Here is a 138,544-nt window from a genome sequence, read left to right as displayed (position 1 = left end):
ACTATCACCACAATATACCTGTTTACCCACCAGTCTGAGTTTATTTGGAGCAGAAACCATGTCTTACTCATTTTTGTAACCTCAGCATATACCGTTGTACCTGGCACATAGGAGGCCCTCTAAATGTTTGCTGAATAAATGAATGTATGCATGTCCCTACATGTGTTAGGATGTCACTTTCTTTATATCAGGACTTTTATTAGTATTTGCAGAAAATCTTTAGACTGTGATTATGCACTTCCTCAAAGTTCACTTTAAACACTTTTCCCAGTTGATTTCTAGGAAGGCTTACACTCTCCAGGAGTAGTGGCAACATGCCAGATGCCTGCCTGCTTGGCTAAGAAAAGCTTCTAAATATTTGTCTAACCCTATAGTTCTCTTGATCTGTTTTCTGCCTTCCTCAACCATATTCCAGTTGAGCTAGAAACTTCATTGCAAGAAGAGTCACATCCCATTTGGGGTTCAAGTTGAAAATGGTTCTCTTATTGGACAAAAATAAGGAACTCCATGACATTTCCTATTTCAGTAGTGTGTACTAAAATCACCCAGAGGGCTTGTTAAAACTTTCATTGCTGGCATCCACCCACACAGAATTTCTGATCAGTAGGCCTAGAACAGGCCCATGAATTTGCATTTATAATAGGTTCTCAGTTGATGCTGATATACTGGTCCAGAGACCACACTTTAAAAACCACTCCCTATGTAATACTATAAACATTTGCTTTCATACCTACCATTAGCTTGGGGAGGAGTTGTTTTGTTTAACAATTTAATGCTCCATAAAATATAGGCAACAAAAACATGAATTTCCCCACATGGTATGTCTCTAGAACCAACATCTACCTACTCTTATGTTCTCTTCCTCTGTACAGTAACTGCTATTCCACATCTGGATTTTAGCTACAAAACTGTCCCACTGTCAGCTGGGTGAATTGCCAGTGTCTGCCTGCCTGCTGCCTATCTGGATTTTAAGTATTATCAATTCCTAGATTCCTTTTCCTTCTTGTGCTTACTTCAGACTCAGATTTTTTTTTTTTCATAAAGAAATAACTGGAATAATGATTTCTTAGTCTTAAGGTTGAAATTTTGGTGAGGAATTGGAACTCATTTTGTCTTCCTCATCCAAAAACCCCTAGCAGACTATTTTAATCCCAGGTTCAATTAGGAGATTTAGGACTTTCCAGTGGAATTGCTGGGAAATGTTTAATAACTGGTTCCTAGTACAACGGAAATGAATTTGTAGCATTTGTCTAACTCCATGGTGTAAATATTTACATAATAGTTGATTTCAAGCTACCAAACATGAAATCAACTAACACAAAATTTCTGACAACTTAGCACTTGGTTCTCATATGATTACAGCACACTACTGGAAGTTGCCTGGTAAAAGCCTTTGGTAACTTTTAGAAGGCCTAAACCTAACTCTATTCATCCTAGAGCCACACTTCTCAAACTTTATTGTAAATACAAATCACCTGGGGATCTTATTAAAATGTACATTCTAATTTAGTAGGTCTGGGGGGTGGGGAGCCTGAGACTTTGATTTCTAAGAGGCTCCTAAGTGCTACTGCTGGTCCATGGGCCACACTTTGAGTAGCAGAATCCTAGCACACATTCAAGAGCAAACTTCATATTTTTTATCATTAGTCTCAAACAGATCCTTTTGAATAGTCTCTCGCTCTCTTTCTGATACAGAGAATAAACTTTGTGGATCCCCAAATTTCTGGGTATAACCTCCATGACCTCCAACTTTCAGTGGAGATACTAGAAATATCAATGATTTCCTACTCCACAAACATCTGCCTCTGATAGAAACTTCCTTCTCCCACATAAATAAAATTCCCCAACCCCAGCTATTTGGATTGGTGGAAGCCATCTGACCCAAGGAAAGCCCGTCCATTCTGTAGCCAGTGATCTGGGTTTGAAAAGGAAAGCTGGGCCAATTGTTCTTCTCGCAAAACTGTAATGGGGAAAAATGAAAGACTGCAAAAAGAAAATGAAAGTCAACATTGTCTGTGTTGTGGGAGGTCTCAATCTGTAAGGTCATGGAGTAGATTCAAGGCTAGATAGAGAAGCCTTGAAAGGCAAGTTGAAATTATTAGTGAGCAGAAATGATGTATGAGTAGAGTTACACAAAGCCAGTCAGTTTCAAGAATAGAACGGAGCAAGGATGCCGAGAAAAGCAGAGATATCATGAAAAAGAAAGAGATCGACCAGGCTCTGAGAGGAAGATAACAAGTGCTGCCTCAGTTCCTGTTACAGTTTCCATCGAGTCTGCTGTATCACTGTCCCTCTCCCTGTGTTTTTGTGAGCTCCCTGTCTCCCATTTATATCCCTATAATAACCCCTGTGTTCTTAAGCTAGCACCAGTGAATTTCTGTATCTTCCAAACAAACAAAAACTAATTAAAATCATAGAACTCTAGGTATTCTGGTCATAATGCATGAATTGGCATCTCTGCTAGAACTTGTAGTAAATAGTCTTAATCATGGGCCCTCAGAGTCTGAAAAACTTTTGAAGGTTTTCTATCTACCTGCTGTATAAACCCTCTCTATAATTCCCTGCTTAAATTGTTGGTGACAAACTCTTGAATACTGTGTAAGGTACTTCAATCCATTTTTGGATAACTCTAAATGTTAAAGTTGTTCCACATAGTATTAAAGCTGGAATCATCTCCCTGTAACTTGGATTAATTGAATGCTTTGGGTCAGTTCCATTTCCACATGGCAAACTTCTTAGTATTGACAACAGCTATCATGCCTCTTGGCTGAGTATGTCCACAGCCTTACACACCCATAGTTGCTCCCTGCCGTGGCATCGTGATGAGAACTTCGCATCTTCCTAGGAACATTCACAAGGATATAATTTAGATTGCCTATGTCTCTCTTAAAATATAATCCCCAAATTAAAAACAAACAAACAAAAAACACTCCAGAGGAGAAAGGAATAATTATCTTTTCCTGGGAAAATAAATGCAAACTAAAATTACAGTAGCTTCTTTGGCAATTCTAATGTCCTCACTTACTATTTTGTGAGTCACTTACTTTCCTCAATACTTCTTTATTTATTATGAAAAGCATGCCAAGAAAATTCCAGACTTTGAAGTAAACTAAAAAGTAGGGTTCTTTTTGATGAATTTCTTGCTTTAAGATTTCTATCTTCTAGAATAGCTCTGTCCAATACAAATATAATGCACGTCACATATGTACTTTTAAGTTTTCTAGTAGCTACATTAAAACAGCAAAAAGAAACAAGTAAAATTAATTTTAATTATTTAACATAATATATACATAATAGTATCAGTTCAATATGTAATATAAAAATTATTGAGATATTCTACATTCTTTTTAAACTAAATCTTTGAAACTTGATATGCATTTTACACTGAGAGCACGTCACAATTAGGACTAAATACATTTAGAATGCTCAAAAACCACATTTGGCTACCATACTGGATAGCACGATTTTAGAATAATAATAATAATGGCTAATGCTTATTGAACACATACAATGTTCCAGGCACTTTTCTAAGGGGTTTACGTATTTTAACTATTTAAATATTCACAATAACCCTGAGATAAACACTAATTATTCTCATTTTGCCGAAGGAGGAACAGAGGCATGAGAAGTTAAATAACTTGACCAATTAATAAGTAGTTGAGTTGGGATTTGAACCAAGGATGCCTGGCTACAGAGACTATGTTCCTAACCACTGTTATACATGTATCACACACATGTCTTGCTTAATACTGTGCTAAGCACTGTACATATAGGATCTTGCTTAATTCCTATATTATAGATAACAAAACTAAGGATCCAAAAAGTTAGAGCTTTGCCCAAGGCCACGTGACTACTGTTAGAGCCTGACATCAGAGCCAGTGCGTTTCACCACTGCACCCTGCTCCTGCTTGACGGCCACCCTGATACTCTGGTGTTTATACAAACATACACCCATGACTCTATTTTTGATGCTAATGTTTTAAATTAGAAAATGGCCAGATAATATCAGAGTGTGTGGGAGAAGGTAAATAACATGTAAGCACATGTACATTATTTTTTGATCTTCAAAGCCAAGCGTGTAAATCACAAGCACAAACCAAGCACTAATTAGAGTTAATATTTTTATCTCTCATGCGTGCAGAGGTAAAACTTGTTTGAAATATTTACTTAAATATGGAAATGCATTTTTAAAAAACTTTATGGACCTGAGAAAAGTAATAATACCAACAAAGCAATGGTAAGGAAGACGTTTTATTTTTATAGAAGAGTGTGCACAACTCACAAGAGGAGGTTGCAAGTGACTAAAAGGATATGACTCTCTTCCTCCCTTTTGTACAGTGTGGCTTTTTGTGTTGTAGACTTAGACATGAACTTGACATTTTGTTCTTCTACTCCTTTCAGGTTCTGTCTCTCTTTTAGTTTAGCTCTCAAAATGATGCTGAGTTCCACGCCAAGCTCCAGCCTTAGGAGTTAATAAACTCTTTGTCTCTACACATCTCCTTTTCACTACTTCAGGAAATGAACCTCAGGTTTTTAGGAAATCTCAGAACCTGTGTCTTAGTCATTTTTATTTGAAAAACATTGAGTCAAAATCCTCCAATACTCACCGGTGTAGAGTAGCATCTCATCTTTGTCTACATGATCTTATTGCATTTAACAATTTTCCCATTGTTGCTACTGGGTTCGCATGTTTCTTCTTCCCGCAGTTATCAGGTAGTAAAGGTGGAATAGTAGTGGCATTGAAGGGACTAGAGGGAGAGATGGGGAGAAAAGAGACTCAGAGTGGAGGTGCTTTAATTACCAAGAAGCCAGAGTGTCGTGTGGGGAGTCATGCGGGAGACCCTGCTCACTGCGCCATGTGTCGTGCGGGGCGGCCTGTCAGGTCTCTGGTCCCGCTCCCCACATGAGAATGCACGATATGGTGAGGCCAAAAAGGAACACCCATGGAGCCATAGGTAGGGGAGTCAGACCACTATACTCTCGCTGGCAGCTGGGTTGGAGACACAGGAAGCAGGAGCCACACTGTCCGCCATCCTAACTGCAATCCGCGCTTGCCAGCCACCATCTTCTTGCTAGCCCCCACCTTTTTGCTAGCGTGGCCATAGCAGTCATATTAGTGGCCAATGGCTCACTGGTTACAGCTGATGGCCAACTAGCCACAGCTGATGGCCATCCAATCACAGTTGATGGCCATTTACTACCTGAGCCAGCACCTTTCCACGTGAGGCCGAGAGCCTGGAAACTGCACTCCTGGCTCTGTCCCCACATGGAGGTTCCAGTCAGGCTTTCTGGGCACGGCCAAGTTATGTCCCCACTCAGTGCCTCAGTTTTTCCTCTTGAAAATAGGAATGACAACATTTTTGTGACATGATTCTCCACTGCAGTTCCTCAGTTTCAGTGACATCTTATTAATGAATACTAATAACTATGGATAATTGTTAAGGGTTAATTGTTGGTAGATAAATAAAAGATGCTTTTTTGGTGCCTCTGGGAGAGATGAGAGAACATCAACCTAAGCCAAAATCAAACAAACAAATAAACAAGAAAATGTCAAAGGTATACACAGGTGCCCAAAGGGATCCATCAGGAAAAGTAGATTGTATTTAGAAAAAATAATAGATTTTCCAAAGGTCAAAGGAAAATAATAATGGCTGGACATAGAAATAAAGATAGAAGAGTTACTAAAATTTGTCTTCCCTTAGTTTGTAGCATCATAAATGGTATTGTTAAAAAATGATTTAAAAAAACAATTTAGGTGATACAAACAAAAACTTTTAACACTCATGAAGCAGACCGTCTCCTTTGGAGGTTTTTATAGGATAAAGAATAAAGAACAATGAAGAGAAAACTAGAAAATATCTGATTGGCTAGGGTTACATAGTCAACTTGTTTGGAAAGAGAAGGCACAGAGTTGAGTTGGCATTTGGGGATTGGCTGGCTGGTATATGTGCTGCATTGCTGGTGAGGCCAAGCATTTACTGGGACAGGAAAGTTATCTAAGTTTCGGTTTGTGATGTGGCAGCCCAGGCAAGAGCAGCTCCATTTTGGATCTAGAAATTTGTATCAAAAGTATAAAACATGTAATTCTGTAAGAAAACACAAAAATGCATTGCTCTTCTGAACCCTCTCTAGGTGGAGGGCTACAGAAGGTTCAGGAGAGTAAGAGGCCCTGGTTCTCAAAGCTCTGCTCTAGAAAGAGGCCTGCCGCCTTCAGTGCTTGACAGAGGGTGGGGATTTTTGCAGTGTTACCACAACTCAGCTTTTATGCAGCTCACAGACTAAATTCAGGAAGTAGTGGCTGTGTAATAGGATGACGCCATTTAACCCATCCTGTGTGCACCCTAAGATTCAGATACGTGTTGGACATAGAGGACCTGCAGGATGTCTTTGCATAGCCCTGAGGAGCAGTTTGAAGGACACGGGACTCATGTAAAAAGGAGTGTGTTCCTCAGGGCCCAGCTCCCACCTAGTGCCTTCCAAGGATGAGTGTTAGCACCTGGGCAGGGAAGCCAAAGAAAAATATGTAAAAGAGACATTCACTGAAACCTCTGAGGGATCTGTGAGCAATGGACTTCTTGTTAATGGGAACCAGGGAACAAAGAGGACATGAGAGAAATTCTTGAACACCACATGCCGCAACGTGTGACACAGTTGGGACAGAGGTAGCTTCAATGGCTTTAGCATCTTACAGATAAAAAGTAACCAAAAGCAGCAGGAGAGGAAAAAAAGGGCTGAGGCTATGCAGCAGTAAATGTGTTTGGAAACAAGGAAACATTCACTTGGTACAACAGGCACATCCATCCAGAGATAAGGACTACTTTAGGGTAAAGTGTAATTACATAGAGCCTGTAATTATTGGGGGGTTCCTAAAGGCAGAGAAATACTGAGACTCTATGTGGGGACAGAGCCAGGAGCGCAGTTTCCAGGCTCTCGGCCTCACGTGGAAAGGTGCTGGCTCAGGTAGTAAATGGCCATCAACTGTGATTGGTTGGCCATTAGTTGTGGCTAGTTGGCCGTCAGCTGTAACCAGTGAGCCATTGGCCACTAATATAACTGCTGTGGCTACGTTAGCAGAAAATGGGGGCTAGCAAGAAGATGGTGGCTGAGCAATCAAGCGATGGAGTGTGGATTGCGGATTGCAGCTAGCAAGTGAGGTTGGATGGCAGAGAGAAGTGGACGGCAGGTTGTGGATCATGTGGCTCCTGCTTCCTGTGTCTCCAACCCAGCCGCCAGCGAGAGTATAGTGGTATGACTCCCCTATCTATGGCTCCGTGGGTGTTCCTTTTTTGGCTTCACCATGTCTTGAGTTCTTATGTGGGGAGTGGGAGCTGAGACCCCGCATGCCACCCTGCATGACACATGGCGCAGCCAGCAGGGTCTCCCACATGACACTCTAGTTCACCTTTGGCCTGAGAGCCTGAGAGGTGTACGCAGAGAGCCATCTGAGACAAGCAAATATGATTTTTTTTAACAATAATGTTGCCTGATTATAAAGTTTGTTAGCTCTTATTTAATGTTTAATTTTCCTAAATTTTCTTTGGCCAAGATTTTTTGGCCAAGATTTTTTCCTTATAACTTTTTATAAAATGCCTATTCCAGGTTATGAATTAAAATGTGATACACTGTACCCTATATCTTAACTTACTGTTAATTGAGTTAACATGAAATAATTTAGTAGTATGGAAGGTAACTATTTTTACAAAACTCTTCTGTCCTTTTTGTGTTGCCATAAATCCACCTGGTACAACAATGCTACGTTATCTTTACTCATTTTTTCCCTAACAGATTTTCTTTTTCTCCTTGCTACAATCTGGTAAATTACTGGTAATTTCTTATTTTAAAAGAATACTTGTATTGGTTATACTCCATTTGCCACCAACCACATCCATTCTTCACCCTGGTCCATCCCTGTTTGTGTACCCTTGGAGACTGAGCCTTTTAAACTGTACCACCCAGGCTCTCTTGCCCTCTGGCTTCTGATTGGGCTTGGTGGTAGAAAGCTCCCAAAGAGATAGAGTGCAGGAAGAAAGAGAGGCCAGGGTCTATTGCCCTGCTTCCTTCTGTTTGGCTGTGATGCTGGAGGTGACTGCATTCCTCCCTGGCCACCACTTCTTCCAGGAAGCCCCTCTTCCATAGCTCTGGCTCTCTAATAAGACCACATCTCCCCTCGTTCCTTCAGGCCTAGGTGCGGTCATAGCACCCATCCTTGCTGGTTTGTGTTTATATCAACCTCCCTTTTTGGCGCGATAAACCCTGCCTACACCTCTGTAAATAGTCCCTTTTCTAAACTCTCTTCAGTTAAACTCGGGTTTTGCCATCTGTTTCCTGCCGGTCCCCTTACTAACACAGACACCTAGTCAATATATTTCTAGGTCAGATTTTAATTGAAGGGGTGAGATAAACAAAGAGAATTATATATGTTGGCCCCAAAAAAATGTAACATTATGCTAATAACGACAATCTCCATAGTTCGGAGGAAATGCAGGAAAGAAGTCAAACTATTCACAGCAGCTCGTCTTGTGGTTGGCTTTAGATCTTAACTCTGTCCTGAGGTCTGTGTCTTCCTGTAAGAACACCACCACCTTCATTGTACTTCCAATGTGCAATGCTACACATTCAGTCTTTACTGATACCCCTTCCATGCATACGATGGATGGCCTTATGCTATGATTTACAACCCTCCCAACACAATACTTACCCAATATCTGAAGCTGTTTAGTCAAGAATAAGAGACTCCAACAAGACAGTTGGTGATGTCCATTAGCACTGGGCAAGGACTACCGTGTTTACCTGAAAATAAGACCTAGCCGGACCATCAGCTCTAATGCGTCTTTTGGAGCAAAAATTAATATAAGACCCGGTATTATATTATATTATACCCGGTATTATATTATACCTGGTATTATATTATATTATATTATATTATATTATATTATATTATATTATATTATATTATATTATATTAGACCCGGTCTTATATTATGTTAAAATAAGACCGGGTCTTATATTAATTTTTGCTTCAAAAGATGCATTAGAACTGATTGTCCGGCTACGTCTTATTTTTGGGGAAACACAGTAGCAATCTATTCTGTAGTATGCCCACCAATTCTCCCACTTATAGAGTTTTATACTCAAGAGTTTACTGTTTTCCAAAATCTGTTTATGCTTCTTGATGAACTACGTATATGTACAAGACAGAAAAAAGTTTTTCTTAATATGAGAATTAATCTGAGTGTTTTGGAAAGGTCTGATGAAGGCAAGCTGCTAAAATTTGCTGGCTGCCAAATTTGAGGTAACAAAGCAACTATGAAAATATGGGGAAAAAAGAATAAAAATCTAGAGGGATTCTTCCTTCAACTTGCTCCACAAGTTCTTGTTCCACTTTATTGCAAATACCTATATCATACTTAATATGTGCCAGACAAATGTCCTAATATTAACATATATTAACTCATTTTATTCTTTTATGAGGTGGATATTAATATTACTCTCATTTGACAGGTGAGGAAATTAAAGTTCAGAGAGGTAAGATGCTCTAAATAATTATATGGTGAAGCCGAGTTTTAAACCTAAGAAGTCTGAGTTCTAGCTGAAAACACTGGATATCATAAGCAATGCATTATGTATGTTTTATGAAAAAAGAAAAGAATTCAAAACAACAATCATCAGATCCATATTCAAAGAATAGTTTAACAAATCAATAAGTTTTATACTTTTTAAATGAAAAACATGGGTAAGGTATGTAAATATCATTTTATATGATTAACTAACCAACCACGGATTCCAATTAAGTTAGAAAAGAAGCTTTTTCTATCAAAAGAAGTAAAGCATTGAATCACTATAAAAAGAGAGTGTTTTCTCATAAGAGAAAGAAACAAATTTGACATTAAAAACAACAGAATAGTCTTTTCAACAAATGGTACTGGGACAATTGAACATCTATATGGGGAAAAAAATGAACCCTGACACATAACTTACACTTTACACAAATTAACTAATAATGGATCATAAACCTAACTGTAAAACACAAAACTAGAAGAAACTTCTAGGAGAAAATCTAGGTGGCTTTGGGTTTGGCTATAAGATGTTAGACATAATACCAAAGGCACAATCCATGGGGAAAAATATTGATAAATCAGACTTTATTAAAATTAAAATATTTTATTCTGGGAAAGACATTCCTAGAATGAGGAGACAAGCTACGGACTGGGAGAAAATATTTGCAATCCACGTATCCGATAAAAGACATACCCAAAATATGAACTCAACTATTGTTAATAATGGTAAAGTGAATATTTTTGTCCATAAATTTTTGCTAAGTTTTTGACCATTAAAAAAAATAAGATAGAGTTCTAGAAGGACAATTACTAGGCCAGAAAATATGAACTTACATATAGCATGCATCTTAACTTTTAAAAGTGTTAATATTTAATTTTTTGTGATAAAATTATTCTAGTAAATCCAAATGAAGCAGAATGAATAAAGAACAAGGAACGTTGAAAAAGAAATGAAGATACATAAACAGATACTTGAATAGAAGCAGAAATAGTATTTGGAAAAAATAAATAATAATTAATACTTCTATAAAGCTTACTACATGCCTGTCCCTGTTCTAGGCACTTCACATATATAATCTCATTCTATGACAACCTTATGAGGTGAGTACTATTATATTATGCCCATTTTATAGATAACGAGATTGAGGCATAGAGTAGTTTAAAAACACTTGCCCAAAGTCACACAGCTAGCAAATAAAGAGGTGCCTGCTTTGAATACAAGGTTTGGCTCCAGTCTATACTTTCAAATATTATACTATACTGTCATTGAAATCAGCAAGCATTTCTGAATGTCTATTACACACAAGGCATTGTGTAAGACATAACAAGAAAAATAAGAGTTGCTCACAAGAAATGCATAATGTTATGGGAGAAATATGCAGGTGACTCACTTTGGGAACAAATAAGAGAATGACTTAGCCCAGGAGGGGAAAATCTCAGGTTTCAAATGAAAGTTAGTGGCTTAAAGAATTTGTTGGTGTGAAAACCGATAAGGATATAAAAACACTCAAAGGAGGTTAAATTTTAGGTAAATTGTCATTAATAGCCTTGATTATTAAGTAAATAAGCTTTGGAAAATTTGACTCCAGGCTAATTTATTTCAGTTAACCAACTTTAGGTGACTGTTTTTGTTTTTATTTATTCATTTAGGTTTGGTTTTACGGGGTTTTTTAAATTTATTCGTTTAGGTTTGGTTTTTTTTTAATTTATTCGTTTGGTTTTATATGAAAGCCTATTGAGCACCTACTATGAAAACAAGTGCGAGTTGAGGATATTGAGATGGAATTAAGTTGATCTCTCTCCTAGGGCTGCGGTCAGTCACCAGATGGCTTGTTAGAACACACAATAGGCCTCACTGCTAGACTTTTCCAATTCACTAGGTCTAGGGTATGACTAGAGAATTTTTATTTCTAACAAGTTCCCAGGTGATGAGGTGATGCTGATGCCACTGCCCTAGAAGCATCACAAACTAAGTAGGAAGGATGTTGGTATTCAGGAGGCCTTCACAGCTGACTTTGTAATGGAAGGATTTTGCGATGGAAAGCCAAGGGGAAGGGGACTCTAGGCAGGGTTAGGCATTTCCAAAAGCAAGGACTGTCAGAGAGGGTTCTGGGAAAGCAAGTGGTTTAGGATGTTTGGGAAGTAGGGAAGACTTGCAGGTGATCCAGCAGGAAAGCAGACCTTCCCTACTGGGCTAAGGAGCTTGACTTATCACTGTAGTCCTTGGGGAGAAAGACAGGGAGAAACAGTAAAGACAAGGGAGAAACAGTAATAATTTAATCACAAAGCTCCTTTGACACCCATAAAAATTAGTAAGACCTGCTGTATGCTTTAAAAAATAGAAAAATAGAACTTAATAATGCAACAGTACTAAAAACAATTATTTCTACATGATCTTTTCCCAAATAAAAGGCTGAAAGTGGGCTGCATATTCTGTACAGAGGGACTTCTATTATTAGACGTTTTATACTAGAAACTCAAAACAAATTTATCTAATACTGTAACAATATTTAAATAAAAGCATTTTAATTTCTTCTTAATTTCTGGTTGTAACTACCTAGCAGGTAAATACGCATATAATTGATATTTCTTGGTAGATTTTGACATTTAAAATACTGCATAAGTCCAAAGGGTAGAAATTTTCATTACTTAGGTTTATATTGCTTTTTAGTATAATGTTATCCAGCAAGATTTGTTCCATATTAAGAATCAAAAGAGCATTGTAAATGGATATTAATAACACCTCAAATATATATTAAATTTAGTAGGGAATTAAAGCCAGCACCATAATAATGTACATTTATCGGTGATTATACTGAGACATAAGGCAGGCGAATATTTCAGAGGCAGATAAAGCTAAGAACAAGTTTGGAATAGAAAAAACCCCCAGAAACTATTTAAATAACATTCATGTTCTAAATAGAAGTATGAAACAAGAGAGATTTTGTGCCTAATAGTCAAAAACTGCAGTTCAGAATTGTCGTCAGCCAACCACCTGAACTGGTGCTTAGATTGGAAAAGATTCCAGGCGTAACTGGCACCCACCCACCAAGGGTGGAGTGTGTTCTAAGAATTGAATGGCAAAGGAAAACTTAATCTTCACAGCAGTTTATGAATGTAACCGTGGATGCCTAATTCACATTAACAATAGGTGGAAGGGAAAATGCTGTTCAGAACACAAAAGATGAAGAGTGGTAAATATCCAAGCCCAAAATATTAATAAAAATTCACATAAACATCAAATGAAGTGGGAGGGGGGACTCATTCCTACATACAAACAAGTTTCGCTCTACAGCAACTAGCTTTATTCCAAAAACCATGGGAAAAGACTCAAAAATGTAATAAGAAAAGGAAAAGAAAACAGATTTAAAAAGTTTTTGGTTTACTGCCAAAAACTTCATTTCCCCTTTCTTTTTTTAAAGTATGTCTATAAATACCAATATTTCTTCAGGAAGAACCATTTTACCAGTTTTAAAATGTGAAACTCCATAAAATATATATAGCAAAGAAATCTCAGTATTTCAGATCCATTTAAACTTTGTTCATTCTCTCTCTCTCTCTCTTCCCAGTGATATAACAGAGGGAAATTATCTTTTGGCACTGGAGAAGAAATGTGAGTTTTCACATTTAAAGACTACAAATTCTTAATACCATATGATCTCACTTATACATGGAATTTAAAGAACAAAATAAATGAACAAACAAAACAGAAACAGACTCAGATGCAGAGAACTAACTGATGCTTGCCAGATGAGAGGAAGGTGGGGGACTGGGAGAAAAAGGTGAAGGGATTATGAAGTACAAATAGGTTGTTACAAATAGTCATGGGGTGTAAAGTAAAGCATAAGGAATATAGGCAATAATATTGTAATAAATATGTGTAGTGTCAGGAGGGTACTAGATTAATTGGGGGAATCATTTCATAAATTATATAAATGTCTAACCACCTGAAATTAATACAAAATAATATTGAATGTCAACTGTAATTGAAAAAAAATTTTTAACTTTTAAAACATATTTAAAAAAATAAAGACTGCAAAGTTTTGCTAATGGTGATCACGACAGTTACTATAGTTAGGTTATATACCAAGATAATAAACGATACCTATAGTAAGCAGACATTTCTTTTTCTTTCATTTTTATTTTATATCCAAGAAATCTTTTTTCTTTTATTATGTTAGTTTCAAGTGTATAAAACAACATAATGATTAAGACATTTACACCCCTCACAAAGTGATAACCCTCCCCCAAGTCTACTATACCTCTGACATTTTACATAGCTGTTACAATACCATTGACTATATTCCCTATGCTGTACTTTACTTCCCATGACCATATATATATATATATATATATATATATATATATATATACACACATATGAATATGAATATGCATATATATATGAATTCATATATATGAATGCTGAGGGTGCCAAAAAAAGTATACACATTTTAAGAAAGGAAAAACTGTATTAAAATTCTCAATATATGCCAACAACAAAAGATGAATACGAATCATGTGTACACATTTTTTTACACCCTCAGTATATATTATATATACAGACATTTCTTATCTTAGACTTGCATCTTTTCTTATCCAACATTTACTACAGGATGACCCACTTATTTACTGCCATGGAGAAAAAGCATGGAAGAACTTCTTTGTTCTGGGGAGACAACAGGATTCAGGGGGCCAAACAATAGTGTAGGGAGACAGAGTCAATTAACACTAACCTGTCTTTGCCTTTGGGCTATTAAGCAAACTATTTATTTATCCACCCATTCATTCAGTCACTCTCTTTGAACTCAAAGGGACACAACCGACAGTTGTAAGGAAAAGCTAACTAAATAACATAAAAGAGTTTTACCAACATGAAATGCTTCATTTAATAATTCCTTTAGACATTGAAATATCATATACAACTTACTGTTAAATCAGATTTTTGATTGTATAAACTATTGCCTGAAATTAAGTAGGGGATTTTTTAAGATGACTTTTAGAGATATTGTAAAATCTTTTAGGTTACTTGAGGAAAAACAACTGTTTCAGAGACCAAACTGGTATCCCATTTTGAAAGTTACTGTGATTTCAAAATAGGATAAGATTAAGGTTTATTTAATGTATACATTCAGCAAACATTTACTAATCACCTACTATGTGTCAAGAATATAGTCTATCCCTTGAAAAATTAGGCATACGTAAATCTCTGGATACAGTAAAATAATGAAATGCTGGTGAATGGACAGAAGTGAATGAAGATAATTCTCTTCCAAATGCCCCTAAATGTAAGCCACATTGGTAAAATCTACTTTAAAAGGTAGAGAATAATTTTTTTTAGCCTGAGAATCATACCTATTGCATAAAATGGCTGGATGACAAGCCTATTTTCACTTTTGGATTGTTAATAAAACACATTAAAGTTTTTAATAATAAAAGCAAAGTAAATAATTTCAAAGAGTATAAAGTAAAAATGAAATTCTCTCTCTAGTAATCTCATTCTCCAGTAGTAACCACTGTTAACATGTTTACTCATCTAGATTTTCCCCCCTATCTACTACATTTTAATAGGCTCAAGAAAATAGAAATTTCCAAAGCACTGGGAAATTTGACAGTCAAACCTCTTCTATAATTGATGAGAGCCCAAGAGAAATCTTAAGTTACTCAAAGATTGCCAACAGTTTACAGCCAACCATGTATGCCTCTCCCAGTAGAGCAGTAGTCTGTTGTGCTTCCTTGCTACAGTAGCATATGAGTAGGAGGGTACAGAGAACACATCTGTTCCACCCTTCCTAGACCTGTTGATGTCCATAAAAGTAAGAGTTGAAAACTTCAAAACAACCACAGTGTCAAAATTTGATCATCACTCTTCACAGGGCTTTTGCTTGTCCTGTTAATGATTCCTAGACTTGAACTTCATGACACCACACATTGGATATTTCCAGCAGGGAGGACTTAAACATGCCCCCTTTCCCAGCTAGAACTCTCATTTTATTGATGTCTGAGAGCCCCTCATAATTCTGGCCAAACATGCATGTGAAAAACTGGCTAACACTTATTCCTTGAATTAGTATTTTTGAATGCCTGCTTTATGTCAATGAACACTTAAGAAGGAATACCCTGAGAAGAAATCAAGGCCAAAATTTTTATTTTATACATAATAAAATTGGGGTCCAAGAGATGAAGAGATTTTTTCCAAAATTACACAGCTGGCTTGTTAAGCAGTCAACACAGGACCTGGGTGGGTCTGTATCCAGGTTAGGGAACTACAGCAGAGAAAAAGCTTCTACTAGATGTAAGCTCCTCGAGAAAATAGAACATTATTTGGAAAAAAAAAAAAAAGGCAGCATTTTGAGATAGAAATACAAAATATAGCATGATTAGGTACTTATCAATCCTTTATGACTTCCAAGAAATTACTACTGAAAGCCGAAAAATAGAGCAATATACAAGAAACATCAAAGGCAAGATTAACTAGTTAGTCTCCTTTCAGAGTAAAATATTCTATGTGTCCCATGTAAACTGCTCTAAACATGTTTTAGATCAAAAGACTTTCCTATGGCCAGAACAAAACCCAGTGCAAAATTCTAGGAGTATGTGATGGGCCTGCTGCAGTTTTTAAGTATTTGGGATCAGGCTTTCATCTCAATTACATGAAGGATTAAATTGATGCCGACATTTCCATTCTAATGCTCTGTTTATGTCACATCTTATTCTGCAAAAGTATAATTTTAGGAATAAAAATATGATAGAGTAAGAGCTGATAGAGATTTTAACCCACATTTTAAACGACCTTACTGAATTTTCTTACCTGATTTTGACATTGTTATACTTCCTGAGCGACAAACATCCAATTCACAAATACCCAGGATATAAAAATAGGCTGTTAGACAACTGTTTTAGAAATAAACTTTTGGAAAGAATTTTTTTGTTGTCAGTTGGGGTCTGGTCTTCTGGGAAAGGAATAGGAAAGAAAGAGTTTTTAAAATTTTGTTGGTTTTCAGTTCGTCTTTCCATATGGCAGGCTTATGAGACTTATGCACTTCTGAGATTTATGAGACTTAGTCTTATGTGACTTAGACATATGTGAGACTAGTGAAGAATTCTGGAGGAAATACATTATAAAGTCTTTCATTTTTACTTCATTTTTAATTTGTCATTTCCATCTAATCCTTCTATTAGAAAACTTTGATAAGGGGTTAATATCCAAAATATATAAAGAACTCACACAACTCAAAAGAAGAAAAACAATTTGATTTAAAAATGGGCCGATGATCTGAATAGACATTTTTTTCCCAAAGAAGATATAACAGATGGCCAACAGGTACATTAAAAAGGGGCTCAACATCACTAATCATCAGGGACATGCAAACTAAATACACAATGAGATATCACCCCACACCTGTTAGAATGGCTATTATCAAAGACAAGAAACAAGTGTTGGCAAGGGTGTGGAGAAAAGGGAACCCTTGTGCACGGCTGGTGGGATCGCAAATTGGTGCCGCCCCTATAGACATCAGTGTGAAAGTTTCTCAAAAAATTAAAAATAGAACTACCACATGATACAGAAAACACTAATTCAAAAAGACATCTCAACCCCCATGTTGTTGCAACATTATTTATAATAGCTAAGATATGGAGATAACCTACATGTCCATCAATGGATGAATGGATAAAGTTGTGATATACATACATACATATGTATACGAGTATACCAAGGGTGCCAAAAAAAGTATACACAGCTTAAGAAAGGAAAAAACTGTATTAAAATTGTAATAAATTAAAATTGTACTCAATATATACCAATAACAAAAGATGAATACAAGTCACGTTTGACTTCTGCAATTAAAATGAGTTGCTCAAAGCGGTTACCATCAGCATAATTTTAATACAGTATTTTTCCTTTCTTAAAATGTGTATGCATTTTTTTGGCACCCTCTGTATATATAATGAGGTATTATTCAGCAGAAAAAAGAGGGAAATCCTGCCATTTGTGACAACATGGGTGGGCCTTCAAGGCATTATACTAAGAGCAATAAATCAGACAGAAAAAGACAAATACAGTATGATCTCAGTTATGTGTGGAAATTAAGAGGGAAAAAAACAAAAGAAAACAAACGAAAAAAACAAGCTCATAGATACAGAGAATAGATTGGTGGTTGCCAGAGGCAGTGGGTTGGGGAAAGTAAACGGGTTGAAGGTGGTCAAAATGTACATACTTCCAGTTATATAATAAGTAAGTCCTGGGGATGTAATGTACAGTATGGTGATTATAGTTAATAACACTGTATCACATATTTGAAAATTACTAAGAGAGTTGACTTTAAAAGTTCTCAGTGCAAGAAAAAGAAAAATATGTAACTATGTGTGAGGATGGATGTTACCTAAACTTGTTGTGATGATCTCACAATGTATACATATATTAAATCACTATTTTGTACACTTACAAATATCAATTATATCTCAATAAAAAACTCTGATGATTCCTATTTGTTTACCTTCACTTCAAGAAATTGTAGTTGCTCCATGTTGTTTCACGGAGGTAAATATGACAAAGTTTCATTTGAATAAAGAGATCATTGTTATATTCATTTAATAATACAATAACCCCTTAACTCTGAATATTTTGATAATTGGTATTAATTTATTGACATAGACAACTGGGCAAGTGTTCTCACTCTGTTATAGTCTTTGAAATAGAACTCATTAGAGAGTTCTCTTTTGATTCAATGAAAGTATTTAGATCTATAGAATTCATCTCCTGGATTTCTCCAGCTCCTCGAGCAGCACCACTTGCATTCGTTGTCCTGGATTTTATAGGGTGAAAAGTTTGGTCCTACTATATGAACACACAAATACTCGACAGCAATTTTCTGCACAATGTTTAGTGAACAATATTTCTGTAATAAAGGTTGCAGTTCAGGAGTTTCAAAATAATTAAAACCACATTTAAATGTAAATATAAATAACCTGATGAAATAATGTAAAGCATGAAGAGGCAGAAGGCTCATGTCCTAAAGGTAAGAATGCCTGAATTTGAGACCTAGGTCTGCCACACATAAGCAGATCTTGTGAATGTGGAGATGTCATTTGGCATCTCTTGAGTTTTCTCATCTGCTAAAAATGATAGTTATGATATAGCTCTGATTTCTTCAAAATGATGTTGTTGTAAAGATCAAATGAGCTGATTGTACATCGGAAAGTTTTGTAAATTGTAAAGTGCTATTCAAAATCAGAAATACAGTAATAAAATATTTGCAAAGCAATATTTCAATTCCTTTTGTTCACCCAAACTGGAGAAAACTGGAGAGGTTTAGAATGGCATTATACAGTTTTTGCCTTAATTAATTTTATTGGACCTTTGCTACACAACTCAGAGTTCAGATAAGTATACTTATTGTCTCATCTGATTTTAATAAGACAATATGGTTTGTAACAGTGTGCATATGTCTACCCCAGGGGTGTCCATACTTTTTTCAACTCTTTTCACCAAGGGCCATATGCAGTAAAATACATGAACAGCCGGGCCACTTACTCGAGATGAAGTACGTATTGCCTCACCTGGTTTATTTAAGTAAACTAAATATATTTTTGGAATTTGCTGCTGGCCAATAAAACATGGATCGCGCGGGCCGCAGTTGGCCCGCGTGAGGGCCGCAGTTTGGACACCCCTGGTCTACTCCATTAATAATTTTAACCAGCTTCTGTAATATATTTCATGTTAAAGGGGAAAAAAAACACTGGGTATGGAGTTTTTACTTTACTAATAAGACATTTACTAAATATCTTCTGGGGAAAATATAGAAAAGGTTATTCTACCAAAAGTTAGGATGGCCCACTTGAAGTACAGAACAGCTTTTTTAAAAACTGAAAAGAAACCAAACTTGAAAAATAATCAAAGAAAAGTCTCCAGGAAAGCTTTTTTCCAGTCAAGAAGGATGTACTCAAAGCTTGCTTAAAAGAGAGAGGAAAGAGCTATTAGAACAATAAGAATTGTTGAAATGAAAGAATATAAGAATCGGGTCAAGGAAGTAAATGGAGCAAGGAAAATAAAGCACAAGTGTTCTTCAGGGAGCGAGAAATTGAAAACTACTTCCAAAAAGAGAGAAAGGTAATGAGTTAGGGAACTTCAGACATCCCTGAAGTTACACATTAAAGAAAGATTTAAGTATGTCCGTGACTATCTCTGCCACTAGATGTGTAGCTCCTGAAAGCAGGAGGCCAGGCCTTCCTCATACCTGTGTCTCCCAGAGCAACTAGCTCAGTTCCTTGTTCACAGAAGGTGCTCAATGGGCACTGCATTGAAACTGAATAAAAGTTACCTGTACTATACCAGCAGGCTATGAAACACAATGATAGGAGCAAAGCTCGATAAACATAAACTGGCTCCTTTATCCATTCCACAAATTCTTAGTGAGCACCATGTGCTGGAAGTTTCTGAGGAGAGAGCAAGGAATCATATGGGTTAGGATTCTGTTTTTCTTTACAAAAATATAACTCAAATATTCCAAGTTCCACATTGGAAAAATTTCCAGATGATCAGGAGATAGTTGGACCTCATGGCCCTGCCCATTTTCCCTGGCTTTCCCTAGCCATTGGGGTCTTTTAATTGAAACTGATTGGCACTGAGACAACCGTACTGGATCAGGGGCGAGGGTGGGGGATGGGGTGTCTGGGGAGGTACAGATCCTCCTTTTCGCATTCTAGCCCAAGCAGGGATGAATGTCCTTGCTTCTTGTAATACTGCCAAAATAATTAATTAAAGATTGGGGGATAACAAAAGGTAAGTAAACCTAAATAATAGCATGCATTTGAATAATTTGGGTTGAAATTTTACCTTGTCTCCAAAGCTCATGTGCTACCCTGGAGGGGAAAAAAAAAGAACTAAAAACAAAAGAGATCTTAACTATGTCCTTCTTTCTTGGCTCTCCATTTGCTACCAGATGGTGGGTCATGGGGGTCATCTTTAAAAGTCATTATTCAAGAGTACATTTCCAGACGTTCTGACTTGAACTTTGGAGATCAAATCTCATTTTATATACATTTTGGGCCCATCCACTCGGTAAAACTTTTCTGTCTGAGCACTAGCTTCTTTCCTTCGCTATTATCAACGAGAAAGACCTAGTCTTTCAGACTGTATCACAATGCAATAAGCCGAACGTTCTCTCAAGACATACACACATAGAGTAACAGTATAGGTGAGAAAGTTAGTCTAGGGCCTAGACTCTAGGCCATGAGAGTACTATACTCTCTAGTTTCCACTTTCATTCCTAATTAGGGAATGGGCTCTGTAGCTATTAAAATAGTAAAATAACATAAAGCTTAAAATTTGTTGATTGTGTTCAGATATCCCACCAAATTCCATGTCACAGAGGTAAAAACAAAACAAAACGCTGTATGTACACGAGATCAAAATTTGAATCCTTAACACTGGCTCAGAGCACTCTGAAGGGAAGGGTGTAGTAAGGAAAAGATAGAAGAGGAAGACAAGCTCCTCTTCTCAAATGTCTCCTATGTGTTAGAATAGTTCTAGCAACATTCACAAATATCTCATTGTGTCTTCACAACAACCCTATGAATTCAGCTCATTTTATAGATGTGGAAACAAAACACAAAGGATCTAAGTGAGGAAGTCTGTTCATGTTTAGCTTATAATTATTGTTCTAAATTAGGTTGAACTCAGCTTAATGTAGTCACTCAATAGATGTTTACTGTGAAGTTACTATGTACAAGCATCACAATATATCATGAGGAAACAAATTACTTCCACTCTAGTAATGGAGGGGAAAAAAACACTCCACTAATGAGGAGGTCACTCATAATCACTGAACTAACCCTTTCAAATGACAATAGTAGGGGTGAAGGCAACCACCCAGTGGTTTAAAAAGAGAATGTATGGTGACGAAAGAGGTAATGAACCTGTAATAGTATACTCTCTGAACTTGTTGGTTCAGGTTAAAACTTCTTAAGCTTCTTTAAAAATTGAATTTGCTCAGTTACATGGAGTCATTCATTCAGAGGCAGCCTGAGGGCAGGGACATTAATTAGAATCAATCATAGCAGATCCAAATCTAACCCAGATTTCCATTTTAAAAGGCAGGGGAGGAGGGAGTGGGGAATAGCTTCCAGTTTCCAAAAAGAATTGTTCCAGAAAGATCAAAAAGGGAAGGCAACTTATGAAGGGAAACTACCCCAGAAGATAAGAAAAGAATGCCAATAGAAAGAGCATAGCTGCTCTAAGAAGTAATAAAAATTTCATGTCAATGTATTGTTGTAAGCACATGGACTTAAAACATCAAAAAGACTTGAATTTGGATCCTGATTCCCTTGAAGAAAGTTATTTGACATCTTTGAGGCTCCCGTTTCTCATCTGTAAAATGGGGGAAAAGAATAATAATACTTACCTTTATATGGTCATCGTGAAGGTTCAATAAGCAAATACAAATAAAATGTCTGGGACATTGTGAGCTCTCAGTAAGTGGTTCCTTATGATTAGTCAGTGATTTAAGGAGCCTGTCCTTGAATTTAGTGAACAGTTGGTAATCCACTAGTGCCATATTAATTCAATGGAATGTTAAGCAATCTTTAAAATATATTCTACAACAGTGATTCTTAACTAGTGTGCCCCCGCTCATGCATGGGTGGGCCATTTTGAGAGTTTGTAGGGAAGGTTTTTGACCATCACAGTCAGGAAGCAGGAGTGGGAAGTGATACTTAGGATTAGAGGACAGGGGCTGGAGATGCCAGATGTTCTAGAATTTTCAGGAAAGGCCTACATATAAAAGGATGCATGCCCATGCTTCCTACTTGATTTTCAAATGTCCCTGCGGACATTCACGTAGTTGAAAAACTTGTGTAAAATGATCTAAACCTAGACCTCAGCTCCATTTTACTTAAAACATAATTTTTTTCATGGTTTTAATATGAATTTTCTAGGAATGCAGCTATTATGGAAATAGAGAAAAGAAGTTACTTTGGTTTGCTTGGAATTTTACCAAGAGTAGTTTGCCATTTTGGTAAAATGTGATTCATGACAATGTCACTGCTATGACACATCAACACATCTGTATATCAGTCTGCTTTTGTAAGGGTATTTACATTAAAGCTACACATAGATACAAGCATCTAACTTCTTCACTCTGCTTTCTAATAAACCCATGCATGAGCATTTCATATATTATTTCATTACAAATTGTTTTGCTCTTCGTTATCCTATATATTGTAGCTAAGGCATTATGTTCCTTTTTATACAATATATTATCCAATGAATTTCATTTCAGGATAAAAAATAAAGCATTACACAATATTTTCTAAAAGGAGAGTGTTGGTCTGATGGATTTAGAACCATGCTCTAGAATTATATTTAATGTCATGAAAATATAGTAATAATACAAGGTCAAGTGGGAAAAAGTAAATTTCAAAATGTTACCTATGGATTAATCTCATTTTTATAAACAATCAAAAATCTGAAGAACTAACACGTCCTCCCGCATAATGCTATCTTATGAGATCGCAGTAACCCAACTGAAGAGAACTCTTCTTATGTGCTTTACAGTTCTATAGCATTTTGATCAAATAATTTGTGTGTTTTATTTCAGTTGGAGAGTCATAGAAGCGTATTGTTTGAGTTTCCAGGAATCAGATGGGAAATCAAATATGGATTCTAATCTTGGTTTTGTTATTTAAGCCAAGTCATTTTACTTATATAGGTCTATTTCTTCATCTGAAAAACCTGAAGCTTAAGATACATTATCAGTAACACAAGATTTTCAGCTTTCTGATTCTATGATTCAAAAGCAAGACTTTTGCTGATGCTAGGTTTAGGTACTGCTTCTTCAAGTATGCTTCATAGAGTACTGATACAATAGGACATTTATGGGTGTTAAGTAAATAAATAGTGCTCAGTATATCTGAGAAAACACTGGGTTAAACGAAGTTAAACATGTTTCTTTAGGTAAGACTTTTCAATTTTCTTGTTAAGCTTAAGAGTATTGTAAGTTTTCAAGAGAAGTACCGTGTATAGCATTTCTTGTACATATTTGACCATCGAATCTCCCCTCTCCCTGTACCCTGAATCTCATGTTAAGTAGCATTCTACATAACAGGTGTTGAAACACACTAATTTGAGATAATGTACATTTTAATATGGTATTTTAGAAAAGCTTTTATTTTCAAAGGACTGAATCCCCATGGTTAATTTTCAGGCATTACAACAAATAATGTGGAAAATAGTTCTATGTAGTGATTCTCTTAAATCACACCATATATTGGATCCTAACTTGAAAGTTCAGGTTGACAGAAAGAAGGAACTGAAAAGGTTAGCAAAAGAACACAAATTAAAATGTGTAATAAGCATGAGTCATTTTAGAACTAAAGAGTAAAATAGAGTCTCTCTTCACATGAAAAGATTGCTCTATTTCGAAAATTCTGTCGAAAAATATCAGGTTTGGTTGGTCTATTCAGTTAAAATAGTTAAACCTGAAAGGTGTTTATAGAAAACAGTATATACACAGAAGGAGTGTAATATTATATATGGAAAATAGGAAGAAATTAAATGATTAAAAACATTAGAAATATTGTGTTTTCTTGATTATTTTGAGGGATTAGGCCACCAATATAGATGAGCTAAATAAAAATTGGAGTATAATTCTAGAAAGAACACAAATAACAACATCATTCCTGTTGCAGAAAAGAGTATAATTTTTTTAATAATGATTATTTTAAAGGTCAGCTGGTATAAGTTCACTAAATTTGTTTTGTGTAGGTGTATCAGCAGTTGGTATTCATTTAAAAAAAAACCCCGAATGGTTGACATTTAAAGAGTTATTTTAGATTATAAAAGTCTCACATTTCAAAATGTAAATTATCTAATGAGTGGAATGTCTAGTTTATTTGCCCTGCCATAGAGTGTGCTTCTGTACCACAGTTTCCTGCACAAGATGGTTTATGAAAACTAATTTTAATAACATACAAAGTAAAAACTTAATCATGAAAGCAAGCCTATTACCAAAACAAAAACAAAACTAAACAGTCAGAAAATGGATTCTAAAACCAAATTAAGGCTTAATTAACATAGAAAGTCTTTAAAGGCAAAAACAATGCTGAAGTCTATATTATACCAAACAGTTATTAAGTTTCTACATGCATAATTTGAGCTAGATTTCTGGGTGCGAAAACTGCTATCGTGCTATTCCAGCGTTCAAATTCAGTAGCATTTATTGTGAATCAACCAGATATAATGTGCCTTTGGATGGGAAGCAACATGACATATAGAATGTACCTGTGATGTATTCCAGCCAAAAGTGTTTAATTTGAATCCATTAAACCTTTTGATATAACATCCAGTTTACAGAAAAACACAGGGGATAGTGGAACAAATCAAATGGTAACACAAGGAAGTAATTAAGACAAATCAGAAAATGGGATATTTTCCAGAACCATTGTCCTGGTTTCTTCAACAAGTCAGGGTCATAAAAATGCTAGATGAAGAGAGACTTAGCCATAATAACTGGATTCAATGTGTGGTCCTGATTGGAGTCTGGCTTGGACAAACCAGCTTTAAAAGGACATTTTTGTGCCACTATGGAATTTTTTAAATTATATTCTCTGTGTTAGATAAAACAAACATTTACTAAAATAGGTAAGTGGACATCAGTGGCTGATAAAAGCAGGTTACAAAACAGCATATATGGTATGAGTCCATTTAGTTTTAAAAATACAGAGAGAGAACCGGAAAGATTATACCACTAGGTGTTAAATATAGTGGATACATAGTGTTTTTATTTTTGCTTGCCTGTATTTTCTACAATGCAAATTCATTAGTAAAAGAATATTAAGAACAACAACAAAATATATGGCCTTCAAGGAAATGACAGGTTCCCTGTGACTCACCAGGCTGTATATTAGTCAGGGTGTATGACAAAAACCAAGTTTTGTTGGGTCTTGACTCTACAAGTGAGTGCTGAACCTCCAGTCTCCTGCAAAATGCTTCGACCCCACCCCACCCAACTCCTATGTCCCTATTCCTCCATCAGTCACATATTTCTGGGAGTCTTTTACAAGTAAAGAGTAAACTCTTCTCCTTGTCTCCAAAAGACACAAAATGAAAAAGACTTCAGCTCCTCTCCATACTAAGAAACGTTGGATGGAACTCTTTCTCTGTTGGGCCCCTTACTTGCTAGCACCCAAAGAAGGAAGAATGGCCAACCAGATGGACTAGAGCTTGACATTTACTAAAGCATCGTTTTCTCATGGGTAGAGTTGCTGGGTCTAAAGTGCAACTTTGCACTTTCTGTTTTTCACATCAGATGGAATAGACTGTTTCTAGTTCCAATATTTTAGCTGAACATCTGAGTAGAGCCTCCTAAGCACCTCCCACCATGAGGACGTGGCCTGCCATCCTCTCTCTGTTCTACATGTAGCTGCCTGTCCAACATTCTCTCTCTTGCTGTTTCAGCTCTTCACATGCACTGGGGCAAACCACCCAACCAGACATCTTCATTTCTGTGGGAAAGAATCCCTCACTTCAGCCTCAGCCCACTGGTGTAGCTACTTCAACAGTCTCTTCAGCTGTGGGGCATATGTTTAGAGGCTGTATACTAAATGTCCTTTGTTGGCAGGGGAAAATCCCAGAAAGACGTACTTGCTTTCTGAAAGAAATATAAAAATGGCTCAAATAGAAAATTTAGAGGGCATGAAATACCAACTTTTCATAATACCTTAAGAACATTATGATACTATGCATGCTTTTAGGATAATATACCAGGTAGTGAAACCTTGATCAAATGTACAGTATCTGTCCATCTCTTTGCTTCTTTAGGTAGTCTTTCTATTTCTCTCTTGAATGTGCTATTTTAATTAAAGAGCAAATAATACAAATAAAAACAAAAATAAATCCAAAGGTTGAACATCTATATTTGTTTGCAAATTTGGAATTTCATGGAAATTACCCATCTGAAAAGTCATCCCTATGGAGACTAACTATAACTTGATTAACAGATTCACAAATTCAATGTGAGGCCTGGGTCAATGTCATATAATCTTTCCATTATTTCCATCTCTAGCTCATCCTTGCTACACAGAATTGCAGGCTGCCCTGAAAAACAAGACCAAGAAAAACAGAAAAGCATATCTTTCCTCAATGCTTTTAGCATGAGACCATGGTAACATTTGGTATTTTGGGTAAAGCAGTATGTGGGTCAGCCCGTTCATTAGCATATAATCTTCTTCTATCTACCCAACGGGTTGGTCAGGTAAAAATATTACTTTAGTTGATCAGATAATTATAAATACTGCACTACAGAGGAAGGAAGAAAAAAAGTAAGGTAGGTGGATAAATTGTTTCTGGGGAACTGACTAGGTTGTGCTATCAAAAAAGAAGTCATGGTAGCTGATAATGAAGAAATTCACTGCAAATTTCTTCATTAGAGAAATTAGAGCCAAAAGAGCTATAATTCTTTTGACCATTTGTCTTCTTGTAATAACATAATTACAAAGTCTGTAGTAATATATAGCATTTTTTTGCTATTTATTATTTCTCATAATATTTTCACTTGATTATCTTCATCTTCAGTTGTTTAGGGTATGTAATATCCTGTTTTTATTCCCTTGTTTTTGATAGATCAGGAACCTGAGAAATGAAAATCCTGGCAAATTGTCAGAGGTAGCAAAATTATTTAATAACAGAATTGGAAGTATAACATATCATTTCTGCCTCCCAATTCAGTGCAAACAGATCTGTGTATTTCCACAATGTTTCAGGCTACAACTATCTAGAGATTATTTGTAAAGAGATTCTTGAATTAAACATATGCTGTAAGAATTTTCTACTTGTGGTTATGTCTTTTTATTTCGTCAATGTGTTTGTTTTTATGATTTTTTACTTCTAATAAAATCTTACAGAAAAAAGCACAGTAGCTGCTCCTTGAAGGTAGCTTTAAAAAATTCACAGTATTAATATAAATCAGTATAAACCTGTATACTATATTTATTAATATAGTCAAGAAACATTGAGTGTCTACTATTGTTAGGCTTAACATTTAGTATTTCATTTGTTTTCATGTCAACCCTGCAGGTACACATTATACTTACGTTTCAGATGAAGTTAGGCAATGTGCCTGGAGTCACGTAGTAAGTGGCAGAGCCAGAATTTGTATCCAGATCTATCTTACTCCAAAAGCCATAGGATTTCTACTATACCAAGTTTACATGTCAGAGTCTCTTCTTTCAAAGTGCTGTGGGTGCTCAGATGAGGAAGAAGATATATCAGATGGGCGGGGCGGGGGGGTTGTTGAGCAAGGCTTTATGAAAGAAGAAGCATTGCAGCTAGTGCTTGAAAATGTGCTTATTTTGATCGTGTGGAAATGTAAGATTAAGAATTGGAAACCAAGAACAACGTGAGCAAAGGTACAGAGAGGAAAAGAGGTTTATGTAGGTTTGGAATGTAAGGTGAGTGAAGAAGAAATGTGCTAAGTTTAGAAAGGTGTTTGAGGTTATAAAGATCCTTGAACAAAAGGCAGTGGGAGCCTTTACTAACTACCGTTGGCCTAGAAATATAAGCGTGACTATAACACATACAGTACTAAAATTTCAGTGGTATCTGGGTTAGGAGAATGACTCAAGAGAAGTTTTTCTTTCTTTTTTTCCCCCTTCAATTTACAAAAAGGGAATTTTTCTACTTAACAACTCAGAATTTAAATGTAGATGGTGTTTGAGATGCCAAAAACAAACTCTACTGACCTTTCATTGAGAGAGAGAGAGATAGAGATCATTGGTTTCTAAAAACAGACCAGGAAAGTTTTGTTGAAACTGTCTTTCTTTAGTTTAGATAAACATAATTGTAAGTTTGCTTGGCTAGGGTAAAACTTTTAGTTATGAAACTCAACACAATGGCTTAACTATTTCTTTGGACTCATCAGCCACCCAGTGTTGAAGTACTGGATTGTATCTATGCTGCACCTATACTGAGGCTGACCAGTAGTTTATTTATGGTGGCAAGTGTGTTTAACTGAATCACTGTTTCCTAGCTTCCCCTTCACTTAGTTGTGTCCTGTCATTAAGTTGTGGCCAACAAAATCTAAGCAAATATTTTTTGTTTAGGCCTTCCAGGAAAGTGCTTAGTGGTAGGGCAATTTTTGTGCTGCCAGGAAAATGGATGGGATAGCTGGAATCCCAACGGCCATAATATCTCTGTGAACCTTTTTTGTGCCTTTGAACAGAATAGAAAGAGCACTCATCTTTGCAGATGAATTAGAAAAAGTTCCTCCTCTGGGTAGATGCAATACATCACAGTCTACAGACCCCACTCACTTCATGATCTGGTGCCTTTGAGGTAAACAAACTACACAACTGAATGAGGTGGCCCTGACAGCCATATTGGACTATGAAGCAGGAATGGAAACCATGCTCCAAAGATAGCATAGCCAAAGAGAGAAGGAGATGGGTCTCTGCTGACCATGGATGTGCCATATTAGCCCTGAATGAACTATTTCTAGACTTCTTGTGTGTGAGAGAAAATAAAATTTTATTTTGTGTGTTGCTGTTATTTCTGATTTCTTTTACTAGCAGCTAATTGCCGTAAATTAAGACAACATGGCATGTTTTGAGAAGTGTCACTAATTAATTAAACAAATGTTCCTTAAGCGTTATGTAGCAGATACTCTGTGATACGCTAGGGATAAAGACAGAGTTTACAATCTAGGATGTGAAAGACAGATGTGTACGTACATAGATAATTATGGTATACTGTGATTTGGTTGTTCATTTTGCATATTGTACAAAGACATGTGACCGAGAGCTGAATAGGGGCTATTTTCAAGACCACATTCACCCAGAGAGGGAAACTTTTCTAGTTTATCTCTATAAATAGGATGTTCCATTTAAAGACTACGATTCAACCAATAGTAATGCCTTACTGTTTAGTTCAGTAATTTCCAAACTTATTTTAGCAGCAATTTGCCTTCTTTGAAAGAACTTCCATGCAGAAATACAATTTGTCCAGATGTTTTGGTTGTAGTGGTCTAACTCAAATTCGTTTAGAAGTAGAAGAGAATTTACTAGTTAATTTATTTACACTTACTGTAATAGAGGTGGGCCCAGTCTGCTAAGGAAATACACAATAGGGCCTTTAAAAAAGGCTTCACAAAGGAAGTGAGGCTTGAGCTAAATCTCAAAAGGATTTCAAGAGGAGGACAAAATGAGAAAGAGCATACCATGTTGAGGAAAAAGCATGTGCAAAGATATCTAAGAGAACATGTCCTATTTCAGAAATGAGAAGTTCATTGAAGGCAGAGGTGAGAGAGAGAAGCTGATGGTTAAGTGGCTGCAGGTGGCCGTGATGAGACAAGCAGATTAAGGGACATATATACTTATGAAATTAGGTTTTAGTTTATAAATTATGGGTAGTCATTGAAAGATTTTAAAGGGCAGAGTAATATGAACAGAATGAGTTTTAGGTGGATGTTGGGATTGTACCTAGCTGGGATACATTAATAGGCAAAATGCAAAAGCTCGGGCAAGAGGTGACAGGCTGACTTAAGACAGCAGTACATTGGGATGGAGGGAAACCATTAATGAAAATATTTAGTAAATCAAATTGGTGGATCGCGGTGAAGATGGGAGAGAAAAGTTAAGGATGTTTCCTAGGATTCTACATTGGGTGACCATTCATATGATTGCATGGTGGTACCATTTTCAAACTTCATTAATTAGTTAGTCAATTGTCTTCTTCCTTTATTCCCTGGAAACAATTTGGGGAAGGATTCTGCTTGCTTTGGCTTGAATCATATTGCCCATGCTGTAGCCAAGAAGTTGGGGGATTCTCTTGAGCTGCAGCTTTCACTAGAATCATCTGTTTATAGTACAGGCAGAAATTGTTCCCTCAAAGAAAAGAAGCATTATTCACACTTGTTTCCCCCCGGCCCCACCCCCCAAAAAAGGCAGACAAATAGATGGTCAATATGTAAAACAGATAAAACAGAGGCTTTCCAGTGGAGATCCCATCTATCTGGTCCCTTCTGTGTACCCCAGGTGACTTCTGAAGGATATATGAAGGCTCCATGAGGATCCTTGGAGTATCGCATTAAAATAATTAATTTTATTGATTGGGTAGCATGCCAGGTGCCTGCAAGTTCTTGACAAACTGAAGCACTAGATGTTTATTGTTGGTGATGGTGCTTATCTAGCAGAAAATTGCTGGAATATAAGGAAGTAGTCGAAAGAGTGATGCTGATGTTGATGGGGTTGGGGTGGAGATTCTGAATATTCAGTGATCAAGGAGCTTGAGACACAGAGCGTAGAAAGAGTAGCAGGAGGCACCTAGATGAACTTTGTCTACTGAGCCATTTTCTCTAGGACTAACTATCTATCATATGGCACACTATTTATAGTGGCGGAGATGTTCACCTTTGGCTAAGATAGTGGTATGGCCCTTGGTGTTATAGTCATTCTAGAGAAAGGAACAAAGGAGAGGTTGATGAGAAGATAGTTGAGTTGATGGGCCTGGAGAGGGAGAGAGGCAATGAGTGAAGCCACCTTTCTTGGACAAATATCCTTGTGGTAGACGGTATCTCAAAAAATATTAGAAATCAAGTGATGGGGATATAGGGAGAGAGAGGAAGAGGTATGAGTAAAAGAGAGAAGATGGAGAGGAGTGTAGTTCAGTAAAAGGTAGAATATATCACTGGAATACAGTCTGGAATTCCTGTTAGGAAGTCTGGGATGTAAAAATTAAAGATCATTTTGATTATTACTTGTTTAAAAGTTGTACTAATGAATATCAGGTGAATTACATTTAATTATTTTACTAACTATACCTCACTAAATAATTTAAATGTGACACTTTTCTTGAAAAGTTATGTAGCTATTAATATATAAAAGTGGGTAGTGAAATCAGTGAGATCGAATTTAATTGATTCTTTATCAAATAGTAATATTCTTAAATAAAAAGTTTCAAATCTTTGCCTTTTGAGCAAGTTGCTCAACAGTATTTCAGAAAACAAAGGAGCATAGTTATAAGGATCTTACAGATCCAGGTACTGGTACTACCAAAAGAAAAAAACATGGAGAGATCAGGTTTACTCAGATCAAATATTAATTTCTAATTTGGAAAAGACACAGGTGATCTCTAGAACATCAAGCACTTTTTTTTTACTGAGAAGGAACGAACCACTTCTATAATAATACAAATAAACATAAGTGTTTCAGAACAAATTGTACCTTCACAGTGCTGCTATTAAACCAATTTAGTCAAAAAGGCCTTACTTAAGCGAGAAGTGTTAGATACATCACTTCTTTAAAGAAATATTAGGTTGGTGCAAAAGTAATTGCGGTTTAAAAGGTTAAAAATAATTGCAAAGACCGCAATTACTTTTGCACCAACCTAATATTTTATTATGTTCTTTTTTTTTTTTTTCCCCATTAGTTTCAGGTATACAAAGCAACATAATAACATTCAGGTGTTCTTAGTTTTTATGTTAATTCAAAATTGTAATTTCTAACAAACATGAAAAATTCCTATGACATATGAAAAGCAGGTTATTCTTCCGTTGCAAACATTATCTACTATAATACTGCTTTTAAAAAATTGCTTAAGTGCTACTCTTTTTTATTGGAATAGCTTTTCAGTTGGGGTCTTTGGAGAAGGGGTTTGTTTTTATATCAGTGAAGATTTAATTTCTCAGCATTTGTATAGTGCCAACTACTTAAAAAGTATTATTTCTTTAATCTCAATCTCATTGCAAATGAGTAAAACAACAATCTATTTTTGGATGATATGATACGTAAAAGTATTGCTTTTGTTTTGCTTTCAGTGAGTCAATCCATTTGCTATATATGGCATAGAGAGCAACCCAGAGAGGAGAGATTATTTAAATTTAACCCGCATTCGACTGACCTTTTTATAATAAAATCCAGTATTCTTAACTCTGAATGTCACAATTATAATTCTTCAATGGATTGTGACGCATTTATTATTTAAAATTTAAAGGCCAACAGTGAACATCCCGTATATAAACCTGAGCTTCAGGACCAGCAAACCCCACTATTTGTCAGTGTTTAACATCCACAAAGGCTCTCCTTTCCACACTTCACTCTCTACTGCTAGTCAGCCTGTGAAAGTGGCAGGGATCACATGGCTCAAGTGAAAACGCCAGTGTCATCAGCCTTATCCTCCTGGGCATTGTTGTGATTCTTAATTTTGTGTCGCCTTTTATACTTTCATTTCTGGTTTGTCCTGTGAGAATTTCCTGTTTATGTGCCTGCTTGCCCTACACTGACTGTGAGCTACTTAAGAATACTACATATTCTTATCTTTATCTCTGATGCTAAATACAATGTCTGGAATATAATTCACCCTCCACAGATGTTTATTATATATGAATGAATAGCTAGGACTCTATATAGCTATAGGTATTTGAAGAAGCTTAAATCTGTGAGAATATCTCATCATCTGATTTATATATTTAGGTGTTTATGTCCCTCTTTAACATTTCCTAGTATATCTCCTCGAGGAAGAGTGTTTGTGTACCAAGGAGAAATGCTGTGGCAAGATGCCATTGAGGCAGGTTTACTATTCTGGGCTCCTGAAGTGACTTGTTTGGCTTTGTTGCTTACAAAGCCAAAGATAATTATTCATTATATGTCAGCTTAAACTCAAGATAGTTGGGAATGAGTGGCACTTCTTCAATGATGGAGGCCATTTTGACTCCCATTACAGAAGCTGGTATGGGGGTCGTGTTGCTAGGGAGAGAAATGGAAACAACACAGGTAGAAAACAAAGTAGCCTGAAGTCTTCTAAGTCCTGAGGGGCTTCACTCACTCACTCACTCACTCTTCCAGGTAACAAAGATGAAAGTCGTGCAATTGTTCTTCTGCAGTGGTAGACTCCTCTAATAGTTGAACGGTTCTGCCTAAATGGTTTGCATTTTTACCACATCTTTTCCCCTAGGAAAGGAAGGTATTTTGCATTCAATAATAGGGCCTAAGATTAATTGCAATCAACACAACGTGCTTAGTGTGCTAAACAACACCCCTGTGGGGGGGTGGGGAGAGGAAATACAGAACACTGTTAATATACTCATGAACAACACTAGTAAGTACACAAGCTCGGAGCACGCATGCATTAAGGGGTTGTGCAAAACTGCAACAGCAGTATTCTTCTGTCTCCAGAGCTGGTATAATTTGTTTTTGGACTGCTGGTGGTAAAAGCTAAAGCTGACCCACAAAAAGAAAATTAAAACCCAGAAACTTAAAATGTCAAATGTTCACCCAGTAAACATTAATACTTCTAGTTTACATTTTGATGTCTTCATTCTGTAGCCAAACGTAATGCTATCGCGAGAAGGGAGAATTAGAAAATAAATAAGACGGGATAATCGCAGAGCATCACAGTTTCTTTTATTTACCTTTCGCGATACAACCTATAGATGTTACATGTTATTTAAAAAAAGAAAAAAAACCCACCGAAGATGTCAGAAAACATTCCTTCGGTCACTTAACCTCACCTGGCGTCTCATTAGCCACCCAGACCAGTGCTCAGCTTTGCGGTCAGGCGGCCTCTGGCAAAGGTGTGGTAAACAGCGCCGAGTCCACGCACGAACACGGGATGAGGTGGGTTCGCCAATCTCTTTCCCGCCATGGATGTGTGGATGTGATTTTTTAATACTCCACTAGTTTTCCCAGCGCTGCTCCACATTCAAGCCGTGAAAAGAGAGTAGGAGGACAGCAACAGTAGAGGAGAAAACAGGAACGATCACTGGCCGCCGCGCGCGCACGCGCACCACTACCAAACACGGCGCCCAGGGGGAGGGGCCAAGGCGCGGCGCTGAAGCTCCGCCTTCTTCCCCTCACCCCACCCCTCGGCGCTGGGGAGTGACTGACTCCCGCCAGCCCCTCAACGTCAATCAACCCTTCTTCTCGCACTCTCTGCACCTTGTTATTAATCTCAATACCGATATCGCCCGGAGGCCTCTCCCCCGGCCTTCGGGGGTGTGAACGTGTGTGAGCCGGAGCGAAGACACCGAAAGCTGGCGTTTCTGTGTACCAGTCTCGGCCCCAGCAGCAGCAGGCGCAGCAGCAACCCCCGCAGCGGCGGCAGCCCCAGCGCCAGGAGGCCAAGGCCAAGGCCAGGCTCTGCGCGGCTCTCGGAAAGGTAGCCGCAGCTTCGGCGGCTGCGGGGGCGCAGCTTCCTCCGGCGGGGGCCTTCGCGTCGGCGACTGCGGCCCCGGGGCCTCTCCTGCGCTCCCAGGGTCACCGTCCCCGAAGCCCGGCAGCGCGGCCCTCGTCCCCCTCCCTGCCCCCGGTCGGTCTCCTATCTGCCTTCAGCCGCCCTCCTCACCGCCGCCTCTGCGGTTCCTCAGGCGGCCCGGCCCGGCCCGCCCGCCCCGCGTCCCCTCCGGCCGGTGCCTCTCCCCCCGGCGGGCTGCCTGCATGTCTTTGCTGCCCTCAGCCCCGCCGCCACCGCCGCCACCGCCTCCCCCGCCGCCGCAGCTCCAGCACCAGCCGCCCCGCCGCCGCCGCCGCCGTCGCCGCCCGGACCCCGGCGCGCTGAATGCAGGTGAGGAGGGGGCGCAGGCCCTTCGCGACCCCGGGCCCTGGTGCCCCGCGCGCGCGCCGCCCGCGAGTCGGCTTCCTTTCGGGGCGGGCGGGAGCGAGGCCAGCCCGTGGGTGTTTGTGTTTGTGTCTGCGGCCGCGGCTCCGGAGGGGAAGCATCTGTGGGGGCCTGGTGCGCGCGGGCGCGCGTGTTTGTGTGTTTCCCCTGCCGCGGGGAAATGGCTGCTGTTGCTCCTCCTGAGCCAGAGGAAGAGAATGAGGTAGAGTGTTTTTGTGCCTCTGAGTAGGATCAAGAGTGTGGGGGAAAGGAGCGCGTCCCCGGGGAAATGAGATTGGAAAAAGACGAATGTGCGTGTGGGTTGCGAGTTGGGAGTTTGGCGGGCGGGGAGGCGGCCCTGAGGACCCACAGCGAGTGGGTGTGTGTCGGGTGAGGGACTGACCCGAGTCTGTCAGAGGTGCCGAAGGTTCCGGGAGTGTGTGTGTGTGCGCGGCCGGGGGGGGGGGGTCTGCGCCCAGGGCCCGGGACTTTGGGGGCGGGATCCGTGTGTCCGGGACCCCCAAGTGGCGTGTTCCTCCCCCTTTGTGGTTGAGGCTCCGAAGCCTCGCAGGTGAGAGCTACTCCGCGGGGGTCGGGCCGGGAAGGGTGAGTGTGTGCGCGGTACCCGTACAGCAGCCAGGCCCGGAGGAGAGCTGCGGGTCCGGGCTGCGCCGCCGTTCTCCCGGCCGCGGCAGGAAGCGCGCCGGCCTGCAGCGAGGCCTAACCGCCTCCGCGCCAGCCCGTCCGCCTGCCTCCCACCGGCCTCCCGGGACGCCGCTTGAGACTCGCGGGCCCTGGGTACTGTCTTGGGCCTAGGCAGGTGAGGGTCGGAGGCGGGACGTGCCAATTGCAGCCGCCTCCGCGTCTCCTGAGAGGCGAAGGCATATTTTGGCGTTGTAACTGCAAGCCCTCCCCCTGGCAGGCTGTGGGACCCGAGGGAAAGTGAATCAAAGCAGTGAATCTAGGGAATACGCGGTGTCGAGATCCCTTCTTTTCATGTGTTTCTTAAGGCTCTGTGGAAGGACTAAATATTTTCATTTTTCATTGCAAATACTTTATGGGTGGTAAGATGTATGCTTTTTTTTTTTAAGATAAAAATTTCCTTTGAGGAGCAGGGGAGGAAATGGAAGCTGGCTTCCCTGTCTTGTGGTGTTGGTGGGATTGGATCGATTTTGTGCATTTGAAATTGTTTTATCCTGCCTCCTAGGGGGAAAGGCGTGTACTCGTGGAGCTGAGGAGGTCAGTGAGGAAGAGGAAGTTACTGGAGCTGTCATCCTCCTTAACTCTGCCGAGTGTTTAGGCTGTTTAGATGGATTTGTGTTCAGGCAGTTTAGCTGAGCTTTTCACACATTGGAGGCACAGTACTACATTTTAGGAAATGCTACCTTATTGCCTTCAGTTATCTTAATCGTCACTCAAGATTGTTGTGCACAAACACCTTTTCTCTCACAGTCTGCAAAACTTAGATCAAGCAACATCTATTGTCTACTCAGCGTGTGCTCCTGGAAAGCTATTTTGAGAGTAGTCTAAGTAAATGCAACCATAAAGAGAAATCTGCAAATAGGTGTACAGTGCATTCCAGCGTTAAGTATAAATGTCATTTGGATAATTATTTGTTAATTTACTTTATCTACTCCACCCTCTTCCATTTGCATACTTAGCTCATGTAGCTAAAACCCTATGGGTAAAGTCATATAGATTCCTTCCTTGAAGGCCATGCTCTGTATAATGGCCAGAGATTGGTCCTTTCTGAACCTGGTCTCACAAAGAAATGTTCCATGCTGTTCACTGAGAAGTGGGGGTAAGAACAGGAGAGATGGAGACCTGTTTTCTGTGACCACTGCTGGAAAAACAACACATAGTTCAGTGGAACAAGGACTTGTTTCACAGACCTCAGAACTCAGGCTGTGCCATTTTTATTAGCTGTTTGACCTTAGGCAAGGCACCTAATATCTATATCTCTGTTTTCTCATCTGCAACAAGGAGATAATACATTTATAGTATGGCTGTCAGGATAGAATGAGAAAACATGTTTGGCACATAGTAGATGCTTAGTTAAGTAGTTCCTCCTCCTGCATTCGTGGACATTGAAAACATTTATAAGTACAAATAATCATTTAATTACTGAGCAATGTTATGTAACTAAGTTAAAAATCAAGACAACAGAACATTTGAGAGTCCTTTGATATACATAAGGTATAAATAAACAACTTTCAATGTTGTATTTTAGAATTTTTTTTCTAGAAATGAGACTCATTGAAATACCTAGTGTAGTTTATAGGTAGAGACTACACAGCCATGCTTAATATTTTTTCATATTTTTGAGTGGACACATCTCAGTTTCATTACACTTTTTATGAGTTCTTGCTGTGCAACTCTGGAAAAAAATTATTAAGCTATGTGCACATATATATGTTCCAATACAATCAAGCATTAAAAAGGTTCAAAAAACTAGTTTACTTTATATAGGTCCACAAAGTATAAGTGATACAAAAATTGCTATGTAATTCTTTTAGCTTATGTTGACTGATTCTGGTAAACAAAATCTCTTGGAATATTTTCCTGAATGGAAGCAAAAATTGTCGACTTTCAATAATTTTCCATTTTTATTCTGCGTGGAGTAGTAAATGTTCTGTTCATTTAATTTTAACTGTGATGGAAAAAATAATGGTGTGGAGTTTAAGGCAACAGAAGTTAAATGATTTCTTTTTCTTTCTCTCTCTCTCTCTCTAATTTTTTTATTTTTATTGGTGAAGGCAGAGTGAAGAGAAGATAGGAGAAGTTTCATTGGCTTAAGTTTGTATGACAGTTTGTTTACTAATGCCAAGTTTCCCAGTTAGACCTTACTATCATTATTTATATCAGCAGTGTTAAGCTTTAAAAAAATAAACAAATAAATAAAACCTAGTAAAGCAATAAAATTTCAACAAATTTGTGAAGGATTTTTGTGAAGGATAGTAGGGACAACTTTATTAGAATGCAAAATATCACTGTTTTGTTATAGTGTGTTATAGGTAATGCGTCATTTACAACAAACAGAATTATCTGTCATATAGTTATATTTAAAGGAAGAATTATTACCTTAAAAATTATAAATGATAATTTTTGATTCTTTAGAAACAATTGAATAGAATTTTGCCCTTAACTAGGTATTTGGCAATTTTTACTAGACATTATAAATTATAGTATTTAAAACACTTCATACCGTTTGTTTTTTAATTTGGGAGAATTGAGGAAAACATTTCTGTAATATGAAAATAGATGATTCTGAACTAATATATTAAGATATGTAGACAGTGAAATTTACTGTTAACAGTGGAACTGCTTATGCCATCATTGTGTAAATTAAAGGAGTTACAACAAAATCAAGGTGGCAATTTAGATTTTAAAATGTAATGTTACTTAAATGGGCTTTTAAACAATCTTTCCAAAATATCCCCGTTAATGTCTTTAATTAGGAGGAATTGAAACACTTAAGACTTTGTGCATGTAGTACTTTGGGTAATACCAATTAGGGTAATAAATACACTCCAAAATTTCAGTGGCTTAACACGTGCAAGTTTGTATTTTGCTCATATAAGAGTGCAGTGCAGGTGCTCCTGGGTAGGAGGCTTGTGACTTTCCTCCATGTGGTAAGTGAGGGGCCCAGACTTCTTATATCTTATAGCTCCACATAAGGCCTCGGAGCCCTGCTTGCTTCTCACAGACCATTTCTTAAGAATCCACAGCCTTAAAATGACAAACATTTGCCCACATTTCATTGGTGAGAATTTGTCACAGTTCTATTTTAATGCAAGGGGTATGGGAATGTAGCCTTGGAGAGCGGACAGCTTGGGGCATTTCATGATGTTATTTTAGATGATAGCATATATTTATGAAATTATGTCTAAAAATGAATTATAATACTTAAAAATTGCTTTCCATTTTCAAAGAATAAAATTGGGGCGAGGGGAAAAGGAAAGAGAAAGGAAAGAGGAAGAACCTCAGGAGGAGGAGGAGAGAAGAAGGTTTCTTCTATGATGGGTTTGAATAACACCTGAACTTCAGCTATTTAAAGATACAAATTTTACAGAGAACATTACAAATGTACTTTATAACCATTAGTGGGTCTCTCCTTTACTATCCAGTTATTGATTGTCATTGTGGCCTACTGGATTCTTGCTGTTTGAGTTGTTTCTTTTTGTACTTTGAAATCAGTCGACTTTTGTTTTTTTATCATTGGGGTAACAATGATTAGTAAAGTTACATAGGTTTCAAGTGTACAATTCTGTAATACATCAGCTAAGTTTGAATTTCAGTTTCTGGGGTATAGTTTCATGGGAAACACATTTTTTGAATTTTCTTTTTCTGTTGTTGAGATAAGCATTATTATTATTATTACCTTATGCTCTAAAGAAATATCATTTACATGAACCTTACTGTGTTTTATTGTTTGCTGTTGCCGTTTTTTATAATTCTGAAGTCATTGTAATTAATATATGTGAGCCTTAACCCAGAAAGAACAATAAAATTATCAAGTAAACATCAAGTAAAGGCTTAATTATTAACTTGAGCTCATGTTTCATGATGAAACTACTACAACTTTCTTTGACTAACTGTACTAACACTGAACCTCTAATACATTAAATGCATTTTATCTCTGGACAACTTTAATTTTAATTGAATCACACCTTATCTTTCATTGCCTAGGATTCTTGTAATGTGAAACCTCAGCTCTGGTCCACCTATGCTTATTTTTATTCTGAAGAGTTTGGTTAGGGATCTCGGAAGTTTTATATATATATCTGTATTCCCCGAGAAGAAGATTTTTTAGTAGTCTAGTTAACTTCTCCATGGCAAATATTTTTAATATTTTACATTTAAAAATTAAACACGTTATTCAAGGGCCTATTCTGTACACAGTATTATACTCAGTTCTAAAGAGAAGTATGAAAGAAGTAGAAGAAACTCTTGTGAAACTTATAGCTTATGAGTAAGGGAGATAAAAAAAAAAAGTTATTTCAAACCAGTGAACAAACAAGTGCAGGTCACTCTACAGTGTTTCAGACATCCTGAGAGGGAGTAACAAAATGGAATGGTGGTAGATCAGGGATTACTTAGAGTTTAGAGGTTTCTTTTTTGATAACAGCTTTTTTTGAGATATAATTCACTTACCATAGAACTAGTCCATTTAAAATACATAACTCAGTAGTGTTTATTCACATTTGTGCCACCATCACTACAATTTTAGAACATTTTAATCACCTGAAATATAAATCCTGTATTCTTTGTTACCCGTCATTCTCCCATCCCCTTAGTTCTAGGCAATCACTGATCTACTTTCTGACTATATTTTTGCCTCTTCTGGGTATTTCATACAAATGGAATCTTAATATGATAAGTGATCTTTTATCACAGGCTTCTTTCACTTACCCTGTTTTCCAGGTTCATCCATGTTATGTGCTTCATTCTTACAGCTGCATAATATGTGATTGTATGGATAGGCCACATTTTGTTTATCTGTCCGCTGATGGACATTTGGGTTGTTTCTACTTTTTGGCTATTGTAAATAATTCTGCTCTGAACAATTGTGTAGTTTTTGAATGTATAGTTTTTATTTCTCTTGGGTCTATGCATAGGAGTATAATTGCTGGATCATATGGTGTTTCTATGTTTAAACTCTTGACAAACTTCCAGACTGTTTTTCAAAGCCGCCTCACCATTTCACATCTTCACCAACAGTGTGTGTGAGGGTGCTCCAGTTTCCCTACATCCTCGCCAACATTTGTTATCTGTCTTTCTGATCATACTTCCCCTAGTGGATGTTAAGTAGTATCTTATCTCATTGTGATTTTGATTTGCATTTCCCTAATGATGCTGAGTGTCTTTTCATTTCCTTATTGGCCATTTGTGTGTCTTTTTTTGAGATATATATTCATATTTTTTGCCCATTTTTAAATTGCTGTTTATCTTTTTGTTATTGAGTTGTAAGAGTCCTTTGTATATTATAGATACAAGTGCCTTATCACATATATGATTTGCACATATTTTCCCCCATTCAGTTAGCTGTCTTTTCACTTGGCTGATGGTGTCCTTTGAAGAATGAAAGTTTTTAATTTTGATGAAGTCTAATTTATTTTTTCTTCTGTTGCTTGTGCTTTTGGTGTCATATCTAAGAAACCATTTACTAATCTAAGGTCATAAAGATTTACCCTTCTGTTTTGTCCTAAGTGTTTTTATAGTTTTAGCTCTTACATTTAGATCTTTGATCTATTTTGAGTTAATTTCTGTTATGACCTGATGTAGGGAGTCGTAACATTATTCCTTTGCATGTGGATACCCAGTTGTCCCGGTACCATTTGTTGAAAAGACTATTCTTTCTCTATAGCATTGTCTTGTCACTCTTGTCGAAAATCAATTAACCTTAAATGTGAGGGTTTATTTCTGGACTTTCAGTTTTATTCCGTTTATCTATATGATTTTCCCTATGCCAGTATTGTCTTGACTATTGTAGCTTTCTAATTGAGAAGTGTAAGTCCTCCCAACTTTGTTCTTCTTTTTCAAGATTCTTTTATTTGGGGTCTGTTGTATTTCCATATGAATTTTAGGATTAGCTTGTTAATTTTTGCAAAGAAGCCAGCAAAATTGGGGTTTTGATAGGAATTGTGTTAAATCTGTAGACCAATTTGGGGAGCGTTGCCATCTTAACAACATTAAGTCTTCCTATTCATGAACATGGGATCTTTCCATTTATTTAGATCTTCTTTGATTTATTTCAACAATGTTTTGTAGTTTTCAGAGTATAAGCTTTACAATGCTTTTGTTGCATTTATTCCAAAATATTTTAGTCTTTTATTCTTGTAAATATTTCCCCCCATTTAGTGAGCTGTCTTTTCACTTTGCTGATGGTGTCCTTTGATGCTATGGTAAATGGTATTTCCTTAATTTCATTTTTGGGGTGTTCATTGCAAGTGTATAAAAACAATTTATTTTTGTGTATTGATTTTATATTTTGCAGCCTTGATGAACTTGTTTATTAGTTCGAATGGATTTTTAGTGGATTCTGTAGGATTTTCTGTATAACAAGAATCACGTTACCTGTAAATAAATGTAGTTTTACTTTTCTAATCTGGATACATTTTATTTCATTTTCTTGCCTAATTGCCCGTTAAAACCTCTAGTGCATTGTTGAAAAGAAGTGTCTAGAGCAGTATCCTTGTCTTGTTCCTGATCTTGGGAAAGCCTTCAGTCTTCACTGTTAAGTATGATGATAGTGGTGGGGTTTTCACAGAAGCCGTTTATCATGTTGAGGAAGTTCTCTTCTATTCCTAGCTTGAGTCTTATCATGAAGGGGTGTTAGGGTTGAGTTTTTATGGAAGTATGAAATATGGATTAGAAAATTGAAGATGCTGTGTGCAGTAAGGAGTGGCAATAGTAATGTTTAACTTGTTTGGAAAAGAGGGGCTAGCTTTTCCCCCTCCTTTTGTCTCTTACATCCCTACTCCTTTAATGCTCTCTTTAATCCATATGCACATATGGCAGGCACTTAATCCTTTACTGAATATTTTCTGAATAATTCAGATTTCTTGAGGAATGGAAAATATTGTTTCTTTTCAAAAAACATTTTTAAAACCAGTGGAGAATTTTTTGATCAGTTTGGTAATTAGGTTGGAGGGGGAAACACAGGAAGCAGAAACCATAAAGAAGTGCTAATCATAGAAATAAAAAGAAGGGAGCAAATCTTTGTGACATTGAGGGTATGGTTAATGAAGAATTCCATGTTTACTTTGAACCTGGCTGTCACCTTACTTTTTTTCCCCAAAATAATTCAACATCATTGGTTTTAGCTTTTTTAAGGTTTTTAAAAAATTTTGATAGCTTTCTTAGGAAATTTTGCTTTGCAAAGTAAGGTTATGTTTCACCACTTGATGTAGTGGTTACCCTTTGTTTAATTTTTGAAACATTAATTGTATTTTCATGCAGCCACATTCTGATTAGACAAATATTTTTATTTTTATTTTATTTCTGTCCTTCATGTTATAAGTCTCAGAAGTTAAATAACTTTGAGTTTAGCTAAGAATCTTCCTCTTAAGGCAGAATTGGAAAGTGGTAATAGAATTTTGGTTTTCTATTCTCTTTTGTGGAAGGACTGTTGGTTTTCATTAATTTTTCTCAGTCCACTTTAAAATCTCATTACAGAAAATAATTTATTTGTGATTTTTTTCCAAAGGAACAAGTAGTGCAGTTTATTGCGCGAGAGACTGGTCATTCATACCGAATAGACACCGAGTAATTTGGGGCTTTCATATTGTTTTCATTTATTAACAACAGAAATTGGTGACACAAAATAGAAGTTATAACACTTTATCTTCCTTACATTTGTCTTTTGCACAGAGAACCTCTCTGTAATCTTACAGTTTAGAATCTTATTTTTCTCTTCCCAAATTACTTAGATTCCTTAAATGAGTAACATAGATCAGAGTACATAATACCAGTTACAAATACTACCAAGAGAATAGACCTAAATGTAGTACATACCAATTTTAATGTCTCTGTACAAAGACTGTTGGGGCCTTTGCATTTTTGTTCATTACTGTCTGATCTTAATGTTTATATTTAAGCAAAACAAAACCAAAAACCTGACAGGGTACGTTCTGCTACGGGTTCATATTTAGTGTAGTCTTCTGCAGCATCTACATATAAATTTATGAAATAATATGTTCTGAATTACACACAATGATAGCCTTGATATAGTACAATAATTTTAATCACCAAAAGTATATCTATCACATTAGTATTAAGCATCTACTAGCTATAAGCTGCTATTTCAGGGTTCTGGGGACTAAAAAAAAAATTTAGAATATATAGTCTTTTCTACCAGGAAATGGAACTAATATTTATTGGACTACTGCGTACTAAGGACTGTGAAAAACACTCCCCTACCCTTTAAATGTGTAATCTAAATTAGTCTTCTCAAAAATCCGTTGATTTAGACAGCATGACTCTCATTCTATATGTAGTTAAGAATGTGAACTTTGGATCCTTCACTTTCCAGCTCTTGGGAAACACATTTAACTTCTCCATGCTTCAGTTTCCTCATCTGTAATAGGAAGATAATAGTCCTTACAGGGTTATTGAGAGGATTAAATGAAATAATACCCATAAAGTGCTTAGAATAGTACATGGCACATCCATAGTAAAAAACAAAACTGAACTAAGAAATTCCATATGTGTTGTCTATTATTGTTTCTTATTATTAGGAGACATACAAGTTAAATAATGTCTTAAATATTGATAAAGCCAGTGCTGGTTTTACCAATATTTAAAACAGGATGTTTGACTGCAAAATACTTACTTGTTACACTACTTACTTATAAGGGATGTAACCCCAGACAAATAGTTAACAAGTACAGAGTAATATGGGTTTGTAACCTGCAGGGATAAAGAAAGTTGTAGAAGTGGATCTCACCTTTATGGGGAGGAGAAGGAAGGAAAGGAAGAGTTTAGTGGATTATTGCAACATCCTGCCAGCTTATCTCCCAACATGCATTGCTGCGCCTTTAACTTCTTTTCCTTTGTGTGACTTGTCACCAGAGAAATCCTTGTAAAATTCATTGGACATTGCTTAAATTCCCTACATAAAATCCTTCAATGAAATAGTTACTATTTTTTTGGTTGCCTATTATGTGTAAGACCAGAACTGGCAAGTTTTTAATGTAAAGGACCAGATGTAGTATTTTGGCTTTTTGGGTCACATAAGATCTCTGTCCTATATTCTTTATGTTTGTGTTGTAGTTTTTTTCTTTTAACAATCCTATAAAGATGTAAAACCATTCATCACTGGCCAACCAAGCTATAGTTTGCTGAGCCCTGTGCTAGGAGATTTACACAAATTAACCTCCTGTTAGAATTCTGGCAAAATTGATATTATTCCCTATTTTATAGTTGAGGAAACTGAAGCTAAGAGAGGCAAATTTGATAAAGCCGTGTAACAAGTAAATGTCAGAGCTCGTATTCAGATTTAGGTCATTAGAATCCCTGAACCTGTGTACTTTGCAGGATATCCCACTGCCGCTTCCTGCTTTTAGAATAAAATGGAGATTTCATAGCATTGTATGTAAGGCCTCCTGATCTTGTCCTTGCGTACCTCTCCGGTTTTAGCATTTATTACTACTCCTTTCTCTTGAACAGATTCCCTAGTCTGGCTATACTGAGTGACTTATAGCCTGGTTTGTGCTTTGTATGTGCCTACAATACCTTATCTTTTAGGACCTCACTGACTTCTTTAATACTCGTAATTCACATCAGGGGCTCCCTACTCTGGGAAACCTTTCCTGACACTTCCAGTCTTTGCTTGACGCTCTATGTGCTGTTCTAGCATCCTGTGCATTCCCCTTTCATAACATTTACCACATTGTCTTGTGTTTACCTAATTTATTTATGTCTCTGCTTTTCCGTTAGACTGAGTTTTTAAGGGCAGAGATACCTCACCTTTAAAGACCTAGTTTGATACATAGTAGGGGTTTAACCCCTACTACATACCAAGTGTTTGGTATATATTACAGCCTTAGTAACTGTTTATTACATGAATGAATAATCAAATGGCGTGACAAGTGGTAGAAATTACATAAACAGGTATGTACCAGAAGAAAGACATGAGTCTAGATTCAAGGGTGAGAGGAAAATTGATGTAATTTCTGGTTAACTTCCAGAGTTTCAGTGGGAACAAGGCTGGCAAGGTAAATGGCGCGTGATGGTTATGGAGGGGTTCAGATGCCTGTGTAAGCGATTAAATTTTATCCTAGGTTCAATTCTAGAGCAGCAAGCGTTTGTTTGTTTTTTTTTCACCTCCGTAAATTGAGTTTTTCTTATTACTAATTACCTGAGTTTTATGTTATAACGTTTTAGATGACATTTTGTAGGGCATACCTATATAATAGTTTTGATTAATAGTTACTGCAAATGTATCTCTAGGATCTTATAATTATCAATACTATTTTTAAAGACATCGGAAACATTGAGTGGTTTTGAGCAGGTTGGTAGCAGTTTGAAAACAATTGTTTAAGAAGATTAATTTGGTTGAAGTATGCAGAATCTATTGAGATCAGAATGAGAGGAGGGAGGCTCTTAGAGTTAAAATCTGAAATATAAGTCAAGAAATAGATCTGTGTCAATGGATAGAAAAGAAAGCTTTTAAGTGACATTGGTGATTGAGTATGAAGACATCAGAGATGACTGAGAAATCAGGAAACAATTTAGGGAAGAAAATTATGAATTTTGTATTAGGCAACTTGATTAAAATTGGAATAATTTCCATTTTTGCCTGAATTCAGGGCCTAATTACTTTATGTCTGAATGATGAGAATACTATCCTCATGATTGGTTTCCTTTCCCGACTCTAATACCTGGGTGCTGGGTTTGGTTGTGGCTGGACGTTGATGCTGGGGACCTTTGTGCAGTCTGGAGAAGGCTATAGAGCCTTTTTTAGAATAATGATTTTAGTCCATGAAAGAAAATAAGATATATTGAAAACTAGAATATATAAAAACAAATTTTTGATATACTACTATATATGTGCCCCTTTATCAATGCATTCAAATAACAAGATCTAGCAGTGAGTCTAATAACTACCATAATTTTGAAGTGGTGAGATACCGGGGGTGCCAAAAAAATGGATACACATGACTTGCTTGCATCTTTTGTTATTGGTATATATTGAGTATTACAATTTTAATACGGTTTTTTCCTTTCTTAAAATGTGTAAACATTCTTTTGGCACCCTCTGTATATAGATGATATGTATATAGTGACATGTATATTTGAAGCAGTGATATTTGTAAATGGTATTTTGAGATATCTGTAACAATTATAATGTGATATAAAAATATAATTTGTGTTAGTGACAAATCAGTTACTGTTAATATTATGGTAGGTTGTCTAATATTATGGTAAGTAGGTCTAATTGAAAGCAGTACTACATTTTAATTGGAGATAAGTGAAAATACTGATATAATTCTTTTTCCTATACAAATTCATAGATTTTCTGATGTTTATGGACCCCAACTTAATAATCTTTGCTTGTATTGTCTCCTGGTTTAAATCTATTCTGTGTATTTTTGTTATAGTACTGTACTTTTATTGCAGATGGTAATTTTTTTCATATTTGCTTTTGGCAGTAATATGTGTTCTTTGTAAGAAAAATAAAATGATATTGAAGAGCATAATTTTCTGGTTATCCTATCTCATGGTGATCAAGACTGTTAGTATAATATATATAGTATCATTTTCTGTTGCTGGGCGATACATACTTACATAACTATATAAACACACATAAATAGAATCATACTGTTACACTGTTTTTTAAACTTACTTTTTCACTTAACATCATATTATGGCCATTTTTTCCCCATCAACATGCTTTAAAAAATTTATAGCATTGAAAAATTGAGATGTATGTCACATAACACAAAATTCACCATTTCGAAGTAATTTCACTGTTGTGAACACCACTACTATCTAATTCCAGAATATTTCCATCACCTTAAAAGAAAGCTCATAGCTATTAGCAGTTCCAATTTGCCCATTCCACTGGCAACCACCAATCTACTTTCTGTCTCTGTGGATTTGCCTATTCTAGGCATTTCATATGAACAGAATTATACAATATGTGACCTTCTGTGTATGGCTTCTTTCACCTTACGTAATGTTTTCAAGATTATTCCATGTTGTAACGTAATACTATTTCATTCCTTGTTGTGGCTGAATAATACGCCATTGCGTGGATAGACCACATTTTGTTCATCTGTTCATCAGCTGATGGACATTTGGGTTGTTTTCACTTTTTGGCTATTATAAAGCTGCTGTGAACATCCATGTACAAATTTTTCTGTGGACATATATTTTTACTTCTCGGGTATATAACTAGGAGTAGAATTACTGGTTCATATGGTAATTCTGTGTTTAACTTTTTGAGAAATTGACAGACTTTTCCATAACTGCATCATTTTAGATTTCCACACAATATGCTTTTTAATGGCTGAATTGTAATCCATTTTATTGATGTGCTGTAATTCAGTCCCCTTTTTATTGGCAATTGGTTTCCTTAGTTTTGGTGATTATCAACACTAATGCAGCAAAAAGTCTTGTATATACACCCTTGCACATTTTTTTAAAGGATAAGTTTCTAGAAGTAGACTTGCTGGATTAAAATGATTGCACATTTAAAATGTTGGTTTGTCTTTTCAGATTGCCCTTTAGAAATGTTGTGTAAAATTATATTACCACCAGTTGTGTAATGAATGCCTATTTCCCCAAATTCTTATTTACATTATTAATCTTTGCCATTCTGATACATAATAAAGAATATATATAGCATATCATATTTTTTAAATTTGCATTTATTTTATTAATAGAGGAGTTATATTTTTTATTATTTATTTATTTTTGGCCACTGTTTTTATTTTTTTGTCATTTGCCTCATTATGACCTTTACCCCCAATTTTTCTACTGGGGTGTTTACGTGTTTTTTTTATTGATTTGTAAAAGATGTTTATATTTTAGACACATTACCTTATTATCTATTATAAATACTACAGAGACTTTTTGCTCCAATTTCCTGTTTATTCTTTTGGTTTTATGACTACTCTTTTCTTATGGACTTAAAAATTTTCTGTATTGTTTAATTTGTCATTCTTTTTCTTTAGGTCTTTATCTAGCTTAGAAAAATTTTCTGTACTCCATTATGAGATGATTATTCTGCATTTTCTTCTAAAAATGTCTAAAATTAAACTTTTCATAGTTTATTAGAAGAAGCTTCGATTTTGTAGTTGAACTGACCCATGTTCAAATTCCATTCCAGTCACTTATTAGCTATGATAGTGTTGAATGTTTCACAACTTCTCTGCATTTCAACGTCCTCATCAGTAAAATGGCAATTAATAATATATAATTTATAATTTTAGTGAAATTAAATGTGATAATGCATGCAAATCGTCTAGCACAGTATCTGGACACAGACTGTGCATACAGCGCATGGTTTCGTCTCTCTCCCACTCATAAACTCTGTCTTCTGTCAGCCAACTTAAAAACATGATTCAAAAGATGAGGGCGGGAAAGTTTCAGGAAATAGAGGGTGGTCCTTGGTTTTCAATACCAGACACGCCATACAGGATGAGTACTGACTGAAAGGGGGATTGAAAATTGCTTTAGTAATTCAAAGTTATTTATGTTTAATGAGAACAGTTTTCATTGGAGTGATAAGAGAGACAGCCAGATTTCAATAGGATGAGGACTAATAAAGCCATATAACATACAGGAAGGGTGATATGTGCATAGGCAACATGTAGCCATCATTGCTTATAGTGTCTTTGAGATAATTGTAACTCTTCCTTTTTCTCATTGTTAGAATGCTAGTCACAGGCTAGGGGTAGTAATAGTAACATATATAGTGTGTTTGTATTGTGCGTATAACTTGTATACAAATTTAGTTCATTGTTCCTATTATTAGTTACGAATTACAGCACCTGTAGCACGTTTCACACTTAATTGTCAACCTGGTCAAGAACCGCTCCAGTTGCGTTTTCTTCTTCTTAGTAGCTCTTCTATGGAATTGATACACATTTCTTTATTAAATTACAATAGTTTGTAAGCAGTTATATATCCTTTGTGGAAAGCAACTTTAAATACATTTTAGAAAGAGGTGGGAAATAAATGTTTATAATATAGCAGTAGTCATTGTTTACATTTTTTTCATCTTTCATAGACTGTAAGGTTTCTAGTGCAGGTTTCACAGTTCTAATTAAAAGTAATAGATTTTTGATAAATGTTTGTAAAGCATTACATTTTCTTTTTCTCTTTTTGTAAAACCTCAAAATAAAGTTTTAAAAAATTGCTAATGAAAATATTTATTTAGTTCTTACTCAAATGGAGAAATAATAGACATGGATTATTTGCATCTGGGTTTTAGAAAATCATACCAAATTCTGTTCCTTGAATGGGTAACTGACTGTTGTTCCTAATATGTTGTAAGTATACTGTCCTCATTTTGTCAGCCTCAAAACCAGAAGAAGGAAATTCTGTATTGGTTAGCTAAGGAGGAAGGTAATAAGTTTAAGTAACAAAACAGGAAATTTGTTCCTCTGTGACCTTTGATGAGTTTGTGAAGTTGGCATTTTGACCACAGGATTGAAATTCAGAAGAGTTTTATATTTAGTTTGCTTTGTTGCTTTTGCAGTGTATCTACCTGCCAGGAAAAACTAGGAATCCAAGTTAAAGGCTCTGCTACCTTTGTGGGAAATGAACAATACTCTTCCTTCTGCTGACAAAATCTGGGTATCTGTATTTTACAATGGCTGGTTTTTTCTTTCACGTAGGGCCAAAGTATCCTTTTCCTGGAACCAAGCTTGATTCAAAGCCTTTGTAAGCTCTCTTTATCCTTGTAAGCAACTATTTTAGGAACTATTTTAAAGCTGACACCCCTTCCCTTCAAACCTTTTCCGCTCAGTACAAAGCACCACCTTCTTGGCAGTCATCTGTGAGGAGAGTGGGTGCTCTCATTAGGCATTTAGTCAGGCCAGAAAGTTAAGGATTAGCTCTATTGTTTAATGCTATCTGTTTTAGATCAATGTGAGTCAGAATTGACCCTGCCTTTTAAATTCCTTCATAATTAAGTTGCTGGCACCTTAGAACCCTTTCCTGGATGGAGCTTTTCTCTGTGCCTTATCAAGTTTTATCCCAGACAGAGTTTTGTTACTAAGGTTTTTCTGTTTTACGCCACTGTTTTTAATGGAGTCTTGTAGATTTAGGTATGGTTTTTACAAATTCTAAACCCTAGTTCTCAGGTAAAATAAAACTAGTTTTAACACCTTTTTTTGTATGTATTTCTGTGTACATCTAACACCGAAGCATTGTATTATTTGGTTCAAGTCTAACGTATGGGACAGCTGTTATAGTTAGTCTTAGACTTTCATTATCAGTCAACTTTGGATTCAAGACATAATTAAATTATTCTCCAAAGAAATAGAAAAGCTAAAATAATTAGAAAAGCTATTCATTATTCAAATGATTTATTAATTAAATCCTTAGTTTTTAAATACTTACCCAATTCACTTTCCTAGTAATAGAAACAGAAAAATTTCTTGAATTAATGTTTGTATTTTCTTGACACAATACAGCATTCTTAGTTAATACACAATATTTTGCTTACATAAACAAACTTAACACATTATATTTGTGAAATATTACTGCTTTGATTTTATAAATCACTAGAGAGGCAGGGCCTGAAATTGGAAGGTGGAAGAAAGAAACAGATACTTCTGTTTTGTATGAAGTGTTAGAATATAACTTCAGTTTTCTTTTTTCACATTTAAATAATTGGACTGAATCTAGTTTTTCTAGTGGATTTGTTACTTTTGAGTGATAGGAACGCTCATACTCTTGATAGGCTTATTTTTTAAACAATGTGGTATATCTAGATAATCTGTGACTTTTGAAACTTGTCTCATTTTGGGTCTGAACATATTCACGCTTGAATTTATAGCAGCCGAGATGTTTTCATTTCTGGTGATTCTGAAGAAACAGACTGTGCTGTGTATTCTTGTGTACTCATCTTTCACATTGCACAGACAATTGATTTAGGAGAATACTTTTCTTTGGGCAATACTTGTTATTGAGTTCCAATTTTAGGAGTATACTTGGCTGTGAACTTTCTGGTCTTAAGCTGTAGACATCTTTGTGAATATAATACTCCTGCTTTTGTCTTTTCCCCTCCCACTTAACTTTAGTGTGTTAACTATAGTGGAAAGGAGGGGAATTCAAAGGAGAATTTGAAGTATTCAGATACAGCGAGCGACCTTTGATGATCGTGTTAAGGAGAATGCAGACAATAGACAGATGATTGCACATTTATCCATGAACACATGCCAGATGTATTGGCTAGATCCTTCTTAACTACATAACAGCATCCTGAGTGCGTAAGAAGGTGGAAGCTTTGTTCTTCTGTGGCTTTATTCTTGCTTATCTTATAAGCAAGTATCTTATAGCTGCCCTCAGAGGGATGTGAGTGCTATTGGAGTTAGGTTGACAGAATTTGGAGGAGAAGAATACAAATAAAAAAATCCCAAACCATTGTTCTCGTTTATTTTGTTAGTGTCTGTGTTAGTAGCTGAAGTAGGAAACGAAAGAGAGGAACTGCTAGTGGGAGAATTCATTAGAGAAATGGGAACAGTTTCCCTCGTGTTGTCTCTAAGTTTGTTGAATAGTAAGCTGCATTGTAATGGGGGTTACATTTGTTGTTCCTGTGTCAGAAAAATGAACTGTTTTCTGAATGACTATGTACTCCATTCAGGTTACTTGGATTCAGGGTTTAGGGGGATGATAGTATGAGAGTTTGGGTGTTCTTGGGTCTGTAGCCAAACTGTCATCTATCCATGTGAGTACATCCTGCTAGAGTTATACTTGTCTCCTTGGGGTTTCTGAGGGGGCTACACATACGAAGATAAGTGAGAATGTATTACCAACTTATTAATATATTGGATTATGCTGTATAATATATGGGTTGTTTTAAAATCAAGACCTGTATGGACCTTCTCCACAAATACCTTGCTTCTAGGTCAGTTTTTAAAAAATATCAATTAGCATATGATACAGTTTGCTGAAACTATCAAAATTGTTTTCTTTCACTCAGCAAAATTATTTTGACGTTTATCCATGTCATGCGTATCAATAGGTCATTCCTTTTTGTTGCTGAGTAATATTTCATTGTTTGTGTTTACCACATTTTATTTATCTTTTAGCCTGTTGATAGACATTTGGGTTGTTTCCATTTTTTGGCTATTACACATAAAACTAAGAACATTTGGGGTCAATTGAGTCTTTGAGTGGACATATGGTTTCATTTTTCTTGGGTAAATGTCTAGGAGTAGGATGTCAGGGTCATATGATAGGTATATATTTTACTTTTTAAGAAACTGTGAAACTGTTTTTCAAAGCTTGCTGTTTTTCATTCTTATCTGCAGTATATGAGCGTTCCAGTTATTCCACATTATTGCCTGGTCAATCTGTTTTAATTGTAGTCATTCTCATAAGTGTGTAGTGGTATCTCATTGTGGTTTAATTTTCATTTCCCTCATGACTTGGAACATCTTATGTGCTCATTTGCATTTATCATTTTTGGTGAAGTATAAAAATGTTTTGTCCATTAAAATGTTTTTTTAATGAGTTTTGAGAGTTCTTTGTTTATGCTGGATATACATTCTGTATCACACATGTCATTTGCAAATGTTCTTTTCCAGTCTGTGGATTGTTTGTTTCATTTTCTTAATGTATTTCAAAGAACAAAAGTTCTTGATTTTGATGAAGTTCATCCTATCAAGTTTTTGTTTTATGGATCATGCTTTTGTTCTGTTATTTTCGATCTTTGCCAAACTCATGATCACTAAGATTTTCTACCATGTTTTCTTCTAGAAGTTTTATAATTTTACCTTTTACATTTGCAGTTACCTGTGCCTTTCTAAAATAGAGATAATGAAAACACCTATAACTTGGAGTAGTTGTGATTACTAAGTGAATTCATAATACATGTCAATGCATGTTACTGATTTTCAGTTAATTTTTTATATGGTGAACGTTTTTTAAACGTTGAAGTTCATTTGTTTGAATATGGCCATCTAATTGTTCCAGCACTACTTGTTAAAGATTTTCCTTTCCCTACTGAATTGCCTGGGCACCTCTGTTGAAAATATACACATGTGAATTTACTTCCAGACTCTCTGTTCTGTTCTCTTGAGCTATTTATCTTTAGGCTGATATCTCATTGCCATGATTACTGTAGCTTAATAGTAACTCTTGAAATCAGACAGTATACATACTTGTCTAATTTTATTTTTTGTTTTCAAAGCTGTTCTAAATCCTTGGTATGCCCACGTACATTTTAGAATAAGCTTGTCAATTTCTATAGAAACTACTGCTGGGATTTGATTGGGATTGCGTTGAATCTATAAGTCAATTTGGGGAAAATTAACATCTTAACAATGTTGAGTCTTCTATATGAATACGATGTATGTCTCCATTTATTTAACTCTTTTTTTTATAAGCAATGTATACTAGTTTTCAGTATACAAGTCTTGCATATCCTTTTTCATATTAATCCCTACGTATTATAATTTTTGATGCTATTACAAATGATATTTTTAAAATTTCAGTTTCTGATTGCTTGTTATTTGTATATAGAAATACAACAGATTTGGGGGATATATTTATCTTGTATCCTGCAATCTTGCTAAATTTACTCATTAGTTCTAGTAGCTTTTTTGTAGATTCTGTAGGATTTTCCACATATACACAGTCTTGTCTGAGAGTAAAGATGGATTTAATTTCTCCTTCCAATCTTAATGCTTTTTATATCTTTTTCTTGTCAGATTGCATGGACTAGAAACTTCAGTACAAAGTTGAATAAAAGTGAGAGCAGACATCTTTGCCTTGTTCCTGATCTTAACAGGAAAGCATTCATAATTTCATTGTTAAGTGTCATTATGTTAGCTATAGGTTTTTCAGAGATACCATTTATCAGGCTGAGTACATTCCCTTTTATTTTTTAAATGAGAGTGTTTTCTTTTTAAATAGGAATGGCTGTTGGATTTTTTCAGATGCTTTTTATGCATCTAATGAAATGATCATGCATATAATTTTAGTTTGGATATAGGTGGATTATATCAATTTTTAAAAAATTTTAAACAACTTTACATTCCTGGGATAATCATCACTTGATTTGACGTAGCATCCTTTTTACATATTACTAGATTTCGATTTGCTAAAATTTAAAAAAAAACATTGCATGTGATGTCTTTGGTTTTGGTATTAGGATAAAGTTCGCGTCAACTTTATGGAAGTGTCTGTGTAGAATCTGTATTGTTTCTTCCTTAAGGGCTAACGAAGGTTGAGAACTACTGGACTTTATATGATCTTTGTTTCCTTCTGTTTCTAAAATTTTAATTCTGTTCTCATATAATAGGAGGTGTACGTTCTTATAAATGAAGAACAACTCATTAGTCTTGCTACTTAATGAATGAACGGCGGTGGTGTGGGAAAAGTAAATAAGTTTTGCCGGGTACAGCACAGAGCAAGTTGATTTGAATTTTTCAGTGAAGCAGAATTGACTCCAAGGAATCGAGAATCTGTAGCAGAGGGGGAGGCAAGATTTCATATACTTACAGCGGTGTGCTAGAGGTGGCTTGTGCTGACTGGAGCCAGTTGTTGGTTTGTCAAGAATTTTGAAAGCTATTCAATACAACCTATTAAAGATTAAATTGTATAGCATAAAATTAAGTCATATTAGAAACAAAGATAAATACTCAAAACTCATCACTTGATAATTATTTTACTATATTTTACTATTATCTGTGCTTGAGGTTTTTTCTGTCTGAAATTCAATACGATGCTATGTTACTGGGCATCCTGTTGATAGCTTGAAACCTGCCATTCATGTGGAAGATTTTGTACCACAAATGCAGGGGGGTGTATTCCTATCACAGGAATAGTCAAATGCTATAAATAGAGCTCAATTTGTTTACTGTCTAGTCTTAAGAAAGTGATGGAGGAAATATTAATAATCCAGATTAAACTTTAATTAATGTTCTATGTCTGTTGTGATAGCACAAAATATTGAGACAACCATTATCAATTATCAGCAAAGAAATTGCTCGTGTCATTAGACAAGTGAAATTCTGACATAAGTCTTTGCTGTTTTCACTTTTATCTTTTTAATGTAAATGAAACATTATTAACCATCATTCATGTACTGATTTGATGTACTCATTTGTAAGTTGGCTACAGAGACAAAAGTATAGCAACAAATTAACTAAAATATTCTGTGAGAGTCAACTGGCTGTATGGGATTTATAATAATCGGTAAAGTATATTTTATTATTATTTGTCAATTTTGTGGTATACACTATTTTAGTGAAATTCATAACAAATTCATACACACATTCCCACACACTCTTCCCCACCGAGAGCTCATCTGTCTTGTGATTCTGAGCAGTTCCTCTAGTTAGTTCTATGTGCTGGGTCTTAGCTCCTTTGCTCAACACCCACCCGCTATAGACGGCTGCTGGTTCGTACTCAGGAAAAGGCTGAGTTTCTGTGAAGTTTCTCTCTGTTCTCCTGCTGTCCTCAGACTTTCCCAGGTCCAGCATATGAGGCAGTGCCGTGTATTCAATAAGACGGGGACTGTAAAACCAGACTGCCTGGGTTAAATTCCAGCTCTGCCACCCACTAGCCATGTAACCAGGGACAAGTTCCCTGGACCTCTCTAAAATAGAGATAACTACAACTTAGAGTAGCTGTGATTGCCAAATGAATTGATACATGTAAAACACTATGGATAATGTTTTCACCTTTCACCGGTCAGGTGCTCCTGGATGGTAGTTACAACTTGTTATTTGTCTCCACTTGGAAATTGCTGAGATGCTCACCCCTTGATGGAATAGCTATCAGCTTCTCTGAGCACTTAGAGAATTTTAATTGGCCAGGATATCTTTGGTCAAGAACATATGGATATATGGAACCTCATACCTTTGACTTTCCCCTTTCTCTCTCTCATAAGATTTTTTTCCCCCCAGTAGTACTTACTTTTCTAAACACTTGTTTAGCATACGCTATACTCTAGACTCATGTTTAGGTAATTTTTTTTGCAAGATTCTCAACCTTGGTGCTATGGACATTCTGAGCAAGATATTTCTTGTTGTGAAGGCCTGTCAGGTGCGTTGTGGGACGTTTAGCAGCATCCATGACCTCTCATTACTTACTAGGTGTAGTTAGCACCATTCCCTCAAGTTGTGACAACCAAAAATGTCTCTAGACAGTGCCAAGTGTTCCCTGAGGCACAAAAATCACACCTGGTTGAGGACCAGTTTTTTAGAGAGGACTTCAGTGTGTGCTGTGGTAAGAGATTGTGATTTGTTACTTTAGTATTTCTTGGAGAGAGCCATGGCAGTTTTATTAGTATTTATATTTTAGACTGCCATTAGGTTTGTTCAATAGATGTTTCTCATATTTTCACTTTAGTATAGCTACTTGATTTAGTTACTGCTACTGGGATTGATCAATAAAGCGTCTTTTATTGGTGACAGTTCAAACTGATGGCTTAAAATAAAATCCTTTCTTGCTCCTATAGATGCCTTGGATTTAGGCATTTAGGGAAGTTTTCCAGTGGATAACACCCAGGCCTAAACTTTTTGTATGTGTGATTGCACTTTGGTTTCAAAAAGAAGAGACAGGAAATCACATATCTTACTGATGATTTTACTTACTATGTTATTCTCTGAGGTAGTTGGGAAAACAAATATTTCCTGCTCCAAGAAAGGAAATGACTGCTTGGAGGTGTAGGGGTTGTTTTTAGGCCGTCATGGGTGACCTGGAGGCTCTTCGAAAAAAAGAAATAGTAACCCAGGGTATTTTATTTGAATTAAAGTTATTGAACAACTAAAGAATAAATACAGTGTAAAAGTATTACTGGTAGTACGTTCTTAAAGCATGCTTTTAAAGATAATCTTTATGCTTCAGATGTATATGTGTATATGTATATTTTCTGGGAAGAAAATGGTTTTGAATCCATAAATTAAAAACATCCAGTGTTTCCTTTACATGGTTTGCCTTATTAGAATATTTTTCATAATATTAAATGTTTTTTTTTAAATATTGTTTTATGTGTATAGGAGTGATTTATAGAAGAAAATATCCTGCATTCATAGGTTAAACTAATACCCAAGCAAAGTCAGGTTAATTTCCTCAATCAGAATATGGAAAAACTTCAGAAAAAAATTATGGTGTAACAGGTGAATAAACTTCAGATAAATTTAATGCCATAGTATACTTTTATGGCTTTAGGCTTATAATAAATAAACATTTCACAAAAATACTTAAATACTGCCTTTGATCAAAGAAAATATGGGCATTTGAAAGGACAGTGATCTCTTTATATAACTTACTCATTTTTGTGAATCTAAGAATTCTTAAATTACCTTTCTTTTTGGCAGAATTTTATTTCTTATTTTATTCATCTTTTTATTTTTTGTAGTACAATATTATTTATCTTGATATTTTGCAGATGTCTGTAGGTAATACATAGCTTTCTCAGTATTGATAGCATGCTAGGTTATCAGAATAATGACAAGGATTATTTCTTAAAATATAAAAGTTTTACATGTATCTTCAAATATGTCAAATGCCTTTAAGATTTTTAATTTAAAAAGCCCTTTGTAAAATAACAACAAAATACTACACATCCATTAGAATGACCAAAAATCCAAAACATCGATAATACCAAATGCTGGTGAGCGTGTGGAGCAGCAGGAACGCTGTTTTGCTGGTGGGATGCCCAGCGGTACAGTCACTTCGGAAGACTCTTTGGCAATTTCTTATAAAACTAAACATACTCTTACCCTATGATCCCTCCAGCAGTCATGCTCCTTGGTATTCACTCAAATGAATTGAAAACTTAACGTCCACACAAAACCTTGCACAGGGATGATTTCATAGCAGCTTTGTTCATAATTGCCAAAACTTGGAAGCAACCAGTATGTCCTTTAATTTAGCTTAATGCAGTTAACATTCGTCCATGTGTGTATCCGTAGTCAGTCCTTTTCATTGCTGAGTAGCATTTGATTGTATGGCTGTACCACCGTTTATCTAGTCATCAGTCGAAGGACGTTTGGATTGCTTCCAGTTTGGGGTGATTGTGAATAAAGTTGCTGCAAACATTTATGTACAGGTTCCTGTGTGAACGTAAGTTATTTTACTGTGGGTCAATACCTAGGAATGGGATTGCTCGCTTGTATAAGTGTTTGTTTAACATCATGAGAAAATACCAAATTGTTTTCCAAAGTGGTGGTAGCATTTGGCTTTACCACCAGCAAAATATGAGGGTGTGTGTGTGTATGTATATATGAGTGTGTGTGTGTGGGGGGTGTAAACACACAAGATGTTGGGGAGGTGTCTGCGCATCCTAGTCAGGCCTGTGTGTTGTACGATCAGGGGGTGTGAGCTACACGAGGGCAAAGATGTCATTCATTTTGTTCGTTGTTGAAGTCCTGGTGGTTGGTATAATACCGTGTTTCCCTGAAAACAAGACCGGGTCTTATACTGTGTTTCCCCGAAAATAAGACCAGGTCTTATATTAATTTTTGCTCCAAAAGACACATGGGGGTGTATTTTCAGGGGCTGTCTTATTTTTTTCATGTGCAACAGTCTGCATTTATTCAAATACAGTCATGTCATCTTTTCTTCTGGAACATCGTCATAACGTACTAAATGCGTCCGTCTGGCTCACAACAGGAGCTTATTTTCCCAGTAGGTCTTATTTTCGGGGAAACATGGTACATGGCAGTAGTAGGTCTGCAATAAACATTTGTTGAATAGATGTTAAACAAACATGAAATTCCAAAAAGTCTGAATGTTATTTGTTAATTAATGTGACTCTACCATCATAAAACATGGTGTTTTGCTTTGTTTTGTTTTGTTCTTAGAGTGGTGACCAGGCAGGAGATGTCATGACAACTTTGGGGTTCTTTTTGAATGTTTACATTATTTTCATTTATGGACTTTAGTTGAATATGTCTTTGAAGACATATGCCTTCCAGAGGCCCTTGGTATAGAAGTGGAGCGGGAATGCTAATGAAACCATTATATATCTCAATGTGTCTTCTAAGCTTTTGTGATTGCCATCAGTCCTTATTTTTGTCAATATGACCATACTCAATGCAGTGTGATTTGCTGTGTGCTGTTTTTTAGCTATCAGCTGGTGAGCCCTTTCAGGGAAGGTATAATTTTTATGACATTTGTAATGATTAATAGTTGTGTATAGTTAAAAATAGATATTGATGAGGAAATAGAAACTTCAGAAACGGTACAGTGCAAGGGTTATTTTGCTTTATTAAAGAAGGTAAACTTAAATATATTTTCTCAGAAAGGAAAATGACCTTAGTGGTTGAGACCAGATGGAAAGGATGGATGTTACTCAAGGAGGGTATATAAGAAATAACAAATAATGGGTTCCATAAACTTTGGAAATAAATAAATGTCAAAATAAAACATATTTATATGAGAATGTAAAATATAATAAGTCATTGACCTCTTGCTCTAAAATGTAAACAGAAATAATCTAATGTAGGCTTAATTTTGTCTTTTTCCAATTTTAGGAACTCTGGTAGCATCTGCATCTCTGCCTAAGATTGCTTTGCAAACTAATGTTGAGGTGATCACTTACTATTTCTGTGGAAATAAGTATATGTCTAATGATTTGTATTTTGAGGTTGGATTCATTGAGTTAGAAATCTCTGTTTCATTATGAAGCACTCTTTGGTTGTAACGTTTTCTTTTTCTTAGTCTGAATTCTAAATGAAATAATATTAATTGTGCTGAACTATAGACTGAGATAAAATGACCTTAAAAATAGGGTGCTGAGAGGGAAACTGTAGTTTCACACCGTAAGGGCTTATATCTTTATGCACTATAGAGCCTCCTGTTTTTTCAGTAAGCTGCTTCAGATGACCAATATTAAAAGTTTAGTTCTAGCCTCTTACAGTCTGCTCTGATTTGGCTCAGTTTTTAAATTTTTTTTGGCGGGGGAGGGAGGGCAGTTATGCTGCATTATTTTTCTAGCCGCAGGTATAAAACCTGAGATTTGGAATTCCTTAGCAGTTGTATATTTGGGTGTATTTCATATATACATCTTGTAATATGCTGTTATTGAAACAGCGTGTTATTTAGTTATCTTGTATTTTATTTCAGGTTTGAAAACTCCCAACTTCAATTTTTCTAGGGCAAAGTAGCCCTAGTATTACATGAAATTATTGTAATTTTTTAAATTCTAAGTTATTTTTTCAATACAAGCAAAATACATAATATTGCTTGTAATAAATTATTAAATAATTTATTGCTTATAATTCCAAATAAAAAAATTTGGAATACATTTTCCATGAGGTCAGTATTTTATAAGTTTACTGGAAGTTTTTGGTGAAACAGAAGACTGAGGAGTAAACTTCACTATGTGGTAGTGATTAATCAGCCTTCAGTGGCAGAGATTAAAACTTGTTTACTTTCAGGAAAGTTTGTGTTGGAACTAAGAAATAGGAGATAATCAGGTTCTTTGTCCAGGACTGAAGGTTACGCTCAGAAATGTGGCGCTAGAATCCAGGAGGGCTGCGTGGGTGACAGGCTGAGGTCCAAGGAGTGAGGGAGAGTAGATGGCAGGTTCAGAGACGTCCGTGTGGTTAGTGTTTGGGGAGCGAGGTGGAGTAGTTTTCATAGTGTTGAAATTGGGTCAAAGACTGGGAAATTTAACAGGTTGTGTTGTGAAGGGGCTTGTGATTTACTTTGTGACATGGTTAGGATCTGTAGGATAAACTAGGCTGATGTAACGGGAGGATCCTTTGGGAACTGATGGAAGACATTGTAGAAATTAAAACTCTCGGAAAAACTCATTCAAGAAACCATCTCTTTCATCAGTTTAAAAAAGAATATAGGGAGAAGAATTAGCTGTTAGGCTTTCCAAAGTAAAACATTCCTTTTTCTTAGATAAAAAGTGTCTGTCACTCAGTATTTCAACCTTGGAATGACCTATATATGAGAAACCACATTATCAGTGTCACTTTTAGCGATTTAAATTACATTTGAATTATTATAGTTTAAGTTATTTTGAAGTAGGTTTTTGTGGTATGTCTTCAAGGCAGGAAGTTGATGCTGAGGAACTTAGAGGGAAAATAAGGCTGAAGATTAAGTAACACCGATTATCTGAACTTGAGTTTTCTAAGTTTTTAGTAGCGCATTTGAAATCTCATGTTTGGGACAATAGTGATGGCCAGAACCATAGACTCTACTAAATTACTTAGTTAACCCAAATGACAAATGTTGTAGCTTCAGTCAGATTATCCAAATCTAGATTCATTAAATGACTTGTATTTTTACTGGCTTCCTAATCAAATCCAAAAGATATTTTGACCTCTGGTATAACAGTATTAATATTACATTGGTTTTTACATATTATAGACATTGGTAAACATTTTATGGATCCGTTTTGCTGGTACAGATTTTGTAAATTTTAGTGGACTTACAAAATTGGAAACTTATGAAAATGTAAAAAATATATAGTTTTATTTAGCTGTTTCAAGATTAGAATTAGAGGGCGAGAAGTGATGGCAATTAATAATCTACCTAGATTTTTAAAATATTTAGGGAAATTGAACATGTGGATTTATTACTGTCTTTTTGAGATTAATTTTTAGAAAAGTATTGACTGTTAATTGGTTGTGAGGTGGGTAAGCTGGAAGGAGGTTGTAGATTTTAGGATTATAAAGCATATTATCATTCTATAAATACACATTAAATGCCTACTATGTGATAGGAACTGCGTAGAGCTATAAAAAGGATATGCCTCCATACAAAAATAACTCACAGTCCCTCCCCTTAAGGAACATATCACCTAGTGGGAGCCATGACTGAAACAGCCAAATTAAGTTTACCTCTCATCCTGTGCTTTATGCTTTATAAAAAGGATCTAAAATTAACGAAATATGTTTTTGCAGATTTTCTAGTGTTTGTTTCTTACCCATTCTCATTGTAGGTCATAGATTTGTAGCATGTATTTGGATCTGGATCTGTTTGATTTGGCTTTGTAGAATCTTATGGTAGTAGCAGAAGTACCACAGAAAGACTCATGCTTTATGGCGCACAGTAGAAATTCTGAAAACCTTGTTATCTAAAAATTTTATTTTCAGAAGTATTTTGCATAGGCTGACTGTGGTAAAAATCAGGTTTCTCTTGTGTGGAAAATGATCTTATTCTTTGTGCTGTTTGAAGATCTGGGACATTTATGGGAAATAAAATATGGTTTAGTATCACCCAGGTTGTATGATAATATTAAAACAGAAGGGTTTAACCTGGAAACTTGGAAGCTAATTACTGTTAACAGATGATCAAATCTGGAAAAGATTTTCTGCCCCTTTTAGTTAGTGGGAAGGGTGACTGTTTTACCTTTAGAAATAAGAGAGCAAAATCATGGGAAGCTTTGATTGTACTCTTATAAAACTTTGCTCTGATTTCTTAATACATAATACAATACGTGTCAGTTTTCTTTATTCTCTATATGTAACAAATTTTAGACCACCTGAAGGTAACTCTTACTGAGATACAGATTCCAAACTCTATTTAGTAACACTCCCAAATTTAGATACTTGGTTTTGGGGGTGGGGGTGTGTGTGTTAAAATTCTGAGCAAAGAATCAAATAAATACTGCGAGGCAATTTACTGATGCAGGAGTTTAGTTGGGTTTGGGACTTTATTTGCTATTCTTATTAGATCTGAACTGGATTTTATTTTCTGTCAACTACCAAGCAGTAATTCTTGTATTGGACCCCTTGAATGGTTACTTTTAGCACCATTTGTCATCTGCTTCCGACCTGCCCACTTGAGTTTTATGTCTAGTTGGCCATCGATGATGTTTCAGTGGTTATTTTGGCAGTTACATGAAGAAGACTGTATAATATTAGTTTTAATTAGGGTAGCCATGTAACTTATCATCCAAATTAGACACTTTTGAGAGTGAAAAGGACTGATGTTAATAATTACCTAACAACAACAGATGTATACTAAGACTGGCCGATACAAACACAAGCTATATGATTGCCTAGTCTGTATGCTTTTGATTGCAAGTAACAGAAAACACCACTCAAACTAGTTTAAACAACAAGCGAAATATATTCGCTTGTGTATCCGAAAAGCCCAGTGTTTGGGAGTGCTGCAGCTGTGGGTTGGTGAGGAATCTGGCTTGCTGTCTCTATTTTCTAGGCTCTGACTTCTATGGCTGGGTTCCCTCATAGTTGGATGGCTGCCAACAACAATCTGGGCTGTATTCTCCTTCATTTATGACCAGCAGGAGAGAAACTTCTCTCATAAACATAGAAGAGTCGTGAGCCTTGTGCTTGTTAGATAACTCGGAGCTCATCTGTGTGACTGGGGAAACATCATGTGCTGATTGTCTTAGGCTTGAGGTGTCTGAGTATCACTGAGACCAGGAGGCTACTGGGATTACCCTGATTTTCTTAGATTAGTCAGAGTCCATGCATAAAACGGGTGTAGGTCATTTGTCTTAGAAAGCAACACAGCGGAATGGAGGGGAATGGGTGGGACGGTGGTTTGGGAAGCAGCCACCGTGTCTACTGTGAAGTCCAGTGTCACTGCATGTCTTGCGGTTTCTCTTACGCATGTGTTCCTGAGTTCCTGTGAGTGCCTCGCATGCTGCAGATAGGTTTCTCTTCTAGTAAGAATTCGTAGTATAAAATGAGTAGCTTGGCAAGGGAAGACAAAAATAAAACTTACACACCATTTTCCCTTTTTTTTGTTGTTATTTTTTACAGACTAATAGGGATGCCAAAGGAAAAATATGACCCTCCAGATCCTCGCAGAATTTACACCATCATGTCAGCAGAGGAGGTAGCCAATGGGAAAAAATCTCACTGGGCAGAATTAGAAATCTCGGGTGAGTGGATTCTGCAACATTTAATTCGGGATATAATAGCAATGATGAACAAGAGTTGAGTATTGTTATGTTTATTTCTTTGTTGTATACTTTTAATTAGATGAACAAATCAAGAAAATATGAAACACTGAGGTACTAGTGTTTATCTGTTTTATCTGTGACTGTCTTTGTTCCCATCTTTCTTTTGGAACTGATGCCTTGAGCCAGAGTTGGCATCTAGAATTGAAGACATTTACTTTCTAAGTAAAGCCAGGTTCTTTGATATAATAGATTTTTGTTTTGGCTATTGCAGAGTAATTATTTTTGCAAATTGAAATCTTTGCCGTCCTCCTATCATCCCAGTGTTGGCAGAATAGGAAACTTAGAAGCTTCTGTTTATTCTAACAAATAAGTGATAACTGTGTTACATGATCTCACAGATTTAGGATTTGGTAAAATAGAATATGATTTCTAAAAACTCAAAATCCCAGCCTAATAGTCAGAAAAACATCAGACAGACTCAACTGAAAGACGTTATACAAAATACTTAACTATCAGTCCTTGAAATTGTCAAGGTCAGAGAAACAAGACTGAGAGACTGTCACATACCAGAGGAGACTCAGGAGACAGGATGACTAGATGCAAAATGGTATCTTCAATTGAATCTTGGAACAAAAAGGTGTAAAAATGGGTGAAATCCAAGTAAAGTCTGTAGATGAGTTAATAGTAATATACCGATGTTTCTATTTTTGACAAATGTACCATGGTAATGTAAGATGCTAATATCAGAGGAAACTGGAAAAGGCGGGTATACAGGAACTGTGTATATTATCTTGGTAACTTTTCTGTAAATCAAAAATTATCACAAAGTTAAAAATTTTATTAAAAATAAAATGAGCACTATTTTTCTTTTATGAATTGATGCAGTACAGATTATATATGTAGAATGTAGGCCCCTCCCCAGTAGGCTTTCATTTGGAAGAGTTAAATCCATATTATAGTGTCAGTAGCAAGAATTTACCTGTACATTTAACTAAAAAGGTAACTGGGTAGATAGGTGATTGGTAATCAAAAGAATGAATATGAGCAAATCCTATTAGGTTAACTTAGGGTTTTTCAAGTTGGCATGGCTGACACTTAGGACTAGATGATTCTCTGTGGTGGGGGCTGATGTGTGCACTGTAGAATGTTTAGCAGCATTCCTGGCGCCTACCCACCAGAGCCAGGAGCACTTCTCTAGTTTTGACAACCAAAAATATCTCCAGATTGCAGAAGTCCCTTGGGGAGCAAAATTGCCCGGATTGAGAACAACTTGGTTAAACCCTGGATAAAACTGAAATAAGTTTCATCTTGAAAACTTTGTTTCTTGTTAAAATGCAAAATTCTAGTCAGCATTTTAAGCATAATTATAGACAGCACGGAGGAACCTGTAGTGGTTAAGAACCCTGGACAGAAGATCTAAGTTTGAGTTTACTGCTCCATAGCTACATGAAAAGTAACATTTCCCTTTTGAGATTTTCTGCTGTCTCTACCTTCTACTACTTTTTAAATCAAAATCAATTGTTTGGAAAGTGACATATAATTAAAATACCATTTTACTTTTGTAAAGTTTATAAAATAATCTTTATATACATTATTAAAGTAGTATTAAATTTTAAAGAACCTGAGGCTAGGTGATTTGCACAGGCGTATATAGCTAACAAATGGTAAAAATCAGGACTCTGAACCAGGTCTTCTGACTTTTTCTAGTACATACTCCACCAAGCTATCAGATGCTGACTGATTGATAAAACTTAATGTATGACTATTTCCTTGAGTATGTTGCAGTTAATGGAAAATATTCAACCAGGGTTAACCTATAATTTTAACATCAGAAAGCAGGGGAGATGTCTTCTTTGGGGGTAAATGGTTTTCCTGGTAGCTAATCTACAGTTGGTTTTATGTCATAGTAATTATTCTTATCTATTTAAAGTTTGTAGACTAATCTAGGCCCTAGATTTGGATACACCTTGCACTATTGTATTTTCATGGAATGTATGAGAAATTTTGTTAGGACTGTGACTTAAAAAAAAAAATATTCAAGACTGTTGTGCCATAAAAGGTCAATTTAGCACCATGTTTTCTCCTTGAGACCATATGATCACCCTGATTCCATAGTTCCCCTTGTTACACCATATCTTACTTAATACACGGAAGGTTTGTAATTTCAGGCAAAAGTGGCCTGAAATTAAAGAACGGCCAGGTGTGTTTGGAAGCTATCAAATGACATTAAACACAAAATTAAAATGTCAAAGATACTGTATCTATATATACTTGCAGACTTTTTCACTGCTTTTTAGTTCTTGTAGTTCAGTCTTTGTCTTGGGCCTAAAGTTTAATGCTTCAATATTTTTCCTTTTAGGTAGAGTGCGGAGCTTAAGTACATCACTTTGGTCATTGACACACTTGACAGCGCTGCACCTAAATGACAATTACCTTAGTCGCATTCCACCTGATATTGCCAAGCTTCATAATCTGGTTTACTTGGATCTGTCATCCAATAAACTCAGAAGTTTACCAGCAGAACTAGGAAACATGGTGTCTCTCAGGTGAGGAAATGTTACAGATGTGACTCACTATATAAAATTCTCAATTTACCAAATAAGAAAATTACGGGATGTTACTCATCTTACAGTAGGATTTCCATATGTGTTTGAAGATCAAATCATATCAATTGTCTAAGCACAGTGCTTGAGTTGGCCTCAGTTGAACATTTCTTTTACTTCCTTTTGGAGGGTTTTTCCTAAAAGTGTGCTTGTGTTACCAAGTTCCTTTGACAGACTTGAGGTGGGTGGAACTAAAATACTAAGTTTGACTTTAGGCTCAAGTGTAGCAGAAGACTAATTAGAAATAATTGGGAAAATATGATTTGCTTGTAAGTAAAACTTATAGGAACATACCTCTGTTTTATAAGGCAAGGTATACTTACATATTACAACTCCTTAAGGAACTCTTAAGACCTGATAATAAATGGATTTAGTTCTAGTCCTGCAGGGTTTCTCAAGAATTTCTTCATGGGAGAAAATTTTGTAGGACTCTTAAGACCTTGTATAAATATTCCCAGGACAAACAAGGATTGCTTTTCTATATTGTTATTCTGCTGAGTAGTAATTTTAAAAATTGCTGTCATACGTTTAAAATTAAAGATTTATATTGTTTTAGAATCTTGTTCTTCCCCTTACTGTATGTTTTTGATAGTTTTCTGGGGTTTTTTAAAATACTTTTTAGTCATCTAATAAGAGGGCTGTTTATTTTTTCTATAGTCTACCCAAAATTCCAGTCATAAACTCAGACGTTATCTCTGCTTCCCTATTATTTATATTATCCTATGCTTTATTTTTCATGTTTATGTCCTATGTCAGTGATTGTTCATCACGATATCTTGCTGTGATTATAGTTGTAGACAGTTACAAAACTTGATGCAGGTGATCGTCTATTGTTATAGTTAAATCCTGACGTTTATACAAAACTTAGTTTTTATGAATTAGACTAGGTTCACAGATCTGTTATCTTTGGATATTAAGAATATCTGTCACCCTGATCTGCACCTGATAGACATTTAGATGAGAGACAGTTAAGGGTGGGTTTAGCCGAGGAATGATACGCAGTTCCTTCACCTCTAATCCTCTGGGCTAGAGGATGAGAACATTATAGAAAGACTGTCAACAGTTGTGGCAGTCACACATTTTAACATTTTATACTACTTTAATATTATACAACAGTTTTAGATAAGCATATGGAAATGCACCTTGAATGTAAACATTAATCATGGTATGTTGGAGAGAAGATTAAGAAAATGATTGTAGATATTAATAAGGCTTGATAAATTCAACTAAAACAATTTTTTTTTTTTTTAAACAGGGAATTGCTTTTAAATGACAATATGTTACGGGTTTTGCCTTATGAACTTGGTCGGCTCTTCCAGCTACAAACTCTAGGTTTGAAAGGTGAGTGATTTCTTTAAAACATGTAGCATTAACACTCAGTATTGACATGTTCTGGCCTTTTAAAGACCATTTTGGTTACTGTAGAAGTCAGGTTTTAGTATAACTTTGAGAGGGTGACTATACTTTATCTTTAAAGAAAAGTGGTTCTTCGGGATTGAATTAAGCTTCAGGATTTCAGCTTGCTGCCATCATTTTAACAAACTTTGGTGGAGAAAATCTTTTGTTTTTGTGTTTTGTCTTTAATTTTATATGAAACTCTGAAATTTCTTAGAGGACGCATTTCAACATTAACACTGTAGTTTTTCCTATTTTCTCCCCCCCCCCCCCTTTTTTTTAAAGAATGACTTAATAGAGTAAACTTTAACCTTAGCTGGAATGTCCCATATCAGGTTTTGATAGAAGAGATAAAATAGCATTGACATATTATATGATTGTAAGAGGGAAAACATTATAACAGTAAAAATGAGCTATACTTAATTATAATTATTCTAAATGCAATGTATCAATCCAAAATGTATGTTTCTGTGACAGTCTCATCTCAGTCAGTTTGGGATGAATGTCATACTCAATTTATATAAATAACTGAAATTTTTATAATTTTCTTTTCTGGCATAGCATAGGAAGAGGGGTTTATTTTGAACTCAGAGGACTAAAAACACATGTACTGTACTGGTTAAAAATTTTATTCTATGCGATGCTTGTGAGGAATGAACATTAAAGCCTTATAAAGTGCATACTTTCATGTATTTTGTTTTTCTTCAAAGATTATTTGAGTCTCTGAATGTGTTCTGTTAGTATTTGCTTATGTCATACAATGGGGCATTAAGAATGAAGCTTGAATAAGAGTGTAAAGAATGATGACATTATTGGTTGAAATGAAAGAAATGGTATTACGCTTCCTTATACAGTTAACCCTTGGTAAATTGGGTAATTATATAATTGGCAAAAGTCTTGTGTTTTTAGTTTCTCTGTAGGATTTTTTGGATTTTTAAATCGTGTATGAAGAGGATACAGGATACTTATATCTAAAAATACTTTCTTGATGATTAGCCCAAGGCATTTGAAATTTAACTGTTGGGATATTTCACCTGACTCTGTGTATGCTATATATCTTACTGTTATAAATATAGTTAAAACAGCCATCTAACAAGAGTTGGAGTGGGGCAGGTCTGTTCCTTTATTAAAAAATTGCACAATGATTGTCATGTTTTAATAATTTGACATTCATGAAGTATGAAAGTCACACTTTTTTATTGATTATAATAAATTATTTTTTATCTCTAAGAATAGCCATTGTTTTTTACTTTTAACATCAATCCAAATAGTTGTTTTCCTCCTTTTAATATTGATGGAGAACACATCAATGATAAATTAATAATTTCTGATTGACTCCAGTGGATTTACCCTTTGTATCACCGTAACATTCCTGAAAACACACATAACAGTAAAATAACTGTTTCATAACTCTGTTTCATGTTATCTCATTCAGACACATTCCCAGAAAATTTGTACTAAGTATCAACTAAATAAATCAGTCTGAATATCTGTTATCTTCTTAGTCTTTCATTCTATTTTATGGATTATAATGTTAGTCTTCTAAAGTACAGTAGCCCTTATTTGGGGGGGGGGGGAGATACATTCCAGGACCCCCAGTGGATGCCTGAAATGTTGGATGGTACTGAACTGTGTGTGTGTGTGTGTGTGTGTGTGTGTGTGTGTGTCTGTGTGTTTTCCTATACATACATACATACCTATGATAAAATTTAATTTATACATTAGGCATAGTAAGAGATTAACAACTAATAAAAAATAGAACAACTATAAAAATACTGTAATAGAAGTTATGTGAATGTAGTCTCTTTCTCTCTCTCAAAATATCTTACTATACTGTACTCACCTTTTCACTTAAAGGAAGCACTCACAGCTTCTCTTTAGCATGTCCAAATTGCCAGCATCACTGCTCATGTGCCATTGTTAAGTAAAATAAGGGTTCCCTGAACACAAGCACTGTGATACCTTAACAGTTGATCAGATGACTGAGATGGCTATTAACAGACAGGTAGAGTAGGCACCAAAGATGCACTGAAGCGGCTGTTCATGATTCGGGCGGGATGGCACGAGATTTCATTACACTACTCAGGATAGCACATGATTTAAAACTTAGGAATTGTTTATTTCTAGAATTTTCCATTTAATTTTTTTGGACCACCGTTGACCGTGTCACTAAGACTGTGGAAAGTGAAACCATGGATAAGGGGGGACTACTGTACTGTCTTTGTCTGGTCTTTGTTTCTAGTGTTCTTTTATCTAACTGATTTGCATTTGTTAAAATCTCTTCTTGGACCACTAGTCTTTTAGATCAGGCACCAGCTCTTCCTTGTGAATTGTAACTCAGCTTTGTTCATGCCAGTGGATAAATTCCTTTTCATAAGACTTCAGTTTGTTCTATGGTAGATAACTATATGGTAAAAACCCTTTTCTATAAGAGTCTGTATTCCTGGAGTGCTACTTTCTATTCAGGTGATCCAATAGAGGAGAACAAGGACGTTTCAGAAATGAAAGAAAACCAGAGCCCTTTTGGCCTTCTTGCAAAAGTTAAAGATGGTAAAAACAGGATTGGTTTTATGAAGCAATTGAAGGAATAAAATGTCCCTAATGAATGGTAAATTTATAGTCTTAAGAAGGTAAAACTTGAAATAATTTCTTAATCAGTTTTAATAGCTGCATAGTGGTATTTTGTATCCAAAAAGGGGCAGGAGCGGAATGGAGCATTTAGAATAGCACTGTGATATATGTGAAAGCAACTGTGAAGGAACTGCCTCTGAGTTTCCATTTTGTCTTGAAAGTGAACAAAGGAGTACCTTTCTTCTATTTCCCTGTCTTGCTCTGAAACAGTACTATTGACATTTTGATGATGATTTTGATTCTTCTGTCCCAACAAGCTAAGTTTTAGAAATTTTATGTTGAAATTTGAGGAGTGTATGAAGGATAAGATATTTGAGGAATTAGGATAGGCCAATTTAAAAACTACAGACATGACTGGTCCAGTAAGTTGGAAATGTTCTCTTAAGCCACTTAAAAAAAAAATCCAAAGTGTATTTTATAGAAGAAATGGTGTAAGAGCAATTCTCACAGTTGTTTTAAATAATTTAGAATTCATGTCCTAAGGAATAAGGCAATACTTTCTCTGACATATGGGCCAAAGAGTTGTCCTCAGGCGTTAAACATTGATGTCTTAAGTCATAAAAAATTTAGAACTTCAATAATTGTGAAAATTCCAGCTTTATTCCAATAATTACTTATCTCCCTTAAAATACATGGGCTATGGCAGTAGAAGATTCTTTAACTTGTAAATTTCTTTATTTGTGAAATATAAAAGAATAACAACATACATTTTTAAAGACAATAATAAAATGAATAATTGTACCCAACATTCTCAGCACCTTTAATGCACTTTGAAAAATCTATCATTCATATAGGAGGCAGAGTACTTATTTCTGTGTTATATGAGCTGCTGGGAATCAATAACTAAGGGAACAGGATTATTGATATAAGAGGGTATACAAATAGCTAAAACATAGAACGTTGATGACCTTTTGCATAATAATAACAATGCAAATTGCAATTATACTCAATTTTGCCATATCAGATTGGAAGAATTTCCAAAATTTTATGAAATAACTGTCAGTAAGATTGTTGGGAAATAGGCACAGTCACATCTTATTGGTGTAGTTCTTCTGTATATTTAAACTTTCCTGTGTACCATTTCATGATTACGTTTCCATCCCTTCTCCCAGAAGTTATTACTGTCCAGGATTTCGTATTAGCTATTCCTTTACTTAAGTTCATTCGACAGATACTGAAGAGTACCTACGTGTGCCAGATACTGAGATTATATATGTTTCTGTTGTGGGTGCTTTAACCTTTATGTAAATGAAACACTACCGAATGTAATTTTCTGTGACATGCATTTTTTTTCAACTTTGTTTTTATGATTCAGCCATGTTCATGCATGCAGGTAATTGCAGTTTTTTTTCATTGCTGTGTTGTATTCTGATATACAGATGTGTTGTAATTTATTCATTCTACTGTAACACTTAGTCCCACCACTTTTTTTGTAGATATTTAGTCCCACCCCTTTTTTTGGCTACTATAAGCAATGCAATCATTAACATTCCTGTACATGTTTCCAATAGAGTTCTTAAGAGTATAACTGTTGGCTACAGAGGCCTATATATCCTTAGCTTTATTAGAATACCATAGTGTTCTACAAAATAGTTGTAGTAAACTATACTCCCAAAAGTAATATAGTTTCCATTTTTCTGTCTTCTTCCCAACACTAAATGTTGTCAAGTTTATAAAATTTTGCCCATTATTGAGTATGAAATAGTTTCTGTGGTACCCTTAATTTGCATTTTCCTAATTGCTAATAAGATTGGACATCTTTTATATATTTATTAGCCATGTTTCTTTTGTGAAATTGCTATTGATGTCTTTTGCTCATTTCTGCTTGGAATATTTGTTTCTTATTGATTTATAGGATTTCTTAAGCTGTGTCTATTTTGTATTGTAAATGTCTCCTCCCATTTTGTGTCTGTTCTTTATTGGTATCTTTTAATGAATAGATTTGATATTTTTATTGTAGTTTAATTTAAAAATCTTTCATGATTAACTGCATATTATGTCTTTTTAAAGAAATCCTACACAACTGCCACACAAAATATGGCACTATACACTTATACATAACATTAAAGGGTAAAGAGGATAACATAAAAACATTTTAAAAATGGGAAATGCAAATAAAAACCACAATGAACTATCACCTCACCCCAGTTAGAATGGCTATCATCAACAAGACAAATAATAACAAGTGTTGGAGAGGCTGTGGAGAAAAAGGAACCCTCATGCACTGTTGGTGGGAATGCAGACTGGTGCACCTGCTATGGAAGGCAGTGTGGAGGTTTCTCAAAAAATTAAGAATAGAAAATAGAATTACCATAATTTTACTAACAATTTTCACCCCAATAAATTTAAAAAAAAAAAAAAAAAAAAAAAAGAATTGCCATATGACCCAGCAATCCCTTTCCTGGGTATCTACCCAGAAAATCTGAAAACATTTATCTGTAAAACTGTATGTACTCCAATGTTCATTGCAGTTTTATGGTGGCCAAGACATGGAAACAACCAAAGTGTCCTTCGATAGATGATTGGATGAAGAAGATGTGGTATATATACACAATGTAATATTACTTGACCATAAGAAAAGATGAAATAGTGCCATTTGTGACAACATGGATGGATATTTAGATTATTATGCTAAGTGAAATAAGTCAGAAAAAGTTGAGAACCAGATGACTTCATTCGTATGTGGGATATAAAACTGAAAAAGGAACAAGACAAAGAAACAAAAACTCAGACACAGACAACAGTTCAGTGGTTACCAGAGGGTAAGGGGGAGGGGGAGGGTAGACGAGGGTAAAAGGGGTCAAATATAAGGAGAACTGACTCTGGGTGGTGAGTACACTGTGTGATATATAGATAATGTATTACAGAATTGTACGCTTGAAACCTATGTAATTTTAACCATTGTCACCCCAATAAATTAAAAAAAAAACCAAAAAATATCTTGCTTATCCCAGGTCAGAAATACATTTTCCTATATTACCTCCTAACAGTTTTGTAAAGTTTTGCTTTTCATAGTTAATTTTTTCATTCATTTGAAATTGATTTTTTAATATACTATGAGGGGTCTAATTTTGAGAACAATCTAATCTTGTTTTTTTCCTATGAATAACCAGCTGTCTCAATACCATTTAGTGAAGAGTTTTCCCCTTTTCCACTAATCAGCAAAGTCATTTCTCTCATTTATCAGCTGTGTCTAGGTATGTTTCTAGGATCTCCATTCCGTATATCTGGTAGTCAATTTGTGTAACCTTGCATGAATTACTGCATTATCATGATTATTATTATGGCCTTACATTAAGACTGGATATCTGGTTTAGAAATTACCCTAACATTTTTCTTTTGTAGTGTCTTGGCAGTTTGGGTGTCTTGGATCTTCTTATACAAAAGAAACAGCTTGCTATATTTCACAAAAGCTGTTGGTACTTTGGAATTGCATTGAATGTCTGGATCAAGTTAGGAAAAATTGACATCTTAACTATATTGAGTCTTCTTGTCCATGAATTTAAGCACTCTCTCCATTTATTTAGATCATATTTAATGTCTTTGTATAAAATTTTTAACTATCTACACACTGATGAGGCACATCTTTTGTTGGATTTGTTTCTAGGCAGCTTATAAATTTTCTTGTTCCTATTATAAACCAGGACTTTTTTATTTTAAAAGTTGCCTTTTCTGCTTATTTGCTGTTGGGGTATATAGAAATGCAATTTAAAAAATTGATCTGACAAGCTTTGGCTAAATTCTCCTTCTTTCTAAAAATTTGTAAATTATTTTGGGTTTTATATGCAGGTAATAATTTCATTTGCTAATAGTGACAGTTTTGTGTTTTCCTTTCTAATTCTTCTATATTTAATTTCTTATTTTAATGTATTGACTGGGATGTTTAGCACAGTGCTGAATAGAAGCATTAATACTGGGCATGCTTCTCTTCCCAATTTTAAAGGAAGTGCTTCTAATATTTCTCCATTAACAATGATATTTGCTATACCTTTTTGGTAAAAAATTTTTTTTAGTTTCTAGAAGTTTCCTTCTGTTCCTGTTTTGGTAATCCTTATTCAAGTGCTGAGTTTATTGATGTTTTTCTTTGTCTATTGAAATGATTATATTATTCTCATTTCACAGGCTGAGGTAGTAAATTATACGCATACATTTTTTCCAATTTAAAGTACATTTGCCTTCCTGAGGTAAACCCAATTTGGTGCTTTTATACACTGCTGGATTTATTTTGATAATATTTATCAAGAACTGTGAAGGCTCTGAGATTTTATCCTACTTTCAGGCTAATAAATTAAGCCAATTATTGTTTCATGGATAGTGGCAGAAGACATGAGACTCCTGGGTCAGAGACAAAAAACATTGTCACTCAAGCATAGTCCCAGACACATGCTTTGTACACAGTGTGTTTGCACTGTAACTGAGTAATCCAGGTCCAAGGGTCCGGCACTTTTCAAGCAACCAGCAAATATTCTAGCAAACAGCAAAAGTCTTGCTTCCCCACGGGGACAGAGTTATATGGAAATATTTGTATGGTTGTCTTGACCTATTTGGTTGCCTATATAACTAGCTACAGATACTGTTTAGTGTCAGGAGACAGATAACCCTGTGAATCTGTCAGTCACAAAGTATAAGGAGGTAAGCACAGGGTTCCTGGTGGACAGCTTTCAAACAGAACTTTTTTAAAGGAATTTTTCACGTGTTCATCAATAAGATAGTCCTGTGTTTTTATTATTCTTACAAAGTTCTCTCAAAGAGTTTGTGTAAGATTGAACTAATCTGTTTCTTGAAATTTTGGTAGGATAATTCTATAAAACTATCATTGCCTAGTGTTTTCTTTGTGGAAGATAATTAACTATCACCTCAGTATATTTGTAGTTATGAGAACTGTTGAGACTTTCTAATTGTTAATGAGTCAGTTTTGGTGGCCCATATCTCTGCTGTTGGAATTTGTCAAATTCATTTGCATAAAAATGTTCATAATATTCTCTTGATAAAGTTTTAGACTCTTCTATTTGTAGCTATATCACTCCCTGTATTAAGATTTATTTGTGCCTTCTACTTTTTTGGGGTCTGATGTAGTCTCCCCAGGGATTTGTCAGTTACATTCTTTTCAGTAAATCAATGTTGACTTATTTTTTAAAACTGGTTTCTGTTTTTTCTTTATTTGTATTATCTAGATTTATAATTTTTCATTTTCTTTCTTTTAAAGTTATATATATTTTCATATTTAGATGTCCTTATTTTCAAATATAAGCATTTAAGTTTATAAATTTGCCTATTTTGCTTTCTTGTTGTTGCATCCTACAGTTTTGATATGAAGTATTTACTGTTTTGGCCTAAGTATTTTTAATATAGGTTATCATATGTGCTTTGACCCATCAGTTATTTAAGATTTCCATTGCATGTGTGATTTTAAATTTAGCTTTTTTATTGTTAGCTTTAAACTTAATTGCATCACAAGCAATTAAGGTAGCCTGTATGAATCAGTTCTTTGACACTGTTGATTGTTGCTTTATGGCCTAGTGTATGATCAATTTTTATAAATGTTTTACTGAATGTGAAAAAAATACTGTTTCTCTCATTGTTGGATACAGGTCTATATATATTTGTCCAGTAGATCAACTCTGTTGTTTATATTGCTGAAATTTTCTATATCTTTAGAAATTTTTGACTGTTTCTCTTTATAATCATTAAGATATTTATGCTAAAATTTCCATTAAAATGGTGGATTTGTTCATTTCCCCATGTAATACATTCAGTTTTTGCTTTATATCCTTTGGTATTTTATTAAGTATATCAACTATACCTATATATTGCTGTATAACATACAGCAATATATAGGTATAGTTGCTATACCTGTATACCTGTATACCTATATACAGCTATACCTGTACCTGTATTTTGCTATACCTTCTGGTGGTATTAGGTAGTGAGCCTCTTTTTCCCTTGTTAGGGTTGTTGTCTTATAGTCTGTGTTGTTTAATATTATAGCTGTGGAAATTTGCTTTTGGTTAATGTTTGTGTAATACATCTTTTCTCATCCATTTACTTTCATCAGTTCTTTGTACTCATGCTTAGGTGTATCCCTTACAAATAGAACATAGCTGGACTTCGTTTTTAGTCCAGTCTGACTTTATTTTGGTTTAGTGTGTCGGTTTAAACCAGTTGCCTTATCTATATTGTAATTATTGATATTTTTGTGTTATTGCTATCCTACCTTTTGATTACACTGTGTGATTTTTCTCTCCTTTTTTGCTTTTCTAAAAATAGTTCCCCCCCTTTTATTTGTTTCTCAATCTTCATACCTTTCTATTGATTTTGGTATTTGTACATTGTATTTCTAAACTCTAAGTAATGACTCTTGAAATTGTACCTTGAATACATTTTTGAAAACATTAAAATTTTAGCAACCGGTTTTACTGAGCTATAACTTATGTAGAGTGGTGAAATCCACCTCTTCCGTGAATGTTGGCAGACTGTGCATAGCAGTTGCATAACCTCCACCACAATTGTGCTATCACCCCTTAAAATTAATTTGTGTCCGTTGAAGTCAAGTCTTTCCCCTACTCTCAGCCCGTGGCAACCACTTTTCCAGAATGTCATATATGGAAATATATAGTATGTAGTCTTTTGATTCTGGATTCTTTCATTTAGTATAATGCGTTTGAGGTTCATCCATGTTGTCGCGTATATCGGTAATTTCTATTGCTGAGTAGTGTTCCATTGTGTGGATATTCACACGTTGAAGGACATTTGGGTTGTTTCCACTTATGGGTGATTAGATATAGAGGCACTATTGATACAGGACTTTGAGGTTATCCCTTTCTTCTTAGTACAGCCACTCCAGCTTGCTTTTGGTTACTGTTTGCATGGCATACCTTTTTCTGTTCTTTTACTTTTAACTTGTTTGTGTCTTTGAATCTATAGTGTGTCTCTTGTGGACAGCATATAATGAATCATGTTTTATTGTTCATTCTGCTAATTCTGCTTTTTAATTAGAGTTTAATCCACTTTAATTTATTTGCTGATAAGGTAAGATTTATGTCTGCCATTTTGCTATTTGCTTTCTATGTCTTACATCCTTTTTATTCCTTTGTTCCTCAATAAATGCCTTTTTTGTTAGAAGGATATTTTCCAAAGTACCAATTTCATTCCCTTAATCTTTTTGCTATATTATTTTGAGTTACTTTCTTAGTGGTCACCCCAGGGATTACAATTTGCATGTTAGTTTATAGCACTCTAATTGGACTAATAGGAATTTAATGTCAATAATCCAAAAAAACAAAAAACAAACTTTGTAATTGTAGCTCCATTCACTTCTCATTTATGCTGTTATTGTCACAAATATCATTTACACATTGTGTGCTCATCAACATAGATTTATAATTATTGCTCTATGCAATTGTCTCTTAGAAAAAAAGAAGAAAATAGTTAAAAACAAAAATTACATTTATATTGTCTTTTATATGTATCTATGTAGTTATCTTTTCTGGTACTCATTTTCGTACGGATTCAAGTTACTGTCCAGTGTCCTGTTATTTCATCCTGGAGGGAATCCCTTTAGAATTTGTTATAGAGCTGGTCCACTAGTGACAAATTCAATTTGTGTTTATCAGGGAATGTCTTAATTTCTCCTTTATTTTTTTGAAGGATATTTTTGCTAGATATAGAATTCTTACTTGACAGATTTTTTTTCAGCACCTTGAATATCATTCTGATGCCTTTTGTCCTCCAGGGTTTCTGATGAGAAATCAGCTGTTAATTTTATTGAGTATCTGTACGTGATGAGTCACTACTTTCCCATTGCTTTTAAGATTCTCATTATGTCTTTACCTTTCCACAGTTTTATTACAATTTGTCTGGGTGTGGATCTCTTTCATTTTATCTTACTTGGAGTTTGTTCAGCTTCTTGGATATGTATATTGTTTTCATCAAATTTGGGATGCTTTTGGCCACTATTTCTTCAAAAACATTTTTTTCTGTTCTTTTCTGTCTTCTGGTACTCCCATTATGTGTATGTTGGTACATTTGATGTTGTCTGACAGATCTCTGAGCTCTGCTCATTTTTTTCATTATTTTTTTCTTTCTGTGCCTCAGACTGTATCACCTCAATCAACCCATCTTGAAGTTCACAGATAATTCTACCTGTCTGATATTGCTCTTGAGCCCTTCTAAGTGACTTTTTTTACTGTACTTTTCAACTTCATAATTTCTATTTGGTTCCTTTTTTATAATTTTCTATTTAATTTTGATATTACCTATTTGGTGAGACATTATTTTTATACTTTCCTTTAATTCTTTAGATGTGATTTTTCTCTAGCTCTTTGAACATATTAAAATAGTGGAGTTTTAAAGCCTTTTCTAGTAAGTCCTCAGGTAGTTTTTCTTGTCCTTGGAGACATTTTTATTGATTGCTTCCCCCCCCCCCCAATGTATGGGGGCATACTCTCCTGTTTCTTTGCATGCTTCTTAATGTCTTTGTTAAGAACGGGACATTTTAAATAATGTGGCAACTCTGAAATCAGAATCTCTCCCTTTCCCAGGGTTGTTTATTACTGCTATTTTGTTATTTGTTGCTATAGTGACCTTACAACTAATTCTGTGAAGTTTGTATTCTTTATCATGTTTGGCTGTAAAGCCTTTATTCAGTTGGTCAGTTAATACTTGGACAGATACTCCCTTAAATGCCTGGAACCAGTAAATCTCCCACTCTTAGTCAAGTGGCTCTGTATGTACTTTGGAGCACACCTTCAGTATTCAGCCAGGAAGTTTATAACTCTGCCTTAGCCTTTATTTTATACGTGTGCATAGCCTCAAGGTCAGGCAGAGGTGAGAGCTTAGACTGTTTTTAGGTTTTTTCCTAAGCATGTGCATAGTCCTCCATATATGTATGTCTTTCTAGGTTCCCCAGAATATGTCAGACCTTTTCAAAGCCCGTATTGATATTCTTATTCCCAAGCTTTTCCGTACGTTTTTTGGTTAGTCTATTGTTGCTTCAATTGTTTCCATGACCTCAGGCAGCTATAAAGTTAGAACATGTTCCAGTGATGATTTTCTCAAACATGCTTCCAAACCCCTTCCCTCCCCTCCAGGTGGGTGTCTTTTAGCGCCAGGCAGGAGTCAAGGAACCACCACCCAGGTCAGATAATGGCCAGTCTTTGGGAATGAGTCTTTGAAAGAGCACCAGCTTAGTTTTGGTTGCTCCAATTGTTGCCGAGCTGCCCTGGCAACGAGAGGACCAGAAGAAGTTATAACTCCTTAAGTTGTTGTTCTTACCCTTATTGTGCCTTTTTTTCTGGAATAAGTACTCCCTGGGTTGCTGCAGTCGTTTGGTTAATTTCCAGAGTTCTGAAATAGTTGATCCTGACAATTTTTACTAGTGTTTTGTTGTTGTTATTGCTTTCATGGAGGGACAAATTTTTGGAGGTTCTTATTCTGCCATTTTTGCTGTTTTCTTTCTGTTTCTTCTTGAGCGAGCTGTTGTAGTTTCTGTCAAGAAATGTGTTTGTTTCTCCTAAATTGCTTAATTTATGGACATAAAATTTTCTTAGTAATACTCCCTATCCTTATTAGGGAGTATTTCTTAGTAATACTCCCTAATGTCTCAGGGGCTGTTCTGTCTTTCATATTTATAAGTTGTTTCTTTTTCTTGTCCTGGTCAAGATAGGTTTATCAGTTATATTGCCTCTTTTTCAGAGAACCATGTTTTGGGGTCAGTAGTAATCTCTTGTTTTTCTGTTTTAAGTTTTGTTGACTTATGCTCTTTATTAGTGTCTTCTGGTTTCTTTGGGGTTTATTTGCTCTTATTTTTTTAGATTCTTAATATGGAAGTTACATCATTGATTTTAGATATTTTCTCATATAAACATTTAATGCTATAAATTTCCCGTCAGACACTGATTTAGCCACATGCTACGAATTTTGATAATGTTTTTATTTTAATTCAATTAAAAAATTTTTTAATTCCCTTGTGACTTCTTTGACCCATGGATTATTTAGAAGTGTGATGTTTAATTTCAAAGTACTTAGGGATTTTCCAAATGATCTGTTGATTTCTAGTTTTATTTTGTTATTGTCAGATAGTATGCTTTGTATTATTTCATTTCTTTTAAATATGTTACAGTTTGCTTTCTGGCCCAAAATGTGTTCTCTCTGGGTAAATGTTCATGTGGACTTGAATGTATATTTTTCTGTTTTTGAGTAAAGTATTATGTAAATATCAGGTCAAGTTTATGGACAGTGTTGTTCTGGTCTTCTCTATCTTCACTGATTTTCTGTTTAATTTTCCTGTTGATAACTGGTAGAGGAATGTTGAAGTCTCAAATATCGTCTTGCAATCTTTGGAGATATTCACTATATTCTAGCTTCTGTGTTGCTAATAAATTGTATTGCCATTCTCTTGGTTTAAGTAATTGGTCCTTATCTGGTTTCAAAGTCTTTTACTTGCTATTGTCATTCTCTAGTTTGCAGTACAATGAAAAATGAAATCCTTTCATAAATTTCTTTGTGTGCATTGTGCATCCTTGTATCAGTTTATTCATTTTTTTAAATTAGCTTTTGAAAGTTTTTGCCTCTTCTCACTCTCCTCTCTCTTACTGCTCTTTCTGGCTAGGGGTTAGGTTGTGTTTACTATTTACTGTAGCTGTATGTTGGAATTCAAAATTTCCTCTAGTGTGCTTGTTTTTAGCTCCTCTGTTGTCTTTGGGTTTTCCCAGAGGCTCTTTAAATAGAGGCTTGCAATTCTTTTAGCCGTAATCCTGTATTATTACACAGGAGCCCTATTGATGTGGTGGAAAAGTATGGAAGGAGAAAAGTCCTGTAGTCCTGTGATTAGGTCTCAGTCTTTTAATGAGCCTGAGTTGGTTTCGCCCCCTACCCCCATCCACTTCAGCTAGAGGGGGCTGGAGTGTGGAGTATTTCTCTTACCCCTGGTTGATTAGGCTTTGGTAAAACCCCAACTGGTTATATTCCCATGTGGGTAGGACTTGTTAAGGAGAACATTTACATTCCCTCTACCCTCTGCCAGAAGCTCAGGGCAACTTTTCTCCAATGTTTATAGTAAGAACCTGGTGAGGCTTCAGGAGGTAAGACTCAGGAAAGTGTGGGGTCCCCTAAGACTAAATCTCCTGGAGTTTTCAACTGTCAAGCTAATCTTCTCTGAATCCCCAGCTATTTGTCAATGACTGTTTAAAATGTTCAAACTAATACTAATTCCTGTTCTGCTCTGTGCTTCAGCATTTGGACTTCTGCTCCCATAGGCTGTGATCTCAGTCTGCCTGTTTGTGTTCAGGATAGCAGTTTGCCCTGTGACCTCAATCTTTAGGATGGGAGCGACAACTTCCAAGCTCTTTAGATGTTGGACTAGAAACTGATGTCCTGTTCTTTATTTCTAGAGCTCCAGTTAATGTATATCAAGATTTCTTATTCTAACTCTTGTATCTTTTACTGTTTCATGTTTTACGTCTTTTGACTCTCAGTAATATCTTTTGGGTAGTTTCTTTGATATCTTTCTGTTCACTAATTTTATTTTTAGCTGTGTCTAATCTACTGCCTAACTCATTCATCATGGCTTTTTCTTAGTACTTTATTTATAATTGCATATAGTAAAATACCCAAATACTTAAGTATGCAGCTTGAGTAATTTTGACAAAAGTATCCACACGTGTGACCACTGCCTAGCTCAAAATGTGGAGTATTTCTGTCACCCCAGACCATTTCATGGTTTTACTTTCAACTCAGTTGGAACTGCCAACCAGATTTACACCATAGTTGTACTATTTTATACTTCCATCAGCAATTTATGAGAGTTCCAAGTACTCCATATTCTTTCTAACATTTTGTTGTTTAATAATGTTTTAATTTTAGCCCCTCTGGTTGGGTGGCTGTTGCATTGAGGATTCTGTTTGTTTTAATAGCTAGAATTTTCATTTCTGGAAGTCCCATAGTTTTTGTTTTCTCAAATCTGTTTACCAGACTGTTGTGTGCTTGTCTTAACAAATACCTCCTTTATTTCTTAAGGGAATATATAGACTGTTAACAATAGCTCGTTTTTTTTGATATTTGATAAATCTATACTCTTAGTACTCAAATCTCCCTCATCACTATCATTAAAAAATTCTTACTTTCCTTTCACGTTTCATTAACTTGGTAACAAGTTTTCTTTTTCACATGAAATATCTTCCTTTTCTTATATGTAATATAAATATTCCAACTAAAATGACCCTCTCTCTTTTTTATATCTTGCATTCTTTGTAATACAGGGCTGTTTGTCTTTCAGTACGAATATTGTCTTTGGAGATAAATATAGAACCTGTAAGGATTACTTCAAATGCCAAGTTGTGATATCATTTCAGAATTGACCAAGATCAATATATAGACAGCGATACACGTATATATTGGTGTGTGTGTGTGTGTGTGTGTGTGTGTGTGTGTGTGTGTGTGTATGTTTAGGTATGTATGTATACATATGATTTTGAGAAACAAATTACAGGTTTACAGTAAAACACTGAAATCAGGAAAGAAATACCTTTTGAAGTTTTTCTTTGTGAATATCTTAAAGAGTATTTCTTTAAATTCATACAATTTCTTTAAATTTATGTTCAGATTAAATATAGTAATATTCACTATAGAAAATTATTTTTTATTTGTGTACATTTGTCTGGTCTTGCTATTGTAAGTCTTACAGATTTTATTTTTGTCTTCTGCTTTAGGCAATCCTTTATCACAGGATATTCTCAATTTATACCAGAACCCAGATGGAACCCGAAAGCTACTGAACTTCATGCTTGACAATCTTGCAGGTAACTATTAATGCCAAAGCAGTAAACTTACAAATATTACTGTTAGCAAATATGTCACATGTTGCTCAAGAGCATCTGATCATTTTTTAACACTGCTTGTAGGCTTGGAGTTCCTTGCATTAATTAATGTATTCCATGCTAGTGGGACACTTTTCTTTTCATGTACTGAGTGCTGTCTATTTGCCAACCAATATATAAGAAGCTTTAGTTACATGATCTCATTTAATCTTTCTAAGAACCTAGGAGGTAGGAATTTTTACTGGTATTGTACAGGCAAATTCTGAGATTCAGACAGTACAGCAATTTACCCAAGTTACACAGCTGATTAATACCTGAGCGGAGAACCCAGGATTGTCTTGCTCTTAATCACAAAGATACATAGTTATCAGTTGTTGGAATTTGATTATGTAGAACCTACATATTGCACATATTTTTCGTGAATGACTAGTTTGATTCACTACACATTTGTGGAAATTTTGTAACCAGGATTTTAATTAAGAACACCAGATTTATCTGACTAAAATAGCTGTATTCCAAATAGACTTTATTTTAATATAAGAAGGCTATTAAGTACTTGACTTAAAACATTTTTTTGTTTACGCACTCAATATAGGGATAAAAGTGTAGAAATGCTACTAAATTCATTTTTTTAAATACTATCTTTCTAAAATACAGAATCCTGAAATAGAGCCTGAGAGATCTAGATTCCAACATAGAGGCCATCATCATGGCCTGTAGATATTTTGGCTATCCTTTTAAAACTTCTCTCCATGATAGAAGACACCTACATACTAAATTTTAAGAAATAGTAAGATTACAATAAGGTAAAACCAAATTAATATTATCTAAACAACTTTTGGGTAAAAAGACTAAAAGTTGATTTATGAGAGAGAGACAGATTTATTAGAGAGTTCCTTTTTGTAAGAAATTAAGACTATGTGGCAGTTTAATTAAGCTGTATACATAATATGTGTATGCTGTTTTCTTCATGCTTTAAAATTAAATGTCTCTCATCTGTATAAAAGTAGCCAGTTGCCCAGCTATCTGGCATGTGTGTGATGTATCTGTGTGTAATTTTAAAGGAGTTTTTAATGTGTTTTAGATAAAAGTCATTTGTTGACATATTCGTTGCAAATACCTTCTCTCATGAAGTTCTCTGCTTTTTCACTATCTTAATTTGTCTTTTGATGAACAAGAAAAAAATAAAATATGCTTGAATTTGTTGATCTTTTCTATTATGGTACTGCTTTTGTGTCTTCTAACAGTTTTTCCCTACCTCGAGCTCATGAATGTATTGTTCTATATTATCTAACAATTCCTTTTTTTGTAACATTTAAAGGTATAAACTTCTTGGCATTGAAGTTTGTGTAATACAAGAGTAAATATAACTTTTCCGTATTTGTATTAAATTGAACCTGAGCTATTTATTGAAAAGACAGTTCTCTCATTACTGGTTTTTAGTGCCATCTTTGTCATTTATCATCAATGTATAATATATATGGGTTTATTTCTGAATTCTGTATTCTCTTCCACTAGTCTTTGTGACAGTATAACAGTGTCTTTAGTATGGTAGGTATATACAACTTTAATATAGTAGCTATATAAAAAGTGTCTGTGTATACAAGATGTGATAAAAAAATATGGTGAATGTTTAATAACAACAACGAAAATGTTACATTAAAAGATACATTGCCATTAATCCCTCTGAAAATGTTCCCCCCCTCGCTTCAAACACACTTATCCCATCGTTCTTGCCCCTTTCTGAAGCAGTTCTGGAAGTCCTCTTTAGTAAGTGTCTTTAGTCGCGCTGTCGTGCTGCCTCGATGTCCTGAATTGATTCAAAACATTTTCCTTCCATGGTCATTTTGATTTTGAGTAAGAGCCAAAAGTCGCACAGTGCCAGATCTGGTGAATAAGGTGGATGAGGACACACTGTAATGTTTTTATTTGACAGAAGCTGCCGTATACCAGAAGTAATATGTGACACAGAGCATTGTCATGATAGAGCATGATTTATGGCTCACTTTAAAACACACCTTCTCTCAACTGTAGCTCACACCCGTCTGCACCAAACAAGTTGAAACTTGTCACACACTGTTACTAAGGTTCAATGTGCAGCTTTCCATATTGAAGATCCTGCCTTTCCATTGGATGACACTAGGCAGCAGCATTCACCGTATTTGTTGATCACAACAGAAAAACTACGTGTCACACATCGCTTCTGGTAAGGCAACTTCTGTCAAATAAAAACATTATGGTGTGTCCTCATCCACCTTATTCACCGGATCTGGCACCGGTGAATCTGACTTCTGGCTCTTCTCCAAAGTCAAAATCACCATGGAAGGAAAATGTTTTGAATCAGTTCAGGACATTGAGGCAGCCACAACAGTACAACTAAGGACACTCACGGAAAAGGACTCCCAGAACTGCTTCAGAAAGTGGCAAGAACGATGGGATAAGTGTGTTTGAAGCAAGGGGAAGTATTTTCAGGGGAATTGATGGCGATGTGTCTTTTACTGTAATAAATTTTTAAAAATTTAAACATTCACTGTATTTTTTGATCACGCCTCGTATATTTATATACACTCAGTCTTAAAATCCAGTAGAGTAATTAAGTCTTCCCCCTTGATTTGATTGTAGTCATGGCTAGTTTTGGCTCATGCTTGTTTTACTTTGTATTTTCATTAAAATATTTAGAATCAGCTTTTCAAATGTCTCTTCTCTCCCAATATAGGGATTTTGATTAGGACTATATTGAATGTGTAGATTGGTTTGGAAACAATTGGCATGTTTACCACACTTGATCTTCTAACAATGCAGAAGATTGTTTTATGTATTGTGTCTTCTGTAGTTTCTCTCAATATTGAGTTTCGGGTTTCTTGTCGTTTTTCAAATTTTGTGCAATTTTTTTTGACATTTATTCTCCATATTGACTTTTTTGATACTTTTATAGTGTTTTTGAAAATAAATCTCATCTTGTTATTGCTGATTTATGGAATACAGTTGAGTTTCGTAATATTTCTTTTGCATTCCAGGTATTAGTTATTTGTGTTGCCTCCATTTATTCCATGCATAGTCTTGCCCAGTGATTTATCAATACTTTATTTGAAAAGAAAGAACCAGTTTTTAGCTTTGTTGGTCCTGTTACATGTTCTTTTCAGTATCAGTAATTTCTTTATTTCTTCCTTTTATGTTCAATGGGTGTCATTTTCTGCTCTTTTTCTAACTTCTTAATACCAAAATCATTAACTTTATTTTAGACTTTTTTCCCCTTCAGAGTATTTATTTGGAAATCTCCCTCTAAACATGACCTTTAGCTGTATCCCACAGGTTTTAATTTGTATTATTTTCATTATCATTCAGTTTAGCATGTTTTCTAATAGGTCTCATCATTTTTTCTTTGAAGTTTCTTTCTCCATTTCCAGGGGAGTCCTAGTTTTCTGTTATTGATACCAAGCTTAATTCTGTTGTGGTCAGAGAACATACTATCATTGGTTTTGATTTAAAATTTTAAAATGTGTTATTACCCAGCACATGTTTAATTTTATAAATGTTAAGTGTGCATTTAAAAAGAATGTACACTATATAGTTGTTTGGTGCTGCATTCTTTATGTATTAGTTTTAAGTTTGTTAATTGTTTGAATTGGTTATGTATACTTAATGATTGCTTTGTTTTTAATTCATTACTGATAGAGTTGTAAAATCGCCCACTTTGATTGTGGATTTGTTTATTCTTGTAGCTCTTACAACCTTTTAATTACATATATTAAGGGTATATTTTTAGGTTTCATCTTTCTGGATATTTGAAACTTTTATCATGCTGTTGTTCTTATTACGCTGATATTAATATAGCTACATGAAAAAATATAGCTACACAAGTTATCTTGGTTAGAATCTGCACTAGTATATATTTTTTCTGTTCTTTTATGCTTAACCTTTCTGTTTTCCTGTTTTTTAGTATTTTTTCTTGTCTGCTTGCTTTGGATTTATTCTATTCTTTTTCTTGTGTGAAGTAAAAACAGATTGTTGATTTGAGATCTGTTTAATGTAAGCGTGAAGCATTATAAATTTCCCTTGCAGATCTCTTAGTTGCATTCCGTAAATTTTGATATATTGTATTTTCATTTTTATTTTGTTTTAATGTATGTTTTAAAATTTTCTTAGAAACTTCCTCTTTGACTCATGGCTTATTTAGAAATGTGTTTAATTTCCCATTGTCTCTCTTTTATGCTAGTTTGATTCTAGTTTGGGCCCAGTTGGAAAACATGTTCAATATTATTTCAGTTCTTTTACGTTTGCTGAGGTTTATATTTTGAAGCTATGTTTAGGATTGCTACATCTTCTTGGTGGAGTGATTTTTCTGCCATGCAGTGAACTTTGTTCCTACTATTTTCTTTGTTTTTAAGTACACTTTATTGATATTATTATAATCGCTTTCATTTTTTTGTTTAATGTTAGTATGGTATATCTTTTTCCATCCTCTTACTTTCAGCTTTACTATGTTGTTGAATTTGAACTGAATTTCTTATAGACAGAATAAAGTTGAGTCATGTTTCTTTATCTACTCCACCAAAATTTCACTCTTACAATTTGTGTATTTAAATCATTTAAAGTAGTTACAAATATGTAGAACTTAAGTCTACTATTTTATTACTTGTTTTCTGTTTATTTCCTCTGCTTCTCCTTCCTTTGTTTATGTTTTCTTGGCTGCCTGTGGGTTACTTAAACATATTTTAGGATTCCATCTTTTATTTTTTTAGTGCTGTTTTTGAGTATATTGTGTTTTATAATTTTCTTAGTGATTGCTCTACATATTACAGTAGACATACTTAGCACAGTCAACTGATAATGATATTTTACCACTTTAAGTGAATTATTGATGCCTTACTTCCATTTATGTTCCTTTACCTTCCCCACTTTTAAATATAATTGTCTCTAGGGTTTCCTCTACCTACACTGAGTACCGCCCAGACGTTTGTTATAATTTTTGCTTCAACCGTCAGATATGATTTAAGCTCATGTGGAGAAGGATAATCTATTATATTTACCCCTAGTTTTTTTCATTCCTTGTTTTTTCCTTTTGATGTTCCAGTTCTTCTGTTATTATTTTGTTTCTGTTTAGAGAGCTTCCTTTAGCCAGTCTTTAAGACAGGTCTGCTAGCAACAAAATCTCTTAGTTTTCCTTTGATGACATCTTTATTTCCCCTTAATTTCTGAAGAATGGTTTGTTGGATATAGAATTTGTTGTTGATACTTCTTTTCTTTCAGCACTTGAAAAATGTGTCAATTCCTCTGGCCGCCATGGTTTTAGGGAGAAAAAAAAAACCCAACGTTCCCTCATAAGTAATGTGTCATTTCTGTCTGATATTTTTGAGATTCTTTGTCTTTAGTTTTCTGCAGTTTAATTATAACATGTCTTGGTGTGGATTTGTTTGATTTTATTCTACTTGTAGTTTGCTCACCTTCTTGAATGTGTAGGTATAGGTATGTCTTTTACTAAATTTGGGTATTTTTAGTCATTAACTTTTAAGAATGCTTTTTAAGTCCCCGTCCTTTCTCCTCTCCTTCTGGACTCTGATGATATAGATCTTAGAGCTTTTGTTACAGTCCCACAATTTCCTCAAGCTCTGTTCACATTTTTTGGGGGGTTTATTTTCTTTTTATTGTTCATAATTAATAATTCTATTGGTTCTGAAATTCAATCATTTTATCTTTTGTTACCTTTATTATTGTGCCCTTCCAGTGAGTTTTGTTATTTTGGTTATTGTACTTTTCAGTTCAATATTTTCTGTTTGGTCTTTTAAAAAAAAATGTACCTTAGCCTTCTTTGCTGGAGTTTTCTATTTTTTTCATTTGTTTTAAGAGAATTTGACATTGCTTCTTAAAGCAGCTTTATGATGTCTGCTCTAAAATCTCTGTCAGATAATTTCACTATCTGAATTATCGCTGTGTTAATGTCTGTTGATAGTCTTTTCTCATGTAAGTTTTGATTTTCCTGGTCTTTAGTACGACCAGTGATTTTCAGTTGTACCCTGGATATTTTGAATATTGTCTTAGATGAGTCTTGATCCTTTTTAAATGTCAATTTTAGCAGGCAGTTGCCCCGTTTAGGTTTAGCATATGGTTTCTGTCAGCCCTGCCAGGCTCATGTGACACCCCTACTGTGGGCAAACCAGGCCCAGTGCTGCTGACCACTGTGAGGTGTGGGGTGGGCTGGCTCTTTTGGGCGCCGCTAAAGAGGTTGCCACCATCAACACTGGATCACCACTGCCACTGAGTGTGGGTGCCCCACCTAGTCCCTGTTGGGATTCTCCGTTTCTGCTCCATTGTCCACAGAAGTGAGGCTTTTCTTAGTTCCTTTTTAATTTATTCCCCCTATCCCTGGTTGCTCCAGAAATGGTTTCAGGGTCGGTTAGCACCTACTACATACCAAGCACCTTGTGTGGCACATATGGGAGATAAAAATGGGAGAACTATTTTTATCAAATTTCAGGTATGATGCTGAGAGATGTATTAAGATGTTGATTGCTGTCTCTTCTTTCTTATTCATAATAAGAACAGACTTATCTTCAGTTTTTATCCAAATTCTACCATGTTTCCCTGAAAATAAGACCTAGCCAGGCAATCAGCTGTAATGCATCTTTTGGAGCAAAAATTAATGTAAGACCCGGTCTTATTTTACTATAATATGATATAATACCGGGTCTTATATTAAATTTTGCTCCAAAAGATGCATTAGAGCTGATTGTCTGGCTGGGTCTTACTTTCGGGAAAATGGGGTAGTACTGTTTATAGGACTATATGTATTTATCAGTTAAACAGTAGTTATTTTATTTCATGGTAGCCCATATAACTCTGTATTCCTGTCCTTTGTCATATCATTGACATTGCAGTTTCATCTTGACAAAAAATATTTTTTTTTTTTTTAGAATGGGATTAAATTTAAGTTGTTATCAACTTAAAATAGACTTTTATAGATATAAGATGTTATGTGTAAGCCTCATGGTAACCACAAAGCAAAAACCTGTAGTAAAACACAAAGGATGAAAAGAAAGCAATATAAGGGTAATATTAAAGAAAATCATTAAACTACAAAGGAAGAGAGCAAAAGAAGAAAGGAACAGAGAGTAACTACAAAAACAGCCAGTAAACAATTAACAAAACGGCAATACATAGATACCTATTAATAATTACATTTAAGGGATCATAAGAGACTACTATGAACAATTCTGTGCCAAAATATTGAACAACCTAGAAGAAACAGATAAATTCTCCAAAACATACAACCTATCAATACTGAATTATATGAAATAGAAAATCTGAACAGACTGATTACTAGTAAAAAGATTAAATCAGTAATCAGAAACCTCCTGACAAAGAAAAGTCCCAGACCAGATGACTTCACTGTGGAATGCTGTCAAACATTCAAACAAGATTTTTAATACCCATCCTTCTCAAACTCGTCCAAAAAAATAGAAAGGGAGAGATCTCTTCCAAACTTATTTTATGAAGTCAGCATTATCCTAATACCAAAACCAGACAAAGATACCACAAGAAGAGAATTACATGCCAATATCCTTGAACAGAGATGCAAAAATCTTCAACAAAACATTAGCAAACTGAATACAACAGTACATTCAAAGGATCATACATCATAATCAAGTGTCATTTACCCCAGGGATACAGGGATGGTTCACCATCTGCAAGTCAGTTAGTGTGAAGATAATACTACATTACCAAAATGAAGGAAAAAAATCAAATGATCATCTCAGTAGATGCAGAAATAGCATTAGATGAAATTCAACATCCATATATCATTAAAAAAATTTCAACAAAGTGGGTATAGAGGGAACGTATCTCAACATAATAAAGGCCATAAATAATAATCCCACAGCCAACATACTCATACTCTACAGTGAACATCTGAAGGCATTTCCTTCAAGATCATCAAGATAAGTATGCCGACTCTCGCCACTTGTGTGCAACACAGTATTGGAAATTCTGGCCAGAGCAATTAGGCAAGAAAAAGAAAAAGGCATCCAAATTGGAAAAGAAAAAACAAAATGTCAGTATTTGCAAATGACATAAATATATCTAGAAAACCCTAAAAACTTGGTCAAAAAACTGTTAGAACTAATAAATGAATTCAATAAAGTTGCAGGTTACAAAGGCAGTACACAGAAATCTGTTGCATTTCTACACACAACAATGTATTAGAAAAAGATATAAAGAAAACAGTCCCATTTACAGTTGCATCAAGAAGAATAAAATACCTAAGAATAAATTTAACCAAGGAGGTATGATAATAAAATACGGTGAATGTTTTAATAAAGAAAAATTTATTACAGTAAAAGACACTTTGCCATTAATCTCCCCCCCCCCCCCTTCAAACACATCTATCCCATCCTTCTTGCCACTTTCTGAAGCAGTTATGGAAGTCCTTTTTCATGAGTGTCTTGAGTTGTACTATCATGGTTGCCTTGATGTCCTGAATCGATTCAAAACATTTTCCTTTCATGGTCATTTCGACTTTGGGGAAGAGCCAGAAGTCGCACAGTGCCAGACCTGGTGAATAAAGTGAATGAGGACACACCGTAATGTTTTTATTTGACAGAAATTGCCATATACAAGAAGCGATGTGTGACATGGAGTGTTGTCATGATGGAGAATGAAGTAAAGACACTCACGAAAGAGGACTTCCAGAACTGTTTTAGAAAGTGGCAAGAAAGGTGGGATAAATGTGTTTGAAGCAAGGAGGAATACTTTGAGTGGGGTTAATGACAATGTGTCTTTTACTGTAATAGTTTTTTTTTTTAAACATTCACCTTTTGATCACACCTCGTATATAGAAAACTACAAGACATTAATGAAAGAAATTGAAGATGACACAAATAAATGGAAAGATGTTTCCTGCTCATGGATTGGAAGAATCAGTATTGTTAAAATGTGCATACTATCCAAGGAGATCTACACATTCATTGCAAGCCATATCAAAATTCCAATGGCATTTTTCAAAGAACTAGACCAAATAATCATAAAATTTGTATGGAACCACAAAAAAACCCAAATAGCCAAAGCAATCTTGAAAAAGAAGAACAAAGCTGGAGGTATCACACTTCCTGATTTTAAACTAAGTTACAAAGCTATAGCAATTAAAATAGTGTGGTACTGGCATAAAAAACTGACACATAGTTCAATGGAACAGAATAGTAAGCCCAGAAATCAATCCATGCATATGTGGTCAATTAATTTATAACAAAGGATCCAAGAATATACAATGGGAAAAGATAGTCTCTTCAGTAAATGGTGTTGGAAAAACTGACAGCCACATGCAGAAGAATGAAACTATCTTACACCATACACACAAATTCTGAATGAATCAAAGATTGAAACGTAAGACCTGAAACCATAAAACTTCTAGAAGAAAACATAGGCATAAGCTCCTCGACATAGGTATTGCTGATAGATTTTTGAATCTGACACCAAAAGTAGAAATAAATACCAAAAGTTTCTGCACAGCAAGGGAAACCATCAAGAAAATGTAAAGGTAATCTCCTGAATGAGAGTATATTTGCAAATCATATATCTGATAAGGGACTAATATCCAAAAAATATATAAAAATCTCATATACCATAATAGCAAAAACGCATAAACTATTTGATTAAAAATTGGGCAGAAAATCTGAATAGACATTTATCCAAAGAAGGCATACAGGTGGCCACTAGGCACGTGACAATATGCTCAACATCATTAATCATCATGAAAATGCAAATCAAAGCCATAATGAGATACCACCTCATACCTGTTAGAATAGCTATTATCAAAAATGCAAGAAATAAGTGTTAACGAGTGTGTGGAGAAAAGGGAACCCTTGTGTACTGTCGTGGGAATATATTTTTGTGATCCATGTGGAAAACAGTGTGTATGTTCCAAAAAAAAAAAAAAATGCTAGAACTACCATATGTTCCAGCAGTTCCACTTCTGCGTATTTATAGTAAGAAAATGGAAACACTAACTCAGAAAGATATCTGCACTTTTATGTTCATTGCAGCAGCTTTTACAACAGCCAAGATATCTAAGTGTCTATTGATAGATGAATGGATAAAGAAATTGTGTGTGTGTGTCTGTGTGTGTGTGTGTGTGTCTGTGTACACACAATGGAATATTATTTAGTCTTGTCAGGGAATATGACATCTTGCCGTTTGCGACAACATGGATGGACGTTCTATTTGATGAAGTAAGTCAGACGATGATAAATACCATATGATCTCTCTTATATGTGAAATCTAAAAAGAAAAAAAACAAAACTGAGAGACGCAGAGAACAGATTGGTGGTTGCCAGAGATGGGGATGGGGTGGGAGAAATGTGTGAAGGGGGTTGGAACATAAAAATAAAAAAAGTGCAGTGTATTACTGAGCAACGACAATGTGAAGAAACCGAACAGGGAATAGATCAAATAGTCAATTAAAAATCAAATTCTAATAGTGGTGGGTATGTATTTATAATTAAACAACAGTAAGACATATAAAGGAAAATTTTATGGGCAGCAAGATGAGAATTGGAAAGAAAACATACTGTGGAACTCAGTTTTTTGATTTAGGAACAAACACAATATTTTAGTGATTAAAAAAATTTTGAGGTAGTGGAGAAAGTTTAAATACTTCCTAGAGATTTGATAATATTTAGAAATTATTGTTAATTTTTTTTTTAGATTTGATAATGTTATCAATAATTTTTAGAGATATCTACTGAAGTGTTTATGGAAGGCATAGTATGTCTGGGATCACCTTCAAAATAATCCAGGTGTAGGGGATAGGGAGTGTGGAGTAGGTGGAGGTATAGATGAATAAAGATTGTCCAAAAGTTTATCATTTTTGAAGCTGGGTAATGGATATTAGAGATTCAGTACACGATGCTCTCCACACCTTTGTATGTTAGAAATATTTCATAATAAAAAGTGTAATACGCAGACAAGACCAAAGCCTTCCTAAAACAAAACGAGTTAATTTTATGTCACACTTGAATATATTATTCTCATTGTAAAAAATGTTGAAATTCCAGTTAAGATTAGAATTTTCTTTGACCTCTGTCTTTAATTCCATTTTTTTTGCATGTAAATAAACACACTTGTAGGTTGGGTATATATTCTTGTAGACATTTTTATAGACATTTACATCCAAAAATTTTACCAGTAGAAATTTTATGTATTACTCTTTAAGTGTGTTTTAAAAACTTTTTCTAATATATCACATTTTAACTTCATTATATATTTTTTACTTTATTTTTACTCAACAGTATTTTTTTATATTATCTTTGTACTTTTGCATACATGTATTTATTCTTTTTCTTTTAAACTGTAGCACAGACTTTCATAAAATGGGTATTAGCCATTTACCATTGTTTTTGCTACATAAACATGGTGTATGGTGTAATGAATATCTATGTGAATGCTGCTTTAAGCAGATAGGGCTGATCCCAGGAAATAGAATTGCAGGGCCACAAGGACATGGATGTTTTAAAATTTTAAAAGATGATTCAATTTGTCATCACAGATAGTAGTACCAGTTTATATTCCTACCAGCTGTACATGCAAGTATGAGTTTCTTGTAACTGTCACCAACCATGGATAGTGTTAAAGTTAAAACTTTTTGTTAATCTGAAGAAAAACATGCTATCTCGTTTTTTTATTCTTTCTGGTTACTAGTGAGATAGTGTCTTTTCCTTTGTTTTTGGCTCTTCAGATATTGTTGGTGGATACTATACATTTTACTTATACTGATATGTTGTGATGGATGTTAAAATGTATTACGTATGGGAAGCACCAAAATGTTGATGTCACCTCACTTGTTTTATTGAGAATTTTCTTGATTTATGAATTTTTAACCATTTGCTACTAAGGATCCCAAGAGCTAGAAAGTTCCTTGTTTACCTTTAGTGTATTTATATATTGGGCTTTCCGTTTTTGAGATTGTTGCTATGATTTTAACACGACAGTCCTAACAGGCATGATTATTTTTCAGAATTCAACGTGTTGAACCAGCTGAATGGTTTGTTTGTCATCTTATGATAACCTTCATTTCTTTCCTGGCAAGATATCGAATATGCAAAACAGTGTTCATTAGATTTTTTGAAAAGTATAGATGCTAAACAGACATCATTTAGGTAGATATTCGGAACACCAGAGTGTTTACTAAAATGACACTTTTTAAGATCTTGGATACTTAAAATTTCTGTGGCTAGATGAAGATGGCATGTTTTTATTTTAAAGGAATACATTTTTCAGCCACCAATAACCTGGGCAAGTCTGCAAACTTGAATCAAATTGTCCTGTAATTGCAAATGTTTTTAAAAGGAAGAAGAAAGGGGGTAGTTAAAACTTAACTTAATGAATTTTCTTTCATCTGATAGTTGGGTAGTATTTAGTTCCATGGTATTGATAACCATATCTGAGCAATTAATATTTAACTAATGCCTTTCTTTTTTTCTGTACAATGCACTTCTAATCTCTTGCTTTGCATGGACATTATGAAAGAAAGATTAAACTTAGAAAATGAAAGCCCCAGTAGGAAATTCATTAATTTTTATACAATTCATATGTTTTTTTCTATTTTAAAAACATTTGAGTATTTAAGTTCATCAGTATGTTGGAACTTCACATAGCATGTGTAATTAAGACATAAGACCCTACGTAAGGTTTTAAATAGGTACTTTTCATAAATACTATGTCAGTGGAAGTGCCATTAATGAGTCTCCTAATGTCCTTTTCATATATTAGCTATGTGTTTCCTGTATAGCTCTTCTTGACCTTCCTTCAGCTTTTAAATTTTCATTGTATTTCATTACATTCCTAAGTCATGGGTATTAGCCATTTACCATTGTGGGTCATTACAACTGAAGAGAAAACAGATGTTGGTTTGACATAAAGTAAATAATACTGATTTTAGGAACACATGAAATTGACTTATGTTTAAAAAACACTTTTTCAGTTCATCCAGAGCAGCTTCCTCCGAGGCCATGGATTACATTAAAAGAACGAGACCAAATTCTGCCATCAGGTAGTTTTTTTCCTTCCTTGACTTTTTTTCAGAAATACTTGAAATGCCATTGGACTTTGTGATATAATTAACAGGCCTTCGTTTTACCTCCCCTGGGTAGATGAATGTAAAAATACTGATGGGTAGACTTAAACAAATCCACACTGAGGCTTATGTATAAGAATCTCCTGTCTTTCACAATGATATTACTTTCGGTTTTAAAATGATTCCTTGTAATACAGCTGCCTAAATGGCATCTTCACAAAGGGTGTTGGGTGATTTAAGAAAAATTAGTAATAATGAATTTTCTTCTGAAAAATTTTAACCTACTTAGGTACTTAATCTTTCTTGAGGGGGTAGACTGATAACACTTGTGAAAGAATAATTTAGACTGAGTCTATATTTGCTGTATTAGAAACAAAATAAGATACCAGCTAGTGGTATAGAAATGGTACAGGGTGATCATTTGAGCAATTTAAGGATATGGCTCAGCACTTCTAGAACTGCAGTAATGTAGAAAACATAAACCTTTATCTCTTTGTGGAGACCAATAATGATTTGACCTCATTTATAAGGCTTCTTACTGCTTATTAGACGTTTTATGATTGGGAATTCTACCTAAAATAAGTTGTTATGAATTGGTATTTCTCCAAGTAATTCCTTTTAATCACAGAGTAATAGTTTTCATGATACCTAATTTCATTTTTAAATTAACAAATAAAAATTTTACTGTTTTAATATGAAGGCTAAGCCAATCACTGAATACTGATACTTTAATAATTTTCAACAGGTAAATCACAGTTTATTGTGTACTTTTTAAGTCCTTCTGTTTGTGAGGGGTTTTTTTTGTTGTTCTGTTTTGTTTTTTTATGAAGTCAGAGGATACAGAAAAAATCATTTGCTTGGATATTGGGAAATGAAGGAAGCATAACATCTTCATGGTTCTATTTGCATTTTAATAACACTGAGAAATATTATCATATACAGTACGTTTCTATGTCTTTGAGAGGTAATAATGTTAAAACCACCATACTCTAGAACCACTATGTCAGCCTGTTCTAAGAGGCACTTGTCAGTGTTATCACGAATGACACTTCTATTATCATGACACACATTGGTGGTCTGGAAAAAAGAATACCTAAGGGTTTCTAGAAAGCCTTAAGTTAGGCAGATTTATTTTATGTTTAGCCTTCCCTAATGTGCAATTAATTTGTTCCTTTCCAATACTAAAAACGCCACTTTCTAGTTGTTCAAAGTTATCCCTCTTAGAGTACAAATGAACATAATCTTGAAGAAAAGTTTCCTAGTACTGCATGCCTACATTTCCATTAAGAAAGGGAACAACAGAAACAAGTTTTCATTAGTAGTTGAATTCTCAAAGTATTCTTGGATTTTCCTTATTGAAAAATGAGTATGGATTTTTCTTGGAATGTGTGATACTTCCCTGAGTAGAATATAAGTGCTAAAAAAAAAAGATACTATAAAAAATGCCTTTTACTTCTGGTGCATAGGGAGATGAGTATAATAACTAGTGATGGTTAAGGGTGATTTATAGCCACAAAACTATAATAATTAAACTATATAAGAATAAGTACCAGATAATGAGAAAGGTACCAGTGTACAAAAAGGCCACCAGTCAGATCCCCAGTGGGACCATTGAACTATTTTTCTTAATACTTTTAACATCATCTGAAGCTGAACCAACTTTAATCAAGTGTTAGTTTATTACTTGGATTCTTACCTTATGATTCTCTACTAATGTCTGCCCATTATAATCACCTGGGATGCTTTTTAGAACTATAAATACCCAGACCCTAATATACTGACTCAGTTAGACCTAAGTAGGGTCCTGGGTGTAACATTTTTAAAAGCTCTATTTTATCAGGATAGAGAATTACTGATAAAAATCAGGGCTTTTCAAACTAGTGTGCATGTGCATATGAATCACTTGAGGATGTTGTTAAATTGCAGGTTCTGATTCATAGATCTTTGTGGGATCAAAGAGTCTGCATTTTGGAGTTCCTAGGTGATAACTGATGCTACTGGTCCTTAGAGCACACTTTTCAGTAGCAGGAATACAAACCGTGTCTTTCTGACTGTTATTAGTTTGCTCACAGTCCTTTACAGTTCAAAGGCATTTTTAAATGAGAATTTAATTTCAGAAGTGAACATTTGATTTGGCCAAAAGGATTTTCTTATAATTAAACTTTGTTAGCCCATATTCTGGCTCAGAGCAGTGAGAGCAGTAAGAGAGCCAAAGAAGTACTAAGTATGGATATTCTGTTAATAAAAATTGAACTTAGAGCCTTTTAATGACAATGAAACGAAAAGTTATTTTCATTTCATTTATACAGAGAAGATTTGCTCAACGTATTATGCGCAAAAGGTTAACATTCTGATTTAAAATTTGAATTTTTATTTATTAAAATAAATTTCCTAAAAATCTCAAATATGAACTGTTAGTCTAATTCAAGTAAAATGCTTTGGTGTGATGGACTCCAGTGAAGATGCTTCAGTGGCTACCATTTAATAGAATCTTGCCTGACGCATTTCACCATGATGATATTTTGAGTATGTTTGTATGCCGTGTGTGCTTGTGCAGTTAGTTATGCACGTGATATTGCTTTAGAAAAAGTTGCCTAATTTTCTCCTTTTTGTCTGTTTTTTTTTTTCTCCTACTTCTTAGCATCATTCACGGTTATGTGTTACAATGTGTTATGTGATAAATACGCCACCCGGCAGCTATATGGCTATTGCCCTTCCTGGGCATTAAACTGGGAATACAGGAAAAAGGGAATTATGGAAGAAATTGTTAACTGTGATGCAGATATCATTAGTCTTCAGGTAACACTATAGAAATTGAATTGTCTTTAACTTAAAGGTGAACTTAAAAGTAAAAGAAGGTGTTACTTCTGAGAGATACCCAAAGAGGTTTAAAGCAAAACTCAAAAAAAGAAATTTTCTCTCTTAAAATAAGGACAGTTTTAATAAGCACATAACAGTTCCACAGTGAAACTATTTTACTAAGTACAGTCATCTACTTACACACATTTAGTATTTTCTTATGTGAAAATTATCTCATGTATTATGTTAACAGTTCATTTCATGAACAAATTATTGATATTACTGAGAGAAAACTGCGGAAAATTGTCTTGTAGGAATATAAATTTAACTTGTAATATAATGGAATCTGTAAAAATAAATTGCTTGCCCACTGTTTCTTAAGGATAAACATTTTAAACATTTAAAAATAACGTACTATAAATCATGCATTTTACCTTATTTTAAAAACCACCTCTGAAATTTAGATTCTTCTGTTTTATAACACTTTATTACAATAAATTTAACTGAAGAAACACCTTTCTGTTGAAATATTGCTTCTTTTTAACACTCAGCTAATGAATAGCCAAGAAGGTTAATAGGTAGTTTTTAGTATTTTTTTTTCTTAACTTTCAAAGCATATTAAATGCTTATAAAGGTGTTTTAAAATTTTAAGTGTTATAATTTCACACCTTCTTCTCAGCATAAAGTTACTACTTAAAAAAAAATTTTTTTTTGTAATACAGTTTGATAATTTTTTTTTATGTTGCCCATAGTTTATATGACTTCCTGGGAAATAACAAGAACTGAAAATCTTCAAAAGTTAAATTTTCTTCTCAGCACTGAAAACTGACACAAAATGGGGGAAGGAGGCAGCGAACAAAATTAGGCTTGTTATAGTTAATTGTCCCCATTTTGATTTTTGTCTTTAGTATTTGTGTATTGGATTTAATATTTGTAGTAATAACGCCTCACACTCTTCTATGTATAGTTTGAAGGATAAAAACATCATAATAAAAATATTTCTTATTATAAAAGTAATACTATCTTATAAAATGTTCATTCTAGAGAAGTTGAAAATTTTGGAAAAATGCAGAGATGGAAGGAAAACACCTAATCTCATGTCCCAAAGATAGTTGCTGTGTTAAAAGCATCTGAAGTATTTTTTGTACACACTTTTTTATTCACTTATTTGCAGATACATTTTCAAAATAAAGTTGAGATCACACTGTTGACATGTTTGTTTGTTATTCGTTGCACCTAATGTACTTTCTATACTATTAACAGAGGCTACTGGATTCAGGTACCTACATATTACTTACAGTAGAATTTTTTTGTTGATAGATCTTAAGTTTCTCACTCTTGGGTGTCAGTCTTTTCCACCACAGTTGAGAAAGGTTAAAAAAAATTTTAATTACCTTTTTATATATAAAATTTAGTATTCCCTACCACTTAATCTATAATATGACCAACTTTCTGGGTTTAATTACCAATGTGAGGAAGTGAAATAAAGTGTATAGTGAAATGACCTCTAAATTGGGAATGAAAAGACTTGGAGCCCACTAGCTGTGTGTGAGCATGAGAAAGTCATGTAACATCTGGTTCTTTCAGGTTTAAAAAGCTGCCATTGTCAAATGGCTGCTGTTAGCGGTAAGGTAAGATAGTTGGGTAATATTTATTATGTGAATTTTAACTTAGTCACATCTCACTCGTAATGCTGAACACTTTTGTATCTTAATCAGAGTTTCACTCTGTCATGTCAATGATAACTTTTCTTTCATCTCAGGAAGTGGAAACAGAGCAATACTTCACTCTCTTTCTGCCAGCATTGAAGGAGCGTGGATATGATGGATTTTTTTCTCCAAAGTCACGTGCCAAAATCATGTCTGAGCAGGAGAGAAAGCATGTGGACGGTTGTGCAATATTCTTCAAAACAGAAAAGTGAGTTAAGGAAACAAAGCATAATAGTGTAAACTTATTTCTTTAATTACCACCCATTTGAAATTGTCTTTGGTTTAACCCTATGAAATACACAAAAAGTTAGAAAGCGAGTGATATAAAAATTAAATTTTAGTCAATTCATATACTTGGGTATGGTGTTGTAATCATATTTCCAAATATATTTTCATGAAGTAAAATACTAGTTTTGGTATAAAAAAAAAGTAGTGCCTTTTAAGATTAGAAAGACATTTTGAGTTTCTTTCTCTGATTTTTTTTGATAGTTGGCCTTTTCTAAACTTTTCATCAACCTTTTCATTCTCAGTTAACATTTCATATATTTATTTAATCATTTATTCACTAAATGTTTACTGAGTATTTGCTTTGTGACAAGTGTTGTGCTAGTCATAATAGATATAAAGATAGATAAGACATAGTTCCTAATCCTCTGAGAGCTCTAGTCTAGTAGAAAAAAGTATGCATATAAGAAAATCACAATATAATATGGTACATGTAAGATAGAGATGTGCACTAAGATAGATAAGGGTGGACAGAAGAGAAGCACAGAGCTTATGGAAGTCGGGAGTCAAATGATTGGTTGAGAAAGGACAATGGAAAGCAGTCATTATCAGACATAGAAAACATGACCTGTGTTTTTTTCAGGGCTGTTAATGTAGTTGGTTATAACACAGTCAAAATGAGAATATTATTAATCTGCCTATTAAAATATATAAATGCTCTTATAGAGGCGCTGTGCTTTAATGTTCTTGAGTTTAAAATGGAAAACAGTATCTTCAGTCTACTTACTTCAGAGGTAGTTAAAGAATTAAATGAGGTAATGAATGGGTAGGTACTTTATAAACCATGAAGTGACCTGGAAATATTTTTATTATCATCATATTTTTCTGTTTCTGTAGTCCTTTGCAATTTTAGTATTTTTCTTACTGGGTTTATTATGTTGTGTGCAGTGGATTTAGAACCACATTTCCTACTTGAGGGTGCAGAGCTGTAACGTGCTCAGAAGGCTTTCTCTTGAGCAGTGGCTGAGTGACTGTGATGGTGTTAGAGGCAGATCTTTTGAGGAATCTGAGGAGAAGAGAGAAGAATACTTTTGCCCCCTAAATATACTTTTGCCCCCTAAATTTCCCCTTTTAGGAGTGGAAATTTGAAGGAATTTCCAATAGAATAAATAGGTGGTAGTGTGATAGAGGTTGAATCTGATGAATAGTAATTTGGGTTTGATACATTAGATAGGAAATCATCTGCTTATAGGATAAGCATATACATGCTTATGACTATTTTCCTGTTTAATACCTATTATAACAAAGCCAGTTAAATATTTTTATTGATTAGGGCACATTACCAGCATGGCATATTATTTTAAGTAAATGAATTGAGTTTGAAAGATATTTGATCCACTTCTTTTCCTTTATTTGTACCTACTTTTCTGTCTTTTCTGTAAATTTTTAATAGAGATACTCTAGTTTTGGTTAATAATTAGTACACAGCTCTGCAATATTAGAGGTCAGAATATACTAAATTGTTCTAATGCGTTGGTGATTTTTTTTTTTACGAATTTTAGAATAACAATAGCTATTACTTTCATAGTGTTTACATGTCAGGCCCTTTATTTATATAGGTTATCTTACTTAATTTTTAAAATAACCCTCAGAGGTAGGAATAGAACTATTTCCTCATTTTTACAGATGAGGAAAACAAGGCACTGAGAGTAGTCTGGCTTCATAGTTAGTGCTTTTACCCACTGTGCTAAACTGAGTCTTTAGGCTTTTTATTTGTGCTTCCAGTATTACTTGTACCTCTTATAAGGTTACCTCGTTTGCAAAATTGACCTGAATTTGAATCTTGTTACCTATATTCATAAACAAATTTCCTTGAAACACCATAATATTTTTAAAAGGTACTGATAACATTGAGACATCTAACATCAAGCTCTTTTTCCATTTGCCATTGTTTATGAAGGAAGGTAATACAGAAATTTTTCATCATTCCCTTCATGGTTTTGAGAGAAAATGCGTTGTAAATTCCCTAGAGGTAGTTAAGAATTTGAACTAACAATTATAACTATTATGTAATGAAACTTTAAACAACTGAGTATTTGAAAATTGATGTTTGAATTGTTAAAAACACTGTGAATTAGTTAAGAGATGAATACATAGGAAATACTTAGATGCATCATTTGGGTTTCTTCCCCTTCTCAATTCTTTTTGCATAAATAGTAACATGGATCCAACAGCAGTAACATGGATCCAGACTTTGAGTGTGATACATTATTGCATTCTGCCTCTTCTGAACAGTACCAAATAGTTGTGGATGTTATATTGGCTAAAATTATCAATGCCATACTATTTGGAATTAAACATTCCAAATAGTATAATTAGAGAGATAATACTGTGCAAAGAAGAGACAGTTTTGAAGCCGTGTTATTCTCTTATGTAGTTGTATAATCTTGAAAGATCCCCTTTTGGTGTTTATTTCCTCATTTGTATATATTTGTATATTACCTTGTAAGGTAATTACTTTTTATAGTTAACAAAATAACAAAGTCAAAAGATAGCTGTAGAAGGGACTTTGAATTCTCTGTACTCATTGTCCTAAAATCAGAGTACCAGATAATTCCTAATCTTCACTGATGACAGTTTTTTTCCCTTCATTGAAAACTGGTACAGGGTAGGTAGCAGTAAATGGAAACTGATATAACTACTATTTTAGCAAAATGCTGTAATAAAAATCTCTAATCCATTGTGATGAAAGAAAAGGCTATTGCCTAGTAAAGGTGAGGACACAGATTACCAATATTTAGAGTATTAGAATAAAATAAAATACCCCTTGCATCCTACTCACTAGTTTAATTTAGTCTTTGGGGATTCAGAAGGCACTTCAAGATTTGGCAGCACCTTTTGGTCATTATTATGAACATAATTTTTTGGGTAGATGCATAGGATGACTGAAAATGCAAATTTCAATTGATAAAATGCCAGAAGTCAGCTTTTGTTTTGTCGTTTTTCTCAACAAGTACTATCTTCAGTCCAAAGTATTTTATAAAATACATATACACATAATCGTGTGTGTGTGTGTGTGTGTGTGTGTAGAGAGACTGTTATTATAGATAGATAAGTTTTTTTAGAGTCACAAATTGAAATTTCTTTTTACCATGTAGACTTAAAAGTTAGTAGAAATGGGGTCTTGGATTCAGATACACAATTTGAAGAAATCCAAAATGGAGAAAAATGGAGATGAAACCAGGCCTAGACACTAGACTTACTTGCTCTTCCTGAGGTTAGCCGTTCTGATTGGTCCTGCTTTGTTTCAAATCAGTGAGAGAGGGAAAGATGAGAACAGCAGTTTCAGGACTGTGAAGAGGCAGTCTCTTCCAGTAAGATTGGAACGAGGCTGTCATGGTGCTTACTGCTTGCTGTATTGCCTCTGCTTTCTAACTGCTTTCAGTCTCAGAGGTACCAGGTAAGGCCAAGTCCTTGCTTTTCCTTCCTATGTTATTTCAGGTAGGTTTGTGCTTGAGAAGAAGGCATTCAGAGGTATTAGTATCATCCCAGAATGACCTATTGTGAAAAATCCTGTCTCATTGGTTTCTCAGTTATTTCTTTTGTCATACGTAGTGGTTGCATTTAGAATTTGTCTACATGATTTTTTTTTAAAAAAAAGATTATGATTTCTGGTTTCTAATGTTTACCATTAATTTAATCTAGAACATAAAATAATTGCTTTGTGCCACAGTATCGTTACCTCTCCAGTATGGTTAATAATAATTGCTCCACCTAACTTCAGAGGTTTCTTATGGGACGAAAATGATCAAGAAAGGGAAAGTGCTTTCAGTGGTTAAAAGAGTTGTACAAATATAAGTAGGCTGGTGTAGATCCACTTTTCTTCCCTTTTTATCCACTCTCTAAGCTTATCTTTTCTAGTAAATTATTTTCTGGCTCTCCCATGATTACTTAAAGGGACCCAAGAACATATTTTATAGCATCTTATAGTACTGAATGTATAATTAAAACTTCTCTTTGCTTTAGGTTTAAGAGTGCCATGATGTGATCCAGAAAGGGTCATAGTTAACTTTTGTGTGGTTATGCTCTCTTCTGGACTATGTACTACAGTGTTCCCTTTGGCTCATAAATGAGTTGGCGGAGGAAATATTACTTGTCCTTTTAAAACATACAATATTATATTACAGTTTCAGGTGTACAACCTAGTGATTCAACATTTATATAGCTTACGAGGTGATCACCACAATAAGTCTAGTAACCATCTGTCACTGTACGTCGTTATTACAGTATTATTGACTATATTATATTCCCTATGCTGTACATTACATACCTGTGACTTATTTTATAACTGGAAGTTTCTACTTCTTAAGCCCGTTGTGTCCATCCCCCCATCCTACTCTCCTGGCAGCCATCAGTCTGTTCTCTGTATCTGTTAGTTTCTGTTTTGTTTGTTTGTTCTGTTTTAGATTCCACATATAAGGGAAATTATACAGTATTGTTTTGTTTGCTCATAGTTGGTATTCACTGTCCTCTCTCTAGCATTAATTTAATTACATCACAGCTCATAAAATTATTTCTAGATCACAAGTTGGTAAGAAATTGAGTTACTTCTCTGTTCTGTTTGAAGGGCTCTTTCCGCCATGTTCTTCCTGCATTTGAAACATACAACCTAATAATCTTTCTCAAATCATATAAAAAGGGTGGAGTCTTTTTGTTTTTTGGTCATATAAATCTTCACTATATATAATTTTATACCCATTTGACCTTCTGTGAAATAAGATTTTTAAAAAGGTGAATATACAAAAGAATTCTTAGACTAAAATAAAATAACATCAGGAATAATGCTTGTAGCATTGTATACTAGCCACAGAGTAGGAATAATAAAAATGAATTGAAATAGAGAGGCAAGTTTGAGGTTTTGTATATTACCAGGTCTTGATGGCTTGGATTGATGAGTGGAAAGTAACTAAACTAGTATGTCTTATTCAAAAGAAACATCTAATAGAAGGAATGGAGGAAGAATTCTATATGTCAAAATATCACCTGTATGGAAATCTATAAGACAGAAAATAGAAGCAGAGTGGACTACATTTGGTTGTGTGTGAAAGGGGAAGGTAAAAAGTAGTATTGTTAAGGTGATAATACATAGAATATATAAAATTATTTCTTAACTATGTTATAAATGTATTATAAATATATTGATAGTATAAAATAAACACAAAAACAAGAAAAGTAGGAGATTACAGCTACCTGCACTAGTGCTGGAAATCTCATTTTCTAAAAGCACAGTACCTTAAAACTTCTTAAGATTCAAGAAATATATCTGTGTTCTATTTAATCCTCACTGGAAAGAAGGAACTTCTTTGGTTCCATAGTTCTCAGCTATCTCTTTGGTTCTTCAACTAATCATGTGCTGCATAATAACACTCCAGTCAGTGATGGACCTATACGACAGTGGTCCCATAGGACTGCAATGGAGCTGAACAGTCCCTATCGCTTAGTGACATCGTAGCTGTCATATGATAGTGCCATGCATTTCTCACATGTTTGTGGTGATACTGGTGTAAATAAACCCACTGAGCTGCCAGTCGTATAAAAGTACAGCCATTCAATTATGTACAGTACATAATAACTGATTATGATAATAAATGATGTACTGCTTTATGTATTTCCTATACTGTACTTTTTATCAATAGCTTAGAGTGTGCTCTTTGTACTTTTCTAAAAAAAGTTTTCTGTAAAACAGTATGCAGCAGCTTCATACATCTGGTGTTTACCATGTTTCTTGATTGCACCATTTTGTCTTGTTCTTGATTTAATCTTGTGTCATTTTATACAGTAACATGCTATACAGACTTGTAGCCTAGGAGCAATAGGCTGTACCATCTCAGTTTGTGTAAGTACATTCTATGATGTTCGTGCAATGACAAAATTGCCTGACTAAGCATTTTTCAGAATGTATTCCAGTCGGTAAGTGCCGCATGACTTTGTTAGTGAAGCTGAAATAAAAAAACTCGAGAGTTTGACTCTGTCCCCTTTAGTATTTCTAAGCTCCAAGGAAAGGAGTGTTAGTTATAATTACATATGCACTCTGTTTAGGAAAACTGGTTTTATTTTTGTGAACTTTTTGAAACCAAAGACATTAACAAATGGATATTTCAAGAAGATTGGAAAGTTTCAAAAGTCAAAAGTTAAGGGAATACAATAATAAATTATATCATTGAGGAAGAAAGTTGGAAGAATAGTTTGCAGCATCTAATAAATCAGGTAATTGTTCAGGATTCGTTTTAAAATAATGTGGGTTTTTTTTTGATGAAGAAAAGTGAATATGCATGTATTTTTAAAAAGAATTTATGTACCTGTGATTTTTGCCAAGAAAATTTTTAAAAAGCAAAGATTTGGTGAAAGTGGTAAGATAGCAAGGAGGATATTTTAAATAATTATGCACTATAAAGAAGAAATGATAGATAGACGCATTATGGATTGTGTAATCACTAATTGACGATTGAGAAAAAAGCTGTATAACTTCTGTTTTGCATTCATGATCTCTGTTGAGGAGAATTATCTTCAAAGTGGAACAGCTAAGTAAGACCAGATGAAGAGGAAATTGGCAAACCAAGAAGATGAGATTGGTAAACAAAAAGTCACTAAACCGCCTTAACTAGTTAGGTTTCCAGATCAAGATAAGTATATCCCATTGTACTAAAAGATCTTGAAAAAGTATGATTAAAGAATCGGCATGGGTAATCTATTATGAATATTGCAGTATAGGAGAAGTTCTAGAATATTGGAGATGAATGAACCATCTCACTTTTCAGAAAGAATTTCCAAGCCTCAGTTTTCCTCACATTTGTAATGGGAATAGTAAGACTGCCTCTTACAATTTGGGTTCTCTAGAAAGATGACTGAGTTCGTTTAGTGTTCAGGAGTTTATTAGGGATCAACATCTATGGAAAGGAACAGAGAAGAAGCAGAATTGGGCATAGAGAGGAGAGTTGTGTTACAGGCCTGAAAGCCTCAGCTGACCCCACCTGTATAGCTTTGGAACTGAAAGGGCCTGTGAGAGTCAACCTAAGGGGACGAAAATCCCCAGACCTTTTTCTTTTGCTTTTGATCTATAATTGGATATGGGCCACTGCCAGAAGTACTTGACCTTGGATGAGGCAAGCACTTTTCAACTGAAGCAATTCCTTAAGGATTGATGAGGAATCTGAGCAACATATCTCCATGTCCATCTTTTGCAAAAGCTTTTGCAAATTTTAGGACTAGTATGTTTGAAGTACCTATCACAGATCTTGATACAAAGTAGAGTCTCAGTAATGGGTAGCTTTTATTATTTTTAATATTTGTTCTGTCCTATTGAGAATTTTTATTATTTCAGAGAAGACAGATTATACACATAAGATTTATGAAAACCAAAAAGCTGGCAGGGATATTTAATCTTTTGGAAAAATAGAATGAAGTTTCACAGTGCTCTTAATATCTGAATGGATGAACTAATGAGAAGCTTATGAAATGATACTCAACAGAAATAAAGTCTGCTCTTAGATTATTAAAAGAAAAGGAAGAGGAAGGGATAAAATCATTTGAGAGTAGAGAAAAATATTTATATGCAAAAATGTTCATAGTGGCTTTAATAATAATAGCTCAAATCAGAAGTAACTTAAATGCCCAACATAGAATATTTAAATAAATTATGGTAAATCTGTATAGTGAACTATAATACAATTATAAAAATTGATTTTGAAGAATATTTAATTTTATATGGAAAGGTCCCTGATAGAATGTTTATTAACACGTTGCGTATGGATCACGAGAATCTTCACGAGGGATTTAAACCCCGCCGTACGCAACGTGTTAATAAGCCAAAATATAAATTTATAGAGTATCCTAATTGTATAAAAAATTTTTGTGTGCATATGCATGGAGAAAAGTTCGGTGGAATAAAATTATTGACTTGTTAATGAGAATGTTGGGTTGCCAGTGACTTTAAATTTTCTTTATATTTTTCCTTATTCCAACTATCTATAATAAACATATATAGCTTAATAAAATCATTTTTCCCATTTGTTTGTTTTTAAGCATCTGCAAATGCAGGACTGAGGAGACCTGGTTTAAGAGCGAAAAAAGCCAAAAAGTTTTAGATATATGTTAATTTTTACTTGGTTTATTATTAATATGACTGTCCCCAAAGTGTAGTTTCAGTCTTTATTAACAAAAATGCAGTCCAAAATGAAGAAGGAAGTAGTTCATTTATGCCCAGTTCTAGGTACTGCACCTTTGGGAAAACTTGAGATCTTCAAATGAAGAACTGTCTTACACCATAATTATATCATATAAGGAACTGATCTTTTTTTTTGTTTTCCTAAAAAAGACTTGGGAGGTATATTTAAAGTACAGTTGACCCCCAGACAACAGGAGTTTGAACTGCACGGGTCCACTTATACATGGATGTTTTTTCAATAAATGTTCAGTATGTCCTTCGTATCCCTGGGTTTTGCATCCGTGGGTTCAACCAGTATTTTCAACAGTATTCAAACAGTATTTTTGATCTGTGGTTGGGGGAATCTGTGGATGCAGAAGGCCTACTGTATTCATTGTTCTGCACTATTTTATGTAAGGAACTTGAGCATCCATGGATGTTGGTAACCATGTGAGTCTTGGAACCAATTGCCTGTGGATACTGAGAGACGGCTAAAATTTTGTGAAAATCAAAAGTTATACATGGATTTTCAACTGCTGGGGATCAGTGCCCCTAACCTCCATGTTGTTCAGGGGTCAACTGTAGTGTCAAGTGAAAGAGAAATTAGATTTATTCTATATTCCTTTAAAGAGAAGATCTAGATCTAAGTTTAATGGAAGAAAGACACAGGAAAACAAATTTTACTTAAGGAAGATTGTTTCTAATAATTAGATACCCACCCCTCACCCCAAATAATGGCCTGACTTTGGTAGAAGTAAAAGATTCCAATACTAAAAACATTACTATAATAAGCAGGATTTTCAGACTTTCCTACAGAACCCTGGCTTCCTATAAATAAGTCTAAGAGTTCTGTATTTATTTATTTTTTATTTTTATTTGTTTGTTTATTTTTAGAACTTTTGTTGTTGTTTTTTAAATTGGAGAATATTGGGAACAGTGTGTTTGTTTCTCCAGGGCCCATCAGCTCCAAGTCGTTGTCCATCAGTCTAGTTGTGCAGGGCACAGCTCAGCTCTAAGTCCAGTCACCATTTTCAATCTTTAGTTGTAGGGGACGCAGCCCACCATCCCATGCGGAAATTGAACCTGCAACTTTGTTGTTGAGAGCTCGCATTCTAACCAACTGAGCCATCTGGCCACCCCTCCAGGGGGCTTAGTGGCAGCTTGTTGTCTTCAATCTAGTTGTGGAGGGCGCAGCTCACTGGCCCATGTGGGAATCGAACCCGTAACCCTGTTGTTCAGAGCTCGCACTCTAATCAAGTGAGCCATCCCGCCACCCTGAGTTCTGTAATTTTAAAGTATTTCAAAAATTAAATGCAAATAGTTGAACTGTAACTTAAAAATAATGTGTTCACTCAAATATTTCAAATACCAAATTTTAACATTTTGGAAATGAATAACATTTCCCCAATGTACTGCTTGGTAGACTTGTTTTAATGCAGACCTCTGAATCAAGTTTTGGCCTGCTTGCTTGCTTTTTCTGAGTACAAGATTAGTTAATTGTCACTTGTATCTGTGTGTCTATGTGAATCAGGATTTTTATTAATGCCATATAACTAAAACAAAATACATAAAAAAATTGGATACTGAGACTGATATAAGACTATAATTATTATCTCTACCTTCTGATTTCAAATTTTTATGTTCATCGAAACAGATCCATTGTTTTTAGTGATTGATTTATTCAAGCATAATGCTGCTTTGATCTGTTTTATATATGGTAATCTTACCAGAAATTACTTGAAAAAGGTGTTCTACTTAAAGATATTTGAATAAGTCTGACATGGAGGTTTGTCAGTTCTACCAATAGAACATATTTTGAATCTGCTTACTTCTCTTTACTTCTCTTGCCTTAGTCTAAGCCACCATCAACTGTCATCCAAACAACCTCAGAAACTTTCTAATTGGTCTCACAATTACCACTCTAGCTCCTATAATCCATTCTCCACAAAGCAGCTGGAGTGATCTTAAAATATATAAATCAAATAGTATGTTTTTGCTTAGAACCTTGTCATTCCTCTTCCTCTCATCTCCAACATCATTTCATGCACTTTCATTTTTTTCTGACTTGTAAACATACAAATCTGTTTGGTGCCTCAGGGCCTTTCACTTCTTCCTCTGTCTGGAATGTTCTTAATCCCATTCTTCACCCTGGTAACTCCTCATCCTTCCCATTTCAGTTTAAAAGTCATTCCTTTAGAGTAGAAGGTGGAAATGATACTCCCTTTAATTACTCTGGGTTAGAAATAGTCACTTGAGCCAACTTTTATTTTTCTCAGCGTGCATCTGAGACATTCAGAATTGGAGCAGGGAGAATATATTGTCTCATCTACCACAGTGCCCTGTAAAATTTTAGTCAGTATTTTTCCAGGGATGTATGCATGCTTCTGTTTCAAAGCTAGGAGGAAGGTTGGGATGAGGGGTGCGGCTGGTATAAGAAAAGATGTCTTCTCTCCACTTAACACCTAGTGAAAAGTAGATAGTACACCAGGAGTACCAAAAAAATGTATACACAGTACTTGTATTCATCTTTTGTTATCGGTATATATTGAGCATTACAATTTTAATACACTTTTTTCCTTTCTTAAAATGTGTATACATTTTTTTGGCACCCTCTGTATTTAGTAGGTTTAGGTCATTTATAAATATTTCACAAACTTAATAAAAGTAGGCTGAATGAGAGTAAATGCTTGACCAAAGTCAGACTGCTATTATATTAAATGTCAGTGGTAGACTGAATTCTATTAAATTCTGCAACTCTACAATACTTAGTTTGGCGCTAAGGAAAGAAAAACTATTAGTTCAGGAGCTAGAATCACAGAAAGAGCCATTCTTCATCTTACAGAATCCGTTTCTCTGAACACGTACATACATCCAATTCCAGCTTTCTAGTAAAAGCCAGTTGGAAAAATTGGCTTCGCCTTAGCTGAGGTAAGGGCGTGTCCCTGCATTTTCTTGACAAATCTCTTGATGTGGTAAGAATAAAATTGCAAACAGGGTAGATTTTATTTTGTTCTTTCTCATTAACTTGCAGATTCAATTAAGGTTGTGTTCACTTTTAAATACCAGAAAATCCCAACAGTAGAAATGAGAGAAGGGTAATTTTCTCATGCAAGAGGTCCAGAAATAGCAGTCCAGAACTGGTTCAGCAGCTTCTGCATCCATAATGGGTTGGCTTTTGCCTTCCTGCTTCTCACTACATGGACAAAGTTGTAAAAGGGCAAAGGGACATATATGCCATTTTTACTAGGTGGTGCTTCCAAGAAAGTTTTTACGGTAATCAGACTTCTTCCATTTCAACTGTATCACGTGGCCCCTTGCAGCTAGAAAATGACTGGAGAGACTGAGTAGTGTCTGTATCTTGTGCTCCCTTCGTTTAATGTCTTTTAGCATGATATACAAGTATCTAATATAATAATAATGCATCGTACCTTTTAGATTTACATTGGTGCAGAAGCATACAGTGGAATTTAACCAAGTGGCAATGGCTAATTCAGATGGATCCGAAGCTATGCTGAACAGAGTGATGACGAAAGATAATATCGGTGTTGCTGTGGTATTAGAGGTCCACAAAGAACTATTTGGAGCAGGTGAGTGCAGTTTAAAATGTTCTTAACTGAAAATAAACACCATCCGAAGTTTTCCCATCTCAAATAAGTGCAGAGAATCTTGCTGTTACCTTTTGCACAGTTATTTTCTTGTCTTTTGTGGAAAGTTAAAGGAGATGGGCAGGAAAATAGCACTAATTGTGTAAAATATCATATATTTCTTGGGATATTACTTACCAGGTAATCTGTAAAAAGGAAAGTCTTAAATATGCCATTAATTCCAAAAGATTCTTTGAAACAGGAAATGTTTTAGACTGAAGTTGGAAATTATGAGTTGGTTCTCTTAGCCATATTTTTAACTTGTAGAGAGTGAAAGTTTTTGTCTTTAAAGTTAAGTACTTGACACATTTTCCGTAATTTCTTTGTTATATCTCAGTCATTGTCAGGGTAGGAGCAGATCTTTTCTCTACCTGCTACTTCTCTTTTGCATTTTAGATTTTTTTTTATAGCTTCCTTCAGTCAGAAATGTATATACTTTGCATATCTAGACCTTTTTGCCCCTCTTTTTACAGGCTACCTTTGAGCATTTCATTGTTAACTATATTTTAGGCAAGAGCAAGAAGAAGGTGTCAGGCCATAGCAGGACTTTTATTTTTATTTTTTTCTCCCGTACTTACTAGCTGTAGAAGAAAAGATTTTTGTCATGAGCATTTATATGAATTATTCAGACCATGCATATTTTGCAAACCTTTTTTCACCATTTATCCATCATCAAAGACAACCAGTCTTTGATAGGAAGATTTTAAATTTTCTTCTTTTTTAGTCTCTCCATTTCTACCCTCTTTTATGTCCTTTCCAGTCTCAAAAGTTTGGTACCTTTTTTCTGGTAACATGAAAATTGAATTTCTTTTGGAGTTTTACTCCTTTTAATTTTTCAGAAGAGTAATTATAAATTATACAGTAGACACTTTCACATTTTGAACTATGTCTCTCTTGTACTCCTAGAAGAAGAATTTAATATTATAGAAGATGCTTATGGCCCCTTTGAAGTGGCAAGGTTTTAATATTTAATACAGTGAGCATTTATTTAATCTATAGCCAAAAGTGACACAATAAAACTGCTAGGAAAAGAAGAGACCTTAGAGAAGTTTGGCTGAGGGTTTTTAATCTTATGATCAAATTACTTTAAAACTGACTATTTCTGTCACATATAAAAGATACTTCAGTTACTTGTTTAGTTAACATACTAAAAAAAGCAAAATAACTTAGTAAGATGGATGGAAATTTTACCAAATGGTAGACATAGAAAATTAGGTCTTTTTCTGCAGTTTATTTTTTTCAATATAAAAATTTAAGAGACATTTCTATAGAAAAATTAATTTTGTATGTTCACTAATATTCCATCAGTACTAAAGTATATAAATTAAAGGTGAGAGGGCCTCTTATTCATACGCTGTAGGAGTATGTCTTGTTTGTTTATACATTACTATCATAGAATATGTGTATATAGTTTTATTTAAATGGCATCATACCATGCATATTAAACTTTATGCCTTACATGTTAAATAAATTCAATTTTCACAATTTTAAATGTATTATCCTGTTTGCCATTTTGAAAGTACTATGTTAATATTTATTTTGAAAAAAAAAAAAAAAACAAAACAGAATTTTAGGGGAAAAAAGAACCTTAGAGATTTTCTAGTTGAATATCTTCATTGTCTAGATGAACCTGAGCACGAAAAAGTAACTGGCTAAAGAGCACATAGAATAATTAGTAATAAAGCCAAGTATAAAACCCAAGTGTCCAGACTTGGAGAGCACGCTATTCCCTAGTTCTCATTTCTTTCTTTTTTAAAATAAATGTTTTATTTTAGAGTATTTTTACATTTACAGAAAAATTGCAAAGATAGTACAGAGTTCCCAGGTATCCTTTTACCCAGTTTCTCCTGTTATTAACATATTAAAATGTACATTTGTCACACCTAAAAAACCAACGTTGGTGCATTACTGTTAACTAAACTGGACTTCATGTAGAATTCACTGGTTTTTCCATTAATGTCCTCTTTGTGCTCCAGGGTCCTCCTATCCATGGTACCACATTGCATTTAATCGTCATGTCTCCCCAGTTTCCTCAGGTCTGAGCCATTTTCTCAGTCTTTCTGTGTTTATCATGACCTTCACAGTCTTTGGGAGTACTGGCTGGGCATCCTGTAGAACATTCCCTAATTCGAATTTGTCTGATGTTTTTCTCATGATTATACTGGAGTTAGAGGTTTAGGGGAAGAGCACCTCAGAGGGGAAGTGCCCTTCTTGCCACATCATATCGGGTAGATGCCATCAACGTGACTTATCACTGAGGATGTTAATCTTGATCACGTGGTTACCAGGTTTCTCCACTGTAAAGTTACCATTTTTCTCTTGAAGGAGTTTTTAAAAACTAATTTTAAACTACAGAAGTAATAAATGTCTTCTCCTTGTAAGAAAATATAAACATCACTGAAAAGTTAATGCTTTTAACTTTAACTAATGGGGACTTTAATACTGGTCCCCATTTCACTTCCTGAGAGGCAAAAAACTGTTATTGCTCTGAGCCTTTTCAGTGCATTTACATCCATGCATATGTCCCCATAAAATACATATATGTAGTATACTTTTATTATAAGTGTTACTTTTCTATGTAAATGATCTGTCATACTCTATGGATATTTTTCTGCAACTTGCTGTTTTCACCCAACAGTGTGTCTTAGAGATCTGTCTCTGCTGTTCTCTTTAAGGGCTGTGTTATATTTTAGTACACACTACAGATTACATAGCCAGCCCCCTACGGATACTTGTTGTCATTTTTCCCCCTATTAGAAACCATGCCTACTGAACTTTCTTGTATATACCTCCTTGTGCATATGTGTGTTGCTTTTTTTTTTTTAATTTCAGGTGTACAAAACAACATAATGATTAGACATTTACAAACCTCTCACAAAGTGATAATCCCAACAAGTCGAGTACCATACATAGCATTACAGTACCATTGACTATATTCCCTATACTGTACTTTACATTTTGTGACTATATATATATATATATATTCACATATATTTTTTAACTATAGTTGACATTCAGTATTATTTTATATTAGTTTCAGGTGTACAGTGCAGTGGTTAGGCATTTATATAATTTATGAAATGATCCCTCCAATAACTCTAGTACCCATCTGACACCATACATAGTTTTTACATTATTGGTTACATTCCCCGTACTGTATTTCACATCCCTGTGACTATTTTGTGACTACCAATTTGTACTTCCTAATCCCTTTACCTTTCTTACCCATCACCTCAACCCCTCTCCCATCTAGCAACCATCAGATTGTTCTCTGTATCTATGAGTCTATTTCTGTTTTGTTTGTTCATTTATTCTGTTCTTTAGATTCCACATATAAGTGAGATCATATGGTATTTGTCTTTCTCAGTCTGACTTAACTTCACTTAGCATAATATCCTCTAGGTCCATCCATGTCATTGCAAATATTAACAATTCATTCTTTTTTATGGCAGAGTAATACTCCATTATATAAATGTACCACAGTTTCTTTATTCAATCGTGTATTGATGGACATTATTGATGGGTTTCCATATGTTGACTATTTTGAATAGTGCTGCAGTAAACACAGGGATGCATATATGTTTTTTGAATTAGTGTTTTGGATTTCTTTGGATAAATACATACCCAAGAGTGGAATTGCTGGGTCATAAAGTAGTTTTATTTTTAATTTTTTGAGGAATTTCCATACTGTTTTCCATAGTGGCTGCACCAATTTGTAATCCCACCAACAGTGAGGATTCCCTTTTCTCCACCTCCTCACCAAAACTTGTTGTTTGTTGATTTATTGATGATAGCCATTATGACAGGTGTGAAGTGGTATCTCATTGTGGTTTTTCTATTCATTTCTCTAATCATTAGTGACATTGAGCACCTTTTCTTATGTTTATTGGCCATCTATATGTCCTCTTTGGAGAAGTGTCTGTTTAGGTACTCTCACCATTTTTTAATTGGAGTGTTTGTCTGGTGTTGAGTTTATGAATTTTTAATAAATGTTGGATATTAACTGCTTATCAGATGTATCATTGGCAACTATCTTCTCCCATTCAATAGGTTTTTTTTGTTTTGTTGATGGTTTCCTTTGCTGTGCAAAACCTTTTTACTTTGATGTAGTCCCATTTGTTCATTTTTTCTTTTGTTTTCCTTTTCCGAGGAGATACGTCAGTAAAAATATTACTAAGGGTAATGTTTGAGAGTTTACTTTCTATATTTTCTTCTAGGAGTTTTATGATTTCAGGTCTTAAACTTAAGTCTTTAATCCATTTTGAGTTTATTCTTGTATATAGCTTAAGGAGGGGGTCCAGTTTCATTTTTTGCATGTATCTGTCCAGTTTTCCCAGCACCATTTATTGAACAGAGTGTTTTTGCCCCAGTGTAAATTCTTGCTTCCTTTGTCATAGATTAAATGACCATATAGGCATGGGTTTATTTCTGGGCTCTTTATTCTGTTCCGTTGATCTCTGTGTCTGTTTTTATGCCAATACCATGCTGTTTGATTACTAAAGCCTTGTAGTATAATTTGATAACAGCGTGATACCTTCAACTTTGTTCTACATTCTCAGAATTGCCGTGGCTGTTCGGGATTCCATATAAATTTTAGTATTATTTGTTCAAGTTCTGTGAAAAATGTCATTGGTATTTTGAGAGGGATTGTGTTGAATCGATATATTGCTTTGGGTAGTATGGACATTTTAACTCCATTAATTCTTCCTATCCATGAACATGGTGTACGTTTCCATTTATTTGTATCTTCTTTAGTTTCTCTGTTTAATGTCTTATGATTTTGTGAGTACAGATCATTTACTTCCTTGGTTAAATTCATTCCTAAGTATTAGGTTGGTGCAAAAGTAATTGCGATTTAAAAGGTTAAAAATAATTGCAAAAACTGCAATTACATTTGCACCTACCTAATATAGATAGATAGATAGATAGATAGATAGATAGATAGATAGAGTTATAAATAGGATTGTTTTCTTAATTTCTCTTTCTGATCATTTGTGATTGGTGTATAAAAATGCAACCGATTTCTGCCTAATTCTCATTTCTTAAATTACCTTATTTGGGTGTATGGTATGAATTTGTTTTGGTAGGAAATTCATTTCCTCATTTTATTTTGTATAGGTTAATATAATGTTACTGCCTTTTACTACTGACCTATCACTGATGTGCTCAGGAAGTGCAAGGTGAATGAGTACTGGGCAGTAGGAAGAATGTAAAGTTTAAATGACAGAGATATTTAAAGTGCTTGTTTACACTAAGAACCCAGCAAATCAAGGTATTATAATCAAATATTGATTATATCATAGTATAATTTCTAACTTCAGCATATAGAGCAGGAGTCAACAAACTTCCTGTAGAGGGCCAGGTAGTATTTTAGGCCCCATAAGCTACATGTGGTCTCTGTTGCAGTCTAAAGAATGTTTTGTAGAAGACTTTAAATGTAAAACCAGCCTTAGCTCATGCAGGCTCTACAAAAACAGGTGGTGGGCCAGATTTAGCCCGTGGGCTGTGGTGTGTCGCCCTCTAAAGGAGTAGTTCCTATGTTGGGATTACCGGAATCAGCACTTTAGCATCTCAGAACTACTTTATGAGATAAAGGGGAAGATGTAAGTTAATGGAAAAGAGTAAAGAAGTGGCTATGGGTTTTGGGAGAAAACCTTAAGATACTGTTTTTTTGAAACATAAAGCATAACCTTATCCTCCTGTTTCTAATGTTTAAATTTAGGTATGAAGCCTATTCATGCTGCAGACAAACAGCTGCTTATAGTGGCAAATGCTCACATGCATTGGGACCCGGAGTATTCTGATGTGAAACTCATCCAGACCATGATGTTTGTCTCAGAGGTTAAAAACATCCTGGAGAAAGCCTCTAGTAGGCCTGGCAGCCCAACCGCAGATCCTAATTCCATCCCGCTGGTGCTATGTGCAGATCTTAACTCATTGCCAGATTCAGGTATTTTATAACATCATTCTCATTGCTTTCAGATGTGCTTTTAGTTCTAGTTGCAAAGCCAGCTAGCTCCTAAATTTTGAGTAGAATTTCTCTTCTAAACTACTAAGTGTATCAGTAAGAATCCCAGGGATGGGACGTAGGGTAATTGAAGCTGTTTCCAGAGGTGTGTGCAGGTATAAGGGACACAAAACAGTGCATGGTGCAGTATTCTGTCACTAGGGGAGTTAGGGACCCTTTACCACCACAGCACTTGAGTGGAAAGTGGTGGGGAGCTGTAACCAGAACCTGGAAAAAGTAGTTATAAGGAGAGGCCAACGTAATCGGAGAGATGGCTTTGAACTAAGTGGTGTGGTCAATTCCTGGCAAACCACCAGCAGGGGCCAGGGGAACACATGTCCTTGCCTCACTCTGCTGCTGTCTCCTGCTCTCCTGCCAGTGCTGCTCATTGACCAAATCTGACTAAAAGCTGCAGGGGTGAGGGGAATGGAAGGCTTTGCAGTTGGTGCAAGTACAGGGCAGCCTCCTGTGCCACCGAGTGCAGTGGAGACAGGTGATCTGAAGAAGCAACCAGAAAATATTCAGCACAGGTAGCTCTATCTAGTTTAATAACATTGGCAACTTTTAAATGAATTCATTAAATGATATTTGAATACTGATACTAGGTGCAGAAACATGATCAAAATTCTAGGATTTCATATTACTTCTTGAGCTTTACTAAACTATTTCATGTCCTAACTTACAGATCTCTGTAAAAAAAATCAATTTTACAGTTTAGCTATTAAATTTCAGATGGAAAACATTAAAGTATTACTGTTTTGCTATTACCAAACATATTCTAAATTTTGTCTACTTTCAATAAGCTATTCTAAATTATTTAAAATAATAACTCAACAAAGAATATAAAATAACCCAAATGCCCACAATTGGACTATTTATAAGTCACAAATCTAGAAAACATCTTTACTTTTTCTACTTAGGAGATAAATGCTGAAATCATCCTTTCACAAATGTTTGGTTTTAGCCCCATTGCCACCTTAACACCTTCTTATCCTTCTTTTGAGCTGAATTGCTCTCAAGTACGTTTCCCCTGTCTCATTTGATTTGCTTAAGCCAGTGAGCTGTCATTTGGCAGCATGGCTTGGTGAGCTGATTCTGGAGCCAGACTGTCAGGGTTGGGTCCTGGTTCTACCATTCATGAGCTATGTAATCGACAACTAAGTTTCTCATTGTATACTAAGTGGATAATCATTTTATCCACCTCATAGAGTTGTTTGTAATGTTTAAGTGTGTAGAGCACTTAGAACAGTGCCTTGCATACAGTAAATATTAGGTAAATAATAGCTCCTTTTCAGCTGTTCACAATTTAGATAATGTGTTCATCACTTATTCATTATATATTGCTGTCATTTCTGATCACAAATAGAGATGATTAACTGTTCACTAATCATCATCATTAGAAGGATTGTGATATTTTTTCATGTTTACTTATTCAGTGAAAGCATTGTCCTTTTTTGAATGCTTCTACTCTCTTCAGCTTTTAGATACATCTAAAATGTTTGAAAGTGACATACCTCTAACATACACTGTCTTTTATACTGTCAGACTGAAAAAACGCTCCGTAGCTCAAAATGATGATGTTGCATAGCTCAAACTAGATGTTAAAATGTTGAAAATGTAAAATCTATTTTTGTTGTAAATTATTTTTTGTTACGTATGCTATATTTACACATTCCCAAAGTTGTTGATTGACTGCATAGGAGGATGAAATGCTAAAGAGATAGTGGTTGGAGTAATACTCTAAAAACATTTAGGGTCAAGACCTTCCTGGTGAATGCCACCCTTGGCCCTGGACGAACCATTTAGAAAATCAGGATATATCTGGGTCATCCTAATACTTTGCTCTGAAATAGGCAAATACCCCTCAGTTTGATTGAGCCATATGAAATTGCTGATCCTGGTTTGTTTGTTTTTTAACAACAAAAAGGCAGTTTCATATGACTTAACCTACTAAACACACTTTGAACCTGGTGCATTCAGCTGGCAACGGGTTTTTGAGCAGGAAGTCGTGTGTAAGGTCTAAATGGTAGTGTTTCTTCCTCCTTTATTTTGCTAGGTGTTGTGGAATATTTAAGCAATGGAGGAGTAGCTGACAACCATAAAGACTTCAAGGAGCTAAGGTACAATGAGTGTCTTATGAACTTCAGCTGCAATGGAAAGAACGGAAGCTCAGAAGGGAGAATCACACATGGCTTCCAACTAAAGAGCGCCTATGAAAATAACTTGATGCCTTACACCAATTACACCTTTGATTTCAAAGTGAGTAATAGCTCTGTGCTGCTGTAGAAATTATTTCAAATATAAACATGTGACAAGAAAGATACATTATTTATGCTTAATTGCATAATCTTCAGAAATTTTTAGATTCTCAGAATGCCTTGGCTAAGTATGCTCCTAAATGTAAGGAGGTCTGTTAGGCTTTGTGATTGTTATTGTTGACTTAAGAATTCTTTTTGAACCTTTATTCAAATTTCAAATAATATTGGTAATAGCAAAAATGTCCACAATGCTATGTGCTAGGCACTATTCAGAACACTTTGTATTTACTACTATAGTTCATCTTCACCTGTCTGTACTATCCTTAACTTTCAAGAAGGATCCAAATAATAAGCAACGTGATACAGCTGAACTCACTAAATTTATATAGTATTCTCTCAAAATTTTCTTAGTTCTTTCCATTGATACCTTATTTAAGTTTGCCAGTTTTCTTTGGGAAATGGGGTTAGAGAGAGTTGCACTTCAGATCTGTTTTATCCATGTAGTCATATAAAATATCCCTAGGTGGTGGAACACTCCAGCTTAATAAAAGGAAAAGAAAGATATTTTTGCAAAGTAAGAAAAAAACTTAGATTACCCATTGTACAAGACCAGTTGTTCTTTAGAAAAATTGATTGTAGTGGTTTTCTGTCATTAACCCCTTTTGCTAATTTTCTGATCACTCTGTCTGCCTGTAGCTCTTCTATTGTACCTCTGTTTGATTTTCTGGCTTTTCAGGCATCTCTACTAAAATATTACACTGTGCTGAGAAAACACAGATGTTAGAAAGGGGTTTGGTGTAAGAATTCTAGAAGGAATTTAATAAAGTACCAAAGGAAATTAATGAAACGGGCTCTTACACATCTCCAAAAACCTTTTTCCATTTTTAGCGCTTATTAGGCTCTTTCCAAGAAACGGTACAAAGAAGAAAGGAAATTCATTTGCTGGTGTTATTAGTCAGCTTTTGTAATTATGAAGTGGGGAAAAAAAATCGCTTAGTAGTTGATTCTAATTTTAGTATTTTTGCTACTAGAGTAGATAATACTATCCAGCAATAGTTGACTTTGTTCAAATCACTCATGTGCAGTGATGTGCTGGTAAATATTTAATAGCCATCTTTCTGCAAAAAGAAGCCCAAATTTGTAGTGTTTGCTGATTTCTGTGGTGTAAGTACTCCCGCTATAGTAGATTTCAAGCTCTCAACATAATACCATTGAACATGAGCTAGGATCAAGTGCTAAGAAAGCAGGTACTAGCTGACCCTAGCACACCATTGCTCTTGTGTAAGCTTAAAGGAAAACCTCTAAATTTAATGATACATAGTTTATTATACGTCAGTTCCTATCCTTATGACTGTAGTGATGTATACTACACACATACACATGCAGAGTTGATACATCTCTACCAGCATAATCCCAGAAAACTAATAAAAGTTCCCCAAAATAAGTGTTCAATAATTCTACAACTTGTATTGTTGTTTTGGTATGTGTGTAGGTAAAAAGGCCAAATCATTTCTACCTCATCTAGGCTTTTATAAAGATTACTTTTTCCTTATACATAAAGTAAAAATTAGAGAAACAAAATTTGGGATATTACTCTAAGCCATCTTCCTCAATCATCTAAATTGTTTTAAAATTGTTTGTTAATGTTTCTTGAGAAGATCTTACACGTGTGAATAACTGAATCAAAAATCTTATCGAACCATTTACATTGTCCGAAGAAGTACAGGTAAAGAACAAAAAGTGCCTGGCTCAGAGTGTTTGATGTTTGGATATGTAGGGTAGGATGGGGAAGAAGGACAGAGCTATGAATCTGTGGGAATGAGGCATGCGTAGGAATGAGGCAAATATGCTGGCTGTCAGGATGGATGGATGGATGGGATGGGAAGGTGGAATGGGATGAGAAGGAAGGATGACTAGAGAACAAACTGAAGACTAGACTGAATTACGCTTTTAGTCCACGTAATAGACAATGAACCTTTCATTTTATACAGTGTTTTAAGTAATTAGTGCTGTGTGAGTATTAAAAGAAATCAGTAAAAAAGGATAGGTAACATTAAATATAAAAATGGCATGTGATGAGCATTAAATACAGATCCAAATGCAGTATCTTGCTATTGCATCAATGGAGTGTTACGTTTTGCTTTCTTGGCTCAGCTTTTGTTTACTTTCTTGATCCTTGAATAACTTAGAAATGTAGAAAAGTGGCATTTAGAACTCAGACTTATTTAATCTAGACCTTATAAGTAAATCTTTCTGTTACATTGTGAAATTTATAGTATATAGTTTTCTCATAGTAAAAATTATCTTATAGTAAAAATTTTCAATTTTTTATAAAACAGCTTAGCATAATGCTAGCTCAAACTATTTTCATTATTTTTACATTTTTCTAAAACACAGTTCTGTAGACTTAATATAGTCTTTACTCATATAGACTGTTTTCCTATATTATAATCTTTTTTAAAAAAGAAACAATTTGAATCAAAAAAGGTTAAGAATGATTAGTCTATAACCTTTGTGAATATGATATAATGTATACATGCATATGTCTAAATATTTGGGTGGGTTCACAGACCTGTCCTTGCTAAGTGTTTTGATAAGAGCTTTTACTCTGATGTTTCAAACCAAGAAATAATTACAAGTGATGCTTCCAATTAAATACAACTTACTTTCTGGAGTGTTTAACATCTTTCTTGGGGCCTATGTTTGCAAAGGATTCTAACTACCAGCTAATGTACATAATGACACCCTCAGAAACTGATAGGATATAGAAGGTTTTATTCAACATAAGTAATTAAGAATATTTTGTTTGTATTTTATTTTAATGCCTGAAGCAAAGGGTAGTCTCACAAATGAAAGTAAAACCACTCTGAGCCTTATTAACCCTCTTCCTAAAATATCACTGCAGAAGTAGGCATTAAACAAAATGAAGGTCTAATACCTTGTACTAATATCATTTCTATTTGGACTTGGAGTATTAAAGTGTATTCAAGTGGGTTCCTTAATTTGTGGTAAAATAAGTTTAGCGTATCTAATGTTGAATAGGGCCCTCTCCATCAAAAGATAAACTGTTTTGTTATTTTGGTCTTGATCACCTCAAAAACAGTAAACTAAAGTAATTGTTTCCAAAATTTCATGCTATTAATATATTTTTTCATTAAAAGTTGTTTTGTTTGTTTGTTTTTAGTATCCCATTTCATTGTGGTACCATATAAAACATTAGCTGCAACTCATTATGTAAATAGGTACTTCCAGATGTGAACCTATTTTTCCATAGTTGTGCTAAGGCTCTCTTGATATAGGTAGGAAGAAAATTTGACTTTACTCTCTTGCATACTCAGACTGGGGCAGTAAAAGCACAGTAGTTTTAAAACTTACTGATCACACAAACTCTGAGAGACACAATTGAAAACATATACTGTGAGTCCCTGCTGAATATTTTTTTGCTAAGGTATCATTATGCAGCAAGGAATCCAGAATTTAGAGTATGCCAGGATTTGTAAAAAAAAAAAAAAAAGTATTCTAAACTAAAGAACAGATTAGAACAATTAACTATATGTAGTATCTTATATGTATGTAACAAACCTGGGAAAGCTGAAACTAGGATTAGCAAGTTTGAAAACATGCTTTACCGTGGCTTCGTTAAGATTGTTTAGGTACCTTGATGTGCAAATAATTGAAAACAATGTGAATTATCATTAAAGGAATCAATTTGAGTCATACCTTTTCATTAACCACATATATATATATTTATATAAGTATTCTTGCTTTCTGCTTATTGTAGCTGTTCGAGTTAATGCAGCTTCCATAATGTTTATACTGATATATTAGATTACATTAATCCAAACATGGTGTGATTAGCTTCTCAATTTGCTTCCACCACTTACACACACAAGTGTAAGATTTTGTGATTCCAGAAGGGCACTGTGTTTCCCTATGGAGCCACCCTTATTACATATAATACCCATTGAAGGCTTTAGCCTTATTTGACACTTTGTCAAGATAACCAGAGTACAGGTTACTCTGGTATTTGGCTTTTACAAATTATGGATTGTTCTTCAGGTATCTTGAGTTTTTCTTATTTCTAAGCATATGTTCTCTTTTTTTCCCAACTCCCAATCTCTTTCCAGGGCGTGATTGACTACATTTTCTATTCCAAGACTCATATGAACGTGCTTGGTGTCCTGGGGCCTTTAGATCCTCAATGGCTGGTTGAGAACAACATCACTGGGTGTCCACACCCTCACATCCCTTCAGACCACTTCTCACTGTTAACACAACTTGAACTCCACCCTCCACTCCTGCCTCTTGTCAATGGTGTTCACTTGCCTAATCGGAGGTAGTGGAGTCCTGCCCCGCAAAGACGGGGATCTGTTGCTATGGACCTGTACAGTTGTAAATCAAAGTATGTAGGAGTGAAGTATGGCCATCCTTAAGCTGCTTCTTCGGGTTCCTTTATGTGTTTGCTATAAGATTTTGTACATTTTTGTGCATATTGGTATCATTTGGCACTAGGGCTGGAACCAAAGTATTACTCTCTTTCCAAAATTTTAATTTAACATGTTTTTAAGTTGGACCTTCTTTATATTATATTAGCAGTCAGTATTCACAATTGATAAATCACCAATTCGAGGCCCAACAACAATGTATTTGTTTTTTTTCAAAACAAATACTTTCCTTTAAATGGTTTCAAATAAGCCAACCATTTTTGTAAAAGTCCTTTTAAAAAACTATAAGATTTTAAAATGGAGCATGCCTTTTAGGGAAAACTTTTTTGAGTTATGACAAACTGATTTTTGGCTCCCTGAGTCATTTGCACATTTACAAAGCACTTAAATTTGCTAGATCTGTACTTAAGCGATGATATAGCTTCTAGCCATAATAGGAAAAATTGAGGAATTAAAGATGGTTGCACAATATGCTTTCAAAATCAAGCATTTAACAGCACATGACAGTTTGTTAGGCTAACGCTGGTTGGTTTTTTGTTCTGTTTTGTTTTTTGAGGAATCACTCTGTATTTTGTTCCTCTATTATAGCCTTATCGGAAGTATTCTAAGCCTCTCTCTACAGTCTATTTATAGGGAAACAGCAGGTAATTTCTATTGCCACACATCTTGAAAATAGAATTTGATGTCTTTAGGATGCCCACAGAAATAGTGTCCAGTATTTTTCATTATTCCCATCCACTGTTTTCTGTTTGGTTGTGCTGGAAAAACAGATATTATATGATCTATGTCATTTTTGCTGTTATAGTCAAATGTTAAAAAAATAACTACTGAATGAAAAGGCCCTCATCAAAGTTTTAGAAGGGAAAAGCTATATACAAATATTTCATGGGTTTCCCAAAGTAGGTCAGGTGGCTGTTGGTTTTGGCTTTTTGAGGTGACAGTGGAAAGAATTTGGGGGAGAGAGGAAACAGGGAGTCATTGAAAACCTTGGATCATTTTTCCTGACTCTAGTTGCCAAATGGCCATTATATGCTTTTAATCTTTGTTTCCGTTGTCTGTCAGGGTTGAATTAAGAAGCTACTGGTTTATTCCCAACTGTTGATGCTCTTTAGATATGTTGGAATCCTTTTTTTGCCCAGGAGGGTCCAGTTGAAAATCTGTGACTCAAGGCAGTGAAGGTAATACCGTTTTCTGGGGGAAAAATTGGTTAGCTACTTGATGTTAATTATGGCACAGTAACAGGAAAAGGTTGTGTCTGTGTTTTTAAGTTTTTCTTTATTCTGCTTTTTTGCTGCTATAAGAGTTTTCTGAAATTTATATTTTAAACTTTTCATGCACTTTACTGTTTCTAGTCTCAAAATGTGATATTTTTAATAAACAAGAAATTTTCCATTATGTGAATGAAATTTTAAAAGAAAATAGCCTATATTTGTGTCTCACTAATATATGAAGTACAGGTCAAATTTAAATTATTTAATTAGTTTGAAATATATACAATTTCTTTCAAACCTGACATTTTAGGCTGTTCTATTAGTCTTAAATGATGCTTTTCCTTTGGTCATTTTATACTGATTTCTTCCATAGTAAATTAATCAGGCTATATAATGTAATATTTCCCCTGAAGGGTAATTTTAGTGGGATGAGGGTGGTGGGATGATGTAATATCGTATGGGATTGCATCAGAAGGTTTCTGTAAAGCCTAAACTCCCTTTTAAAAGTGCCTAGTGATGAGGCATTGTTTGTCATCTATTATAATTGGATTGTCATTGTAGTTGAGTGAAGTTTGATGTAAATAAAATATTCTTTTAAAAATGTTAAAGTACCAGAATAAACAAACACACAAAGAAACAACCCTTAAGATGACAGATTTTCCTCAATGTGCAGGTATCCCTTCTTATATACCTCAAGCATTCAACATCTAGCCATGCAAATTGATTACCTGAAGCATAGTACTGGAAAGTAGAATAGCATGAAAAACTTAATTTTGTGGACATTACCTTTTTTTGTAATCAGCTACTGTATATTTTATTTTAAGTCTTTTATTTTGGGTGGGTTTTCTGCTCTGGAGGTATATGCACTAACAAAACATTTTCCTCCTTTCATATACGCATGTTAATTAGCAATGTGAGCAATATTTCCTACCATACTTCACTCCCAGTATTTTTTGAGATGTTTGTATAAAATGGAATTTAAAGTTTCACTTATGATTGTATATGAACCACAGAGGAGCCCATTTATTAATAAAAAAAAAAACTTTTTTAATGGTTTAATGTAGAGGGAAAAATAAAAACAATTGGGAAACATTGTAAACAGCTTAAGTTTATTTTGTGTATGAGCTAGGCACTCTGTTGCAGGAAGGTGTGTAATTGGGTTCTCTCTGCTTCCAAATGCACTCTTTCAAACCATTCATAATCCTGTGTATTTTTAATGTGGTTTTAGTAAATGTTGGTGGTAGCTCTGTTGAAGTGGGTAATTGTGTTATGTTTTGGGTGGCACACACACTTGGGGCATGGTAACCCAAATTTCATGTGCACGGTTTCCCTTTAGCCCACTGCCCGAATTTCAGACACCCTTTACCCTTTGTTCCCTTTGTAAAAGGAGTGGTATCTGTTTTGAGCTGCCAATTCAGATGATCAGAAATGCTGCTCTCCTCAGTATTGTCTTGTTAAAACACATGCCATTTGGAACTTTGGCAGTGAGAAGCCAAAAGGAAGAGGTGAATGACATATGGTATATGCTCAATGAAAGTAAAATATTTATGCTCATATACTTTCTAGTTCTTGGAATAAGTTAATAAGCTTTATGCCATAGGGCTGCTGCATATTTTATCTGAAGATAAAAGAAAATGTGGGCATTTTCAGATCGTGATAATGTGCTTTTTTTTTTACTGTTAAATATGATTTCTGATATTTATCGAAGAACTAGAGTGTTCTTTCAATTTATTAAAACAGTGTTGTTTGAGGAAGGAAAACCACACTGTTTGCCATTCCCACAGCCACGCGAGTGCATGTCAGTGAAATCACCCGCTCTCTCAGGCATCAGACCTGCCTCATAGCTTTACATCTGATGGGGAATATCGCAGCATCCTCAGGACTGACATCTGGGAAAGGCTCACATCCACTTACTGCTCCTTGCTTGTTGACTTTGTTTTAAAATATTGTGCCTGGTGTCAACTTTTAAGCAACAGCACTGCCTAAAAGCAAGCAGAGAACAGAATCCCAGCACCATTCTAGACGCAACTTTTTAGAATTCAGATATAGTAAATCTGTTCAAGATTTATGATGTTTTATGTAAAAAAAAATTTTGTACAATGTAGCTGAATATTTGTTTCATTTCTTTGATGTAAGGCGTGTGAACGTTTGTTTGAATATCACGTTACAGTCAGGTATGGCACAATGGGTTCTGAGACCAGCTTTCCCCCTCCCATTTGCCTTGTTCCAAGCTCTTTGTTTTCAAATTACTTTTCTGATATTAATAGGCAAATATTTAATTTTACTAATAAGCATCCTGTGTGAATGTATTAAAGAAGCCACTGTGTTTTAGTGTTGTAGTTTGCAGAAATATAAAGCTTCATTTCTAATTTGTCCCAATTCTTTGGTGTCTTAGTTATATATTAAATCACAGAAAAGCAAGGGAGAAAGTTGAAAGATATCTAAGGCTCATATCACTTGATTCTATGGTAGCTTATATTAGGATTGAGGATGTGGCACATTAAAACTGGAACATGGGCAAACATGGTGTTCCATTTTAAAATTGCATCTCCTAAGTATATACTGTTAAATAGGTGACAAAATCATGTTTGTATTTGCATTTCCAAGACTTTCATTAAAATCGCTAATGCCGTCTATAATTTCAAATCAAATAGCAAGGAGTAGAGAAAGCACAAGAAAAAGTAGGTTAAATGTGTTCTTTGATGGAACCAGAGGCATATTTTTCATCATTCCTAATTCAAGGCTAGGTTTTCTAGCAGTAAAAATTGTCTCCTAATATTTATTTGTTTCTAAGGTCTTATATTCTCAGTTTCTGAGGGATTTTAATAACTTTGTAAAACGTACTGACCAGTAGCTTCGGTCACAGAAAATATCATGTCTTTCTGATACCTTTGGCAGGCCATAACAATAATGGTTTTATAGCAAGCAAAGACTTCATGGCACGTTTTCAAAATAGCACTCATCTAGCTATATTTATATTTTGACAAAAATGTGAATTCTCACACTGGTAATGCAGTCTCTTTCTCTCTCACCTGCCTTCCCCTTTTTTTTGGGAAAAAAAAAAAAAATCCCCTTTCTGAATATGTGGAAGATTTGTTTAACCTTTTCCTTCTGAATTGTATCATGTTTGTAGAACTCTGCATTATAGGTAGACAAATTAACTAGGGAAATCAGAATATTTTTCTAAGCCAGAAACTTCAACTAAAGTTTTGAAATTGTACACAGATGAGAACTTTTATACTTAGGGTTGCTTTGGGTGCTTTAAATTTATAACAGTATCATGATCACCAAATTGAATTCAAACATAAGTAAATTAACACATCTTTAACCTGGCCTATTTATCAAAGTTGTAATATGTTTAAGAACAGGATGCCAAGAGCATCTTTAATTTTACAGAATGATGTGCAAATCTTTATTGTATAAATGTCACCTTTAAAATTCAAGGGTCAAAAGAAAAAAAGAAAACCTTTATAACTATACTGTAGGGAGGGTATTCTGAACAAGATCCACAGAAAGAACAAGGAAAAAACACACCAAACATTTCTTTTCAAGAGGTGGTAAGGGAGAGCATGCATGCTTCTTGTTTTAACCAAATACCTTCTTTATGTAAGTTTCTCTGTTAAATCCCAAGTCCCAAGCAAAAAATAGGGAGACACCAGGAAAAGCAAGCTTTATCAACCTAGTCAGTAATTTCTTTTGGCATAAGTTTGTTTGGTTAGACTTGGGTTATTCTTGGAACCAAAGGAAAACAAGCATGCTGAGGTTTTAATCAGTAGACGTTATCTCACTGAAGTAATGGAAGTTTTTAAGTAAAGTAGTTTTTACTTTTAAAGCATATGAAATAAGGACATTTCTGCCTATTAAATGTTAATTGTTTTATGGCACATAGTATAAACTCAGCATTGTGCTGAAATTAGAAATTGGCGTTACCGGAAATAAATCACGTGATGAAAAGGGTTTGCAAATGCTAAGTGATATGATTCTTTTGGCGTGGTACATTCAGCTTTCAGAAACTTTCAGAAGGCATAGTTTGGCACCTATTAGTTATTGTTATTCTAACAGTCACCCCTAATTTAGATAATTTCCCCGTTTGTGTGTCTGTCACTTTTAACTCTGAAGCATAAAAGTCATTGGTAGCCCTCTCAGAAGTGGTCCTTTCTTGCTCATTGCAGTTTTATGTTAATTTCTAATTACTGATATATGACTGTACTTTCTTTCCAGCTATCAATGTTTCTATGTACCACATTTGTTTAATTAGTTATCTTAACTCACACAATTGGCTCAGCATTGATGTGTCAAACAATGGCTTTGCTTTTTACTCAACAGGTTTAGTTTCCTGCTGCTTGTTTCCATCTTGATGCAGTAAGTGGTACAGTCCTCTGGGTGTGTGTTTATTCAGAAACTGCACTGTCCTTTCTCTGTGCTTAACTTGCTAAACATATATTTCCTTCCCTGTGAAATTCCTGAGCGGTGCTCTGCAAGCTTTTGTGGGGTGTGGGGTGTGGAGAGCTGTGTTACTGCACACTGGACCTGGAGTGGCTCCGTGTTGCGAGTGGCCAATTTCTTAAACACCAGCAGCACTAAGTGCACTATGGGCCTTCGTACAGGTATCCAAAGGCAAGCAGTTCTTTCCAGACGCTGAGGAATAGAGTTCATTGGGATACTTGAGTATTTTTAGGAAGATGAACATTTCAGTGTTGGTTTTTCTTGTCTCTGGAGTCAGGTGGTATGGACGGAGTTTTGTTTTAAGAGAAAGAGTGTGTATGTCCCTTTTCTCTCTGAAAGGGCCAGGGTGTTGGTCAAAGTCAGCATGGATTAATTTGTATCTTCTGTTGTGATTTCTTTCAACTATAAAACAAGTGCCAACTCATTGTCCCATGAGATGATCTACTCTTCCACCCAATTTGCCATTTGAATAGGGAAGGGTTCATTTATTTTCAGTACTTGGCATTAAATTCATTGTTTTGCATACATTCAAGTCATTCTGTGGCCTGTAGAGTGTTTCTGTAACTAATGGTTGGAAAGCAAAGCACATGAGTTTAAAACTGAGCAAGATGTTTTGATAATTTTTTCCCTGAATACTTGGTAGTTTCTATTGATATTATTCTAAAACAAATTCTGTTTTAGGTTGTATATTTACTTTGCTTTTGTCCTAAGAAAAAGTCTAGCACTAAATCAGTTTGTTATTGTGTTCTAATAATCAGTTTAAAATCTAAGATTTTCTTTTTTTTATTAGAAGATTTAATGAAGTGCCATGTAATTGTAGCTTACTAGTGTTTAATGTTTAATACAGTGGTTCTGTGGTGTTCTAATCATTTAACACTCTGTCATCCCTGGAGAAAGTGGTTCTACTCTTACTGAACACATTCTCTCTGACAAAATCACCAGCTGCTTTATTTTTCTATTTATTACAGTTAAACAGTTGATGAGGTCTGAATCTTGACCAAACTGCTCAGCTGAGATGTTTTTCACAATAGACACTGTACAAAATATTTGTGCAAAAGGACACAGTTGGGTGGTAGTATTTTTTCATTAATGTGAACACTGACTAAACAAAGCAGTCCTGCCTTTTAAATCCTGTGGCAGCTCAGAAGGGAGGTGCTTAAGAACCTTAACTACTGTCAGATGACAAAATACTTTTTCCATTTTGGAGATTGGGTACTGCTCACATATGATGTATAGGGCTAAATATATGCTTGTTTCCTTGCACCTGTGTACTTCCCCTTCTCTCCCTCCCTTTCCTTCCCCTGTAGGCAATAAATGGCCATTTTGCAACTGCATACCTTTGTCTTGGTTTTTTGCTCTTTACGTGTGCAGTATAAAGTGTCTGCTTTTAGGTCAGTACATGTCTTACAAAGTAAAGTAGGCAGAGCCAAGGTAATTCATTCAGACAAACAATTGCAAATTCATGCTACTTTTTTTTTTTCTGGTGAAAACTACATTACTCATTAAACAATACTTTGTTTAGAATAGATTCAGAAGTTAGTCATAGTTATGAGACTTGCTCTGGCTGAAGAAATCTGAGTAGATAGACGTGTCACTTCTGAGTGGGACTTTAAAAGCCAGTGCACAATGTGCCATGTTCCTTCTTGCCTTGATGATCGTAGAAGCGTATGTTGAGATCAAACCTCTTATCCTAGATCCTTGAGTGACTTTGATGAACAGAGCTCCCCTGCTGACCTACATAGTACGTGATGTGAGAGAACTGCTAAACCTCAGTGTCTTAATACAATAAAGGTTTGTTATCATGATGGCACGGTTTAGCCCATCTGAGTGCTAGACACCAGCAGACACATCTGCGGAGGGGCCAGAGTTGACTAAAATCAACAGGTGGATTCGCCAAGACCCAGAGAGTAAGTTCCTTCAGCAAATGTCTATGAACAGGGTGCTTGGGGGATTGTAAAGACAAGTCAACATTCCAAACTCTCTTCTATTTATGACCTACGAGAAAATACTGAAGTGTTTTCTTCAGAGGAAAGGTATCTTAAATCTTAGAATTTTGGAGTGGGGGAAGGAACGGGCACAATGAAATAATGAGGAATTCTGAAAATTATGTTTAGGGGTATTTCAGTTGAAAAAGATTTTCAGATAGAAGATAGGGTGATTACGACATTCACTGAGTGGCCTGCATTTCACCACGTGACCTTGGGTAAAACATCCTCATTGGTAAAGTTGGCATAAGAAACTAAATCTCATGAAGTGGTTGTGTCAAGAAACAGACACCAAGACAAAGGCTTGCACGCAAGTGGGAGAAGTGATCCCACGAAAGCCGAGTAGAGGACAAGGAAGGTTGAACTCAGGAAGGAGAGAAAGCCAAGTCAGGGATGTGTTACTGAGCCTGTCACTTCTGTGGGCAGCGGGGACATAAGCTGCAGCCGACTGGACTGTCTGAGGAGCAGAATAGAATGTTTTCATGAGAGATGGGAGAGGAGGGAATTTATGTACAGGCTCCCATCTCCCGTGAGGCAAGGGTTACTCCATGGGTATTAATACTCTGGGTATTAATTCCTTTTCTTTTCCATGTTTGTTCATCTATCATATTCACTAAGCAGGTTCCTGCAGGTATCCCGTAAGTAAGAGAGGGTTGTGGGTACAGAAAACAAAACATTTGGTGTGGCTGAGGCGGTGCTCTTACGTTAACCTTGCGTGCAAATTGGTTGCAAGGCAGTGGTGAGAGGAAGTGAGCTGAGAGAATGCGAGACAGAGCACAGAGGGGTCTGACACAGCGTACCCCTGGTACCACTGAGATCTCTTTGGAGCCCAGTTACACCCTCTTCATCAGAGCCTTCTGGGTCATCACAGGCTGGAATCTCAATCAATGAGATTGTACCTGCTGGCACAAGTACAGTCCATTGTTACAGCTGGTTCTGAGTCTATTATTCATATTTGTCATTTTCCCTGTCCCGTTATGCATGCCAGGTTTTACTTAGCTTTGCACCAACACACCACGGGATCTAGGTTGCTTTCTTAAGGATAGGCAAACCGGACCTTCACCCCAACAATTTTGGAGCTGTGGTGCTGAATTTGCCCACTCATCTGGGCATGAAAGAACAAATAGCTGCCCAGTGCATCCCTTGGGTTCCAGACATGCTTCTTCCTGCCTGCCTCCCATTGTGTAGCTGCAAGCCCACCTTCTCATCAATGTGCTGACCCTTTGCTTGTACACCAGCACTGTGAGCCCCAGGTGACCCTTTCTAGGGGGCAGCCTACATCCAGTGCCTGTGAGGTGTGTGCGTATAAAGCCTCGTTCTTAATCCACCTCAACACCCCTGAAGGGCCATCCCATCATCAGAGTCCCCAGGGTGCCTTTATTGAGCCTGCATCGTAACCCACCTACTACCTTGGTCAGTTCTCATTCCTTTCACAGGGTTTGATTCTGAGAGCAATCACTAACACCTTTCCTGCTGCATACTAACCTCCATCTCAGGATATACTTCCCAAGGAACGCAACTTGCCTCGAGTTTCAAGGTGTCATGACAGCAGGATATCAGGAATGCCTCCAGGACTCCTTGCTAAGACTGTAAATCTTGAATCACTAGACAGATGCTACCATGTCAATAAATTGTTCTTTATGCAGTCTTATTTGGGACTCTCTGGTCCAATTCTTTTAAGATCCACTTCCACATGGTTCTTCAGTTCTTGGTTATAATATTAGCCCAGGTCTTAGGATTCTTTGGATGTGAAAGCTCTTTTCTCTTGGTGTGGGTGCTCTATTCCTTTGCTCAGGCTGTGTTGTGATGTCACTATAGTTACTGATCTTGAGTTCAAAGACGGGGGCTATGGTTGGATCTTAATGAGGACAAGTGTCATGTTTTGAGGCACCTGCTACACGTGCAAACTTTGCAAGTTATCTAGGTAACGGAGGTTTCTTTCCTTTAGCAAGGGAGAGGGCCCTGAAGGGCGAAGGGTATCTGCAGATTCAAGCCTCTCTGGCTTTTTTATCACATGTCCTCATCCCAGGTTTCAGTCTCACTTTGAATGAACAAGCTTGAAAACTATGCCCATACTTGGTGTGGCTCTGCTCCTGTTACGCAAGTCCTGGGCCTGATCTTTAGCACTGTTTGCCCCATGGCTTTTGCAATAATGGTCACTAACCACTTCTCTGGATGTATCTAACTTCACATCATGTTTTGAATTGTAGTTGGCTAATCTGAGGCTGTCATTTTTTCCCAAGGGGTCCAAAGTCAGTTTTGACTATGAGGCAACCCCATACTTCTAATGTTACCATTGCCCCACACGGCTTCCCACATAAGCTGACTGCCCCTTCCAGCTACACTTCAAATCCATCTCCAGCGAAAAGCACCCTGGAGTCATCAGCCAGCAGTAGAATGACTAGAGAGTGATTCAGGTCCAGAATCTCGAACATTCGCTTTCTTGGGCTGCTTCTGGTAATGTCTTCTGGTAATGTTTCGCCAAAGAACGGAGCCTGAGAGATCTTCCTTGCAGGTAGTTGATAGGAGGTTGTGACCTCAAGAAACAAGGGTGGGGACTGGGAAGAGGCAAACGGGGAAGGAGGGCCAGCCAATTCAGTGGTGAGTTCCTGAGCTCTGTGGGCGACTGCGGTGGGCACCTGACACTTCATCCTACCAAATGCCCTTTTCAAGTTTACTGATTCTTCTGCCTGCTCAGTCTGTCTTTGAATCCCTCTAGTTAATTTTTCATTTCAGTTATTGCACTTTTCAGTTGCAGAAATTTTTTGTTTTGTTTTCTATTTACTGAAATTTCCGTTTTGATCATGTCTTTTTCTTTCTTTTCTTTTTTTTTTTCCACTTTTTCCACATCTTCCTTTAGTTCTTTAAGCATATTGATGACAGTTGTTTTATAGTTCTTGTCTACCGTGTTTCCCCCAAAATAAGACCTAGCCAGATCATCAGCTCTAATGCGTCTTTTGGAGCAAAAATTAATATAAGACCCAGTCTATATAATTAAAATATGTAATATAATATAATACTGGGTCTTGTATTAATTTTTGCTCCAAAGGACACATTAGAGTTAGGTCCGGCTAGGTCTTATTTTCGGGGAAACACGGTAGATCTGCCGTCAAGTCTTTTTCTGCTGATTTATTTTTTTTTCCTTTGAATGGGCCGTTCTCGCCTGTTTCTTTGTATGACTTGTGAATTTTTTGTTTAAGGGAGCTATTTAAATGTAATGTGTGATAACTTTGGTAATCAGAGTCTCCCCCTTCCACAGTGTTTGCTGTATTTTTGTTTTGTTTTTTGAATGTTTTAGGTTGTCAGTCTGCCAAGGATCAGCCTGAAGTGTAAACTTAAGGTCTTCTTAGGTCTTTTCTGAGCCTGTACCTTTCCTTGGGCATGCATGGTCATGTTCTAATTTTACCTGTAAATGCGGTTGCTTTGAAATGTTCTAGTGTTTAATGTCTGGCTCCCAGAAGGGGAAAGAGAAAAATGAAGGGGGTGGGGGAAGGGCACTGGCCCTTTAAATTCCCTGGAAGTCACTTCAGCAGAGGAAGAGGAGCGTGAAACAGTGAGGTGACGTGCAACAGCATGGCTGCCTGTGTCTTTGTCCACATCTTTGTGATCAGAAGCAGCCAGAAATCAGAGCAGTGATCCCCAATTATTTGGAGGACTGGATCATTTTTGCTCACCCTGGCTGTGTGCAGGCTGCTCCAGCAACAGGTGCGCAGCTGCCTGCCATGTGGCTGGGGGTGGGGTAGCTGCTACTAAGCTAAAAGCTAAGATTGACCAAAATTAATCACAGTTTACCTTCCAACCCATCCCCTGGAAGTTACAATTCTTTAGTAGAATCTAGAGTTCTAAAATAGTTATATCACACTGATTCTGCCAGTACAACTGTTGTCTACGTAGGGAGACACTCCTGGTGCTTTCTACTCGGCCATCTTTCCAGAATCCTCCTCTAACTGGTAACCATTTTAAACTTCAGTACAACCACAACCTAATGCTGCTACGTAACAGGATGAAACTCTCCTTTATACGAATGCTTCTTTCACCAATGCATTCCTTAATACCGTGGTGAATGGAGTGTCTTCTGGGCTCTTCAAGGCGAAGATATGGTTAGGAGTCGCTAAGCATTATGAATCCACTCCAAATTCCCATCTCTAGGGTTCTCCAGATTTCTTTGCTTATGTTGTGCTACCCAGTGTGTTCACTACTAGCCTCACTGAGCACTTGAAATGATAGTTTTTAAATATATATATTGGGCACAATGAAACAAATGAAAAGAAACAAAATTTTTAAAAATAAAAATAAATTTGAAAAATATACTGGACAGAGTTCTGCAACTCCTTTAGTGTTTTTGATTTGCTGTCTCTTATTGAAGCTTGTCCTGCATTCTACCATCTGGGCTGTGTTGGGATAGAATTCCTATTATGAGATCAGAGACAATG

The 138,544-nt window shown here is 35.3% G+C and overlaps 1 protein-coding gene across 3 annotated transcripts; it reads left to right on the top strand.

Annotated features, from left to right (window-relative positions):
* The first annotated feature begins 34,435 nt into the window (after positions 1–34,435).
* CNOT6L (CCR4-NOT transcription complex subunit 6 like) lies at positions 34,436–133,460 on the top strand. 3 transcript variants are annotated; one of them, XM_074324421.2, is made up of 12 exons: positions 34,436–35,109; positions 64,530–64,651; positions 67,032–67,218; positions 68,531–68,616; positions 84,009–84,098; positions 97,087–97,155; positions 99,821–99,978; positions 101,741–101,895; positions 113,551–113,702; positions 119,482–119,709; positions 121,823–122,025; positions 126,152–133,460. In XM_074324421.2, exons 2-12 carry the CDS (start codon positions 64,540–64,542, stop codon positions 126,362–126,364), a joined length of 1,653 nt encoding a protein of 550 aa, XP_074180522.1. In that variant the 5' UTR covers positions 34,436–35,109; positions 64,530–64,539; the 3' UTR covers positions 126,365–133,460. The 3 variants fall into 3 exon arrangements, with proteins under 3 accessions (XP_074180522.1, XP_019575803.1, XP_074180524.1); XM_019720244.3 differs by lacking the exon at positions 34,436–35,109 and adding an exon at positions 35,227–35,365; XM_074324423.2 differs by lacking the exon at positions 34,436–35,109 and adding an exon at positions 35,695–35,713.
* Positions 133,461–138,544: the final 5,084 nt, after the last annotated feature.

This window comes from Rhinolophus sinicus, chromosome 1, assembly GCF_057876585.1.
Source record: "Rhinolophus sinicus isolate RSI-liver-muscle chromosome 1, RSI-T2T, whole genome shotgun sequence".
Classification (NCBI taxonomy): Eukaryota; Metazoa; Chordata; class Mammalia; order Chiroptera; family Rhinolophidae; genus Rhinolophus; species Rhinolophus sinicus.
The sequence above is the reverse complement of the archived record's forward strand: the minus strand, read 5'-3'. Positions and strand labels throughout refer to the sequence as shown.

Bases quoted from the DNA above. Each gene is read 5' to 3' on its own strand.
- CNOT6L (XM_019720244.3), top strand. The intron at 84,099-97,086 runs GTAACTATTAAT...ACACTTTTTCAG, and splicing joins CATGCTTGACAATCTTGCAG to TTCATCCAGAGCAGCTTCCT. The intron at 113,703-119,481 runs GTGAGTGCAGTT...GTTTAAATTTAG, and splicing joins CAAAGAACTATTTGGAGCAG to GTATGAAGCCTATTCATGCT.